Source organism: Coregonus lavaretus, assembly GCF_964263955.1.
Source record: "Coregonus lavaretus genome assembly, chromosome: 20".
NCBI classification, from domain to species: Eukaryota; Metazoa; Chordata; class Actinopteri; order Salmoniformes; family Salmonidae; genus Coregonus; species Coregonus lavaretus.
This window is the reverse complement of record NC_140007.1, coordinates 30,656,503-30,800,681: the sequence shown is the minus strand read 5'-3', so window position 1 is coordinate 30,800,681 and position 144,179 is coordinate 30,656,503. Positions and strand designations below refer to the sequence as shown.

At 43.7% G+C, this 144,179-nt stretch overlaps 3 protein-coding genes and 1 pseudogene across 5 annotated transcripts in view; 2 read left to right on the top strand and 2 right to left on the bottom strand.

Annotated features, from left to right (window-relative positions):
• The window catches only part of LOC311147402 (sodium-coupled neutral amino acid transporter 3-like), a 20,368-nt gene extending 3,093 nt beyond the window's left edge, over positions 1-17,275 (bottom strand). Inside the window, exons 1-9 of one of the 2 annotated variants that reach the window (XM_084184101.1) lie at positions 17,109-17,275; positions 14,278-14,424; positions 13,996-14,080; positions 13,705-13,820; positions 3,111-3,184; positions 2,488-2,580; positions 2,223-2,304; positions 2,002-2,084; positions 1,800-1,858 (exon numbers count right to left, since the gene is read on the bottom strand). In XM_084184101.1, the coding sequence (XP_084040227.1) occupies positions 1,800-1,858; positions 2,002-2,084; positions 2,223-2,304; positions 2,488-2,580; positions 3,111-3,184; positions 13,705-13,820; positions 13,996-14,080; positions 14,278-14,366 (681 nt within the window). In that variant the 5' untranslated portion in view covers positions 14,367-14,424; positions 17,109-17,275. Of the gene's footprint in view, positions 1-1,799; positions 1,859-2,001; positions 2,085-2,222; positions 2,305-2,487; positions 2,581-3,110; positions 3,185-13,704; positions 13,821-13,995; positions 14,081-14,277; positions 14,425-15,199; positions 15,272-17,108 lie in introns of those variants that run through there. The other variant, XM_084184100.1, reaches the window with a different exon arrangement.
• Positions 17,276-40,093: 22,818 nt separating this feature from the next.
• On the bottom strand, positions 40,094-44,641 carry apex2 (APEX nuclease (apurinic/apyrimidinic endonuclease) 2). The gene is made up of 6 exons (XM_084184099.1): positions 44,412-44,641; positions 44,098-44,181; positions 43,566-43,749; positions 43,243-43,386; positions 43,040-43,109; positions 40,094-42,705 (listed from the first exon to the last, which is right to left on the bottom strand). The coding sequence occupies exons 1-6, from the start codon at positions 44,524-44,526 to the stop codon at positions 41,515-41,517; spliced, it is 1,788 nt and encodes a 595-aa protein (XP_084040225.1). The 5' UTR covers positions 44,527-44,641; the 3' UTR covers positions 40,094-41,514.
• A 4,934-nt stretch (positions 44,642-49,575) lies between these two features.
• On the top strand, positions 49,576-85,725 carry LOC311148071 (protein bicaudal D homolog 2-like). Its single transcript, XM_084184966.1, has 10 exons — positions 49,576-49,959; positions 50,682-51,013; positions 61,314-61,526; positions 61,806-61,958; positions 68,510-68,998; positions 78,819-79,739; positions 80,121-80,297; positions 81,570-81,721; positions 83,911-84,268; positions 85,389-85,725. Exons 2-10 carry the CDS (start codon positions 50,768-50,770, stop codon positions 85,392-85,394), a joined length of 2,715 nt encoding a protein of 904 aa, XP_084041092.1. The 5' UTR covers positions 49,576-49,959; positions 50,682-50,767; the 3' UTR covers positions 85,395-85,725.
• A 624-nt stretch (positions 85,726-86,349) lies between these two features.
• On the top strand, positions 86,350-131,085 carry LOC311148112 (5'-nucleotidase domain-containing protein 2-like; annotated as a pseudogene). Its single transcript has 11 exons — positions 86,350-86,404; positions 88,964-89,118; positions 112,723-112,913; positions 113,031-113,105; positions 113,219-113,274; positions 114,598-114,604; positions 114,704-114,819; positions 115,606-115,618; positions 130,196-130,336; positions 130,598-130,662; positions 130,830-131,085. The product of its transcript is annotated as a 5'-nucleotidase domain-containing protein 2-like (transcript).
• The last annotated feature ends 13,094 nt before the right edge of the window (positions 131,086-144,179 follow it).

Genomic DNA, 144,179 nt, shown 5'->3' with positions numbered 1-144,179 from the left:
TCACCCAAGATTTGACGGTACATGGCCCGTCCATCGTCCCTTTGATGCGGTGAAGTTGTCTTGTCCCCTTAGCAGAAAAACACCCCCAAAGCATAATGTTTCCACCTCCATGTTTGACAGTGGGGATGGTGTTCTTGGGGTCATAGGCAGCATTCCTCCTCCTCCAAACACGGCGAGTTGAGTTGATGCCAACGAGGTCGATTTTGGTCTCATCTGACCACAACACTTTCACCCAGTTCTCCTCTGAATCATTCAGATGGTCATTGGCAAACTTCAGTGCTTTCTTGAGTAGGGGGACCTTGCGGGCGCTGCAGGATTTCAGTTCTTCACGGTGTAGTCTGTTACCAATTGTTTTCTTGGTGACTATGGTCCCAGCTGCCTTGAGATCATTGACAAGATCCTCCCGTGTAGTTCAGGGCTGATTCCTCACCGTTCTCATGATCATTGCAACTCCACGAGGTGAGATCTTGCATGGAGCCCCAGGCCGAGGGAGATTGACAGTTATTTTGTGTTTCTTCCATTTGCGAATAATCGCACCAACTGTTGTCACCTTCTCACCAAGCTGCTTGGCGATGGTCTTGTAGCCCATTCCAGCCTTGTGTAGGTCTACAATCTTGTCCCTGACATCCTTGGAGAGCTCTTTGGTCTTGGCCATGGTGGAGAGTTTGGAATCTGATTGATTGATTGCTTCTGTGGTCAGGTGTCTTTTATACAGGTAACAAACTGAGATTAGGAGCACTCCCTTTAAGAGTGTGCTCCTAATCTCAGCTCGTTACCTGTATAAAAGACACCTGGGAGCCAGAAATCTTTCTCATTGAGAGGGGGTCAAATACTCATTTCCCTCATTAAAATGCAAATCAATTTATAACATTTTTGACATGCGTTTTTCTGAATTGTTTTGTTGTTATTCTGTCTCTCACTGTTCAAATAAACATACCATTACAATTATAGACTGATCATTTCTTTGTCAGTGGGCAAACGTACAAAATCAGCAGGGGATCAAATACTTTTTTCCCTCACTGTATTCTAAACAAGACTGCTAAATAGCTCATCAAATGGCTACACACACATAACCTGCAATTACCCTTTTTTACACTAACACTCTTCCTCTGACTCTATGCACACACACTGGACTCTACCCACACACTTACACATACTTACACTGACACCCCAACACACACATACACACACACTACATACGCCCACACACACATAACATGCACAGACTGTACATGTATACTGACTCCACACACACACACACTCACCAAATACGTGGCTACTAGTCACTTTACACCTACCTACTGTATATGTACAGCACATAGCTACCATAATAACCTCGTACCCCTGCACATCCTGCACATTGACTCAGTACTGGTACTCCCTGTATATAGCCATGTTATTTTCTACTCCCAATATATAGCTATTTCTATATATATATATATATATATATATATATATATATATATATATATATATATATATATATATATATATATATATATATATATATATATATATATATATATATATATATATGTTTTTTAATCTTATCTTTAACTCTGCATTGTTGGAAAAGGACCCGTAAGTAAGCATTTCACTGTTAGTCTACACCTGTTGTCTAAGAAGCATGTGACAAATACAATTTGATTTGATTAGCCTGGTCCCAGCCAACTTGTATGGTTGTTGACCATTACAACCATGGGAGTTGGCAAGACAGCAGAAACAGATCTGGGGCCAGGCTATGTATTGTTTAGTTGGTTGGGATATTGGTTAGTTGGTTGATGAAGAAGAGGACTCACTGAGATGAGGAAGAAAACCATACATGAGAGAGAGAAGCCACTGGTGTAACCAAGGTAACCTGTGAGGTGATAACAGAAGATCACATTGTGTTGAAATAGAGACATATCGTGTTATTCTGTCACTACTAGCATGCTACAAAAAGAGAATATGAATATAGAGTTTGAAGTGAAATTAGTGATGGTGGAAGACATGGGAACTTACCAAGGTGTCTCATGAGTGAGAGTGGAAAGATGATGATGACGCTTACAATGATGATGAGGTACCTCCCATCCAAATACCACTCTCTGACAGACAGCAAGAACACACAGATTATACACTAGAACCAACTTTCAGAACAATCTATCAAATAACATTTTAAATGCTCCTGTTTTCTAGCCTGCATTATGAAATAACAGCAACAACTGCCTTCTAGAGACACTTACCCAGTATTTTCCGTCAGGCCAAGAAAGGCCTGCATGACCAACGGGAGCTCAGACTTCACAATGAAGAGGTAACTGGACATCGCTATGGGAAACGGAAAACAAAACTTGTTTACACTTGTGCATTATGTCACTTAAGTCATTAGACCTTCTATGACAGGAGCACTTTCAGTGGCACTTGTACTTGCACTTAAGTAAGTACATACATGAGGCTTACATACAATAACATAAGCCAATCATGACCTGCCGGTGACATACTGTACTTTACCTCCAATGTTGTGCATGGTGATGATGGAGCCAGCCAACACTTTGCCTGGTTGTCCAAAGGCACGGTGCCCTAGCTGCTCATAGGCACGGATGCCTGAGAGAACACACACATGCACGTTAACCTCTGAAGTGCAATGGGCTAAAATCAGGGTCACACAGAGTGTTTCTTGGTAGTCTTAAACAAATCTACTTTGAAACAAAAGTATGGTTATAGGCTTAAAAAAAAGGTCAGATATAGAGTTGAAATCTATTCAATTTTGAGGTTTGCATTCCAATATTACACGTTATATACATCACAGAAGACTGAAATATAACAAAACTGTTTGATATAGAAACACTGGATTTTCGGTAGGTTTTTAGAAATAATGTTGATTAATTATGAAATTATGAATTTTTAAAATGACATTCCACCCATGAGGCCACTAGGTCATTTGACTGCAGGAAAGGGGTACGTACTATTGTTTCTGTAGTTGCTGCTTTAAGGTGATAAATAAGATTCTTAGCCACATACTCTGCCTAACATACTGTAGTTCATTGGACATATGAAGTCATTGTAGGCTATACTACGAATGTTCTTGGTTTCATTATAAAGATAGGTATCTTGGTAAAATACCAGCATCTTACCTACAACTCCTGCACTTCTCAGGAGGAGGTGGATGGAATAGGCTGACAAAATGGCAATGAATAGCAACAGGATACTGAAAACACAAACAAACATAAATTACAACATTGATTTCTTAACAGTATAAAGCTCTGCAATTAGCATAACAAGGTTAATCAACATATCAGTTACATTTGGCATGGCCTCATCAGTGGCTTAGTTGTCTCGCGGTACCAGACATCACACCACAACGGCTAATGAGTCAGTAACGCCGTTGACCCAACTTCTCTCGCTGTTGTACTACCAGCTATGAATGACCATCACAAGTGTGATTCATTTGTGACGCAGCTTACCCAACTGCCAGTCCACCCCTCCCCATTCCCAATGGACACACATGACTGATTCAGGCAGACCTGCCTTTGATCTGATCTGATCACTACAAGTTATTTATAACCACAAATTTGATTTAGGAGAGCAGCGTGTGTATGAGCACTAAACAGACCGATAGGCCAGCCCACATACTCAGATACAGGAAGCGACTGAGAACACACACAACACAGGACAGGCCAAACCGTATCCTTTGATCCCCCTTGTGTGTACAGATGTAAGATCTTAATTTGATCACCCTGTTGCAAGAGAACTTTCCTGCGATGCAGGAAATGTAAAACTTGTAGGGCTCTATTTTCGGCTGCCGCTACGAAGGCGCAAGTGCCAAACGCCTGTTAGTTTGCAATTTCAGCATGTAAAAACTGGTGCTCTGGCATTTTACACGAGGTTCAGCAATTTACCAGTCTAACATCAGCACGCTTGCGCTGAGGTGTGGCAATATTTGAGGTGTGGCCTTGAACACAAGCGCAAAAGTACAAATTTCCTGCAGCACATATCCCTTATGCTCATGGAACAAGAGAGATGTGCTTTTTGTGCCGGTAACCCTCGTATATTACAAAAACTAATGTTTTTTCCATTTGGTTTCATTTGATAAAAAACCAAGCATATAGCTCCCTCCACTCAATGAACGCTGTTTTTTTTGTCCTGCCCAATGCGTTTGACAAGTAGCCAAGCCTATCAATTAAGATTTTGGCTTGTGAGACTGCTTTGAAATAAATCTTAATCACCAAACCTTTATTAAAAGATCAAGTTTGGGAGCATCAAAAGAGTGAGCGGACATCCGTTTTTTATCTATGTATTGTGGCCTACAATATTTGAGCCAGCTCCCATCTTGGATGTGCATAAAAAACCCTCCATATAGGCTACATGTACAGTGAGGGAAAAAAGTATTTTGATGATCAGTCTATAATTTTAATGGTAGGTTTATTTGAACAGTGAGAGACAGAATAACAACAAAGAAATCCAGAAAAACGCATGTCAGAAATGTTATAAATGTATTTGCATCCCCTCTCAATAAGAAAGATTTCTGGCTCCCAGGTGTCTTTTATACAGGTAACGAGCTGAGATTAGGAGCACACTCTTAAAGGGAGTGATCCTAATCTCAGTTTGTTACCTGTATAAAAGACACCTGTCCACAGAAGCAATCAATCAATCAGATTCCAAACTCTCCACCATGGCCAAGACCAAAGAGCTCTCCAAGGATGTCAGGGACAAGATTGTAGACCTACACAAGGCTGGAATGGGCTACAAGACCATCGCCAAGCAGCTTGGTGAGAAGGTGACAACAGTTGGTGCGATTATTCGCAAATGGAAGAAACACAAAATAACTGTCAATCTCCCTCGATCTGAGGCTCCATGCAAGATCTCACCTCGTGGAGTTGCAATGATCATGAGAACGGTGAGGAATCAGTTCAGAACTACACGGGAGGATCTTGTAAATGATCTCAAGGCAGCTGGGACCATAGTCACCAAGAAAACAATTGGAAACACATTACGCCGTGAAGGACTGAAATCCTGCAGCGCCCGCAAGGTCCCCCTGCTCAATAAAGCACATATACAGGGCCGTCTAAAGTTTGCCAATGAACATCTGAATGATTCAGAGGGAACTGGGTGAAAGTGTTGTGGTCAGATGAGACCAAAATTGAGCTCTTTAGCATCAACTCAACTCGCCGTGTTTGGAGGAGGAGGAATGCTGCCTATGACCCCAAGAACACCATCCCCACCGTCAAACATGGAGGTGGAAACATTATGCTTTGGGGGTGTTTTTCTGCTAAGGGGACAGGACAACTTCACCGCATCAAAGGGACGATGGACAGGGCCATGTACCGTCAAATCTTGGGTGAGAACCTCCTTCCCTCAGCCAGAGCATTGAAAATGGGTCGTGGATGGGTATTCCAGCATGACAATGACCCAAAACACACGGCCAAGGCAACAAAGGAGTGGCTCAAGAAGAAGCACATTAAGGTCCTGGAGTGGCCTAGCCAGTCTCCAGACCTTAATCCCATAGAAAATCTGTGGAGGGAGCTGAAGGTTCGAGTTGCCAAACGTCAGCCTAGAAACCTTAATGACTTGGAGAAGATCTGCAAAGAGGAGTGGAACAAAATCCCTCCTGAGATGTGTGCAAACCTCGTGGCCAACTACAAGAAACGTCTGACGTCGGTTTTGCCACCAAGTACTAAGTCATGTTTTGCAGAGGGGTCAAATACTTATTTCCCTCATTAAAATGCAATTCAATTTATAACATTTTTGACATGCGTTTTTTTTTATTTTTCTGTTGTTATTCTGTCTCTCACTGTTCAAATAAACCTACCATTAAAATGATAGACTGATCATGTCTTTGTCAGTGGGCAAACGTACAAAATCAGCAGGGGATCAAATACTTTTTTACCTCACTGTATATCTGCCCATCACGAAATGAGAGATGAGATTGCTTGTTTCCTGTTTCACCCTTTTCTTTTATATCCTGTCGATTTTATGACATCACGCTTCTGGCCCCAAGCTACACTGCTCAAAAAAATAAAGGGAACACTTAAACAACACAATGTAACTCCAAGTCAATCACACTTCTGTGAAATCAAACTGTCCACTTAGGAAGCAACACTGATTGACAATAAATGTCACATGCTGTTGTGCAAATGGAATAGACAACAGGTGGAAATTATAGGCAATTAGCAAGACACCCCCAATAAAGGACTGGTTTTGCAGGTGGTGACCACAGACCACTTCTCAGTTCCTATGCTTCCTGGCTGATGTTTTGGTCACTTTTGAATGCTGCCGGTGCTTTCACTCCAGTGGTAGCATGAGACGGAGTCTACAACCCACACAAGTGGCTCAGGTAGTGCAGCTCATCCAGGATGGCACATCAATGCGAGCTGTGGCAAGAAGGTTCGTTGTGTCTGTCAGCGTAGTGTCCAGAGCATGGAGGCGCTACCAGGAGACAGGCCAGTACATCAGGAGACGTGGAGGAGGCCGTAGGAGGGCAACAACCCAGCAGCAGGACTGCTACCTCCGCCTTTGTGCAAGGAGGAGCAGGAGGAGCACTGCCAGAGCCCTGCAAAATGACCTCCAGCAGGCCACAAATGTGCATGTGTCTGCTCAAACGGTCAGAAACAGACTCCATGAGGGTTAACAGCCCAACACCGTGCAGGACGTTTGGCATTTGCCAGAGAACACCAAGATTGGCAAATTCGCCACTGTCGCCCTGTGCTCTTCACAGATGAAAGCAGGTTCACACTGAGCACATGTGACAGACGTGACAGAGTCTGGAGACGCCGTGGAGAACGTTCTGCCGCTTGCAACATCCTCCAGCATGACCGGTTTGGCGGTGGGTCAGTCATGGTGTGGGGTGGCATTTCTTTGGGGGGCCGCACAGCCCTCCATGTGCTCGCCAGAGGTAGCCTGACTGCCATTAGGTACCGAGATGAGATCCTCAGGCCCCTTGTGAGACCATATGCTGGTGCGGTTGGCCCTAGGTTCCTCCTAATGCAAGACAATGCTAGACCTCATGTGGCTGGAGTGTGTCAGCAGTTCCTGCAAGAGGAAGGCATTGATGCTATGGACTGGCCCGCCCGTTCCCCAGACCTGAATCCCAACATCTGGGACATCATGTCTCGCTCCATCCACCAACGCCACGTTGCACCACAGACTGTCCAGGAATTGGCGGATGCTTTAGTCCAGGTCTGGGAGGAGATCCCTCAGGAGACCATCCGCCACCTCATCAGGAGCATGCCCAGGCGTTGTAGGGAGGTCATACAGGCACGTGGAGGCCACACACACTACTGAGCCTCATTTTGACTTGTTTTAAGGACATTACATCAAAGATGGATCAGCCTGTAGTGTGGTTTTCCACTTTAATTTTGAGGGTGACTCCAAATCCAGACCTCCATGGGTTGATACATTTGATTTCCATTGATAATTTTTGTGGGATTTTGTTGTCAGCACATTCAACTATGTAAAGAAAAAAGTATTTAATAAGATTATTTCATTCATTCAGATCTAGGATGTGTTATTTTAGTGTTCCCTTTATTTTTTTGAGCAGTGTATTTTAAACTATCGTTGTTGTAAAAAAAATAAAAATGATATCTTGTTTTCATTTGATTTGACTTATTTAACTTATTAGAATTATTCACTGTCCTGCCTTTATGGTGAACATCCAGCTCGCATGCAATGCAATTTAAGAGCCGTTTGCTGTTTCTGGAGAAGTGTGAATGCGATCTGTAAGATGGTTCCATTATGTTTATAAAACATTATATTTGGGAGCAGTAAAACAGTGAGGGGACATTCTCTTTATATTGGATCTTTGTCCAGTTTCTTTGAAAACTTGCGATGTGCATAAAAGCCTCCATTGTCTGCATTGCCTTAATATTATACTGTACCAGTCAAAAGTTTGGACACACCTGCTCATTCAAGGGTTTTTCTTTATTTTTACTATTTTCTACATTGTAGAATAATAGTGAAGACATCAAAACTATTAACTAACACATATGGAATCATGTAGTAACCAAATTATATTTTAGATTTTAGATTCTTCAAAGTAGCCACCCTTTGCCTTGATGACAGCTTTGCACACTCTTGGCATTCTCTCAAGCAGCTTCACCTGGAATGCTTTTCCAACAGTCTTGAAGGAGTTCCCACATATGCTGAGCACTTGTTGGCTGCTTTTCCTTCACTCTGTGGTCCAAATCATCCCAAACCATCTCAATTGGGTTGAGGTCTGGTGATTGTGGAGGCCAGGGCATCTGATGCAGCACTCCATCACTCTCCTTCTTGGTCAAATACACACCTTACACAGCCTGGAGGTGTATTTTGGGTCATTGTCTTGTTGAAAAACAAATTATAGTCACACTAAGCGAAAACCAGATGGGATGGCGTATCGCTGCAGAATGCTGCGGTAGCCATGCTGGTTAAGTATGCCTTGAATTCTAAATAAATCACTGACAGTGTCACCAGCAAAGCACCCCCACCCCATCACTCCTCCTCCATGCTTCATGGTGGGAACCACACATGCAGAGATCATCCGTTCACCTACTCTGCGTCTCACAAAGACACGGCTGTTGGAACCAGAAATCTCAAATTTGGACTCATCAGACCAAAGGACAGATTTCCACCGGTCTAATGTCCATTGCTCTGGTTTCTTGGCCCAAGCAAAAGTCTCTTCTTATTATTGGTGTCCTTTAGTAGTGGTTTCTTTGCAGCAATTTGACCATGAAGGCCTGATTCATGCAGTCTCCTCTGAACAGTTGATGTCTGTTACTTCAACTCTTTGAAGCATTTATTTGGGCTGCAATCTGAGGTGCAGTTAATTGCCGATTTCTGAGGCTGGTAACTTTAATGAACTTATCCTTTGCAGCAGAGATAACTGTAGTTCTTCCTTTCCTGTGGCGGTCCTCATGAGAGCCAGTTTCATCAGAGTGCTTGATGGTTTTTGCGACTGTACTTGAAGAAACATTCAAAGTTCTTGAAATTTTCCAGATTGACTTACCTTCATGTCTTAAAGTAAGGATGGACTGTCGTTTCTCTTTGCTTATTTGAGCTGTTCTTGCGATAATATGGACTTGGTTGTTTACTAAATAGGGCTATCTTCTGTATACCCCCCATACCTTGTCACAACACAACTGATTGGCTCAAACGCATTAAGAATGAAGAAATTCCACAAATTAACTTTTAACAAGTCACACCTGTTAATTTAAATCCATTCCAGGTGACTACCTCATGAACCCTTGAATGAGTAGGTGTGTCCAAACCTTTGACCGGTACTGTATACCCACAGGGAGCCATTTTAGTGCCTGTAACTGTATTTAGACATAGCCTATTTAAAACAAGTTGTTAAGTTTTGATAACAATTTTATTAGAATTATTCAGTCTCTTTTTAAGCCTTATCAATAGTGAATTTAATATTGCTTATTGACAACGTTTGGCATGTCCATGGCCCAGACATGGCAGACAAAATGCAATTTACAGTAAGCCTAGCCCCTATATCAGTGTGAATGCTATGTTTAACCCATAACAGTCTAAGCTGTTATTGGTTAGGGGGGGGGGGGGGGGGGGGGGAGTTAGAAGGTCATACCAAGGACCATTTAGCTATTTCATTTTCAATATTAATACTTTTTTATTATGCTAATTTGATTTCCTGCGTGGGTGCGGACATCGATTCTAGGGGGTGTTAACAATATATTTCCATATTGAAGCCATGCAATTAGGCTTCTTACAATGTAGACTGCAAACATGTTCAACATATTTATCAAAGATTGGACAGGCCTACATACATTTTGTTATTTTGTTTCTGTAGGCAATTTAACAAACTAGGCTATAACGGACTAACATTCGAATTGGAGTTGATGACAACGAAGTACATAAAATAACGTAAATAGACAACATGAAGCAGACAGATTACCAGGACGTGAACTCCGAGCATGTGTTGACCAACTGGCAAGTGTCTTCACTGACATTTTCAACATGTCCCTGAATGAGTCTGTAATACCAACATGTTTCAAGCAGACCACCATAGTCCCTGTGCCCAAGGACACTAAGATAACCTGCCTAAATGACTACCGACCCGTAGCACTCACGTCTGTAGCCATGAAGTGCTTTGAAAGGCTGGTCATGGCTCACATCAACACCATTATCCCAGAAACCCTAGACCCACTCCAATTTGCATACCGCCCCAACAGATCCAAAGATTATGCAATCTCTATTGCACTCCACACTGCCCTTTCCCACCTGGACAAGAGGAACACCTACGTGAGAATGCTATTCATTGACTACAGCTCAGCGTTCAACACCATAGTGCCCTCAAAGCTCATCACTAAGCTAAGGATCCTGGGACTAAACACCTCCCTCTGCAACTGGATCCTGGACTTCCTGACTGGCCGCCCCCAGATGGTAAGGGTAGGTAACAACACATCTGCCACGCTGATCCTCAACACAGGGACCCCTCAGGGGTGCGTGCTCAGTCCCCTCCTGTACTGCCTGTTCACCCATGACTGCATGGCCAGGCACGACTCCAACACCATCATTAAGTTTGCAGACGACACAACAGTGGTAGGCCTGATCACTGACAACAATGAGACAGCCTATAGGGAGGAGGTCAGAGACCTGGCCGTGTGGTGCCAGGATAACAACCTCTTCCTCAACGTGATCAAGACAGAGGAGATGATTGTGGACTACAGGAAGAAAAAGAGGACTGAGCACGCCCCCATTCTCATCGACGGGGCTGTAGTGGAACAGGTTGAGAGCTTCAAGTTCCTTGGTGTCCACATCACCAACAAACTATCATGGTCCAAACACACCAAGAGAGTTGTGAAGAGGGCACGACAAAGCCTATTCCCCCTCAGGAGACTGAAAAGATTTGGCATGGGTCCTCAGATCCTCAAAAAGTTCTACAGCTGCACCATCGAGAGCATCCTGACTGGTTGCATCACCGCCTGGTATGGCAACTGCTCGGCCTCCGACCGCAAGGCACTACAGAGGGTAGTGCGTATGGCCCAGTACATCACTGGGGCCAAGCTTCCTGCCATCCAGGACCTCTATACCAGGCGGTGTCAGAGGAAGGCCCTCAAAATTGTCAAAGACTCCAGCCACCCTAGTCATAGACTGTTCTCTCTGCTACCGCACGGCAAGCGGTACTGGAGCGCCAAGTCTAGGTCCAAAAGGCTTCTCAACAGCTTCTACCCCCAAGCCATAAAACTCCTGAACAGCTAATAATTGCACTGCCCCCCCACCCCCACCCCATCCCCCTCTTTTACGCTGCTGCTACTCTGTTTATTATTTTAGCATAGTCACTTTAACTCTACCCACATGTACTTATTACCTCAATTACCTCGACTAGCCGGTGCCCCCGCACATTGACTCTGCACCGGTACCCCCCTGTATATAGCCTCCCTACTGGTATTTTATTTTACTGCTGCTCTTTAGTGGTTAAGGGCTTTTAAGTAAGCATTTCACTGTAATGTCTACACCTGTTGTATTCGGCGCATGTGGCAAATAAAATTTGATTTGATTTTGATTTGATTTTGAACTTGTTTATTTGTCAAAACCCAGCCCTTTCGAGCTACCACCAGCTACTGCGCCCATAATTCCGGTTGTGAAAATAGCTAAAATATTTCCGACAGCGCTGAGATTTACCATTGCGTTATGTTTGTTAAAATAAAGCCTGTAGTATATTTGAGGATTAAAAATGCTTCAGAAGTTTGTAATTTCAGACTTGATTTTCCCTTACAAAAAATTTATCAACTCCTACAATAATGCCCATTAATTATAATCCATTCACATTTCCTTTTGTTGCAGGGTTATTTTTCTGCTGTAGTAAACTGGCTCAAATTAAGATCCTACACTTGTACATCCTTGGCTCCACCCATCTTACAAGCCTCGCAGCTAGCACATAACGTTCAGAGAACTATATGTTTCTTAGAGCTTGGTGAGAGCATGGTTGTCCTATGGTTATTTTGCATACAGCCTTCCCACAACATTCTGGGAATGGTGCAGGATACCCAGCTAGCACATAACATTCTGAGAACCATATGTTTCTTCTGTGGGAATTTCAGTGCTTCAGCACAACATTTTCTACAGGTTTCCTCATGGTTCTATTTAAAGTCATGGTCTCAGAACGTTCAGAGAACATTAGAGAGAACATTAGGAAACAGCATTCTATCACGACTCAGGATATGACCCAGATGCAGACACAGGAGGCAGATAGTTTAATTCTGAGAATATTTCTTATAACATAGGGGCAGGCAAAGGGCAGGTTGGGGGCAGGCAGAGGTTCGTAATCCAAGGCAGAGTCAATCAGGGACAAAACGGCAGGCGGACTCAGGGTCAGGACAGGCAGAAAGGTCAAAACCGGGAAGACTAGAAAACAAAACTTGAGAAACGGGAAACACGCTGGTAAGACCTGACAAAACAAGACGAACTGGCAACAGACAAACAGAAAACGCAGGTATAAATACACAGGGGATAATGGGGAAATATAGGAGACACCTAGTGGCGGGTGGAGACAAGCACAAGACAGGTGAAACAGATCAGGGTGTGACACATTCTTCTGTGGGAATTTATGCTGAAATAATGAAATTATTTCAGTATATTATTTCAGCGTAACGTTTTCTTCAGGTTTCCTCATGGTTCTATTTAAGAACGTCAATGAAAACTTTCCATAAAAACCACAATTTGTAAAATTTTCTTGCAATTCTATACATTTTATCATGGGGTGGGGGGGGGCTGCCGACCCCTCTAATCCTGTTAAGTGTGTTCAGGTATGTTGGCCACACCTGACCTTAATGAGTTCTTGTTTCCTTTGAAATGGGGTCTGTTTGAATAGATGAAAATTAACAGCTTTGTATGAGTAAAAAACATGGCATGCTAGCTCCATCCTTGTGAACTAATTCCAACGATAGGGAACAGAACATCATAGGTTCCAATCTCACTGACGCTATGCCACAATAAAAAAGAAATGTGTTTGCATGATTAATGCCTAAGCAAAATAATGTTCATGTGTTGTATCTTTGCTTGGAGTTCAAAACAGTTAACCCAAACTAAGCTAGCAGTGTTTTTAGAAGTCTAATTACCTTCATTTCTGTTCTCATTCCATTAATAAAACCTCCCATGAAAACTGTCAGGGAACCATAGTAAAACATTCTCAGAACCTCCCTGCAACCTAAAAATGTACATTCCCAGAACAGGCAAAAATGCCCACTTCCATTCTCAGAATGTTTAAAAAATAGTCAGGACACGTATCGCTTCTTTCCCAGAACCAATGGGAAACCAAAAACGTACGTTCAAACAACTTCCAAGGAACCAAATGTGCTAGCTGGGCTGTGACTAGCAGAGTTGAGCTTTTATAGCGGTAAGTGACCAGGTTATACACTCAACAGACTTCTCAATAATGTACACACACACAGCCAGAATGTCATACCCACAATAGCCATACTCTTTTCTTGTAAAACAATCTAAATGTTTCCCTTTATGGATCTGCCGGCTAAGCACTCAGTCTAGTGTGGCCTGGATAGTCTCATCATTATAGCATCATCACAGCATGATGACACTATAAACACAACCAGTGTCATTCTTTAACCCTATTGGGTATATAGCCCGGACCCAGACACACACACAGCGACAGCATTCAGATATGTCTGATCTGAGGTCATAGTAGAGTTCATCAAGCCTTAGGGAACCACAGTGATCTTGACAAAAAAGGAGGACAAGTGTGACTTGTGTTGTGTTGGCATGGTTACTCACAGGAAAAGGATGATACCGGTGTTGGACATGGCGTACGCTAGTCCCAGAATTCCACTGCCCATGATGGCATTGCTGAGATTGAAGATGGACATTCCAAATGAAGTTTTACCCTCAAACTAGGGTGGGAAAATAAAGGAAAAATCACACACACAATCCACAAAACAATACAGTATCTAGTTTTAGTTGTAACATTTTACATAAAGTTGTTTTTATACCACAGTATAATTACTCTCATACAACAGATCTCTGATGCTCATACTAATGACCTTTAAACTAAGGCTGAGCACTCACATCAGTGAACTGAGGTGCCTTTATTCCTGGCCTCTTCCCTGGCAGGAACTCATCCCGCTCTGCCATGAACTCCAGTCCATCAAACCTTGAGAGAAAATAAACACATTTAGAAACATGAAAGCTGTGGTACCACTGTGGCGCAACACACAAAGATTAAGGGTTAACAAAATCACACATATCAGTACTTAATGGCATTGCTGTGAGTAATTATATGCAGACAGGTATAGCCTGTTGATGCACTTGTGTTCAGTGTTAGGGTATCTGGTGTAGCCAGAGACTTACCCTTCTTCTAAATTGAGTTTATCTGGGCCAAGGTCCCTGCTATGTTGCCCGTTCATCTTTTGGAGCTCCATACTTCTCCCTACATCCATGGCTGTGCTGGGAATTAAGATACTATGGACTAAGGAAGAGCCAAGTCTCAAATGCAACCTATGGAAATAAAGATAACAAGTTTAAATTCTGCCTCAGATTGTTATTTTGTAATAATTGAAGGGGGTTCTAAAGTGAGCAGAGGAACATGACCAACATGTTATAGCAATCTGGTGCCCAACTGCACAGTCGATGACATGGTACACAATCATTGGTTGACGCATGCAACGTCTGAGCAGTGGAACGCGACCAATATCTGCGGTGTTGCTCGTGGCAACGTCATTGAGTCTACCTTTAAATTAAAGTCAATCTCAATGTGAACCGACAGATTCAGAAGCTTGAAAACACTATTGAACACCCGATTCGATTTTTGCCCAAATTGAGCAATTTTATTTGAAAAACTGAACATAATTCATGATGGGTTTTATTTTATTTTAGTTCGTTTTGGAGTCAAATATAGTAGTTTCAGTATAGTTTAAGTTTTTCAAACCGGTTTGTCAATTATTTTATTTTGGTTTACTAAACAGTTTTTTATGATTCGTTTTAGTTTCAGTTTTAGTTTACTATAATAACCTTGATACTTTGTTAAACATACACCTGAAGGATAACTGTCTGACAGTATATATTTGGCTCTTAGAATAAACAAGACGTTGTGGGTTGTCCAGACAGAAAGTCTGTTGTGGAAAGCAGCGGTGTAATGTGGAAAGCATGGTACTGGTGTAATGAGATGAATATTACAACTGACATCAGGATAAACCTAATGAAATGTATAAAGTCATGACATTGGACTAAGCCTAAACCGTGGCAGCTGTTTGAATCAACTATTCAATCTCACCTGACCATGGATGGAGTCAGTAGTTTACACATGACCATGGAAAGGAAAGGCCTCTGGGTTCGTAAATAAATGCTGGACTGAGAACACAATGCACAATGTATATTGAAAGACTTGAGAAAAGGCTAAACATGATTGATTTTAGCATCATCTGGATTATCTTCTTTCCCCCTTAATCATACAGCACTGTGCTCTCTGTGTGACATTTAACATAAGATAACTGTACTTGTAGTGTAGGTTGTTTTGAGGATCACTCTTAGACTGAGGAACCAGACCTAACTAGCCTAACATTTCCTTGACGAACCAAAGGGGGTCCACAATATGTAAAACCTATTGAAAAGATGAAGGGAAATACTGTTGAAGCATGGGGGGAAATGTAAAGCTATTTAAAAAGTATGTGCCAGGAAAAGCTTTAAATAACAAATGTTGTCAAAGGACTTAATGTTGTGCTAATCTGCTGTGGGCAACATAACACAAGCATGGAGATCACAGTTCACAGTTCACACTCCCTACTCTCACTGCCACTGTCATGGGTCTGAGCCCTAAACTCTCTCAACTCGGATGGCCTCTGACCCCTAACCCTTGGGGACTGACTGCCTCTATGGACATTGTGTCATACAATGTGAAAGCATGAAAGCATGAAACTGACTGAAACAGAGTTACTAGCTGTGGTAATCTACCAGGAAGGCAATAATGGACTGCTGTGAAAAGACCACTAATTAAGGGTTAGTTAGTGTTAGCCCCAGGAGCCTGGCTTCATAGCTTCAGGGAAAACCATCCCCCAAATGGTGGTCCAGACCAGAATAACTTCCTAACCAAATGTTTCACTACCCAGGAACCACAATGATCAACCAAAACACAACAAACAAGGCCCAGGATTGGTGTCTGCAAAGAGGAGGGGCATTTATAACCAATTGTCTGTCTGCAATGTACTTACATAAGAGTTTCTCTTTTACTTTGGTAAATATTTAATTGTATCACCAAAATGTGGGGGTATTCACCATTGTAATTTGAGTTTGTTATGGTTGTTGTTAATGATGAACTCACTATACAAGGCTGTCATTTGAAAAATCAACAACATTACTACTTTACTATGGGTCACTACTACTTTACTATGCTTTTTATTTTACATTTTACATTTACGTCATTTAGCAGACGCTCTTATCCAGAGCGACTTACAAATAGGATCATTTTGTAAATGAGACAAACTAGACAGAACAGGTTGGCTACCAGTTAGCTACCAGTTCTGTTTTAGTGTAGGTGTAATCAGCAGGAAAAATAACATGATTCCACCCTTTATTGAAGGGGTTGATCACCCAGGGTTTATAAAACAACAACATATGAAACATTTCATTTCAGTCATTTAGCAGATATTCTTGTTCAGAGCGACTTACAGGAGCAATTAGGGTTAAGTGCCTTACTCAAGGGCACATCGACAGAGTTTTGACCTAGTCGGCTCTGGAATTAGAACCAGCAAACTTTCGGTTACTGGCCCAACGCTCTTAACCATTAGGCTACCTGCCGCCCAAAGATTCTTTAACTTACAAAAAAACACACCTCCAAACATTACTTATAACCTATTCCTCTGAATAGCTACAGTATCGCCAAAATATAACATTACAGCATATAGTCTATGTGAAAAGTTCATAAAACAGTGTCTGGTAGTACCAGTTTACTTTAACGTCTGCTAAATGACAAAAAATGTAAATGTAAATGTAAAAGACCATCAGTGTGCCATGAGCCTCCCAGTCCAGTCCAGTACAGTAGCAGTGCTGTGCTTCAGACTCCTACCACATGTCCCTTTTCTGATGCAAGACCGCCTCTCTATTGACAGTTGCCCTTCCCTTGTTTCAATAACTCACACTACTACTACAACACACTACTACACAGCTACACTCACACAGCTACTTACCCAGATACTGGCGAGGAACTTCTGTTTCCTTTTACCCTAAGATGGATATCCCTTTAAGATACACCAATTTCTGTGTTCTCAACATCCACAGAGGACTTTTTTCCCTCTATAAAGCACCTTGGGCTGAGGAAGGGAGACAGAGAGAGAGCTTAGGACATGCTTGAGAGGGAGCAAGGGAGAGGGAGGGAGAGAGAGGGAGTCTGATAACACCCCTCCCCTCTTTAACCCTATGTTAAACCTGTCTGTTCTTTCACAAGTAGTGTTGAGTTACAGCCTGATTGAAAATTGAATCTAGTGGTAGGTACAGGTCTACATTCAAGAGATCATGTTTAACTTTATGGACGTGACAAGAGCAAAACATTTACCTTATATTTTTCATATTTATGGTCCCTAACTATGAAACAACATGGAAGCAAACAGTACTGTATAATGATGGGGAGCTAAGTAATACTATCAAAATGAATAGTAAGGGGTGACATTTGAGATGTTCTGAAAGAAAGCGTGGGTGGTACTGGGTAGAAGGGGACAGCGAGGGAGTTGCATCCTGCTAGAATAGATCAAGGCCACAGAGCCTTAATTAGCTTAGGAGATAAGTGCTTTTTTAAGGTTACCTGCATGTACTTCTGCTTTAAGACTGTAAACATTCCACACGCTAACACTTGATCATGTGCCTGAACACAGATGGACACACATTTAGGCCTACATAAACAGAGACAAGCAGTGTTGAACTGAATAAATAGAGGAAATGGTCATACAATCCTTGGGTTCTGCTTGGGAGAATGCCCACTCTCATCCAGCCTTAGAAGACATGCAAAATGTTCTGTACGTAACTTATATAGCTGTTAAAGAGGACTTGGACCATGTCTAATCTGTCTATGTTCTGGTATGTATAGTTTAACTCAATGGTGGCAACGTAAGTTCAAACTAAGTCAGTCAGTGATATGAGTTTTGCCAGTACACCCAACCAACACCCACATTCTCTTTATCTACCAATGACATACAGTATGTTTCTCAGGAAAAAGCCTTTTTGTGTTTTAAGAGGGTCAAAAAAATATTTGCATTGACTGAAAGGGACATTTTCAAACACATGTAGGTGCAGTACTAGGCTATGGCACCAGAGGTATATGACCAGAGGGGTTATTGGTTCAAATGGAGCACCATTGGACTAAACAAGTAGAGTATGAATGGAAAGAGTAGCCACAAGCATTCCATTACCATCAAATCAAATATTTAACTTTGTTCAGGTCCATTGCAGTATGTCCTTCTAGTGTTTGACAATTGTAAATCATCCTTCTGAAATTTGACTGACTTCACCACTGCATTTCTTTAGACTAGGGCTGGTATTCAATCAAAACAGCATTTTGGTTAACACGCAATGAATATGAATGAATCTGTTATTTTTTATTTATTAGATATGTTAAAACAAATATATATATATATATATATATATATATATATATATATATATATCCTATTAAATTATGCACGGTTTTCCCAGTGCATGTCATCTCAGTACTTATAACCAAATTGAATGTCACATAAAGAATAACTTGAACTAATCTGAACACAAGTTTACAGTATATGTCATCGTTATTACTTTTAAGGTTGATACTATCGCTACTATCACTACATTCAATTTCATGACCCACATGGCAGACAGCAGCATGGTGTCAGATAGTAGACAGCAGGATATGTCTTTGTACTCACCTCCCAACTGGGCCAGACACCTCCTCGGACAAAGTCCACCAATGCCTAGGCAAAACAAAACGGTTGAACCTCCCACTTCTGGGTATAGATGTGTGTGTGCATGTGTGTGTGTGTGTGTGTGTGTGCGTGCATGCGTGTCTTCAATATAGAATCTGTGACATCTAATGCCGCAAAGGGATGACAATGAAGAGTCAATGGGACAGCAGCAAGTTTGCTTGTATTCCTGTAACAATAACCTACTGTATGTAATGAAATACATGGGGTTCTGTTTCTGAAATATACCCCTGACAATGCAGTTACAGTTGAAGTCAGAAGTTTACATTCACCTTAGCCAAATACATTTAAACTCACTCAAGCCATTTTGCCACAACTTTGAAAGTATGCTTGGGGTCATTGTCCATTTGGAAGACTCATTTGCGACCAAGCTTTAACTTCCTGACTGATGTCTTGAGATGTTGCTTCAATATATCCACATAATTTTCCTTCCTCATGATGCCATCTATTTTGTGAAGTGCACCAGTCCCTCCTGCAGCAAAGCACCCCCACAGCATGATGCTGCCACCCCCGTCCTTCACGGTTGGGATGGTGTTCTTCGGCTTGCAAGCCGACCCCCTTTTTCCTCCAAACATAACGATGGTCATTATGGCCAAACAGTTCTATTTTTGTTTCATCAGACCAGAGGACATTTCTCCAAAAAGTACAATCTTTGTCCCCATGTGCAGTTGCAAACCGTAGTCTGGCTTTTTATGGCGGTTTTGGAGCAGTGGCTTCTTCCTTGCTGAGCGGCCTTTCAGGTTATGTCAATATAGGACTCATTTTACTGTGGATATAGATACTTTTGTACCTGTTTCCTCCAGCATCTTCACAAGGTCCTTTGCTGTTGTTCTGGGATTGATTTGCACTTTTCACACCAAAGTATGTTCATCTCTAGGAGACAGAACGCATCTCCTTCCTGAGCAGTATGACGGCTGCGTGGTCCCATGGTGTTTATACTTGTGTACTACACTGAGTTTGAAGGTAGGCCTTGAAATACATCCACAGGTACACCTCCAATTGACTCAAATTATGTCAATTAGCCTATCAGAAGCTTCTAACGCCATGACATCATTTTCTGGAATTTTCCAAGCTGTTTAAAAGCAGTCAACTTAGTGTATGTAAACTTCTGATCCACTGGAATTGTGATACAGTGAATTATAAGTGAAATAATCTGTCTGTAAACAACTGTTGGAAAAATTACTTGTGTCATGCACAAAGTAGATGTCCTAACCGACTTGCCAAAACTATAGTTTGTTAACAAGAAATGTGTGGAGTGGTTGAAAAATGAGTTTTAATGACTCCAACCTAAGTGCATGTAATCTTCCGACTTCAACTGTATATCCATTTGCAGCGCTTGTTTTTTTTTTTTTTAAACCTGTGCTGCAGCGTACGGAAACTTTTTAACAACTGTATTTACAACCTTGCTGGAGGACAAACTAGTTTGCTATTCTAGGACAAATGAGTGTGCTATTTTAAGAACCTGGTTTGCTATTTTAGGAATAGAAATCTCAATTTCAAGGTTTCTCACGTTTGCTAGTAAATAGTAAGTGAAAGCAAGACTTGGAAGTGTGGTAACCATAGAAATAAAATGTATAGTTTAACTCTATGGTGGTAACGTAAGACTACTACTCTTTTAGGGATGACAATGGCACAGAGGAGTCTCTACTTACAGACCAGGTGAACCCCCTCTTCCGCTGGTCATGACGAGGGTGAGGCCTTCCATTCACTCAACATGGACCATCTCAGCCATATAGCCATGGATGGCCAACCTGACTCTAGTTTTACCCTGAATCAGTAGCCAAATAGTGTCTACAATTGATCTCTGGTAGTCTGACCTCATCCCTGGTAGTTTGACCTCATCCCTGGTAATCTGACCTCATCCCTGGTAGTTTGACCTCATCCCTGGTAATCTGACATCCCTGGTAGGGAGACCTCATCCCTGGTAGTTTGACCTCATCCCTGGTAATCTGACCTCATCCCTGGTAATCTGACCTCATCCCTGGTAGTTTGACCTCATCCCTGGTAGTGTGACCTCATCCTATGGTCCTCTGTAGCTCAGCTGGTAGAGCACGGCGCTTGTAACGCCAAGGTAGTGGGTTCGATCCCCGGGACCACCCATACACAAAAATGTATGCACGCATGACTGTAAGTCGCTTTGGATAAAAGCGTCTGCTAAATGGCATATTATTATTATTATTATTATTATTATAGCTGCAAACTGGGGGACAGCAGGAGGCCCACTCCTGTGGAAAGCAGCATCACAGCCCTGCAAACCATTAGTTGCTAAATTGAATTGAAGTCTTAATTATTTGTTAATCAAATAAAATATTCTGTGGTGTAAGTATTTAAAGATGTAAAATAAAATGCATGATTTGAATCTGAATAAATGTATCAGCCTCTCTACTAATCAAAATCAAATAAAAATGGCAAAGGTTCATAAAGATGTAGAACTTCAGATAGATAGTTTGCATTGATAGTCTAGATGTGTCTAATTTTTCGAAAGCACTTTCAAGGGTGCCTTGACTCCAGTTCCGTTCAAGACATTAAAAACAACACATATGATCAACATTTTTATAAAACTATTTTAAAGTCAGTTTCTCACATGAAAACAGCTGTTAACATGACAAACAGAACATACAGATGTAGGATCTTAATTTGACCAGTATTGTGGAAACAAAATAATCCTGCAGCAACAGGATTTGAACGTTTAGTCGATGTTGCTTGATCGTGGTTATGCTATTAACTGGCCAAATGCGCAAATCATCACATTTTGTTAATGAATGTCATTTTCATGGAATATGCACTGAGAATACCAGTGGCGGTCAGTGCCGTTTAGGATTTTTTTACATTTTTAGTCATTTAGCAGACGCTCTTATCCAGAGCGACTTACAGTTAGTGAGTGCATACATTCTTTCTTTTTTTCATACTGGCCCCCCGTGGGAATCGAACCCACAACCCTGGCGTTGCAAACGCCATGCTCTACCAACTGAGCTACATCCCTGCCAGCCATTCCCTCCCCTAGCCTGGACGACGCTGGGCCAATTGTGCGCCGCCCCATGGTCTCCCGGGCACGGCCGGCTACGACAGAGCCTGGATTGAATGAAGGATGAGGGAGGACCATTTTTTTTTTCATGAACATGGCCTTATTTCTATTACAGCATATTGGATGACTCTCATTCATATTCCATTCACCCAGTTCAATGTAACAGTGATAGGTTTAGGCTACTACATGATACTCAAATTTTCCCTACACCCATCATGAGGTTGCTACAACCTAGCCTATGAATGAAAGTTTACAACGTAGGCGCACACAGGTCGAGAGACACATTTGAGGTGACAGACAGTGAGTGATATTCAATACCGCCTTGCACACTCTTGCCTGCATCTAGCTGATATAGGGTGTAATCATTAGTCCAACAGTTGCAAACAAGAGTTTCTATTGGACAATTCAGGTATGTTTATCCACGTTTTGTTCCGTTTGGTTCCGTTTAAGAAACGTTTTTCAACAGAATCAGCGGAATGAATACACCCCTGATCACGCGTAAACACAGTTGACTTTCATAGCAGCCACGTTGTATTCCTTCTCGCGTCAATGCGCTCTCCTCCTCTCACCTCCTCCATTCACTTGTGGACTTCAATGCACAACACATAAGCTGTATGTGACCAAACCTTTCCAAGCCAAATCGCTATACACAGCCTACATCACCATATTAGCTAAAGTAACGTCATAGTCAGCATAGTGTCGTGTATTGAGATTATGACGTTGTTAAATGTTTTTAAGTGGAACTGAAAGAATGTTCATTTTAGTATCAAGAGGGAATGTTTTAGTGTAGCGCCACATACAACAGACAGGAAGTGTGTTGTAGACAGGGGAGACTGGTGATTGGCCAGAAGAGGGAGCCCATCTTTTTGCATTGTTTATAAGTAGGGGTAAACGAAGAAGAGAGGCAGAGCGGCCATTCTGAGGCGTCGCTCTCCGGATGTCATGTCATCTGTCACTTATGCTGAAAGCTTGTGATCTGAATAAACCTTATGATCAAAGTTCAGTATGAGCGGACTCCTTTGTTTATCAGCAATAATTGCCACCATTCACCCGATACGACAATAGCTAATAGAATTAACGCGTTAGAAAATCCGCTACAATCATGCAGTAACGTTACAGTGTACAGTCGGTAAGCAGTTACACCGGCGGGCCCCGGTGGCAATAAATTAGTAATACCAAAAGCTTACCTTGACTTGGAAGAGTTCCAGTGTTGTGTTGGAAAGTCATAGCCATCTAGCTAACATAGCATCCCTAGATTTTGAGCAGGGTGTTTCAGTAGGCTAAACTAGCTAGCTGCATTTGCTAGCTAAGTAAGTGAAACTGAAAGTTTAAAAAATGATGAAATCTCTCTCTCTCTCTTTATTTCTCTCTTGCTTCTCCTTCATTTTGGAAGAAATTAATTTGTTCAAAACTGTTCAACTATTGTCTTTCTCTCTCTTTGAGTCAACCACTCACCACATTTTATTCACTGCAGTGCTAGCTAGCTGTAGTTGATGCTTTCAGTACTAGATTAATTATCTGATACTTTGATTGGGTGGACAACATGTCAGGTCATGCTGCAAGAGCTCTGATAGGCTGGAGGACGTCCCCCGGAAGTTGTCATAATTACTGAGTAAGTCTATGGAAGGGGTGAGGACCATGAGCCTCCTAGGTTTTGTATTGAAGTCAATGTACCCAGTGGACGGAAGCTAGCTGTCCTACGGCTACACCATGGTGCTACCCTACAGAGTGCTGTTGAGGCTACTGTAGACCTTCTTTGCTAAATAGTGTGTTTTAATCAATTATTTGGTGACGTGATTATATTTAGTATAGTTTTATCTAAAAAGGATAACTTTTTTAATGTTTTACCATTCATTTTTATGAAATTCACTGAGGAGGATGGTCCTCCCCTTCCTCCTCTGAGGAGCCTCCACTGGAGAATACTCCATGCAAGAAGCCTTGTAGCTTTTTAACTTTGGTAGGCTTTTTGAGTGGTCTTCAATGGGCAAAAACATAGCACAAAAACATAAAAGGCATCAGGCAGAAGTAGAATAAATCAGCACAAACACGAAAATACAGCAGCTGGTGCATGATCTCTAATGTTAAGGAAGTCTCAAGTTTTTGGTCGCCTGAGTTAGAATACCTCATGATAAACTTCAGACCATACTATTTACCAATTTTTCGTAGCTGTCTATTTACCATCACAATCCGATGTTGGCACTAAGACCGTACTCAACGAGATGTATAGGGCCATAAGCAAACAAGAAAATGCACATTCAGAGGCAGCGTTTACCTCATTTTTACCAGCATGTCACCTGTGCAACTAGAGGCGACAAAACTCTAGATCACCTTTACTCCACACACCGAAACGCATACAAGGCCCTCCCTCGTTATGGTCTTTGGCAAATCAGACCATAACTCTATCCTCCTGATTCCTGATTACAAGCAAAAACTCAAACAGGAAGTACCAGTACCGATTCGTCGGACCACAATACGGAAGTGGTCCGACGAAGCGGATGCTAAGCTACAGGACTGTTTCGCTAGCACAGACTGGAATATGTTCCGGGATTCATCCAATAACATTGACGAGTTTACCACATCAGTCACTGGCTTCATTAATAAGTGTATCGACAAGTGCTCAGCAAATGTGGGAACTCCTTCAAGACTGTTGGAAAAGCATTCCAGGTGAAGCTGGTTGAGAGAATGCCAAGAGTGTGCAAAGCTGTCATCAAGGCAAAGGGTGGCTATTTGAAGAATCTCAAATATAAAATATATTTTGATTTGCTTAACACTTTTTTGGTTACTACATGAGTCCATATGTGTTATTTCATAGTTTTGATGTATTCACTATTATTCTAGAATGTAAAAAATAGAAAAAATTAAGAAAAAGCCTTGAATGAGTAGGTGTGTCCAAACTTTTGACTGGTAGTGTATATCTCATATGACCACTTTTTTATGAATTTGATGATATAAGCTTGAAGCCCATTTAAAAACTGTACGGGACTGGAACCAGGAAGTAGGCAGGACTTTCATAGGGTATTAAACAGTCAAAACACTAGGCCTAGCTACAAATTACATACAGTAGAATTAAATATCCAGTTACTTCATAATTTTTATGTGCTGCCTGAGTGAGCTCTGTCATAATCATTAGTGTTGAATCATTTCTACATTTATGATTAAAATTATGTCCCTTCACGATTCATGTAGCCCTCTAGTCCTAGTCAGTCCCACAGAGCACCACGTTCTCCAGTCGAGCCAGCTTGTTGCCCAGTAGAGTCTCCTCTGGTCCCGAACGGATTAAAGATGCTCCACTCTATATGCGGCAAACATACACACGTCACATTCCCCCCCCCATCCACATAGGTGTATTGTAAGGTTATTATGAATGATACTGCAACACTCAAAAGATGTCATGACTGGTTTTGTAAAGGTGTCATGACTGGTTTTGTAAAGGTGTCATGACTGGTTTTGTAAAGGTGTTATGAATGCCTTATGTATACCCCCTTCAAGTAGAGTTTAATGTTTTTACAGCAACCAAAACCATTCTGTGATTTTATTGAACCAGGTACTTCAACAGCGTAAATACCACAATGGGGATTTGATTGAACCCTAACAAAGTTCTAGATAACTCAAATACAATTTCATGCCACGACATCAATCTATGATTTACACAAAAGCCTAAGTCACAAGCACAGATCTCAAGTTAGGAATTTATTTGTCCCTCAGTGTTGACATTCTGATATAGGAATCAGGTTAAAAGTAATGACTAAATGTTCCACCCTTAAATATAGTTGTGAAATGTTCTTGTTTTAAGTATGATTAGTACTTTCTTAGTAGTGACTAATTATTACACTCTGAAACTGTGTGAGATGTGTTAGAATCTACTACCTGGTAATGTGTGAGTGTAGGACCAGTAAAGATTATGACATTGTGCTACTATTTAGCAATGTGAGTATGAGTTAGGCCAGACAACAAAGGACAAGGAGAACTGTCTACAGGCAACTGAGAAACCAAGATAACTGAGGAATTTAGGGAGGAGAGAAACTGTTAGGCTTGTGTGTGTGTGTGTGTGTGTGTGTGTGTGTGTGTGTGTGTGTGTGTGTGTATGATTTTTAAGTAATTAATTTGCATTTTATTGCATGACATAAGTATTTGATCACCTACCAACCAGTAAGAATTCCGGCTCTCACAGACCTGTTAGTTTTTCTTTAAGAAGCCCTCCTGTTCTCCTCTCATTACCTGTATTAACTGCACCTGTTTGAACTCGTTCCCTGTATAAAAGACACCTGTCCACACACTCAATCAAACAGACTCCAACCTCTCCACAATGGCCAAGACCAGAGAGCTGTGTAAGGACATCAGGGATAAAATTGTAGACCTGCACAAGGCTGGGATGGGCTACAGGACAATAGGCAAGCAGCTTGGTGAGAAGGCAACAACTGTTGGCGCAATTATTAGAAAATGGAAGAAGTTCAAGATGACGGTCAATCACCCTCGTTCTGGGGCTCCATGCAAGATCTCACCTCGTGGGGCATCAATGATCATGAGGAAGGTGAGGGATCAGCCCAGAACTACACGGCAGGACCTGGTCAATGACCTGAAGAGAGCTGGGACCACAGTCTCAAAGAAAACCATTAGTAACACACTACGCCGTCATGGATTAAAATCCTGCAGTGCACGCAAGGTCCCCCTGCTCAAGCCAGCGCATGTCCAGGCCCGTCTGAAGTTTGCCAATGACCATCTGGACGATCCAGAGGAGGAATGGGAGAAGGTCATGTGGTCTGATGAGACAAAAATATAGCTTTTTGGTCTAAACTCCACTTGCCGTGTTTGGAGGAAGAAGAAGGATGAGTACAACCCCAAGAACACCATCCCAACCGTGAAGCATGGAGGTGGAAACATCATTCTTTGGGGATGCTTTTCTGCAAAGGGGACAGGACGACTGCACCGTATTGAGGGGAGGATGGATGGGGCCATGTATCGCGAGATCTTGGCCAACAACCTCCTTCCCTCAGTAAGAGCATTGAAGATGGGTCGTGGCTGGGTCTTCCAGCATGACAACGACCCGAAACACACAGCCAGGGCAACTAAGGAGTGACTCCGTAAGAAGCATCTCAAGGTCCTGGAGTGGCCTAGCCAGTCTCCAGACCTGAACCCAATAGAAAATCTTTGGAGGGAGCTGAAAGTCCGTATTGCCCAGCGACAGCCCCGAAACCTGAAGGATCTGGAGAGGTCTGTATGGAGGAGTGGGCCAAAATCCCTGCTGCAGTGTATGCAAACCTGGTCAAGACCTACAGGAAACGTATGATCTCTGTAATTGCAAACAAAGGTTTCTGTACCAAATATTAAGTTCTGCTTTTCTGATGTATCAATTACTTATGTCATGCAATAAAATGCAAATTAATTACTTAAAAATCATACAATGTGATTTTCTGGATTTTTGTTTTAGATTCCGTCTCTCACAGTTGAAGTGTACCTATGATAAAAATTACAGACCTCTACATGCTTTGTAAGTAGGAAAACCTGCAAAATCGGCAGTGTATCAAATACTTGTTCTCCCCACTGTACGTCATTGGTGAGAAAAGAGATTGTCCTAGCAACACATAGCGGTTAGTGTAACAGAGTAGTTTAAGTTGCAGCTCTGGGAACAGATGTTTTGTTTGTTTTGACTAAAAGTTAAAAATAATGTGGTTATAGATAAAAAAAATAATGTGGTTATGTATAATATAGTAGAAAGCCAATATAGGGTTCCATTGAACTATTATGGTTTATTGGGCATTTCAATGGCATAAGGTGAAATCTTTATGTATGAGTGGAATTCAACGGCTGGTATGGGTGGTAACCGGATACTACTGAGTATTTGGTTTGGTGATGTTGAATGGAAGATTTGTAGCGTGTTTTGGGTTAAATAGAAAGACTCACTTATTCAACAGGAATAGGTGCGGGGAGAGATAGTTTTTGTGTTGCTGAATGAGGTGAGAGCTAGTGCTGTTTTCATTTGGTAACGTCACTTGCTCTATGAACTGGAAGTAGTTGCTTTGAAAGGATCACGGATTTTGTGGAGTGACTGGCAATGTATGTAGAGGGTCCCTGGTTCGAACCCAGGTAGGGACAGTGGGTAAAGCTTTCGCATTGGAGCTATGGACCTAGATTACTAGGTGGATTGGGAAATGTGAAAGGATGAATTAGATAGCTTAAGTAGATGAGTATTCTAGAAAGGTCTATGAAAATATGTTTCGTAAGAAGGAAGATGATTAGGGCAGGTCCCCGTGCCTCCCCCGTTGTGTAGGAAGGAGCGGGGGGGGGGGGGGAAGGGGTGAGAGACAGTACATAGTTCAAATGATAGGAATATAATTAAATGTATGCTTATCAACGATAGCAAGTATTTGTTTTATTAATTAGGGCCTAATCAGAGAGAACAGTTAAAGAAATTGAATAGCGAACTGAAAATTGCTATAAAGTTGGGACAATGATTTGAATTGAGAACAAAGGAAAATAATTTATGGTTCTAGTTCGCGGGTAAAAGAGTTGTACTTGCTTGACTATATCGAGCAGAAGTTTGAATAGTTGAATGAAAAGCATTTCTTTGACAAATTCTATTGGTTATTACTTTATTGTATAGGTTGAGTAACACCAGTGGTGTATGAAAATAATTGGTGATTTCTAAAACGATAATCTGTTTATGGTACGTTTAACAATGGGATATAGTTGTGACTATTTGGATGATGGATTGAATAAACATTGGTTATAAGTATGAAGTTATTAAAAAATAGGTTTATATTTTTAAAACATCAATGCAACAGGTATTTGGGGGATTCAAGATACCATTCGACTTCTCCCATGAAGAGATAGGAGGTTTTGGGGGCTTTGGTAAGAAGGGGGCGTGTACAAGAAAGTTAGGTCCTAGAAGGTATGGTAAATACATTTGCACTGGGGAACGCTCATGTCCTTGGGCAAGGGTGTTTAAACATACCTGGGGAACATACTAGGAGAATGGAATGGACGCAGTACACCGATGGGGAATTAAACAAACCCATGATAAATGTAAAACGGAACTGGTGATAACGGTAAAGTCAATTATGCAAGATGACATAGCAAGGAACTATTGGGCTTGTGTTGATGATTTCGGGGCAGATATATGTTTGAGGTTCATTTTTCAGGAGAGAAATGAATCTTCCACCCCCGAGACAGAACAGCAGGTAGATCTAATGTTATCACCAGAGGTATCAACAAATAGTCTAATACCCCTTGGAAGGCCCTCAGAAGGAATCCTAAATAGCACTAAACCATCAAGGGTAGAATATTTCCTCTTGCAGGAAATGAACCAAGGAGAAGTAGAAGGAATTTCAAATGAGAACTTCTGGGTAAGGTGGATGAACTACACAGCTAGGGCGTTGGGTCAAACTAATTGTTATGCCTGTTCAACAGGTAGGCCAACCCTTGTAACTGCACCTATGCCTCAGACCATGTTCTCTTGTGTGATAGATTTGGGATCAAACCAAAACTCACCTAATTGTTCTGATATTAAAATAACCACTCTTAAAAAGGATAGTACTAAGGCACCCCAATTCACCATGAACCCCGGAGATTATCAATGTTATAGACGCCAAAGTAATGCGAATCACAGATCAAATTGGAGAAGGGTTTACAACAACGTTTTTCTGGTGGGTTACAATTGATAAAAATGTTGACTGGATTAATTACATCTACAAAGGTTCGTTAATTAGACAAGGGATGCAGTTAAGAGAATCTCAGGCCAACTATCCGCCACCTCACTCATGACCTGCAGAATAGTTTGGTTCTCGAAATGCTTTTAGCAGAGAAGGGCGGATTTACAAGATGGTGGGAGGTCATTGTTGTATGTTTATCCCCAACAATACAGCCCCAGATGGTACAGTAACTAGAGCACTGGCAGGTCTCACTGCATTAAGTAAAGAATGGGCTGAGAACTGGGGGGTGAATACATCAATGACTGGTTGGTTTGATAACATGTTTGGTAAATGGAAAACTATTGTTGTAACTATTCTGGGTGCAGCTATAGCTTCTATGGGTATACTTGTTCTTTGTGGATGTTGTCTTATTCCCTGTGTCCCAAGGTTGGTGAGCAAGGCGTTGGAGGATGCAGTATCACAGCACATGGTGAGATACGGCCCAATCCCGGACTCCGACCTAAGGAATGAAGAATATGACCCACCAGGTTTGGTGGAGGACGACAACGATTCAGATAGTTTGAGACTGGATGTTTTCCTAGAACTATAAATCTCTAGTTTAAAAGTAATTGTATTGATTTTCTGTGTATTAAAGTGTGGATAATTTAGTCAAAGGGTGGATTGATATAGGAATCAGGTTAAAAGTAATGACTAAATGTTCCACCCTTAAATATAGTTGTGAAATGTTCTTGTTTTAAGTATGATTAGTACTTTCTTAGTAGTGACTAATTATTACACTCTGAAACTGTGTGAGATGTGTTAGAATCTACTACCTGGTAATGTGTGAGTGTAGGACCAGTAAAGATTATGACATTGTGCTACTATTTAGTAATGTGAGTAAGAGTTAGGCCAGACAACAAAGGACAAGGAGAACTGTCTACAGGCAACTGAGAAACCAAGATAACTGAGGAATTTAGGGTGGAGAGAAACTGTTAGGCTTGTGTGTGTGTGTGTGTGTGTGTGTGTGTGTGTGTGTGTGTGTGTGAACTGATGGTCAGGAGAGCAATTATTAAGTGGAAAACTACAGCCTGCCTACAGAGGGGAGGGATTTTTTCTCTGACGTGTGCATATAAAAATATTGTACGACCATTTTGTTTTAGAACGTTCTCATGAATAACCCTGATGATTGTATGCTGGGCTGCTTGGTCTGATTATTAGAGACTTACAACCTCTGGGATACAGACTGAGTAATAAGTTCATTTTTGAAACATTGGGATAGAAATTCTCATAACACATTCACACAGGCTCCCAGCACTCACCACCACAGCAGAGATGAAGGCTTCCTGCCCATACCAAAGGCCTCTGTAGCGCTGGGCTCTGCAGTGTGCTTGTTGGCACTCCCCGTGAGGAAGTCAAACACTCAAATCTAATGGCCGTTATACCACAGCTCCCCCTATAGGGACCAAGCAATCATTACATGATCAGAACCCCTTTTGAAATTGCAGGAGGTCTTCTTTATGAACTAACATCAGACAGTAGCCAAATACAGTGCATTCGGAAAGTATTCAGACCCCTTTACTTTTTCCACATTTTGTTAAGTTACAGCCTTATTCTAAAATGGATTAAATTGTTGTTTTTTCTCATCAATCTACACACAATACCCCATAACGGCAAAGCAAAAACAGGTTTTTGCAAATTCTTGCAAATGTATTTAAAACTCCCCCGGAAATATCACATTTACATAAGTATTCAGACCCTTTACTCAGTACTTTGTTGAAGCACCTTTGGCAGCGATTACAGCCTCAAGTCTTCTTGGATATGACGCTACGGGCTCTGGCTGGGCCACTCAAGAGACTTCAGAGACTTGTCCCGAAGCCACTCATGCGTTGTCTTAGCTGTGTGCTTCGGGTCGTTATCCAGTTGGAAGGTGAACCTTCGCCCCAGTCTGAGGTCCTGAGCGCTCTGGAGCATGTTTTCATCAAGGATCTCTCTGTACTTTGCTCTGTTCATTTTTCCCTCAATCCTGACTAGTCTCCCAGTCCCTGCCCTTGAAAAACATCCCCACAGCGTGATGCTGCCACCACCATGCTTCCACGTAGGGATGGTGTCAGGTTTCCTCCAGACGTGACACTTGGCTTTCAGGTCAAAGAGTTCAATCTTGATTTCATCAGACCAGAGAATCTTGTTTCTCATGGTCTGAGAGTCTTTAGGTGCCTTTTGCAAAACTCCCAGCGGGCTGTCGTGCCTTTTACTGAGGAGTGGCTTCCATCTGGCCACTCTACCATAAAAGCCTGATTGGTGGAGTGCTGCAGAGATGGTTGTCTTTCTGGAAGGTTCTCCCATCTGCACAGGGGAACTCTGGAGCGCTGTCAGAGTGACCTTCGGGTTCTTGATCACCTCCCTGACCAAGGCCCTTCTCCCCCGATTACTCAGTTTGGCCGGGTGGCCAGCTCTAGGAAGAGTCTTGGTGGTTCCAAACTTAGCCTTATATTTAGCTAATTAATAATGGGTTATACATAATAAACTTCTAACTTATAGCCTCTGTCTCTTGCGCAATACGCAAGCACCTGTGCTCCACTGGCCTCTCCTCAATTTCGCATCTCATAGCAAAGGGTCTGAATACTTATGTAAATAAGGTATTTCCGTTTTTTATTTTTAATAAATTTGCAAACATAAAAAAAAACTGTTTTCACTTTGTCATTATGGGTTATTGTGTGTAGATTGATGAGGGAAAATAATCATTTAATCAATTTTAGAATAAGGCTGTAACGTAACAAAATGTGGAAAAAGTGAAGGGGTCTGAATACTTTCAGAATTTTAGACTTTTAAAACAGCCTATCATTGCTTTAAATCAGTGCACACGCGAGCACTCTCTCGCAGTCTTTCTCTCTCTCCATCAACTCCATTCAAATTGCATTCAAAATAGATCATCCTGTTCTAGATTGATATATAGCCCTATATATAGATGTCCTAGCCTACCTCTTTCAGGTAATACATTCAATGCAGTATTAGCCTTATATTTAGCTAATTAATGATGGGTTATGCATAATAAGCTTCTAACTTATAGCCTCCGCTGGCCTCTCCTTAAAAAAACGCTCCTTAGCTCTTGGAGTCCCATGCAGGAAAGAATAGCTTGTTGGTCATAATCTTTTGGGCATTTCTTATACCAATAGACTATTCGAAGAGGGATGCATGCTCTTTTTTGCTGAATGTTAAATACAGCCGCCAATAGAACTGAAAGAAGAGCAAACGCGCGATGGCGGTAGGCTATAGAAGTTATTTATTCAGACCCATAACCATTAAATCTTCGTGAAGAGAAGTGAAAGCCTTCTGCATCTAATTCTAGTCCTATTTTATTCAAGCATGTCATTAGAATGATGAAGATAAGGACAATGAAACGTATTTCATTTAACTGTTGAAAGCGAGGAAGGAATGAAGCAACAATACAGAGAGAAAGAGGAGGTAGGCTAATAACATTAGGAGAAATATTATGAAAGGTATGTATGCCTCAGCCTTCTAATTATACAAATAGGCCCTATTATATTTCAAAATTAAACTCAAATTCGCTAGCCTATTGTCACGGATTCAGCCGAGGCTACCCCTCCTCCTTGCTCGGGCAGGCTTCGGCGTTCGTCGTCACCGGAGTACTAGCTGCTACCGATCCATGTATCTATGTTCGACTTGTTTTGTCTTTATTGGTCACACCTGTTTCCCATTATGTAGTTATGTCTTCCCTATTTAACCCTCTGTCTCACACTGTGTGTTGTGCGTGTTTGTTCATGTTTCGGTTGTCGTTAGTGTGCGGGTTTGTTCCCTCCCTGCGTGGAGGTTGTTGTTCATTCTTTTACCTTCGAGTAAAGTACGCCTTTTGATTAGCTCTGTGTCCTGCGCCTGACTTCGCCTACCGCATTCCACTGACGCCTTGACACCTATATTTGTAACTTTGTAGGCTGCATGTGCTGCACCAGAATCACATGTTCTCTTCTGCTTTATCATGGTTTGAACGATATGAGTAATTGCAGTCCATATAATACAGTATAATACAGTACAGTACAGTACAGTAATACAGTTCACACTCAAAAAGACTAGCCTACTGGAGCTAGTTTCATTTATTTACCCAAGAGGGCATATAGCTATCTATATCTATGGGTTTTTATGTTTTTCTGTTGTGCGTAATGTGCAGTAGCATATACAGTGGGGGAAAAAAGTATTTAGTCAGCCACCAATTGTGCAAGTTCTCCCACTTAAAAAGATGAGAGAGGCCTGTAATTTTCATCATAGGTACACGTCAACTATGACAGACAAATTGAGATTTTTTTTCTCCAGAAAATCACATTGTAGGATTTTTAATGAATTTATTTGCAAATTATGGTGGAAAATAAGTATTTGGTCACCTACAAACAAGCAAGATTTCTGGCTCTCACAGACCTGTAACTTCTTAAGAGGCTCCTCTGTCCTCCACTCGTTACCCGTATTAATGGCACCTGTTTGAACTTGTTATCAGTATAAAAGACACCTGTCCACAACCTCAAACAGTCACACTCCAAACTCCACTATGGCCAAGACCAAAGAGCTGTCAAAGGACACCAGAAACAAAATTGTAGACCTGCACCAGGCTGGGAAGACTGAATCTGAAATAGGTATGCAGCTTGGTTTGAAGAAATCAACTGTGGGAGCAATTATTAGGAAATGGAAGACATACAAGACCACTGATAATCTCCCTCGATCTGGGGCTCCACGCAAGATCTTACCCCGTGGGGTCAAAATGATCACAAGAACGGTGAGCAAAAATCCCAGAACCACACGGGGGGACCTAGTGAATGACCTGCAGAGAGCTGGGACCAAAGTAACAAAGCCTACCATCAGTAACACACTACGCCGCCAGGGACTCAAATCCTGCAGTGCCAGACGTGTCCCCCTGCTTAAGCCAGTACATGTCCAGGCCCGTCTGAAGATTGCTAGAGTGCATTTGGATGATCCAGAAGATGATTGGGAGAATGTCATATGGTCAGATGAAACCAAAATATAACTTTTTGGTAAAAACTCAACTCGTCGTGTTTGGAGGACAAAGAATGCTGAGTTGCATCCAAAGAACACCATACCTACTGTGAAGCATGGGGGTGGAAACATCATGCTTTGGGGCTGTTTTTCTGCAAAGGGACCAGGACGACTGATCCGTGTAAAGGAAAGAATGAATGGGGCCATGTATCGTGAGATTTTGAGTGAAAACCTCCTTCCATCAGCAAGGGCATTGAAGATGAAACGTGGCTGGGTCTTTCAGCATGACAATGATCCCAAACACACCGCCCGGGCAACGAAGGAGTGGCTTCGTAAGAAGCATTTCAAGGTCCTGGAGTGGCCTAGCCAGTCTCCAGATCTCAACCCCATAGAAAATCTTTGGAGGGAGTTGAAAGTCCGTGTTGCCCAGCGACAGCCCCAAAACATCACTGCTCTAGAGGAGATCTGCATGGAGGAATGGGCCAAAATACCAGCAACAGTGTGTGAAAACCTTGTGAAGACTTACAGAAAACGTTTGGCCTGTGTCATTGCCAACAAAGGGTGTACAGTATAACAAAGTATTGAGAAACTTTTGTTATTGACCAAATACTTATTTTCCAACATAATTTGCAAATAAATTCATAAAAAATCCTACAATGTGATTTTCTGGATTTGTTTTCTCATTTTGTCTGTCATAGTTGACGTGTACCTATGATGAAAATTACAGGCCTCTCTCATCTTTTTAAGTGGGAGAACTTGCACAATTGGTGGCTGACTAAATCCTTTTTCCCCCACTGTATCATATCTGTATTGGATAATGGCACAATCATTTGGCCTTTTTTGGGCTTGGGTTCATTAAATGTCATTAATGTAGGGCTCATAAAATGTATTTCATATATGGCTCATCAGGCTCAGGTAGCATCAGGTTTTAATTGTCATTCTGATCAAAGCTCTAATCAAATCCAGACATATTTATATGCTTTATAATGCTTTTGAATGACACTTCCGGTTTTGGTGAGAAATACAGGGTTACTTCCGGTTTTGGCGGGAAACAGTTGTAAAATACCAGAATATATTCAACCCTAATGCCAAGCCCGTTGTTTAAAACTATTTTGGTAAGAGTTTTTCCAGTGTCCAAAACAGACATAGTTGAACCACATCCTTTCTGATGATATGAGTAGACTACGAGGTGTCGTGCTTTTTGCGGAAGTGACAGAGATCCAAGCTATGAAACTTTTAAACACCTATGAAGAACAAGTTTTTTTTTACTAGGGCTGTGAGTCAATCAAATAAAAAAAAATTATTACTAAGTCTTGCATAGTTAGTTTTGTGTCGGTATGTTACATTGAAATTGGCTAACATTGCATTGATTCGATCACAATTCTCACAGTAGAGCAAAACGTTGGGGAAAACTAAAGGGGAAAACTCAAGAAAGGTGAGTGAAGTTCAATCTAATGCTCTCTGCGAGGGCGGATATTTATTCTGCGAGGCAGTCCGATGGGAGCTGCGCTGCAGCTTAGAGGGAACATTGACGCACACACACATAGAACAACATCGTTTTTACAGGGGTTGGAGAACACACAGCCATGGGCTTCTCCAGAATAATATTTTAGCCTTTCTTTGCCAGTGCTATGGCGGGGTCCTGGACAAGAAGACAAGAACACACACTCACCTAGAACAGCAATCATGCATTCTCCTTTTTGACACTGTAGCATCAAAGGGCAAAATACTTTTTGGAATAGCCTCATCAGACCCTGTGCATCCTAAAATAGTTACAGTTGAAGTCGGAGGTTTACATACACCTTAGCCAAATACATTTAAACTCAGCTTTTCACAATTCTTGACATTTAATCCTAGTAAAAATTCCCTGTCTTAGGTCAATTAGGATCACCACTTTATTTTATGAATGTGAAATGTCAGAATAATAGTAGAGAGAATGATTTCTTTCAGCTTTTATTTCTTTCATCACATTCCCAGTGGGTCAGAAGTTTACATACACTCAATTAGCATTTGGTAGCATTGTCTTTAAATTGTTTAACTTGGGTCAAACGTTTCGGGTAGCCTTACACAAGCTTCCCACAATAAATTGGGTGAATTATGGCCCATTCCTCCTGACAGAGCTGGTGTAACCGAGTCAGGTTTGTAGGCCTCCTTGCTCGCACACGCCTTTTCAGTTCTGCCCACAAATGTTCTATAGGATTGAGGTCAGGGCTTTGTGATGGCCACTCCAATACCTTGACTTTGTTGTCCTTAAGCCATTTTGCCACAACTTTGAAAGTATGCTTGGGGTCATTGTCCATTTGGAAGACCCATTTGCGACCAAGCTTTAACTTCCTGACTGATGTTTTGAGATGTTGCTTCAATATATCCACATAATTTTCCTTCCTCATGATGCCATCTATTTTGTGAAGTGCACCAGTCCCTCCTGCAGCAAAGCACCCCCACAGCATGATGCTGCCACCCCGTGCTTCACGGTTGGGATGGTGTTCTTCGGCTTGCAAGCCGACCCCCTTTTTCCTCCAAACATAACGATGGTCATTATGGCCAAACAGTTCTATTTTTGTTTCATCAGACCAGAGGACATTTCTCCAAAAAGTACAATCTTTGTCCCCATGTGCAGTTGCAAACCGTAGTCTGGCATTTTACTGAGGTCTTGACTGATTTCTTTTGATTTTCCCATGATGTCAAGCAAAGAGGCACTGAGTTTGAAGGTAGGCCTTGAAATACATCCACAGGTACACCTCCAATTGACTCAAATGATGTCAATTAGCCTATTAGAAGCTTCTAAAGCCATGACATTATTTTCTGGAATTTTCCAAGCTGTTTAAAGGCACAGTCAACTTAGTGTATGTAAACTTCTGACCCACTGGAATTGTGATACAGTGAATTATAAGTGAAATAATCTGTCTGTAAACAATTGTTGGAACAATTACTTGTGTCATGCACAAAGTAGATGTCCTAACCGACTTGCCAAAACTATAGTTTGTTAAAAATACATTTGTGGAGTGGTTGAAAAACGAGTTTTAATGACTCCAACCTAAGTGTATGTAAACTTCCAACTTCAACTGTATGTTGAAATGGTTGATCAGATTCTGTGAGATAGCTACCAAATTTAATTGATTGAGTAACAAGTATCCTCTTCTACTATAAGCTTATGATGACGGTCTGGGGTACAAATGAACACAGCATCCGCAAACTTCTCTCTTGCTATTATACCAGGCCAATCTGGGAAAGAGGAATATAATCAGTTGCATGAATTGTAAACCGTTAATACAGGTGTTAAGACATATTATGCATGCAAATTACACTGGCTTGTACTTGACATTCAGTGACATAAGATGCCCTGATATCTTATGAAAATTGTTATGTCATGCTTATGGCAATATGACACTGGTTATGAAGTATAGTTCAAATGAGGTGCTACCAAATAAGGGCGAGGGAGAAAATGGGTGTGGGCTGACATTGACTTAACACTCACACCAGCAAACACGTCATCTGCTACTCTGTGTTGCTTCTGAAGTTTTTGTCATGCAAATTTCCTGGGATCAGCCACTCCAACGACCTACTATGAATTTGAGTAATTATTTTTGCCATTATCATCATCACTTTTACGTGAAACCGTAGTCAAGACCGAATAGCTGGTAGCACACTTCAGTTCTGATGGAAAGAAGTTGTGAATGATTCAGTGGGAAATCCTATATCTTACTAAGATCAGATGGTCAACTAATTTAAGTTATTTCAGTCGATATTGACGAGATCAGATATAGAGAGCAGTTGGGGAGTCTTACTCTCATGCGTTGAGGATGGAGGCAAAGTGTGAGTATGTCTCCCCACGGTTCCCAGTGATGCCATGGTGACTGTATGTTTGCGTCTCAGATTTTGGTGGCCTGTCCCAGGCTAGAGCTGTCCTCGGAAATGTCCCCGATTAGCCCTCAGAAAGAAAAAATAAACTATAAAGTTAAATTGAAGTTGATATTTCAATAATCAAAAGCTGTATCCAATCAGATTTGCATGTAAAAAGATGTCTATCCCTGTACTGCTGGTAAACTCGTTTGCTTCGCTGCAGACCTTCTATGAGAATGTTTGATCAGTGATACATTGTAACCACCTCATGAACAACCATTCCCATGACCATAAGAGCATCCAACAGCTAATGGGCTACCGAACTTGGGTGATAAAAAAATGACTATAGTAATCAATTTCTGTGTTATAATTAATAAAAGTAGCCTAATTTAAAGACGAAAATGTATAGTTAAATGCCTTTTTTTCCCACAGCCAAAACAGATACAATAAATAAAAGGTGACATTCTGTACTGTCGCCTCATATAAAACATTTGATCTCAAATCCAAAATGCTGGAGTATAGTGACAAATTAAAGTAACTGTCTCACTTTTTAAAAGACATATTGACTATGTCATCCTCGTGAGGAGGATAAGATGGCCAATCAGCGGTGTACCCGCGTTAATATTTTTAACGACTGGTATACGCCCACACCATTCTGTTGTTGGGGTACGCACACATCATTCCAACACAAAAAGGATGCTTTTTAACATACTTAATAAAAAAAAATTGGAAGGAAAGGAAAACTATTTCACTTATTGTAATTAATTGTTTGTCATATTTCATAGAAATCTGGAAACACTGGACAGTTACTTTAAACATTTTAGCTTCACTGTCCAAATAAATACTTAGGGGAGTGTAAGTTGTTTCCCTTTTACTGACAATATATAGTGACTGTCACATGAGCATAGGAAAAAACTACACTAGTAGTATGCTAAAGGTTAAACAGGGATACATTTCAGCAACAAAAACACAACGACCATCAATCATCCCAGAGAAAGTTTATCTTTAACTGTCTATAAATCGCTAAAAATCAGATAGCTCCTAATCTATAGCTCTCTTCTAGAAACAATTGCATACAATATAAGCTACAGTAGATAAACTGATAACCTACATTGGCCAGAGGCGGCAGAGATATGTATACATAATCTCTGCTTTGACCACTTAAGAAATATGGTATTTGATATGACGTCGTCTTCAGAGTGGTGTCTCGTCAGCAACAATAAAAAAAACACTTCCCGATCACGGAATCTTGATTGAATAAAAGTCCCCCACATAATAGTACAAAAGTGTCAATAACGTATATATATTTATGATATATGTAAGAAAATGATCTAAACATTAACAATACTTGATATGTTCATATTTAAGACATTTACATTACATTTAAAACATGTTTTAAGGTCAAATAAATAATAAAATGTCTGTATCCAGCACATAGGCTACTAGCACTGTACAGGAAAACTATTGTGATTCCGTAAAACCATGGTCCAGTCTACTCACTAGAGTCCCTAGAATACAAAACAGGTGAGTTTGAACAAAAAGCTAGGTCATAGTAAGTGTTGCTGGACCTTTACTGTGGTCAAAGAGCTTAAAGTGGGGTGCCCGGACACTATAGGTTACAAATATAGCACTGTACAGGAAAAACGATTGATTGTGTGTGTCCATAAAAACATGGTCCAGTCTACTCACTAGTCCCTAGAATACAAAACAGATGAGTTTGAACAAAAAGCTAGGTCATAGGAAGCTTTATGTTGACATTTGAACAGTGAGACATATGCAAGCAAACATGCCCAAATTGGCATGATAGAAAGGTCTGGAACCCTGTGTTGGGTTTGGTGTGGGCTAGCCCGTGCCCACCTTGCCAACAACAATAACCACATGGGGCCAATGGGATAACAGCACTATGGACAGCTACCGTTTTAGAACGTAATGTTGTAAGCCTATCTCTGATTATGTGGCCCAAAAACATATTGTGATTTAATCTTTTAGTGGATTATATTGACACACAGGTCTCTCAGGACCCACCAGGGAATGATGGCCGATATACTGTACAAATGCTTCAGTTGCAGATACAGGTGCTGCTCATGATGTCCCAATTTATACTGGAAAGCCAGGGAGTCTTGTTTGGAACTTCATGAGAGGAGTTTCAAGTTTCAATGTCACATGCACAAGTACAGTGAAACGCCTTCCTTGCAAGAAAGAGGAAGAGAGGAAGGATGGGGAGGAGAGAAAAACTGCTTGGGATAGAAGCAGATACTCCTACTTAGCCACTCCCAATACTTACAGTAAGGCCTTGAAGTGTTCTGTTCCTCAACACAATTGACAGAGCATCACTATGAGTACATGGGGGAATGTTCACTCAGAAGGCAGACTTTTACATACAGCAGGTTTTCAAATTCCCTACAATAGATGTTAAATGAAAAGACAATGAAGCTCTGCGTCCTAATATATTACAGATGTTTCATCACAGCTGTATTTAATCTTTTATTGTGATTAAATCACAATATGTGATGAAACATCTGTAATATATTGCATGTCAAGAGCTTCCTCAGCTCTTGACATGCAAAGCTGAAAGACCATAAATTCAAATAAAAAAAAGATTAGTACGCATAGGAAGGATGCGAAACCTTGGCATACCCAACTCCATATTTGAGCTCTACAGAATGATAAATTACATTGAGACACAATTGTTGAAATAATTGGGTGATTTTCCCATCTACTATGATGATCATACTTGAGTCCTGCTACCATCTAGTGAGCATAAAGAACACAGCACAGCAGCACACAAGGAATACCATGGTATAATTAAATTGACAACAGTCTATTTTCTGACAATAACCACTGTCTATTCATGCTCATGTTGCATTATAGATGAAGAGAAACAGATCACTCTGTGACTACGTTTAGCATCCATTGTCATTTCATAACCAGTAAATATACACAACACCAACAGTAAGCTTTGGGACGCTTGCCATATGGTGAGAAGGAGGCCTCTGAACGTGATTACGTGAAATACGTTACTGAAGTTTTTTAAACTTTGTCATTTTTAAAACTACCGTCTTCATTTTACTAATAAATCCAAATTACAGATTAACAACGCTTATAAAACAGTACATGGAGGAAATGTCAGTGCGTTTCTACAGCATAGTCACTATTTTCCTTTATCCACCCAGGAAAAGAAGTTACAGCGAGCCTCAGGATTGGATGCATGGCCCTGAGGGCGGTTACACACAAAGAACTGCTTGCCCATGTTTGGCCCTGCCTTCTTGACTGTGCGGAGTACACAGGGTTCCCCATGCGCCTTACAGGGGGGCGGTGGGGGTGGCCCACGCAGGACCGTCTTCCAGAACCCCCCCAGTGACGCCCCCTTCCTGGGACATGAGGGGTCTACAGTAGGCTCTGAAGCCAGGGCTGCATCCTTCCCCTGGTTTTGACTATTGACACTGGCATCCTCTATGGTGCTGCCAGGTGCAAGGACTTTGTCTCCCATACAGACACCCTGGGGATCTTCTGTGCACGTGCCTGTAATTGAAGGGACATCTTGTCCTGCAGAATGTCCTCCCTTGAGGGTCTGTGGCTGTGATGGGGTCACTTCATTTCTCTCTTCTCCCCTCTCACACTGACTCACAGGGCATTCCCTGGTTGGGACCACAGGTGTGGATTTGGGCTTGAAAAAGGCTAGGAGGTTGCCCTGGGGCTTTGGGTTAGCAGCCTTCAGTGTCTTAATCTTTTTGCCCTTTGGGACACCAGATTCCACTGCCAACTTCCTCTTCTTTCCAGTGGCGCTGGTCCCTGCTGCTCCCAGTGGATTCAGGTTCTCTCGGGTCTCCCCAGCCTCCTGAGATCCTGGTAGTGGGTCCCTGCAGGCCTCTCTGGCAGGCTGTTGTTGGTCCACCTTGACCAGGAAACGTGAGAGTTTCTGCTGCCTGCCAGCGAACTCTGGTAGGTGGCGGGTACAGAGGGGAGGCAGCTTGGAGCTGGGCAGGATGGGGCAGCGGAGTTTCCCCCAGATGGGGCAGTGATCAGACCCCTCCACCTCTGGCATGATGTCTGCTGCCACAAACCCCATCTTAACCAAGGGATGGTCTGCGAAGATGTAGTCGATACGTGTGCCATAGTTGGTCTGCCTGGCTCCAGTCATAGTGTTCCAACAGGTGAAGGCCTTGGAGCGTGTTGGGTGAAAATGGCGGAAGGTGTCCACAAACTTGCCGGTGCTGAGGGGTTTTGAGGAGGTATTCTCAGACTCTTCATCATCATCATCTTTTTCACACTCCTTTCCTTCACTGTCATCAACCAGTAAACCGTTTAGCCATTTCCTCCCGGGGTGATCCTCAAAATCATCCTAATCAAAGTAAACAGATAGCAGGAGTAACAATATGTCAGCTATTAATAAACAGATTATGTCTGTGAATGAGGACATCAAACCCATCACCTGAAAGAATTCTGATTACTTCACTTACTCACAGCCAGAAGAGGACTGGCCACCCCTCATAGCCTGGTTCCTCTCTAGGTTTCTTCCTAGGTTTTGCCTTTCTAGGGAGTTTTTCCTAGCCACCGTGCTTCTACACCTGCATTACTAGCTGTTTGGGGTTTTAGGCTGGGTTTCTGTACAGCACTTCGAGATATTAGCTGATGTAAGAAGGGCTATATAAAATAAAATTGATTGATTGACTTACTATTGCATCTGGGTCACAGTGATCTATGGGCCGGTGGGATGTATTCACGTCTCCTAAGACGATTACATGGCTGGGTGGAAGAATCAGAGAAAACTAAGAGAAAATGAGACTTCCAATAAAATGCATTGAGCAAATCTCATATCAGTTTGTCCCGTATTATGATACCCACCCAACCCAAGTCCCCCTGCATATAGCCTACTCACCTCCCAGCTTCCAAAATGGCTTCAGCCCGACATTGAAGCAGCTTGTAGAACTGCAATTTGAACTGTTTACGTTCAGGCTTTTCTGGGTCAGCTCGTGGGCAGTATACATTGATAACTGTAACTGTTTCAGGTCGGTTTTCACACCTTTAAAAAGCAAGTGGGCACACAAAAACAAAGAAACACTCAGATCATAGGAGAAACACAATGGCTTTTCAGTGCCATAACAAGTTAACAATTGATACATTCCATGACGTTATTTCAGAAAACCTAGAGAATAGCATGGCACAAATCATGTGATAACGGTCAATTTTTTTCCTCCCTACATGACTCTGTGCTGTGTGAGAACAGCCCTTCCCTCGTTGTCCAGGAGCTGCAGCTCCTCACTGGAGAACTCTCTCGGGTCACCATAGCATCCAATGGTCCCCTCATGGTTGGTGGTCAGCAGGCCGGTCAAGCCCTCCTCTGCAGCAAATGGGGTGGCACTGTCTTTGCAGTAAGTAGCAACTCCTATTTAATAAACAGATTAGGAAGGTACATATTAATGTGGTAATGTGAAGGTGCAATGGGAGAACAACATAGGACTCAAAACATCCTTTAATACAGAATACCACTTTTTGTGGTTCATTATTTTCTTTGTCAGGAATTTGTGATAATGGAACTAATAGACCAATGCAATCCATGGAAACTAATTCAAACAGACCGGGGACACTGTTTCCAGGGGACCCAAGATTCATTGTGGCTTGCTCTCTGATATAAAAGGGATTATGTGGCTATTTTGTTCAGATGAAAATGACTGAATCTGGACTCGCGTGATCCTGAAACTCAATACTTTGGAAAATAATGAATGGTCCCAACCTGAGTAGCCGCTGCGTCCACGACTGAAGCTGAAATAGGAGTTATAACCTTCAACAATAGCAGTCCTCTCATCCAGCAGGTCTCCTGTCACAGACAAACACAGTATGACAGATACAGTAGCTAGCCTAGCTGTAACATTGTCAAGAGTTCAAATTGAAGCAGAGTATGTCACATGTATTGTACAATCACACATTTATCATATGCTTCTGTTACATTATCAAGTTAGCCTGAGTGCCAATCTGTTTGTGCTATCATGCCTGCCAACTCCTTGTCACTCAAAAGATACTGTAGAATCTCCCGCGTAAAACTCTTACTTGTTACTTTCGTCTCTTGGACACATATGATGTCTGCATCCAGCGAATCAAGCGCCTTTTTAATTCCGCCCTTGAAAGTCCTTATGCCATTAATGTTCCAACTGACAATCTTCATGATTTTACAACACTCGTGACCAACTTTTCACATATGTTTTACATTTTGCTTTACAAAAATTTTACTTGAAACGTGACGATTGGATAACACGGAAGTGACCCGGAAGTACGTGTATGGAAGAAGAAAATGGGCGCGTTCGACATAGAGTCAAAGCACAGAGTTTCTAAACCCAGAGGCACAAAATCGCTAGACTTTCGGGAACGCTTGCAAAACAAACCAAGCAGACCAGGCCGGAGTTTGGGGTTTGAGAAGTCAATGAGAGAAGTCAACAATTCTTCCTTAGTTGTTAATTTTCTCGAAATCTAAAAGCACAACACAACCTAGATAAGAGCCAATGTCTTATAGATGCATAATGCAGAAATCACTCCGCCATTTCCTGGTTGCTAAAATTCAAATAGTTCACCTAATTTCAATTTATGTGACAAAATAAGCAAGTTTAGCATAGAGCACATGTCAAACTCATTCCATGGAGGGCCGAGTGTGTGCGGGTTTTCGCTCTTCCCTGGGACTTGATTGATTAATTAAGGTCACTGATTAGTAAAGGAACTCACCTCACCTGGTTGTCTAGGTCTTAATTGAAAGAAAAAAACAAATAACAGCTGACACTAGGCCCTCCATGGAATGAGTTTGACACCCCTAGTATAGAGAATCATTGTATCATCTAAACCGCTGTGAAATATATTTTCCATAACCAAAATGTTTTAATTTTCAGCTGTTTGAAGCTGGTGTACAAAACCAAAAGTAAAATATGCAAAAAACGAAACTGAAGAACGGGAAGCATAGAAATAGCGCACATAGAACACATCTACCACTTCTTAACCATGTTTTCAATAAGAATGACAGATTTATAACACACATTTCTATGTACATTTGGTCATTCGTCCAAAAAGTTACATATTTAAGTAGTAGAACATGTTTTGACTCCAATCTCTTGAAAGTGACAAACTGACACGTTTTTATTTTAGTCAAAAACTACTTTATATCGAAGGAGTGTCTTTGATTTGACGGCCTGCACATGCACAGTTTGGAGCGAGACGGCAGTTAGACCCGGTGACGTTTTTCTGCGCATTAGCTTAGCTAGCCAACGTCGCATACAAGTGTGATCGGGGATTTCTATTGGAGAAGCAGTTTTTGCCTATCTTCATATTGTACTGTCTTTGGTCAAAGTACATCTGCATTGCTTGCTCTTTGTGGTTTTAGGCTGGATTTCTTTATAAGCACTTTGTGACATTGATTGATTGATATGTGATAGAGCGGTGAGGAGGAGCTCTGTGGACCCTTCGTGTCCGGAAGTAATTTAGCCATTAATTGTTGTCATTGCAATCTTTAGAGAGTTTGGAACGCCGAACTGAGAGTTTGAAGTGGAGGGAGTACAGGGCTTAGCATGTCTCTTGAGGAGGCTAAAAATAGATTTTGGCTTGGAAAAGTTGAATATTTTCAGAAGGAGTCGGGTAATTGGTTAAGGGAGGTGGATTGGAGGGAAAGAGAGAGGAGGTTGAAAAGACTGAGGGAGGCAGAGGACAGGTTTCAATCTGTTGAAGCTAGCAATACCAAGGGAGAGGGTATGTTGAGGAAGATTGGTGTCAAGTTTAAACAGAGTGAGCCGGGAAGCCAGTTTGAGTTCTGAAGGTGAAATGGAAGGTAGAAGGTGTTGTGAGGAGCTCGGTGCCCGAGCCTTGCATCGATGGACATGGTTATGATAAAGATGTGTTTGGTCCAGTGGGAGTGAGAGTTTTGAAGAGAGTGGAACCAGGCCTTTTGTGATGTTTGTTTGTGTTTCTTCAGATCAGAGGGAGCAGGCACTCCGTGCGACGCAACTTGGGGAAAGACCTGTATCTTGCTTTGCGCTTAGGTACAGGGCACCATTGAAGGGAGTGATTTCTGGGGTAGTGTTAAGTGTGGAGGTAGAGCAATTTAAGTTGAAGATTCCTGGTGTTTGTGATACCGACCGTTTGCTACGATGCAGATTCGGTGGGGAGTGTGGTGAAACAACACAGGTGACAGTCTGTTCTTTTGAGCTTTGATTCAGAGTCTTTACCTGACAAAGTAATGATAGGATATATGAGTTATGCTGTTAGAGCTTTTGTGCCAAATACACTGCAGTGTTATAGGTGTCAGATTTATGGGCATGTCACAGCAGTGTGTAGGAGGGAGATTCCAAGATGTGGGAAGTGTGCAGGAGGATATGGGCCTGAGGAATGTGTAGTTTCGGTGGGAAAAGTTGTGTGTGTCAACTGTAAGGGTGCCCATGTTGCTGGGGATCGGAGGTGTCCGGTGCGAGAGGCCGGTTGAGGTGGCCAGGGTCAGAGTAGTGTAGAATATGTCAAATGCTGAGGCAGTGAAGAAAGTAGAGGAGGGTGGATCAAGGGTGAGGGATTCTGAGAGGATCCCTGTGAATAGTAGCTCCGTGCCAGAACAGAGGGATAGGCCAATGAGTGATATAGCCTATGTTTCAGTAAGGTTGGTTTCTTAGCGTTCATAGCAATGGTTATCAACTGTACCGCAGAGATGGAATGTAAGTCACACAAAATAGATGTTGTGGTGGCAGCGGCAGAGAAGTACTTGGGGGTACGAGATTTGACTTCAGAAGAGTTAAATGGTGTGTTAGTGTCCCATCTTCCCAGGTCGTTGGCCTGGGGTAGGATCAGATAGGGTTAAAGTAGTGGAATAAGGCATAGCCACGGGAAGTAGGGGTTCTGAGGGTGCTGCAGCATCCCCTGAAAAATCTGAATTAAAACAAACAAACAAACAAAACAAAACAAACAAAAAAAAAAAATATATATATATATATATATATATATATATATATATAAAAAACAGGCCTTTCATAGTCCTGTATTAGCAGACCCACTATAGCGCCCCACCCTGAAACGACTTCCCACAGCTATGGAATTATATTAATTAAAATTATATATATTTATTTTTCCAGTTTCCCCATTTTGTGTCACAAAGTGTAATGAATTTATACTATAGTTCAGTTTGGGACGGTAATGTAATTTATTGGATGCCAACCCCTGTTAAACTCCACAGAAGAAGAAGATTGCGATTTGTAGAGTTGCTATTTTATCGAGTTTTCTCGTGTCAATTAACTCGTGACATTCCTGAATTGCTCATTATATTATTAAAGTCCGATTTAATCAACATATACGATAGTCAGTTGAAAAAAGGTTAAGGGTACATACAACACTGTGTAGGCTACATAGCTGGCTGTGTTGGCAGAATCACTACATATCTAATCGAGCCAAGCGGGGAGAGGCTGCCTGTTGTCACAGTTCCAACACCAGTCAGCAACGTCCAGCTAATGCCGCGTTCAAAACGACTGGGAATTGGGAACTCAGAAATCTACGACTTCCGACTTCAGTGCTTTCAAGACAAATGGGAACTTGAAAAAAAACGACCTCAGACTGGGGAAAAATCGTTTTGAATGGTCATAAAACTCTGGTTAAGTATCAATGATGGTGCTTTCAAAACAACAGGGAACTCTGAAAAAAACTACGTCGTCATGACGTCACTGATCTTTACCTAACCATAACCGTTTTATGTCACTTTCAAGTGCTAGTCCGAACTAGGAAACAAAGAAATGTCAGACATGCTAACTCGTTGTAGTTATACACATCACGTTCAACCAGTTAGCATGTCGGAAATGTCAGAGTTTCCTAGTTCCGACTAGCACTTGAATGCGGCAATAAATGTCAACTTCAATGAGGTGACTTCAGAGTTGGCATGTCCCGAGATCAGTTTATGCTTTTCCAATAAGAAAAAGAGAACATGAATGAGAAGCATGCAACGAGTTGTATGCATTGTTTTTAACTTTTTATTTGACATTTTCTTTGGAATAAAAACTTTTTGTAACAGAGTAACAATTTATTTGATAAAATATAATTATCTGTGTGTCTGTCTGTAGCATAGACATAGATAGAGAACTCTAGTGCCCAAAAGCTTGACTTAGCATGACACATTCACCATTTTGAAGTAATTAACTGGGTGGGACTTCTTATGGGTTAAGGAAGGATCACATAAATCCATCCAGGTCACCAGGAGGGATCAGCCAATGAAGTATACTCGTGAGCAAACATTCCATAACTGCAGGTGGCACTAAATCGCCAACCTTGGCATTATACCTGTTCAAACAACACACTCCAGGTGGCTGTATGCACCTTTTCAGTTTCTTTGCCAACTCAAATAAGTAGTAGAAGAAGAAGATTGACTACTTCAAAACGGGTTGGAACCTAAATTATTTTCATTTTTTAACGTTCTGAACAGATCCATATTTTTTATTTTCAACCAGCAAAAAAAAGTTCTGAACTGTTTTTTCTTTTTACATTAAGTTCACCATTAAATTACTTCACCAATCAGTGATGATAGAGCAGCTTGCTATAGTTGTTTATATGCGTGATGGACAGACAAGTGTACGGCGCGAGATGAGAAGGACATTTTGCAGGTGGGGAGAGAGCGAGAGAGGGAGGAGGAGGCTTGACTTGAAGCACTGGGCGTCTGAATTAGGCCCACAGAATTATACCTACGGATGAGCGGCTTCTATAGAGTAACTTTGAATGTCTTTGAACTTCTGAGAGTTGGCTTAACATGGGACCAGAGCTAATCTTAGCTAGCTAATAAGCTTGTGTGTGCAGAGCAGCACCAGAATTAAAAATACGTCTTACCTTTTTGTAGTTAATAAATCCAACTATAGTATCCTTAACTAGCATTGAAAAAGTTAATCCAACGCTTGTAAAGTTACCTGTAGGATACAGTAACCTATACTTCGGAGGAGCAGGTAGCATAAACACACTAGAAAATATTTCCATCTGACAGGCGGGCACTGGAATAAGTTTCTGAGTGACAGAGTCAGGGTTTTGTATTGGCACATTGTTGCGTTTTTTGTGGGACTGCAAAAAAAATGCCAGGAACATAAAATAACATGATTAACTGGTTCCCATGCTTTTAAAATAATGGTTTTGTTCCGGAACAGTATAGATTACTTTCGTTCCCGGTTCTGATTCTGTTCCTCAAAAAATTCTTATTTTCGGTTCTGTTCCCTGAACCGGTTCCAACCCCTACTTCAAAATGGAAGTGGCCTCAATGTCGCTGCCCGTTGTGCTCTCACAGACGCCATAGTAGGACAGATACAATGATGTCTATATAAGTATATGGTCTATAGTCATTCCAAACCGTGTGACACTGGACGTTGCTAGGGGGGCAGTCTTTCACACTGGTCTGTGTCTACTCACTCTCTCGTTGCTTCCGCGCGCAATGACTTTCAAAGTGCTAACTCAAGCTAGAAAGAAAAAAGCACATTGGTTGGAAAACCGGGGCGGGTAGCTTGTCCACACAGAAACTCGACGACGAAGTGTCAAATTGTCTCTGAGCGCTGCTGGTTAGCTTAATTTCGAAATAACGGTACTTTTGGCGACAAACGTGAATCGATATTTGGAGGTGAGTAATTTAGCCAGCAAGCTAACGTTAACTATGCGCTTGACTTGTAAGCTAGCGGCTGATTTCTAGGTAGATAATTAGCCTAGCTAGTTAGTCTGACCACAGATGGCTAGGAGTCTTTGTTTTGACCGTTCTGACAACTAGTTAGTGTAGCTAGCTAAGAAAATGGGAACGTTGGCTAACTAGCTATCTGATAATCTTCGTGTCTGATAGCTAGCTAGAAGAATCAACTCTGCTAACTAGCTAACAAATTAAATCTAATTTCATTGGTCGCGTACACATATTTTGCAGATGTTATCGCAGGTGCACCGAAATGTTTCTAGTTAGTTTCCAACATGGTTGGTAAGTTAACGTTCACCTATAAACTGATTGAATGCCTGCACACAGTAACGTTAGCTGCAGACAGACAGTTGCATTTTTCTTCACGCTGACAACAAAGATCACAAGTAAAGTGACTGAGAGGAGCCAGTTAAACTCATCTAACGTTAACCGCATAATCTGACTCTTGACCGTCTGTGATAGGGCTGCCAAGTTTATTATTCACTAAACGCCATTTAAGCCAGTTGTCAGCTGCCAGCATCTCTTAGGATAGCAATTCATATTGTTAAACCTCAGGTTAGTTTGAAGTTGCTTTCAACTCATTGGTTACTATTTGTGGCTATGAACAGTATGATGACACAATCAATGTTCCTGGGCTGTGTTTCCTTCCTCCTCCCCCACAGCGAGCAGTAATGAGGCAGGAGGATTGACAGAGGAAGCAGGTGTCTCAGCGGAGCATTGGGGAAGGAGGCGGGAGGAGGAGGACAGGATGCTTGAGGAGGCAGGCCAAGCAGGGACTGAGGCGGAGAGAGATGAGATGGAGATGGGGGGCATGGACCTGAGGGCGGAGGTGGTGAGGCTGAATTTGGAGCTCCAGGAGGCCAACGAGGAGAAACTACAGGCGGCCCGTTATGGCTTGGTGGTGCTGGAGGAGAGCGCTGAACTGAAGAAGAAACACACCCAGCTGGAGGAGGAGTACGAGACCCTCAAACAGGAGCAACAGCAGCTCAAAGAGGTCAGCAGAAATGTTCGATGTCTATAGCTATACCAACCTTACTTCCAAACGTACAACTACTACTATGTGTGCACGGTGGTGACATTTTCTATGATTGAGTGAAGACAAGACCTTTTGTTCATAGATTTCTTATTGCTTTGTCTAATCAGGCACCACACTAACTAACTACTTCAGTGTGAACAAGTTCCAGTCACACACTGCTCTGTATTGACCAACCTGGGATTAGCCACACAATGGACTTGCTGTTAGGACAGAAGCTTTTAGCTAAACTGTTCTAAACCAAGAAATAATCACAATCATAATGTTGCTAGGGAGTTGTTCTTAATCCAGTGTTACTTAGCAATTTATTAATTGCCTACTGAACATTTGATAGGTTCCATGAAGATACTCTATCATGTTGAACTCTGTTACTATCTTGGCTGAATGACAGTTCCCCGACACTCAAGAGACATAGCCTAGGGTTCATATGAATCATTCAGTTTGTGTGATAAAGAGGAGGACAGGTCGGTTTCTGCTCCTGTAGTGTCATATGATGTTGATGTGTATAGATGTGATACTGTTTATCTTTACTAGGGATCTGTGATGGAGGGATGAGAGCACATTAGTCAGCATATCCCATGTTGGAAGTGGAAAGTGGAATTAATTCTAAGCTGCTCTGTCTGATGCAGACTGCATGGCATTAGAGGGGTGAACAGGGCAGGGAAAGATATCAGTCGCAGCACGCAAATCATTATCACTGGTATAAAGGTTAATCGGCATTCATGTAAATAAATAATCTCATAAAAATGTATATTGTAATGGAACGTACAGTCACATTCTGACCATTGCTTTTGTTAATGAATTATTCCAACTAGTAGCATCCAACATAGACCCTGCACAAACAGGCCTACCATTCTGTTTTAAATGCTTCAGCAGAGTTTATAGTTACATAAGGGCATTTCCACGGTAACAGAATTACGCTGAGACTCCGATTTTTTACTTTAAAATGTATGCCAAACAAAAACCAATGATTTCAAAGTTTAACAAACCATAACTCTATGCACAATGACTACTTTGAACAATTTACACAGGGGGGAAAAACATTTACTGGAAGAACTGTGCAGAATTGAGGTAAAACTCCCTCAGTTTTATTGTTACCAAACTTTGTATCTTCAGTTCGTCCTGTAAATGTGTTTTTGTAAAATGTTCAGTGTAAATTGTTAAAAGTATTCCTTGTGCATATAGTTCTATGGTTTTGTAAAGGCCCAGTGCAGTCAAAAATGTAATTTTCCTGTGTTTTATATATATTTCTACACTGAGGCTCGAATAATACTGAAATTGTGAAAATTATGATAATCCCCTTTTAGTGTAAGAGCTGTTTGAAAAGACCGCCTGAAATTTCAGCCTGTTTTGGTGGATGGGAGTTTTGGCCTGCGGCGGTAAATTAGTTGGTAGACCAATAAGAGAGTTCCAAACCTCTCTGCTATAACAGCTCGTTTTCAGTTTTCCCCTCCCCACTCAGACCACTCCCAGACAGTCCTAGCAAAATACTTGCTTGAGAAATTGCTCTTTGCTAAGAATCTATTTGTTTCTTTTTGACTGTTTTTTAAGGTACTTAATTGTTACCCAGAAATGATTTGATATTATGATTTAAAAAAAGCTGCATTGTAGGGCTGGGCAATATATCTAATGAAATCGATTAATTCGGATCTATGTTTTTGCGCGATATTTCAAATACCCATATCGCATATTTTTTGTTTTCATGAGCGTTTATGTCTGCTTGTTCTAATGTCTTTTTGGTCTTGTCTCCTTCGCTCCTTCTGTGCTGTGTGCACCTTCCCATTTACACCAGAGATCTGTTTAAAATAAGTACATAGAAATGCTTATTTTGGACCGATTTTTGGCGAGAGTGAAACCCCTCTTCCTCTCTGTTTACACACACACACCAAGCCCCTCCCCCTGCCACTCACAACAACAAAGATGAGAGATCACTTCTTCCTCTCTGACAAGCGGTTTCAACTCGCTATTTGAGGTTTGGTCCAACAGAATTAATAGGTCATATGGAAACCGAAACGCATTGAAACATTATTTTTACTGTAATAGAGGAGAAGTTAACCTGTCTAACGATGCCCTTTTAATGTCTTCTCTGCAAATTGCGACACTACTAAAACGGGATTGTCAATGAACATTGATTCTGGAAAATGTATGCTCAGTTTGTCATACCGCTTGCAGCATTTTAGCCATAGACTGTTATACTAGCTGTCTAGTCTGTGTTTTATAAATGTGCAATAAGCATAAAACACAATTCTATAAGGAATTGGCAACTTGTTCTCATTCTGAGAAAAGTTAGGCTACTTGATTTCAACATCTGAACAAAGTGGACAGGCTAGCATGCAGTTCAAACTGTTGGAGACAGACAGTACGGTGTGTTCAATCATAACAATTAAACTGTTCTGCCTTGTTAGCTAGTAAATAGATCCAAGTTGGCTAAACTTGAATATAAAGATTAACTGGCTACATTTTTACATTTTAGTCGTTTAGCAGATGCTCTTATCCAGAGCGACTTACAGTTAGTGAGTGCATACATTTTTTTCATACTCACTAGCACGTGGCCTTGTGCTTGAGAGATCGTTTTAGATCTGTGTTCATTTTCGATAATGCCTGCTACAAGAAGTTAGTCATTATTAGTGAATGTGCATTATGCATGGTTCTGGTTAAATTTGTAACAGTAAGGCCATTTTCATAGACAGACTTGAAAGCTAAATAAGTGATTATTGCAAGAAAGCAGGTTAAAATAATTAAATTATTAGTGAGTCTTATGCAGGGTTGGAAATTAACACCCGCCATTGGCTGGTAAGAATGTCTATTTCACCAGCCATGTTGGTGGGTGGTCACACAGCATTTGGGAATAGTAAAAAAAAAAAATCCAAAGGCCATATGTAGAATTTTGGTCGAATTGACAAGAAAGGCTACTAAAGTTTCTTGGCCAGTTATATCATTTTGTTCACAGCTAGGGTGTTTTTTCATTGTTAGTTTGAGTTTGCTACAACTGTCTGCTGCTTAGTGGTTGGGAGTCGACTCCAAAATAATAGATTCCTTGCCCGTCGACTCCAATTTCTGGGTGTCAAGCTTCGATTCCACTAGGAACTGACTCCTCTAAGATTCAGTATTTTTGCAATGGAGGAAACTAGTTCTTGTAGGCTACTTTCGAGAATACTGTCACATTTTTTACAGCAAAGAAAGAGCGAGCTAGGGAGAGAGGGGAGGGGCATAGGTAGGCATGTCATCCACCAGGCAGACTCTCATTGGATGTCTCGCGCAAGTTCACTAAAGTAGGGGCTATCAATGAGTAGGCTGAGCTATTCTACATGCAACAGACCGAAGACCAAACACACACTAGCGTTGTTCATAGCGAAGAGAAAGAGCAGGTGAGGGAGGGGGAGAGAGAGGATCTGGGCAGGCAGACACAGTCGGAACCGTGCGCATACGCTATATCTTGGTAATCTGTATCTAAAATAATGATTATGATCACACTTCATCAATTTAAATATTATGGGGACACCTATACATTTGGCAGCCAAGCATGAGTTATCAGTGTAGCCTATTATCATTTAGACATGACTTTTGAAATATCTTCACGATTAGATTAAAAACCTCCAGGCTTCCGTCATAAGAGTCAATTAAGTTAGAATTTTTTTTTGATTTGTAGTTTGGAAAAACGAATCCTGTGTGAATCGTCCTCTGGAATAACGCACATGCTTGGATAATGATTACGTAACCAATGTCTCTAGTAATACCCATCCGAAACGGGCTATAACATGGCAAAGAATAGGCTTATCAGCTTAGAGTGTGCGGCATCATCCCATGGGATCCATCAAGGCTGCGCACAGCAGAAATATCACAGAAATATTCTAGTTCCTACACATCACCTTCTATATTCAAACAAAAATAGGCCTTTTATAGGCTAAGTTGATGAGAAAATGGGCAGCATCATGCTCATGCCAGTCCTCTAGAATGCAAATGACTGTGCAATAATATGGTGTGTGCGCATCCGTTTCAGCGTGTTTTGGGAGTCGAGCAAGAGTCGACTCCTTCAACTCCAACCACAGGAGTCGGAGTCGACTCCAAAAATCCTGGAGTCGTGCACCACTACTTCTGCTAGGAAGACATCGTAGTCAGAGATTTTTTTTTCTCGCAACATTATGCAATAGAAAACATTTGTAGGCCTATCATCTTATAGAGTAATTCAGTGCTTTATTAAAAAGTGTATTAGGCTGTTCAGATGGTATTGAAGAAATAAGTTGTTTCATGTTGTCATTCAAAATACTTTAATGTGCAACCTAATCCAGTGACTGGCGGGCATTTTGGGAAGACAATTATATTTTAATGTTAAAATAGTCTTCCAGAATTTTCTTTCAATTTTTTTTCTCCAATAGAGATTATTTTGCTTGTATCTTTGCGTTCTAATATCATAGGCTAATTTATTTGTGGCCAATTGGCCACCTGAGTAAGTGGAAACTCAAAACACATTAGCTAGATCACTAGCTCTAAAGATAATAACCACTGCTAGTAGCCAGGTATTAATCTAACAGTACATTGTTATGTAAAAAAATTATAATCATAAAACCTTGCCGTTGTAGCCTACTGCCCAATGAGGCCACTGCACTCGCGCGCCATATCTCAAAGCCATATCAAATATCTTGTTAGTAAAATAGTTGCTAATGAGCTCAAAATGTTATATAATCAGAACACTTTTCTTTCTCCTGGAGCATTTGAAAAGAGAGAGAGCGGGTGGCTTGCTCGACACAGTAGCAGGCCCCAGCGAAACGGATACAGGGGCAGGTAGGCAGACACTTTCATTAGAGGAATCATGAGGATAATGTACTTTACAGCCCAAATCATGATTTTAGCCTCCTAAAAAATAGGAAGTGTTGAGTGAGGTGAATGAATGTGCTGCTCGCACCGATGCGACCAATACATTTTTAAAAACTCGGACAGCCAAGTCAAAGGGTCATAAAATGCCACTAAAAGGCCGCGGTCTGGAGCCCTGCATTGTAGGCTTTTCACTACTCTAACTTTCATTTTACTTCAATGAAAAAGGCCTCCATCTTCACAATCAACAGTAGCCAAGGCTTCTCTCTCTCCTCAGCAGTAGGGCAGCCCCGGACAATTTGGCCGCTTACAATTATATTTATCAGCTTTTCATTAATTTGATCAGCCTAAAGCTAATTACCAGCTAACAGAAACCCTGTAATGGACCTATATATTTTTTTATAATCTTTGTGAACTAACAATCCCCAAAATAAACGCTAGACAGTCAGGGAGAATTAAATTCCAAAAACCATACATTTAGCAGTATTGATTTTATTACGTTTGAGCAAAAGAACACAGCATTAGCCGTGACAAAATGCATAGAATTGCAGGAAATTTGCTTTAAAACTACATTTTTTTCTGCTCCGTGGCAAAATGTGTAGAATTGCAGGAAATTTGGGCGATATTACGATAGCGTCATCTATCGACGATGATTGACAGCCATCGTCGATGGTGACGACATCGTGATGTGACAGACAATGGTTTAGCCTATTTGAACTTGACTGGCGCCCCGCAGTAAAGAACGGAGTCTCGCAGCGCACAGCAAGACAGCACAAAAGTAACAATTTGCCTATTCCTATTTGCTATAGCCTATTTCATTAAGTATGTGATACAGAACGCAAGAGAGGAATGTAGGCCAGACAGAGTGGATAATTCCATCAAAGCGGCACAAAATGTCCAGTCAGAAAATATTGTTTCTCTCGCCATCTCTGTCGGATGCATGGGCTTTAAAGGCGCTGCATGGTCAATCCGACGTTGGCATTGGCCGTGTAGCATTTACGGTGATACGGCCTCTGCAGAAGTCAGGGCATTCATACTTCTTGCGTTGAGCAGAGCCTTTGTGGAAGTTGAGCAGAGCCTTTGTGGAAGTTGAGCAGAGCCTTTGTGGAAGTTGTCAAGGAAGTGAGTTTGTGTTTTATACAGGACCATTTGAATAGCCTAAAACCGTAAGGTAGCCAGGGGACTAATAATGAGGGAACAAACAATATCAATAGCCTATTAAAAAATCGAATATCAAGTTTAAGCTTTTAAGAAATAAATTATCCATGTGGGCCGGGAAAATCCCTCCAAGCGAGGTTGAAAACCAAATGACCAATAACCCATCCTCATTCCTCTTACTGGCCTATCATAAAAGCTTTAAGAAAAGTTAGTTATGAACAGTAGCTTATTTCCCAAATAGTCTAGCCTACAAAGGTGTTGGCCTAAAGTTGTGTCTTTCAAAAATGACAAGAATGAAAGTCTATACAGCATAGGCTATTCTCAGAGCTTTTCGTATTTATTTTAATTATTTTAACGTATGGACGATTGACTCTATTTTGTTTTTAAACATTTTTCTAAATTAGCTTTGTTGCACAATTAAAGGTTAGTACGCTGCATTTCAAACAGTCGGGAATAATCTAATGAATTCAGGGCTTGTAAACTATACCTAGGCTAAATTATACCTAGCCTTCCACAACCACAAGACCCACTAATAATAATAATAATAATATTATTTCATTATTATATCAAAATAGTTTAACATGCTATTTTGCAATAGTCACTGATCTGGCTTTCAAGTCTGTCTATGAAAATGTCGTTTTTGTTTCATATTTAACCAGAACCATGCACAATGCAGTGCACATCAACTAATAATGGGCCATGTTAGATTAGCTAGCCTCGTCGAAAACCAGGCTTCCCTTAAAGGGAACCCGCTGTAAATCATTGACGCCTCGCAACATGTCAAACCAATCAAATGCCTTGCTTCAGCGGAGCTCCAAAGGTGCTTACTACATAGATAAGTGTAGTAGGTGCAAAATTGCATGAGAATGGCCGGGAAATCGCATATTTTAAAACCTCATCAAAATACACTACATAACCAAAAGTATGTGGCCACCTGCTCGTCGAACATCTCATTCCAAAATCATGGGCATTAATATAGAGATGGTCCCCCCTTTGCTGCTATAACAGCCTCCACTCTTCTGGGAAGGCTTTCCACTAGATGTTGGAACATTGCTGCGGGAACTTGCTTCCATTCAGCCACAAGAGCATTAGTGAGGTCGGGCACTGATGTTGGGCAATTAGGCCTGGCTCGTAGTCAGCGTTCCAATTCATCCCAAAGGTGTTCGATGGGGTTGAGGTCAGGGCTCTGTGCAGGCCAGTCAAGTTCTTCCACACCAATCTCGACAAACCATTTCTGTATGGACCTCGCTTTGTGCACGGGGGCGTTGTCATGCTGAAACAGGAAAGGGCCTTCCCCAAACTGTTGCCACGAAGTTGGAAGCACAGAATTGTCTAGAATGTCATTGTATGCTGTAGCGTTAAGATTTCCCTTCACTGGAACTAAGGGGCCTAGCCCAAACCATGAAAAACAGCCCCATACCATTGTTCCTCCTCCACCAAACTTTACAGTTAGCACTATATATTGGGGCAGGTAGTGTTCTCCTGGCATCCGCCAAACCCAGATTTGTCCGTTGGACTGCCAGATAGTGAAGCGTGATTAATCACTCCAGAGAACGCATTTCCACTGCTCCAGAGTCCAATGACGGCGAGCTTTACACCACTCCAGCCGCATGCTGATCTTAGGCTTGTGTGCGGCTGCGCAGCCATGGAAACCCATTTGATGAAGCTCCCGACAAACAGTTATTGTGCTGACGATGCTTCCAGAGGCAGTTTGGAACTCAGTAGTGAGTGTTGCAACTGAGGACAGACAATTTTTACGCGCTTCAGCACTCGGCGGTCCCGTTCTGTGAGCTTGTGTGGCCTACCACTTCGCGGCTGAGCCGTTGTTGCTCCTAGACGTTTCCACTTCACAATAACAGCACTTACAGTTGACCAGGGCAGCTCTAGTAGGGCAGAAATTTAATAAACAGACTTGTTGGAAAGGTAGCATCCTATGACGGTGCCGCGTTGATAGTTACTGAGCTCTTCAGTAAGGACATTGTACTGCCAATGTTTATCAATGGAGATTGCATGGCGGTGTGCTCGATTTTATATACCTGTCAGCAACCGGTGTGGCTGAAATAGCCTTATCCACTCATTTTAAGGGGTGTCCACATACTTTTGTATATATAGTGTGTGTCGGATGTATGCCGATTTTGTGTATAGAGCACAATTCTGGCAAAACACAATTCAGTTTTTCTTCAATTTTCTGCAAACTAGCATACGGAACAACTGTCTGCAAAATGTGTCCTACCCGGTCTGAAAACAGTGATGAACATAACACGTAGCACCAACGGGCATGTGGGGGAGGGTTCTTGAAATGTAACATCCAATAAAAATCTTGCCGCTGGCCAGCGGTCCATTCAAACCGTTTTGGTAATATAAAATTCTCCAGACCTCCAAGGTAGGCATGACAATGACGTGATTTTGGAGGTATGGCCATGCAAGACTAAAATCTAGCCAACTTCGATCTATTTGCTTGCTAACAAGGTAGAACAGTTTAACCAAAGATTTCTATAACTAAACCAAGATCGACCACAGCCTGTAGTTTCCAATGGGGACAAATGAGTCATAGTGGGCAGAACAAGCAAGGAGGTGGGCAGAGCCAAGCACACGCTAGCGAGATCCTATTAGCCCGTTCTAGCATACATGTGCATATTTCTGGTTGGGAACGCCCACTCTGTGAAGTGCGCGTGTGCGATTACTCAATTCGCCTTTGCACTCCTTCTAAACAATGCGTTTTTTTACTACTTTGGCAAAGGTTAAAGTCTACAAAACGTAGTCCACTCTGTTCATAACATATTCTATTTTTGGGAACAGAAAACTGTATTGAGATCAAATGTTTAATCGCTGAGAAAATTTGCAGAATGTTGGCCAAAATCCATCTCCTTCCATCTTCTCCCACTGCCGGCCACTGGGCTTCCTCTCACGACCATATTTGGTAGTGAGTGGAAACGCCAAGCGGATGCTTCACATTTATTCATCCGGTGAAATATCTGTCTCATTGTTCTATCTGTGGTTGAACTGTTATGAATACACCCTCCAGTCCGTTTCCAACCTGTTTGAACAACAGCCTGTTCACTTTGTTTCGATTTTGAAATCAAGTGGCCTACCTGGATAAGAAGATTAGCATTTCTCAGAATGAGAACGAGTTGTCAAGCCAATTCCTTATATAAATGCGTGTTATGCTCATTGCACATTTCTAAAACACGCACTAGACTGCTAGCACCCAACAGTATGTGGCAAAAATTCTGCTAGCGCGTGACGGAAACTGAAAATAGATTTTCCACAATCATGTTCTTTGATACTCTCAATTTAGTAGGGTCTGCTCTGTTCAACATTTTGGAAATTGAGACATAAGTGTATCGTTAGAAGGGAAACCGACCGATTCTGTTATACCAAAACTCCAATGCAAATAGCGAGTTGAAACCGCTTGTCACAGAGGAAGAAGTTATCTTTTGTCTTTATTGTTGAGTGGCAGTGGGAGGGGCTTGGTGTCTGTGTGCGAGTGGGAAGGTGCACAGTGCACACAGCACAGAAGGAGCCAAGGAAAATAGACTAAAAAGACAAACGCTCATAAAAGCGTAAAAATATAAAAACCAGGCATTTGGAACATTGCGCTAAAACATCAATTTGAATTCATTCGATATATCGCCCAGCCCTAGCTCATACCAGACTGGTTTGAGCTAGGGCAGTAGCAGTAATCCTTCCTGGCTAGTAACAGTGGCATGGGGCGTTGTCCTTGTGCATGGCTGCTCAACAGACATGATTAGAGATAGCTTCTCATGGGATTCTACAATCTTTTTCCTACCATGTCCAATCCATCTAACCCTCACACATAGTCATGCCCAGTGGATCTGTGTGTGGACCATATCCATTAGTGACAGTTTATTTAATTGACTGACTTTCTAGACAGACTGGTGATGTCAGCTGTCATTTTAAAATAATATATTCCTTTTTGGCTTGTCCCATAGATGAAACTGGTTTGGTAGTACCACATTCTCAATTGAGGAAATGTAGGCTTAAGTTATGCATGGGATGTACTCAAGACTGCTCAGATTTCGACAGCTGGTCTGTGGAGTCCTATTTTCACTGGCACAGATATACATCTTTGTTGTTTTGGGTCTAAGGAAAAAGTGCTGCGTCTTTAGTAGATGCGGCACTTGGCACTGTTTTAGTTTCCATCTTGCATTTCACAATGCACCCTACTGATAGACCATGTGCCATACAGACCACCATATTGTGGTCACCCAACCAAAACTCGATACAAATAAATGCCTCTTTTTGCTTTGTATCTGTCTGTGTGTACTAGGCTCTGTCAGACTCTGTGACCCACCACAAGCGAGCAGCAGCAGATGGGGAAACCCGGGAGGAGTGCCTGCTGCAGGAGACTGCCAGCAAGGAGGCTGCCATGGCAACCAGCATGGCTGAGCTGCAGGCTGAATTACGGCAGGTGCGCATCACTCTGGGCAACGCTCACGCAGAGATCGACCGACTGGCTGGCCTCTCCTCCCAGCTAAAGAAGGTATACATTTACGGCCTATCCATTCACTGAGATGCTGAATGCTTTACACACCAATATTTTATTGTATATGGAAGGATAAAACTCTAATGGTATTTGTTAATCTCTCCATTCAACTCAAATGTAGGTCTACCTACTAAAAGTCAAATAAGGAAATATTTTACACTCTTAATTCCTGCTAGTTTCTTGTGTGTGTTAAAATGTCTAGTAAAGAGCAGTGTGCAGTGCTTCCATAACGTTAATGTGTAATTAGTTCCACTGAGAGCGTGTGTGTGTTCCCAGGAGTGTGAGTGTTGGGAGGCGGAGAAGGGCCACATGAGGAATGAGATGAAGGAGTATAAGGTGCGGGAGCTCCGGCAGCTCCAGGACAACAGTGAGCTGGAGGAGGAGAACACCTGTTTGCAGAAACAGGTGTCTGTACTCAAGGAGAACCAGGTCAGTCTCTCACTGCTCACCACTCACATCACTGATAATCAACCATAGAAATAGAATGAATAGAAAGGGCGTCTCCATTCAAGTCAATTTTTATTTCATTTAACCTTTATTTTATCAGGGAGTCACACTGAGACCAAAGTCTCTTTTACAGATGAGCCCTGAATTACAGAAAATACAGACATCAAAATATAAATACAGAATGCAAGCAGAAAGATGGCATAATGGGTAATGATAGACACTAAGTGTACAAAACAATATTTTGCCCTCAGAACAGCCTCAATTCGTTGGGGCATGGACTACAAGGTGTCGAAAGCGTTCCACAGGGATGCTGGCCCAGGTTGACTCCAATGCTTCCCACAGTTGTGTCAAGTTGGCTAGATGTCCTTTGGGTGGTGGAACATTCTTGATTCACGGGAAACTGTTTAGCGTGAAAAACCCAATAGCGTTGCAGTTCTTGACACAAACCGGTGTGCCTGGCACCTACTACCATACCCCGTTTTAAAGGCACTTAAATATTTTGTCTTGCCCATTCACCCTCTGAATGGCACACATACAAAATCCATGTCTCAATTGTATCGAGGCTTAAAAATCCTTGTTTAACCGGTCTCCTCCCCTTCATCTACACTTTTTTGAAGTGGATTTGACAGGTGATATCAATAAGGGATCACAGCTTTCCCCTGGATTCACCTGGTCAGTCTGTCATGGAAAGAGCAGGTGTTCCTAATGTTTTGTGCACTCGGTGTATCCACCAAATGTTTTAAACGCTTTTAAAACACTGAAGCCAAACGTGGAAACTATGGATATAACTTCCTCCGCGCTCGCGCGTTATCATATATCAAATGCGCGGCACTAGAAATCCCTGATACGTCTTGACAAAAAACACCATATTACTGTCCTGTAAATTTGCCTGGACCTTGCAAGCTAAACTGCCGAGAAAAAACCCATAACTGATCCGAATGGTTGCCCAATCGCAGGCAGGCAAGATGCAGTTATTTCGAAATGAATATACATTCAAAACGCCAGGCTTTTGAGAGGTTATTCAAATGACAGGCTATTCACTGCAGTTTACAGCCTAGACTAGCGTTTTGTACTCACTTGAAAACAATAATAACATTCTTCATTACAATGTGTTGTAGCCTAGGTAGGATATATTTATTTTCCCTAAAAAACTGAAACAATAGGGTAGCTTTTCGAGCTGCGTACCCGGGGACTGTGAGGTAGTGCACTCAACGCAGCCTCAGGAGCGCACAGTGTAGGCTACCTATGATTTTGTTATCTGATCAACTTCTTTGATCTTCGCTGTGTAAATTGACTGGATATATTAATTGCGGTATTAAGCCTAACATTTAGCTTATGAATTATGGTCTAATATGCTTCTACTTAGGCTATAGGCTACATCTCAAGCCTGTCTGTCTTTGTTCTGTTGCGCAATTACGCACCTGGCTTCTCCGCTACCACAACTATACCTTTTTAATCTTGTGGCGTCCCAGGAAAAGCCAGATTACAAAAGCTTGTTGGACACTTATTTCGACTTATTTTCTTTAGCCTACTAATAGCCTATTGGAGGAGAGATGCACACTTGCTCTTGCTTGCTGAATGTAAAATAGGCTACAGCATTAAAGGAGAAGCCCATATTTTCCTATAGTAGGCCTATCTTAACACCGGGTTACATCCTGACAAAATAGGCCTACACCATATGAGTGGCCTGCTAATGTACATTTCTGGATCTTCTAAACTGTCGAGAATAGACCCAAATGGTTGCATAATCAGGCCTAGGCTGTTGACCTATGCAGTTATTTCGGTGGTTATTCAAATTAGCCTAAATCACTAAAGTTTACAATAATTGTGTTATTCACTACATACCAATAATACATTCCTCATTGCACTGTGTTGTAGGCCAGGTAGTTATTTTCTTGTCTAAAAACGTAGGCCTAGGCCTAATCAATAGTGGAGCTTTGCGTGCCCCGGGACCACAGAGTGCAGCCTGGCGGAACGCACTACAGATCTGCCATTTCATAATCTGTTAACTTATTTTTCTTACACTTTGATATGGAAATAGTTAGCTTATAGCCCTAATATTTAGCTAATGAATGGCCTAATATCTAGCTAATAATGACTTACTTTGGCTACACATCAGTAGCCTCTCTCTTCCAGCTGTTCCCATGCACAACATGCTAAAGGCTACACAAGTCTCTCCACAATAGGCCATTCCTCTTCTCGTGAAATCCCAGGAAAGCTATAGGCTACAAAAGCTATAGGATATTTATTTTGATACTTTTTTTTATTCTAGGCCTAATAGCCTATTCGGGGAAAGAAGCAGGCTTGCTCTTGCTAATTGCTGAATGTAAAACAGGCCTACAGCACATAAAATACAGAGATGAGCACAGTGAAAAAGAAGACCTAAAGGAATTGACAACCATTGGAAAAATGGAAATCACTTGCAAACCAATTGCGCAACGAGGCAATGACATACTGTAAAAGATGTGCAGGCTAAACAGCGTTTGTTGTTGAATTGCTACATTTAAATACGAGTTACTATATTATTTTTAATTAGGCCTATATGTACAGTGCATTCGGAAAGTATTCACATGCCTTGACTTTTTCCAAATGTTTTGTTACGTTACAGCCTTAATCTAAAATTTATTAAATTGTTTTTTTCTCATCAATCTACACACAATACCCCATAATGACAAAGCAAAAACAGCTTTGTAGAAATGTTTGCAAATGTATAAAAAAATATAAAACTGATATGACATTTACATAAGTATTCAGACCCTTCACTCAGTACTTTGTTGAAGCACCTTTGGCAGCGATTACAGCCTTGAGTCTTCTTGTGTATGACGCTACAAGCTTGGCACACCTGTATTTATGAAAGAAAAAAAAGGAGAAAGAAAATGTATGCAATCACTAACTGTAAGTCGCTCTGGATAAGAGCGTCTGCTAAATTACTAAAATGTAAATGGGAAGTTTCTCCCATTCTTTTCTGCAGAACCTCTGAAGATCTGTCAAGTTGGATGGGGAGCGTCGCTGCACAGCTATTTTCAGGTCTCTCCAGAGATGTTTGATTGGGTTCAAGTCCGGGCTCTGGCTGGGCCACTCAAGGACATTCAGAGTCTTGTCCCGAAGCCACTCGTGCATTGTCTTGGCTGTGTGCTTAGGGTCGTTGTCCTGTTGGAAGGTGAACCTTCGCCCCAGTCTGAGGTCCTGAGCGCTCTGGAGCAGGTTTTCATCAAGGATCTCTCTGTACTTTGCTCCGTTCATCTTTCCCTCTATCCTGACTAGTCTCCCAGTCTCTGCCGCTTGAAAAACATCCCCACAGCATGATGCTGCCACCATCTTCTTCACTGTAGGGATGGTGCCAGGTTTCCTCCAGACGTGACGCTCTGCATTCAGGCCAAAGAGTTCAATCTTGGTTTCATCAGACCAGAGAATCTTGTTTCTCATGGTCTGACAGACTTTAGGTGCCTTTTGGAAAACTCCAAGCGGGCTGTCGTGCCTTTTACTGAGGAGTGGCTTCTGTCTGGCCACTCTACCATATAGGCCTGCTTGGTGGAGTGCTGCAGAGATGGTTGTCCTTCTGGAAGGTTCTCCCATCTCCACAGAGGAACTTTAGAGCTCTGTCAGAGTGACCATCAGGTTCTTGGTCACCGCCCTGACCAAGACCCTTCACCCCCATTGCTCAGTTTGGCAGGGCAGCCAGCTCTAGGAAGAGTCTTGGTGGTTCCAAACTTCTTCCATTTAAGAATGATAGAGGCCACTGTGTTCTTAGGGACCTTCAATGCTGCAGAACATTTCTGGTACCCTTCCCCAGATCTGTGCCTCAACACAATCCTGTCTCGTTGCTCTACGGACAAAACCTTTGACCTCATAACTTGGTTTTTGCTCTGACATGCATTGTCAACTGTGGGACCTTATATAGACAGGTGTTTGCCTTTCCAAAGAATGTCCAATCAATTGAATTGACCACAGGTGGACTCCAATCAAGTTGTAGAAACATCTCTAGAAGGATCAATGGAAACAGGATGCACCTGAGCTCAATTTCGACTCTCATAGCAACACATAGAACACTTATGCAAATAAGGTATTTTGTGTGTTCTAAAAACCTGTTTTCGCTTTGTCATTATGGGGTATTGTGTATTGATGATGGGAAAAAATGTATTTAATCCATTTTAGAATAAGGCTGTAATGTAACAAAATGTGGAGAAGGGGTCTGAGTACTTTCCGAATGAACTGAAGTATTATTTGCAGTTTTCCCTATGGCAATGAAAACACCCTGAAAGCACTGTATGGTCTGAACCAGTTTCTGTGCGTTAGAGACCTCATGAATGGTCTTGTTACCACAATAGGCAGATTGCAGTAGGATACGTTGAGTAAAGCGAAAGTCGAATCCCTCACTTACGTTGTTTGGTTGTGCCCATAGCAACATAATTTTTTTTTTTGGTGGATATGGGATAATGATGACATAATGGGTGGACTGGCAGCTATTTTGAGTGTACCCATGCCAGGAAGTAAAAGCAGGAAGTGTACCCTTCAATCTGTGCTGTAATTTGTTGAGTCAACTCAACTGACATTACAAAAAATACATTCCATTGCATGAGCCACATCAGTTAGCATCATTTGAATGAACATTCTACATTATTAACATGGCAATCCAGCATCAGTTGATGGGACATTCCAAAATACCCTGGAAATTATTGCATCACAATACCTGGCAGCCATAATCCCAGTCGTTATTAGATAGAACGTTGCGGCCCTGCCCGCCTGTGGGGGAAAACAGCATGTGGTTACCTAGGTTACCCCATTGGTTCACAGCAAAAACGTACCATTTTTCAAACGCTATTTTCTGGTCTTTGTTTTAGTCAATTACAAAACGACATTTAAGAAAAGTATGTCTAAAGATAACTTTTCAACATTGCTTGCTCCTGGGCATTCTCAAACAACATAATATTGTAGGGCTTCCCTCATGCCCCTTTTCATGATAGTGCTAGCAGCTACGTGAGTGAGTGCTAGCTAGCTGCTGACCGGAACATTGTTTGTGAAGACCAACAACACAAACAAACAGACTATACAGCTACAAGTAGTTAGTGGAGTTACAAACAAACTATACTAAACAAGTTAAATGTCTTACCTGTGATATAAATATTTTCCACACACATACGGTAGCTACGTGTAGCCTACTTGGACACTGGGTCCCCACATTTCCCACTCTCCCATGCCAAATTGCCTGAAGCCACAGGGCTCTTCTCGCAGGCTCCATTTCCCTACGTGGGATTTTTGACCTGGTTACATGTACATGGAACAACACAGCAGCTTTTTGGCATGTTTTGTTATTTCTGTATAACCAAAAATCTATGACGAAGTTGGCTCTTTTACACTGGCGGTCAATGGGAAAGAATGTTTGTTTTCCCCAATTTGTGGGCGTGGTCGAGGGGAATTCCTTATTATTACGTGAATATCGACTCAGACTATTGCGAGTGTACCCATGAGTTTACCAGTCAAATTGACTGTGTTAGAGCTTCCAAGCCCGTTCTATTCATTCTATTTTTATGTAATCAACTCTCGGGTACCACAACAGGGCCGTGTTCAGTAGCGAGAAACATTTTTGAAACAGGGAGGAACTTATCCAATATGATTTTAGTGTTCTATTGCATGAAGATTCACCACAGTGTGCCCTACTGAACACAACCCTGGTCTCCCATCAACAGCCAGTTTGGGACTTGGGCCAGAATACTCCTACTCTTCCCAAAAGGGTCATGGAATGCATACCCAGAGTTACTCAGAACCTTGTGTAACTGCTGAAAAATGTGCAATGTCATACCAAACAGTAGGAATGTGTTTATTTCTTAATGGACAATAGGGGGTTCCAGATCATTCTGTGGTTGGTTGGTTTCTATTCTTCCTATCCACTCGAGTCTCCAACTCCTACTGGGTTTAGTATCTGAGGGTGTCTGAGGATTCTTTCCCAGTGGTTCATGAATAAGGGCTAGCCTTGTCTGGTGTATGTTCTGGGTTTGGCTGACAGTGCCTTGTGACTGTGTTTTCCCCTGTCAATCTGTCTGACACATACTCATTGTTGGGGAGTCATCTCAGTTGATGGGAGACAATGGCATCGCTCCAGTGGGACGTCTCAATGAACAATCAGGACAGATATGATTCTCATCCTGGTCACCCATAGGCCTGCTGTAAATGTGACGTAAACTCTGCTAACTGGTTTGTCAGTTTACTCATCAGTTGGCCAAGTAGTGCAGATCAATTATTGAAAAGGTTTCAAAAATATTTTACCAACTGCCAGCCAAAAGTAACCGATATGGAACGTTCCTGTCGGTGATCTATGTTCTAAGGTCAGAGTAATGATCATCTATGTATTTTACAGTTACACATTCCTAGTCCAGTACCACCCAACATACATGACAAAATAAGATTAACTTTTATTGTCCCTGAAGGAAAAATTGTCTGGGACATTCAACACACTACTCCCAAAGTGTTAACATACTCAGGCCTAATCTCTCTGAGTCTCTGTCCTCACATGCCCTCTCTTTTGTCATCTGCAGGTGGAGTTTGAGGCGGTGAAGCTGGAGCTCACCCACAAGGAGGAGCAGGACGAGGTTCTCCGGGCCCAGCTGGAGGAGGCGGCGCGGCTGAGGGAGATCGCCGAGCGTCAGCTGGACGAGGCCCTGGAGGCTCTGAAGGAGGAGAGGGAGCAGAAGAACAGCCTGAGGAGGGAGCTCTCGGCCCTGGCCCTCAACCCCTTCGACTCTGTGGGCCACCTGGAGCTGCAGCTGGATGACAGTGGGGATAGCGGAGGGGGCCAAAGGAGCTCTGAGGACCAGGAGCACGACCAGGACAGCGGTTACAACAATGGTCCAGGGTCTGGTTGCGCTCCTACTAACCCTAACCCCAAGGCCAACGGGCACATCCAGCGCTTCTCCACCCCCAGGAACAGTGATGTGTTCCTGAGGCCTGCCCCTGGCCTGGTGTCTGACCTTCTCAGTGAGCTGCACCTCTCAGACAGCCAGAAGCTCAAACAGCAGCTCATGCAGGTACACAACCGGGTCCTATCCACAGAGATTCTATTAAATAACTATATGCAGGCCTGGAATTTTGTGATTTTAGGGGTAAGGCCATTGGCCTTCAAGAGGTGCCCAATCTTTCGGGTGGGACGTTAAACGGGTGTCCTGACTCTTTGTGGTCACTAAAGATCCCATGGCACTTATTGTAAGAGTAGGGGTGTTAACCCCGGTCTCCTGGCTAAATTTCCAATCTGTCCCTCATACCATCATGGCCACCTAATCATCCCCAGCTTCCAATTGGCTCATTCATCCCCCCCCTCCTCTCCCCTATAACTATCCCCCAGGTTGTTGCTGTAAATACGAATGTGTTCTCAGTCAATTTACCTGGTAAAAAAATTATTCCAGGGCGCCAAGGCCATTAACCAAAATAGCCTAATACATTTATTTGAAAACTGAAAAACGCTAGCTACTGTAAGTGTATGTTAATGTCACTAAGTAATTAGCCTACATGTCGACATGTAGGTGATAGCCAATGCGTATTGGCTGCAGCCTGTCATGTCCAGAGCGACGTTGACATGGAGGCGCCTGTAAATGTAGCCAAACTTTTTAATGAGACTTTTAATTACATATATACACTGCTCAAAAAAATAAAGGGAACACTTAAACAACACAATGTAACTCCAAGTCAATCACACTTCTGTGAAATCAAACTGTCCACTTAGGAAGCAACACTGATTGAAAATAAATGTCACATGCTGTTGTGCAAATGGAATAGACAACAGGTGGAAATTATAGGCAATTAGCAAGACACCCCCAATAAAGGACTGGTTTTGCAGGTGGTGACCACAGACCACTTCTCAGTTCCTATGCTTCCTGGCTGATGTTTTGGTCACTTTTGAATGCTGGCGGTGCTTTCACTCTAGTAGTAGCATGAGACGGAGTCTACAACCCACACAAGTGGCTCAGGTAGTGCAGCTCATCCAGGATGGCACATCAATGCGAGCTGTGGCAAGAAGGTTTGCTGTGTCTGTCAGTGTAGTGTCCAGAGCATGGAGGTGCTACCAGGAGACAGGCCAGTACATCAGGAGACATGGAGGCCGTAGGAGGGCAACAACCCAGCAGCAGGACTGCTACCTCCGCCTTTGCGCAAGGAGGAGCAGGAGGAGCACTGCCAGAGCCCTGCAAAATGACCTCCAGCAGGCCACATGTGCATGTGTCTGCTCAAACGGTCAGAAACAGACTCCATGAGGGTGGTATGAGGGCCCGACGTCCACAGGTGGGGGTTGTGCTTACAGCCCAACACCGTGCAGGACGTTTGGCATTTGCCAGAGAACACCAAGATTGGCAAATTCGCCACTGGTAATCTTGCTCTGATTTGTCATTCTGAGGGTTCGGGCGGGGTGGGTGTGGAGCCAGAGACAGCAAGGGTTCAAACTGTAGAACCCAGTTCCTACATTTGAATACAAAAATGGATTTTATCAAAGAAAATATGCTACATTTTATCTCTAGGACCCTCAGGATGACAAATCAGAGCAAGATTACTGAATATAAGTACATTATTTACCTTCAGAGGTGAATGTATCAAACCAGTTGCCGTGATACATTATTTGTTGTTGTGCGCTCTCCTCAAACAACAGCGTGGTATTTTTTTCACTGTAATAGCTACTGTAAATTGGACGGTGCAGTTAGATTAACAAGAATGTAAGCTTTCTGCTCATATAAGACATGTCTATGTCCTGTCATATGAAACCGGTCGCATTTGCGGTGCACTTTTGAGAACAGTGTTTTACCGCTAAATGTCATTTTGGAACATTCATGCTTATAGTCTACTGCCGCGTGCGTTGCTGCGCTTATAATGTGAAGAAATAGCTTAAAATGTTGATTAGGCTAAATGTTCTGATCTGTTGCATCAGCCTAATTTATTTTAAAAGGTTTTTGATGGACAGTGGTTGTATGAATTTGGGATCGATCACATCCCACAACTGTCCTAGAGTATGTTTGGAATATTTATTTATCGCAAAGGACAAGTTGACCAATAGAATAGGTCAACTTTTGTACTATGGGGGATAGTAGATTGACATAGGCTAGGGCTTTTACTGTTTGTTAGGCCTACTCATCTTGTTGGCTGACGGAAAGTACAGTGGGGAAAAAAAGTATTTAGTCAGCCACCAATTGTGCAAGTTCTCCCACTTAAAAAGATGAGAGATGCCTGTAATTTTCATCATAGGTACACGTCAACTATGACAGACAATGAGAAAAAAAAATCCAGAAAATCACATTGTAGGATTTTTAATTTATTTATTTGCAAATTATGGTGGAAAATAAGTATTTGGTCAATAACAAAAGTTTCTCAATACTTTGTTATATACCCTTTGTTGGCAATGACACAGGTCAAAAGTCTTCACAAGGTTTTCACACACTGTTGCTGGTATTTTGGCCCATTCCTCCATGCAGATCTCCTCTAGAGCAGTGATGTTTTGGGGCTGTCGCTGGGCAATATGGACTTTCAACTCCCTCCAAAGATTTTCTATGGGGTTGAGATCTGGAGACTGGCTAGGCCACTCCAGGACCTTGAAATGCTTCTTACGAAGCCACTCCTTCGTTGCCCGGGCGGTGTGTTTGGGATCATTGTCATGTTGAAAGACCCAGCCACGTTTCATCTTCAATGCCCTTGCTGATGGAAGGAGGGTTTCACTCAAAATCTCACGATACATGGCCCCATTCATTCTTTCCTTTACACGGATCAGTCGTCCTGGTCCCTTTGCAGAAAAACAGCCCCAAAGCATGATGTTTCCACCCCCATGCTTCACAGTAGGTATGGTGTTCTTTGGATGCAACTCAGCATTCTTTGTCCTCCAAACACGACGAGTTGAGTTTTTACCAAAAAGTTATATTTTGGTTTCATCTGACCATATGACATTCTCCCAATCCTCTTCTGGATCATCCAAATGCACTCTAGCAAACTTCAGACGGGCCTGGACATGTACTAGCTTAAGCAGGGGGACACGTCTGGCACTGCAGGATTTGAGTCCCTGGCGGCGTAGTGTGTTACTGATGGTAGGCTTTGTTACTTTGGTCCCAGCTCTCTGCAGGTCATTCACTAGGTCCCCCCAATGTGGTTCTGGGATTTTTGCTCACCGTTCTTGTGATCATTTTGACCCCACGGGGTGAGATCTTGCGTGGATCGAGGGAGATTATCAGTGGTCTTGTATGTCTTCCATTTCCTAATAATTGCTCCCACAGTTGATTTCTTCAAACCAAGCTGCTTACCTATTGCAGATTGTCTTCCCAGCCTGGTGCAGGTCTACAATTTTGTTTCTGGTGTCCTTTGACAGCTCTTTGGTCTTGGCCATAGTGGAGTTTGGAGTGTGACTGTTTGAGGTTGTGGACAGATGTCTTTTATACTGATAACAAGTTCAAACAGGTGCCATTAATACAGGTAACGAGTGGAGGACAGAGGAGCCTCTTAAAGAAGAAGTTACAGGTCTGTGAGAGCCAGAAATCTTGCTTGTTTGTAGGTGACCAAATACTTATTTTCCACCATAATTTGCAAATTAATTAATTAAAAATCCTACAATGTGATTTTTCTGGAGTGACGTGTACCTATGATGAAAATTACAGGCCTCTCTCATCTTTTTAAGTGGGAGAACTTGCACAATTGGTGGCTGACTAAATACTTTTCCCCCCCACTGTATATGTGGACAGTTCTTCTAACATCTTCAATATGCGCCTCTGAATTCGATAAGGACGTGCGCCGTTGCATTCCCGACGTGTCGGTCTTCACTTGTAGCCTGCTTCGGAGCTGTGATCCCTGTGAGAAGGACCTGATCACGTGACGGGCATTGGCTAATAAGAATTGAGATATCTGAGAGCGCCTTGTGAGTGAGGGGGGCTTTGGAGCACTACGATTGGTAGCCGGGAGAAGGGAATTATAATGATTATGTTCAGCCCAAGGGCACAACGGCCACTTTGGCCGCAAGGCCTGGATTATTTTAGAGGGCATTACGGCCACACAGGGAAATTCGAGGCTTGACTATATGTAATACTATGGTCCTAACCATATACCTACTGGCACATACTGTACAGTGCCTTGCAAAAGTATTCATCCCCCTTGGCATTTTTCCTATTTTGTTGCATTACAACCTGTAATTTAAATGGATTTTTATTTGCATTTCATGTAATGGACATACACAAAATAGTCCAAATTGGTGAAGTGGAATGAAGACCAAGGAGCTCTCCAAACAGGTCAGGGAAAAAGTTGTGGAGAAGTACAGATCAGAGTTGGGTTATAAAAAAAATATCCGAAACGTTGAACATCCCACGGAGCACCATTTAGATCCATTATAATTTTTTTTTAAAGAATATGGCACCACAACAAACCTGCCAAGAGAGGGCCGCCCACCAAAACTCACGGACCAGGCAAGGAGGGCATTAATCAGAGAGGCAACAAAGAGACCAAAGATAACCCTGTAGGAGCTGCAAAGCTCCACAGCGGAGATTGGAGTATCTGTCCATAGTACCACTTTAAGCCATACACTCCACATAGCTGGGCTTTACGGAAGTGTGGCCAGAAAAAAGCCATTGCTTAAAGAAAGAAATAAGCGAACAAGTTTGGTGTTTGCCAAAAGGCATGTGGGAGACTCCCCAAACATATGGAAGAAGGTACTCTGGTCAGATGAGACAAAAATTGAGCTTTTTGGCCATCAAGGAAAACGCTATTTCTGGTGCAAACCCAACACCTCTCATCACCCCGAGAACACCATCCCCACAGTGAAGCATGGTGGTGGAAGCTTGCTGTGGGGATGTTTTTCATCGGCAGGGACTGGGAAACTGGTCAGAATTGAAGGAATGATGAATGGTGCTAAATACAGGGAAATTCCTGAGGGAAACCTATTTCAGTCTTCCAGAGATTTGAGACTGGGACGGAGGTTCACCTTTCAGCAGGACAATGACCCTAAGCATACTGCTAAAGCAACACTCGAGTGGTTTAAGGGGAAACATTTAAATGTCTTGGAATGGCCTAGTCAAAGCCCAGACCTCAATCCAATTGAGAATCTGTGGTATGACTTAAAGATTGCTGTACACCAGCTGAACCCATCCAACTTGAAGGAGCTGGAGCAGTTTTGCCTTGAAGAATGGGCAAAAATCCCAGATGCTAGATGTGCGAAGTTTATAGAGACATACCCCAAGAGACTTGCAGCTGTAATTGCTGCAAAAGGTGGCTCTACAAAGTATTGACTTTGGGGGGGTATGCACGCTCAAAGTTTTCTGTTTTTTTTGGTCTTATTTCTTGTTTGTTTCACAATAAAAATCTTCAAAGTGGTAGGCATGTTGTGTAAATCAAAATTAGGAAAAATGCCAAGGGGGGTGAATACTTTCGCAAGCCACTGTATGTATACTAACTCACTTAAAGGAATCATCTGTTTAAATGTTATTTCATTGAATAATTGTTTAAACGCAACCACATTGAAACAGACATGGTCTGTAGACTAGTAGGTACCACGTGTCAATGCCTAGATTTAGCTCTGCTCTGATTATGCTACTTCTCCATGTACTTTTTATGAGATTATGAGGGTTTCAGGCAGGTTAGCTTTGCATGACTGAGAGGCAGGCCTACTATATCTGCTATTTCCGGCTTTAGACCACATCCTGCTACAGATAGAATTGGATCACTCAATGAGTCTCTCTAGAGACTCTACTGACAGTAAAGGTTAAAATTGCCCAACAAAGACCGTATTGCACATTTTAAATTGCGCTTTCCTACACATTCCTATAGCTCTGCTCAGTCCCGAATGGTACTCTTGTTGCCTTTGGTCTACTATTTCCATTATGTAAGTAAATGCAGTGCTTGACTTGTACTGAAATAGGTGCTGGCACTCATTTTGAGTGCCGGTACAGTTTATACACTGCTCAAAAAAATAAAGGGAACACTTGTACAACACAATGTAACTCCAAGTCAATCACACTTCTGTGAAATCAAACTGTCCACTTAGGAAGCAACACTGATTGACAATACATTTCACATGCTGTTGTGCAAATGGAATAGACAACAGGTGGAAATTATAGGCAATTGGCAAGACACCCCCAATAAAGGACTGGTTTTGCAGGTGGTGACCACAGACCACTTCTCAGTTCCTATGCTTCCTGGCTGATGTTTTGGTCACTTTTGAATGATGGCGGTGCTTTCACTCTAGTAGTAGCATGAGACGGAGTCTACAACCCACACAAGTGGCTCAGGTAGTGCAGCTCATCCAGGATGGCACATCAGTGCGAGCTGTGGCAAGAAGGTTCGCTGTGTCTGTCAGCGTAGTGTCCAGAGCATGGAGGCGCTACCAGGAGACAGGCCAATACATCAGGAGAAGTGGAGGAGACGTGGTGGAGGCCGTAGGAGGGCAACAACCCAGCAGCAGGACTGCTACCTCCGCCTTTGTGCAAGGAGGAGCAGGAGGAGCACTGCCAGAGCCCTGCAAAATGACCTCCAGCAGGCCACAAATGTGCATGTCTGCTCAAACGGTCAGAAACAGACTCCATGAGGGTGGTATGAGGGCCCGACGTCCACAGGTGGGGGTTGTGCTTACAGCCCAACACCGTGCAGGACGTTTGGCATTTGCCAGAGAACACCAAGATTGGCAAATTCGCCACTGGTGCCCTGTGCTCTTCACAGATGAAAGCAGGTTCACACTGAGCACATGTGACAGACGTGACAGAGTCTGGAGATGCCGTGGAGAACGTTCTGCTGCCTGCAACATCCTCCAGCGTGACCGGTTTGGCGGTGGGTCAGTCATGGTGTTGGGTGGCATTTCTTTGGGGGGCCGCACAGCCCTCCATGTGCTCGCCAGAGGTAGCCTGACTGCCATTAGGTACCGAGATGAGATCCTCAGACCCCTTGTGAGACCATATGCTGGTGCGGTTGGCCCTGGGTTCCTCCTAATGCAAGACAATGCTAGACCTCATGTGGCTGGAGTGTGTCAGCAGTTCCTGCAAGAGGAAGGCATTGATGCTATGGACTGGCCCGCCCGTTCCCCAGACCTGAATCCAATTGAGCACATCTGGGACATCATGTCTCGCTCCATCCACCAACGCCACGTTGCACCACAGACTGTCCAGGAGTTGGCGGATGCTTTAGTCCAGGTCTGGGAGGAGATCCCTCAGGAGACCATCCGCCACCTCATCAGGAGCATGCCCAGGCGTTGTAGGGAGGTCATACAGGCACGTGGAGGCCACACACACTACTGAGCCTCATTTTGACTTGTTTTAAGGACATTACATCAAAGTTGGATCAGCCTGTAGTGTGGTTTTCCACTTTAATTTTGAGGGTGACTCCAAATCCAGACCTCCATGGGTTGATACATTTGATTTCCATTGATAATTTTTGTGTGATTTTGTTTGTCAGCACATTCAACTATGTAAAGAAAAAAGTATTTAATAAGATTATTTCATTCATTCAGATCTAGGATGTGTTATTTTAGTGTTCCCTTTATTTTTTTGAGCAGTGTATTTAGGTGCAATGCTTTTGAGCTAATATTCTATAAGAGGTGCAGGGACTCGAGCACTAGAAAATGTGAGGTGTCGGTACTCCGTTCCAGTGAGCTCCTGCTCAAGTCCAGCACTGTGTAAATTAATAATTTATAATGCACTTAGCTGGGGGTTGGTATTGCTGCTGCCCAACATAGGCCCAGCAGATGTTAAGAGTATTTGAGTGGGTTGAGCCTGTGTGTCTCAAGTGCTGCTCCGCTACATGAATAATAAATAGTGAGATAAAAAGGCACTCCAGGGTGAAATGTGTGTTTTACCGTCTGAGAAACCTCTCCTTTTGTCTCACTGAGAAGAAATATCAACCTGCTGAAATATAACTGACATCACTTGTCTAGTGCTGAATTTGTTGTTCAGTGCAGTCACTTGAATTTTTGCTACATTACAGTAACTACAGTTGAAGTCGGAAGTTTACATACACTTAGGTTGGAGTCATTAACTTGTTTTTCAACCACTCCACTAATTTCTTGTTAACAAACTGTAGTTTTGGAAAGTCGGTTAGGACATCTACTTTGTGCATGACCCAAGTAATATTTCCAATAATTGTTTACAGACAGATTATTTCACGTATAATTCACTGTATCACAATTCCAGTGGATCAGAAGTTTACATACACTATGTTGACTGTGCCTTTAAACAGCTTGGAACGTTCCAGAAAATGATGTCATGGCGTTAGAAGCTTCTGATAGTCTAATTGACATAATTTGAGTCAATTGGAGGTGTACCTGTGGATGTATTTCAAGGCCTACCTTCAAACTCAGTGCCTCTTTGCTTGACATCATGGGAAAATCTAAGGAAATCAGCCAAGACCTCAGGAAAAAAAATGTGTAGACCTCCACAAGTCTGGTTCATCATTGGGAGCGATTTCCAAACGCCTGAAGGTACCACATTCATCTTTACAAACAATAGTACGCAAGTATAAACACCATGGGACCACGCAGCCATCATACCGCTCAGGAAGGAGACGCGTTCTGTCTCCTAGAGATGAACGTACTTTGGTGCGAAAAGTGCAAATCAATCCCAGAACAACAGCAAAGGACCTTGTGAAGATGCTGGAGGAAACGGGTATAAAGTATCTATATCCACAGTAAAACTCCCTTGTAGCTCAGTTGGGAGAGCATGGCGCTTGCAACGCCAGGGTTGTGGGTTCGTTTCCCATGGGGTGCCAGTATGAAAAATGTATGCACTCACTAACTGTAAGTCGCTCTGGATAAGAGTGTGTCTGCTGAATGACTAAAATGTAAAACGAGTCCTATATCGACATAACCTGAAAGGCCGCTCAGCAAGGAAGAAGCCACTGCTCCAAAACCGCCATAAAAAAGCCAGACTACGGTTTGCAACTGCACATGGGGACAAAGATTGTACTTTTTGGAGAAATGTCCTCTGGTCTGATGAAACAAAAATAGAACTGTTTGGCCATAATGACCATCGTGCTTTGCTGCAGGAGGGACAGGTGCACTTTACAAAATAGATGGCATCATGAGGAAGGAAAGGTATGTGGATATATTGAAGCAACATCTCAAGACATCAGTCAGGAAGTTAAAGCTTGGTCGCAAATGGGTTTCCAAATGGACAATCACCCCAAGCATACTTCCAAAGTTGTGGCAAAATGGCTTAAGGACAACAAAGTCAAGGTATTGGAGTGGCCACAATGCCCTGACCTCAATCCTATAGAAAATGTGTGGGCAGAACTGAAAAAGCATGTGCGAGCAAGGAGGCCTACAAACCTGACTCAGTTACACCAGCTCTGTCAGGAGGAATGGGCCCAAATTCACCCAACTTATTGTGGGAAGCTTGTGGAAGGCTACCCGAAACGTTTGACCCAAGTTAAACAATTTAAAGGCAATGCTACCAAATACTAATTGAGTGTATGTAAACCTCTGACCCACTGGGAATGTGATGAAAGAAATAAAAGCTGAAATAAATAATTCTCTCCATTATTCTGACATTTCACATTCTTAAAATTAAGTAATGATCCTAACTGACCTAAGACAGTGAATTTTTACTAGGATTAAATGACAAGGAATTGTGAAACTGAGTTTAAATGTATTTGGCTAAGGTGTATGTAGACTATAACTCAAAATAGGGCAAAGTGGCCCTTCAGACTAACTATGTAAAATTACATGTTTTGCTTTTACTATACATTTAGCAATCTATGAAGAAAATACCTATTTTAAGCAATTGTTTTGGAACAAAATGGCACTTTAAATAGCTATGGAAAATCTGTCATTCCTTCTGTTATATATTTAGCTATCTACAGTATGAAGCGAAAACAATTTAAGCAATGGTTTTCAGTCCTCCATGTCTCTTTCTCTAGGCTGAGAGGGATAAGACTGGTCTGGCCAACACGGTCCAGGACCTCCAGAGGCAGTTGGAGCTGTCCCAGCAGGCCTTCAGTGAGCAGGAGGACCAGGTGGGCTCCCTGACCCAGCAACTGGAGGCCGTGCAGTTGCAGAAACACATTCTGCCCCAGGGGAAGCAAGCAAGCGACCAGGGGGACAGCAGCAGCAGGACCCTGGAGAATGGGGCGGATGACTACGATTATGAGCTGGACATGAAGAGCACGGAGATGCTGGAGGCCCGGATGAAGGCGGCCGGCGAGGAGCTGCTGAAGCTGCGTGAGGAGCTGTCCCAGGCGGGGAAACGTTATTCGGCTCTGGAGCAACGCTGCCGGCAGGAGAAGGAGAGGTGGAGGGGAGAGGCCCATGAGCTGGCTGAGAAGATCCGCCAGTGCATCAAGTCCAGCCGGCAGGACCAGGAGCGCATCAGCGAGCTGGAGAAAGAGATCGGAGCGACGAGGAAAGTGGCTACTGATTCTGAGGGTCATCTCAGCGTGGCACAGGAGGAACTGCTGGCCTTCTCTGAGGAGTTGGCCAACCTCTACCACCACATCTGTGTGTGCAACAACCTCACGCCCAAACGTGTCACCCTGGACTACTACCGCGATGGGGCCAGGGGCCAGTCAGGGGGGAGTGGAGGGAGGTCCAACCACCTTCACCCCCACCCCCATCACGGACGTAACAAGCGCCGCTCCAATGAGTTGTTTGCGAAAGCAGTGCACGGAGGGGATGGAGATAGTAGGCCTGGTACTCCCCAGGACTCCCGTGACAACTCTCCCTCGCCACGCTGCTCCTCCCCCGCCCCAGTCTGCCCTGGCTCCCCTACACTGGACTTCAGGGACCCCTCCAACGTACGTAACCTGGTGGCTGTCATCCGCTGCCAGATCAAACACCTCCAGGTACGAGTGCTGCCTCCATATTGTCTTCCACTGAACATACATATTTAATGAATAGTTAATTAAGGTCATAGTATGCCGTGCTGAATTCTGATCCCACGGTACAGAATGTATTATTTGGCTACGTTCAGAAAGCTTTTAAGCAGATTGTCTGGCGCTTGGCATTATTTGGGAAGCAGATATCTGTGAACTGTAGAGTAGTAGACCACTAATACTACATATGAGAGATATTTGGGATAATTTTTACATCCTTGCTTCAGTTCCATTGGAAAGACCTATTCAGCCACATGTGTTTCCTGAGTGGTCCATCATGTCAGTAAAACTGAAAGTATGCTGAATAACAACACTAAGGCAATAAGCACTCATCATGCCTGTTTCCCTCAGGTGGCGGTGGACCTGTGTCGCCATCGGGGCACGCTGCCCTATTCGGGAGGGATCAGCTGTGGAGGGGAGCTGGAAAGCGAGGCTCTCGTGGAGGAGGTGCTGAAGCTCAAGTCTCTCCTCAGCACCAAGAGAGAACAGATCGCCACTCTCAGGACGGTCCTCAAAGCCAACAAACAGGTAACTTACAACAAGGTCAAGTTGAACACGCACACACACACACAACCATGTTAATGAGACTCAGACGGGTCACTTACTGCGTAACAAGATGTACAGGTGTGACCATCATAATTGGTCTTACCAAATGGTCATCAATGAGGTGTAGTTCTATTTTTGTCTTGAAAATAAATGTAATTCCTTGAGGGATCTATTTTTCCATTGAGGGTCTGGGGCTGACTGACTCTCAGCCTGACCTGTCCATGACCTGTAATCCTCAGACCAAAGACAGTAGATAATGTCCTAACTCGATAACTGAGCATTAAATCTGACTTTTCTTTTTCTATTTTTGCATCCTGTTCTATTTTCTTGGCTTGTCAATAAAGCCTTGGGTATCTGACCCATAGCAACACCAGTAAGGTCCTCCTGACTGCTAGAACCACCAGTCTGCCTGGAGGCAATGTTCCTTGTTCAATTGTCTCATATTTTTTTGCAATCAATATACTTTTTCTGTCTTTTTTTCTATGAAAAACTAATGATATTCCCTAAGGAGAGGGGGAAAGGGGTAGGCTAGACATCATTGGATGGTCTGAGTGTAGACTGAGTCAGAGATGGAGCACTTTAGTAGGAGATGGAGTATGATTACGTCTTCCTCAGAGATCTTCCAGTACACTGCTCCTTCCTCCCCCCTCTACTCTGTACGCCTCTAGCCCTGGCTGACCTTCTTCTGTCAACCTCTTCACTGTCTCTCTCCTCTCCTCTCATTCTCGCTCTCTCTCTCTCACACACAAACTCTAAGGCTAATCTCTGCTCGATTAGGCGAGCCTCTCTGTCACGAGTTAGCCTCTGAATTCAGATGTCTGGTTCTCTTCTATTCCACTACCACAAAGATTCAGACAGAACTATGATATTTTAATAAGTTAATATCATTAAAAAAATGAGTGGTTAACCTTTCTTTGTTCCCTTCTAGCACTGTTCCCTTCAGCTGTGCTAGAAATAGAATATGGCCTTTATTTACATTTGAGTCATTTACCAGACACTCTTATCCAGAGCGATTTACAGTAATGAGTGCATACATTTTCACATTAGAATTAAGTTATTCACCAGTTAATTATTGGTCATTTAATTTGACAGGGTACATGCTGTATTTATTGTTTCTGTTTAAATAAAGGGTTGATATTTTCATTGCTAAAAATATGTCCCATCTGAAATTTTTTAGGTCAACTTTGACATCTGTTCTGTACTTTTATGTATTTTCCCCACCTGTAACAATGAGTCATAATGTTTATATTCCAGACAGCAGAGTTGGCTCTGAGCAACCTGAAGACCAAGTATGAGACAGAGAAGAGCATGGTGTCTGAGACCATGGTGAAGCTGAGGAATGAGCTTAAGGCCCTGAAAGAGGACGCTGCCACCTTCTCCTCACTGAGGGTCATGTTCGCCAGCCGGTACAGTCATTTATATATACTGCCCTTTTTATATTCCCAATCACCAAGAATAACGCCAATCTAGAGACCTCCGAGTTGGAGGACTACAGTAATCTCTATTTATTTGTTTAGATTTTAGATTTATTTATTTGACAATTTAAAACAGAATTCAGCCTCACAAGTGGATACAATGTATTTCAAATCTCTGAGGATAACACACACAAAAGTATTTCAGTTGTGTGCATCAATTGGTGATGTGCTACAATCAAAAATATACGTATTGCATGACATATGTCCAAAGTCCTGTGGTAGGCCTACTCTGAGATTAGCGTTTTGAGGCCTATTTTCCACTCGGCTGCACATCAACAGACTCCCTCTGCTGCTGTGAGCAGATTTAGACCTAGTAGTGGACAGACACTCCAGTGGAACTAATTGTTTTCCATCTTAAAGCAGCTAATCGTCATGTTTGTGCTCCTGTGGCTCATGTTTAGATGAGACAGTCAGACATTCCATGACATGGTAGACTAGAGCTTGGCTGTGACCCATATGGAACCTGATCCCTATATAGTGCACTACTTTTGACCAGAGCCCTAAGGACCCTGGTCAAAAATAGTGCACTAAATAAGGAAGAGGGTGCTATTTGGGACGCATGCTAGCGCTTCCGTCACTACAGTGTCATCTAATCAGATTACCCCTCTGCAGTCCACCACAATCCCTCTCCTCACGTGCAGGTTAGCACTCACATGCTACTGCCCTGTTTGGAGCCTCATCCTGGACCGACCTGTCTGTCAAGTCGGGTCAAGGAGACTCTCCACGCAACGGCCCCTTCTCCCCCTCTACCCCACCTCCAACAATCTCTGTAGGGATAGCTGCTAGCAACGAAGAGTGGACTGTGCAGAGCCTGCCTCACGTGTGATACTCTGTTGGCAGGCAGATGTGTTTTTCAGTGTTGGCATGTGTGTCCTAAACTAGTGTGTGGCGTGACAAAGGCATTTGTTGTTTGAGATGGTGTCTGTTGACGTTGCTTGCACAGTTCTGTACTGTGTTGAGTACTGGACCAACTGTTACTGTAGTGATTCCACATGTGGATGTGTTCTCTTTTCAATGCATCTGTGTGTTAGAGGGATGTAGAATGACTGGAACGAACTGCAAAAATCTCTGAAGCTGGAGACTTATCTCCCTCACTAACTTTAAGCATCAGTTGTCAGAGCAGCTTACCGATCACTGCACCTGTACACAGCCCATCTGTAATTAGCCCACCCAACTACCTCATCCCCATATTGTTATTTACATTATTTATTTTGCTCATTTGCTCCCCAGTATCTCTATTTGCACATCATCTTCTGCACATATATCACTCCAGTGTTAGTGCAAAATAATTACAATTTAGTATTATGGCCTATATATTGCCTTACCTCCATAACTTACTACATTTGCACACACTGTATATATATATTTTCTATTGTGTTATTGACTGTACGTTTTGTTTATTCCATATGTAACTCTGTGTTGTTTTTATCGCACTGCTTTGCTTTATCTTGGCCAGGTCGCAGTTGTAAATGAGAACTTGTTCTCAACTGGCTTACCTGGTTAAATATAAATGAAATATAAAATGTTAATTTATCGATTGTTCAGTACCGCAAGCTCAAGAAGGGCTTTCAATGAAAGGAGTGTTGGCTCAGAATATGTTTTTTTCCTGGAAAGACATTAAGCTCCATCTCTTCACTAGGCAGTAGATGAGCTGACATTTGATTAAGCCTAGCGTTTGAAAGGCCCTGTAATGCAGGGTGCGGCAGAAGCCTACAGTCTGCTGCTACGGCCAGATGCCCTGACTGAAATTTGACTTGGGAAATGTTATGTAATGGTGCCATCATGTGGTAATTTAGAGCAACTGTCTCACACTCAAACTCAAACTATTATTCAACCAATTCAGAAATGAAACGTTGCTGTCTTTGTATTTTCTTGGGTTTCTCTCTTCTCTTGGGTTTCTCTCTTCTCTTGGGTTTGTCCCATGTGATCCTACTGTCTGTCTTCTCTTATAAATGGCTGTCATCTTCCTCTCTGTGTGTTTGTTATAGCTGTTGAGATGGTGAGCAGTACATTATTCAGATGTTTTCTATGTGTGTACAGTTTGTATGACATTTATCTGTTTAACATGTCTACTAAATGTGTGTTATTGTGTTGCGCTAACATGCATGTGTGACTCCCAGGTGTGACCAGTATGTCACCCAGCTGGATGAGATGCAGAGGCAGCTAGCAGCGGCGGAGGATGAGAAGAAGACCCTGAACTCCCTGCTCCGCATGGCCATCCAGCAGAAGCTGGCCCTGACACAGCGCCTGGAGGACCTGGAGGCCCCTCTGTCCCCCCACAGCTTCGGCAACAGCCCTCGCCGTGCCAGGGCCAGGGAGCTGGGCACCAAGACGGGCCGGGCCCCCCGGAGCCCCCGGCGCAACAGCCCCGTACGGAGCAGGAACAGCCCCCGCTCCAGCCCAGTCCTCACCAACAGTGTGTCCAGCACCGCCAGCCACCACTTCCGAGCCCTCACCCGCAGCCTCCACACCAGCCCTGTAAGAAACGAGTCTTCCTCCACCACTACCTCCTTCCATCCTGACCCTCTTCCTCCCATACATACTTCTTCCTCCTCTACCCGTACCACTTCCCGACCACGCAGAGGAGCCAAGCTCCCCAGGGATGCCACGTTCATTAGAAGTCGTAGTGTCACTGATGTGTTCCGAGCAGGGCTGAGTCTGTGGGAGGAGCAGGATGACACCCAGTCCGACTCCCGTAGAGGATCTTCCAGCTCCCTGGATAGCGCTGTCTTTGGGAGGGCTCTTATAAGGGGCGCCAGATGGGCTTCAGGCCCTAATCGTGAAGACACCTTTTTCACCAATCGCACTTTGTGCTCCTCTGCCTCCAGAGTAAAGTCTTCCTATTCCAGATCGATAGAGAATCTGGCCTCTTCCAGGTCTCGGTTTCTCCCTTCTGTCAATATTTTAGACCCACAGGATGCTGTTAAGCCAGTGTTAAAGCCAACCTTGGAGGTTTCTGTTCATAGAAAACAACAAAACGTTGTTTACAAATCAAGTTCTTCAGAGGTGGTGTCCACAAAATCTTCCCATTCCAATTCTTCTCCAACCCCAAGGTGCCTTACAGCAGCTCCGCTCTCTCTCCCAAGTCAGTCAAGTAGGACCAGACAGGCCCCAGGCTCAGAATCACAGGGTAGTTTGAGTAGGCCTAGTTATAGGGGCACCAGTGATTCTCCTCACCCACAACCAGCCAGGGCTCTTAGTTCACAGCCCAGAGCTCTTAGTTCACAGCCCAGAGGATCACGCTCACACAACCGATGACACTTTGGAGTTTCATCAGCATAAGTTCTCTGTAGTCACAAATAGTCTGATTAACCATTACACCCACCTTTGCACACCTTTAGCAGTGCTCAAGAATTTTGCCCAAGTTAGAGAAAGTAGACAAGCAAAGTACAATACACCTGGCCTCGGCATTGATTGTCTACTAATGGCACCACATAGTTCCATAACCTCATGTTAATACTTACTCTTTTTAACCTGTTGTCTTAACCAATTGTTGTGCTGTGTGGATCAGTGACAGTATCCTTTTTTAGTTTGTTTTGGTACTTTGGTTTATTACTAAATGTCCTTTTTATGTCTCTGTCTCCCCCTGTCTCTGCAGCGGTAAAACCTGTCAGTCATCACGATCACCCCAACCCCCCAGTCCTCCATGTCGACCTCCTGAAACAAACGCCTTCCCTTCCTCCTGAAGACGTCATTCCTCCTAAGACATCCTCTTCATCCCAGACCTCCTGAGTCAACTCCCAGACCTTTCTACTCTACTCCTCAGACCCAGTGGACTGGCTGCCCTTTCTGTTTCTCCTTTCTGTCTTCCTACTCTCTGTATGGACCCAATATGCCTACCTGCATGCAACCAGGAAAGGAGAGTTAAAGAAGAAAACATGCTCTGATTTTATTTATGTTATGAAGTAAAGGACTGTTTTTCTGACCTTCACAGTATTATTGACCCTTTCTTTCAAACTGAAGAACTTGTTTGACTGAAAACCCTGTCCTGCGGTGTTCTCCTGCTGTTGATGGATATTTATACGAATATATTCCTGTCTGGAAACGTGCTTCTTCTAGTGTCAGACAGCATCCCCCCTTGGACAACTGTTGCTTAGCCTGACCACCATGGCTGCATCTAAAATGGCACCCTATTCCTATATTGTGCACTACTTTTGACCAGGGCTCATGGGGATTTGGTCAAAGGTAGTGCACTAGGTAGGGAATAGGGGTGCCATTTTGGTTTCATGGGCATTTTAAAACACAGCAGCCTTACTAACCATAATTGAAATACTAAAAGCACATTGAAGAGTCCTGTCTCTCTCGTGTTTTGAGGTTTATTTATTCCTTTAGCTCTTTGCATTTTCTACCGCCAGTAACTGTTAAATCCTTCTCTTTATCCTGTGACTTACCCGACTGTTTGGCTTCGGCCTACCAGCCATGCCCATCAGTCAGGAGATCAAGATCACTGATGGAAATTACACAGCCGTAGCCTCAGCACCTCAGGTTTATATCACAGTTGAATTAACTAGCTAACAAAAAGATGAGAGATATTTGATGGGCTTGCTTCATTTCAAACTATGCAGATAGCTCTGAGACTGAAGGCCCTGCAGACTGCTGTTTTCCAGGACCTGGGTAAGGAGGGCCTCAAAGGCTGATGGTTCCATAGAATTATGAGAACATACATCTATTAATTATATTTCTATGGGTTCTATCTATTTAATTTCCCCCTCGTCTTCTGGTAGCAGGGTTGCAGTGGTCGTGGGTCTTCTACTACAGGGTCTCTACAGGACCACACTGCCAGCCTCCTACAGTACAGGGTCCATGGTGGGGCAGATCCACCTTTATATCTAGTAGCCTAAGTGATTTGGCAATTTGTTTTCTATTTGAAAAATAAATAAGAAAAAAAGGGGCTCAATTCAACTTGGTCCAGTTGGGTTTCCATGCTGTGTTTAGTGAAGGTCAACACATCATGCTAATTGGTGGTTCCAATGTTGAAAACAGTGCCTTGGTTTTCCTCCTGCTCCAGTCATTTAATTTAAGACTAAATCATATTTTTAAAGATAAACTATGTTGAAGTGATGAAATATGAAATGTCTAGTTAATTTTTTATATGATTATGGAGCTCTGTGTTTTGCTTTTCGGGAAACTAATAATAGGCTCTTTGGTACTTGTTGTACATTTTTCTGCCCTTTGCCCCCCCCACGCTTTCACAAATGTGTTTGTACAGGTAGGTGTTTTGTAAATGTAACTGATCATCATACAACGTCAATATGTACAGTACCAGTCAAAAGTTTGGACACACCTACTCATTCAAGGGTTTTTCTTTATTTTTACTATTTTCTACATTGTAGAATAATAGTGAAGACATCAAAACTATGAAATAACCCATATGGAATCATGTAGTAACCAAAAGTGAAATAACACATGGAATCATGTAGTAACCAAAAGTGTTAAACAAATCAAAATATATTTTATATTTGAGATTCTTCAAATAGCCACCCTTTGCCTTGATGACAGCTTTGCACACTCTTGGCGTTCTCTCAACCAGCTTCACCTGGAATGCTTTTCCAACAGTCTTGAAGGAGTTCCCACATATGCTTAGCACTTGTTTGCTGCTTTTCCTTCACTCTGCCGTCCGACTCATCCCAAACCATCTCAATTGGGTTGAGGTCGGTGGATTGTGGAGGCCAGATCATCTGATGCAGCACTCCATCACTCTCCTTCTTGGTAAAATAACCCTTACACAGCCTGGAGGTGTGTTGGGTCATTGTCTTGTTGAAAAAATAAATAAATATGTTGATGTGTCTGTGACTTGAACTCTAAAGCATTTATTTGGCCTGCAATCTGAGGTGCAGTTAACTCTAATGAACGTATCCTCTGCAGCAGAGGTAACTCTGGGTCTTCCATTCCTGTGGTGGTCCTCATGAGAGCCAGTTTCATCATAGCGCTTGATGGTTTTTGCGACTGCACTTGAAGAAATCAGTTCTTGAAATGTTCCGTATTGACTGACATTCATGTCTTTAAAGTAATGCTGGACTGCCATTTCTCTTTGCTTATTTGAGCTGTTTTTGCCATAATATGGACTTGGTCTTTTACCAAATAGGGCTATTTTCTGTATACCCCCCATACCTTGTCACAACACAACTGATTGGCTCAAATGCATTAAGAAGGAAGAAATTCCACAAATTAACTTTTAAGAAGGCACACCTGTTAATTGAAATGCATTCCAGGTGACTACCTCATGAAGCTGTTTGAGAGAATGCCAAGAGTGTGCAAAGCTGTCATCAAGGCAAATGGTGGCTATTTGAAGAATCTCAAATATAAAATATACTTTGATTTGTTTAACACTTTTGGTTACTACATGATTCCATATGTGTTATTTCATAGTTTTGATATCTTCACTATTATTCTACAATTGTAGAAAATAGTAAAAATAAAGAGAAACCCTTGAATGAGTAGGTGTCCAAACTTTTGACTAGTACTGTATGTGTGGACAAAATTAATCTGTACATTGATTTTATTTGTCGATAGAACCTAAGATGCCCAAATGGTCCTCATCAATTTCTGTGTATGTAAAGTAAGTTAATTTTGTTGACCTGTGAACCACATTTGTGGGATGGAGAATAAAGCAACACCACTGTCAGTGTAAGTAATTGTTGGGCTGATGGCTTATTAATCAAACTGTATGATGTTTTTTTTGCCTTTATGATTAATACTTTGAGATCCCTCCCCTAATATGACATGGCAAGTTAAAAGTTGAGGCAATGCATCTTTTGAAGCAAGTTATGTATCCAGTTTATTTTATGTTTCATTTGTTTACATTGTCTACTCCTTTGGATTCGCGCAACTTATTGTGATTGATTCAATTAACTCCAGGCCCTTCCCCCTACACCGGGGAAGTCAAACCTGTCATATCGGCACATTATTTATTATCTGTAAGCAGCCAGCAAATTCATTGGTAATGTTCCTTTATAGTAATTGTAAACAATACCAGTATATTTTTACACATTGGTTCTGACGTTTTTTCTTAGACTGACCTGCAAAAAAGTGGATACTACACTGGGCCGTGCATTATGGCAAAACAGTAGCAGGATACCACCTCTTTCAAGATCTTCGAACAACTTTTAATAAGCAGTGAATTGAAAAGTGGAGAGAAGAAATGTAAAGATGCAGAGATACCTTTCCCTGCAGCTTCCTCAACACCTGCCACTCAAAGACATCAGGCAGGAGGCAAGAAGCGTCCTGAGGAGTCGTGTCCGGACGATCATACTCCTCCACCGCCCCAAAAGCAGATCATAGGACATACCTATGGGCACGTTATAATGAGATGAAACGGCTTGTGCACGGTAAGTAGTAGACTGACCTCAGTTTTCCTTTGTCATAAATCCCCCTATCACTCAACGTCAGGTAGGCTAAACTTTGAGGGATTCCCATCATTTGTAATGTGCATCCACTTATGGTGACATACATTGCTTATAATGTGCAACTACAACCATTTGGATGCTGATGGGGAGTTTTGCTACTGATGTGTGAGTTTTGTCATCTGCAGGTTGAAGACAATATGCACAAGGATTGTATCAATTCATCCTCTTCTAGACTAGTGCTGTAACAGTTCATCCTTCACTAGGTTTGAAAGTGGGTCAAACATGACAGCTGGATGGCAATCCTGTCAATCATTGGTCTTGTTCTAAGAAAATGAAATTGTTGAAACCAACACTCTTATCATCTAGGGTATATCAAACAACCTCAGGACCAATCCCAAACCCATGCAGGGCAGGCAATGGTCTCTGACACACTCGTTCTCATTTACCCACTAGCCATATGATTGCATATTCTGTTTCATTTTCTGGTCCCTGGATTATAGCATCATTATGTCAGCACACAGACACAGCAAACCCAGGGGCGCAACTTTGGTTTTAGAAGTGGGGGGGGACATAATTATAATTTTTTTTATCCAGTAGGATAAACACTCCAAACAGCCTACCCGACTGCTCGGCGGCGTCCGCATGGTCCTAAATCACACCGTTGCCTCGTTTTATATCCCATTCCAATAATAAAACTGTGGGGGACATGTCCCCAGTGAAAGTTGCGCCCCTGGCAAATTCCTCGCTATAAAGACATAAGAAGGGTCTTGATACTGTAGGTAAAGGCAGAGTTGGGGGAGAGAAACAGACTTGAGAATGAGGTTACAAGTTAGATATGGTAAATCTATCACGTTGACGGCCAGCTGCTGTCACTCCTGTCTCATCTAAAAGGCCATGACCCACTTATCTGTTATAGGCAGCTCAAAATGAAATGTGGTCATATTCCAGGAATTTAGTGACAGATTGGGAAACCGATGTTGACCCTCTTTTTAATATGTGTGTTTGCTGTGTGACTGATATGATTGCTCAGGAAGAACAGGGAGCAAAAAAAAAAAGCTACATTGTTGAAATCCTTACAATTTACATATAATAAATCAGGAATTTAGCTAAACTTTTTGATCCAGTGATCTATCTTATAAACACATTCTGCTGTTTGTTTTTGTGTGTGGGCAGAAGTAAATTTGCCTCTTCATATGACTTCCCTATGACTTCCCTGTAATCCTGTTTTTGCTTGCCTCACTAAACTCTGTTCTTTGCTTCAGGTACATAATCATTGTGCACTCTTGCTGTACAACTAGCATCACCTCAAACTGATTAGTACCGAAAATTAAAGTCCCTAAATCGTATAAAGCTGTAGTTACAGTGGGGAGAACAAGTATTTGATACACTGCCGATTTTGCAGGTTTTCCTACTTACAAAGCATGTAGAGGTCTGTAATTTTTATCATAGGTAGTACACTTCAACTGTGAGAGACAGAATCTAAAACAAAAATCCAGAAAATCACATTGTATGATTTTTAAGTAATTAATTTGCATTTTATTGCATGACAAGTATTTGATCACCTACCAACCAGTAAGAATTCCAGCTCTCACAGACCTGTTAGTTTTTCTTTAAGAAGCCCTCCTGTTCTCCACTCATTACCTGTATTAACTGCACCTGTTTGAACTCGTTACCTGTATAAAAGACACCTGTCCACACACTCAATCAAACAGACTCCAACCTCTCCACAATGGCCAAGACCAGAGAGCTGTGTAAGGATATCAGGGATAAAATTGTAGACCTGCACAAGGCTGGGATGGGCTACAGGACAATAGGCAAGCAGCTTGGTGAAAAGGCAACAACTGTTGGCGCAATTATTAGAAAATGGAAGAAGTTCAAGATGAATGACGGTCAATCACCCTCGGTCTGGGGCTCCATGCAAGATCTCACCTCGTGGGGCATCAATGGTCATGAGGAAGGTGAGGGATCAGCCCAGAACTACACGGAAGGACCTGGTCAATGACCTGAAGAGAGCTGGGACCACAGTCTCAAAGAAAACCATTAGTAACACACTACGCCGTCATAGATTAAAATCCTGCAGCGCACGCAAGATCCCCCTGCTCAAGCCAGCGCATGTCCAGGCCCGTCTGAAGTTTGCCAATGACCATCTGGATGATCCAGAGGAGGAATGGGAGAAGGTCATGTGGTCTGATGAGACAAAAATAGAGCTTTTTTGTCTAAACTCCACTCGCCGTGTTTGGAGGAAGAAGAAGGATGAGTACAACCCCAAGAACACCATCCCAACCGTGAAGCATGGAGGTGGAAACATCATTCTTGGGGATGCTTTTCTGCAAAGGGGACAGAACGACTGCACCGTATTGAGGGGAGGATGGATGGGGCCATGTATCGCGAGATCTTGGCCAACAACCTCCTTCCCTCAGTAAGCCATTGAAGATGGGTCGTGGCTGGGTCTTCCAGCATGACATCGACCCGAAACACACAGCCAGGGCAACTAAGGAGTGGCTCCGTAAGAAGCATCTCAAGGTCCTGGAGTGGCCTAGCCAGTCTCCAGACCTGAACCCAATAGAAAATCTTTGGAGGGAGCTGAAAGTCCGTATTGCCCAGCGACAGCCCCGAAACTTGAAGGATCTGGAGAAGGTCTGTATGGAGGAGTGGGCCAAAATCCCTGCTGCAGTGTGTGTAAACCTGGTCAAGACCTACAGGAAACGTATGATCTCTGTAATTGCAAGCAAAGGTTTCTGTACCAAATATTTGTCACGGTTTCGGCCGAGGCTGCCTCTCTTCCTTGCTCGGGCAGGCTTCGGCTGTCGTCGTCTCCGGAGTACTAGCTGCCACCGTTGTATGTTTCGATGTTCGTTTGGTTTTGTCTTGATGTTGTACACCTGTTATCGTTTAGCGTTCATTATTGTCCTATAAGTTCTCGTTGTGTTTGTCATGTGTTGTGTGTGATTGAACTTGCTGTCGTGTATGTCTATGCTTCGTTCGCTCCTCTGTGTTGGAGAGGTTCTCGCACGTGTTTGTGCGTTATTGTTATTTTGTTTGATTTTACGCCTATGTGCGTAATCGCTCGTATCCAAGCTCTTTTGACTCGTTTTGAGTTTTGGTTCACTAAAGTCTATTGGACTAAGTTCCTGCACTTGATTCCTGCACCACACCTTCACAGCACACCTTCTGACAGAATCACACACCGAAGATGGAATCAGCAGGAGCCGCAGCAGCACCTGAGTCTCTGGAGGAGCGGGTCCGCGAGCAGAACGACCAGATCCTTCGTATCGGGACCGCCCTTCAGGACGTGATCAACACGCTTCAACGCTGGGAGAACAGAGGGACACCCACACCTCCACCTTCCGTGCCATCACCATCGGCCAGTCAGCCCATACAAGCTCCGGAACCCAGGGGAATTCGGCTCTCGCTCCCGAGGGCATATGATGGGACCGCTGCCGGGTGTCAGGGCTTCCTCCTACAGGTGGAGCTATACCTGGCCACCGTACACCCGGCGCCCTCGGGACACGAGAGCGTGTCCGCCCTCATCTCCTGTCTCACCGGCAAGGCGTTGGAATGGGCCAACGCCGAGTGGAGGAGAATAGACGCCTCCACTATCACCTACTCAAAAGTTCTCCCGCCTCTTCACGTCTGTGTTTGACCATCCACCTGAGGGGAAAGCGGCGGGGGAGCGTCTATTCTACCTCCGGCAGGGGAGGAGGAGCGCCCAGGAGTTCGCTTTAGAATTCCGAACTCTAGCGGCGGATGCAGGGTGGAATGAGCGGGCCCTCATCGATCACTACCGCTGTAGTCTACGAGAGGACGTCCGTCGGGAGCTGGCCTGCAGGGATACCAGCCTCACTTTCGATCAGTTAGTGGACATGTCCATCAGGCTGGACACCCTGCTGGCTACCCGCGGACGTTCCGAGGGGGGTCCGTCCATTCCATCCTCCAGCACCTCCGAGCCGAGCCCTATGGAGCTCGGGGGTGCTGGTGCTAGAGAGAGGAGGGGTCGGAGCACGAGGGGGGCCGTCCCCTGCACCAACTGTGGCCGTGGAGGACACACCGCGGCTAGGTGCTGGGGAGGGTCTCCTAGGGGAGAAGACGACAGGCTCCGCACTGGGGAGTCCTTCCAGGTGAGTAGGCGCCCCACTTACCCAGAGCTCTCTGTTGCGCACTTCTGTATACCTGTGCGATTTCCACAGGTTGCACCTCATTCCCAGCATAAGGCGCTAGTAGATTCAGGCGCGGCTGGGAATTTTGTTGATAGTACATTTTGTTTAGAATTAGGGATTCCCCTTCTTCCTGTTGACGTCCCATTCCCCGTTCATGCCCTAGATAGCCGTCCGTTGGGATCGGGCTTGATCAGGGAAGTCACAGCACCACTTAGGATGTGTACGCAGGGGGGTCATGAGGAGATTATCCAGCTATATCTGATCGACTCTCCTGCGTATCCGGTGGTGCTGGGAATGCCCTGGTTGAGTATCCATAATCCATCTATTTCGTGGCAGGAGAGGGCTCTGATGGAGTGGTCTGCCCAGTGTGTGGGGCGATGTTTAGGTGTTTCCGTGGGGGCTACCTCGGTGGAGAGTCCAAACCAGGTGCCCGCATTGCACATTCCCCCCGAGTATGAGGATTTGGCTATTGTGTTCAGTAAGTCGAGGGCGACGCAGTTACCTCCTCATAGGCAGGGAGATTGTGCGATAGACCTCCAGGCAGGAGCTGCGCTCCCACGGAGCCATGTGTATCCTCTGTCTCAAGAGGAGAAGAGAGCTATGGAGACTTACATAGACGAATCTCTGAGACAAGGATACATACGGCCATCCACTTCCCCTGCGTCCTCGAGTTTCTTTTTTGTGAAGAAGAAGGATGGAGGGTTACGCCCGTGCATTGATTACCGTAGTCTCAATCAGATCACGGTGAAGTACAGTTATCCACTTCCTCTGATTGCGACCATGACGGAGTCATTGCACGGGGCGCGTTTTTTCACTAAATTAGATCTCAGGAGCGCTTACAACTTGGTACGCATTAGAGAGGGCGATGAATGGAAGACAGCGTTTAGTACCACCTCAGGTCATTACGAGTATCTTGTCATGCCATACGGGTTGATGAACGCTCCTTCAGTTTTCCAATCATTCGTGGATGAGATCTTCAGGGACATGCAGGGGCAGGGGGTGGTCGTGTACATAGATGACATTCTTGTGTACTCGTCAACCCGAGTCGAGCATGTGGCCCTGGTGCGCCGAGTGTTGAGGAGGCTGTTGGAGCACGACCTGTATGTCAAGGCAGAGAAATGTCTGTTTTTCCAGGAGTCAATCTCCTTTTTGGGTTATCAGTTGTCTGCGTCAGGGGTGAAGATGGAGGTTGACCGGGTGTCAGCCGTGCGTAATTGGCAGAGAGGTGCAGCAGTTTTTGGGATTTGCAAATTACTACCGGAGGTTTATCCGGGGTTTTGGACAGGTGTCAGCTCCCATAACGTCTCTTTTGAAGGGGGGTCCGGTGCGTTTGCAGTGGTCAGCCGAGGCGGACAGGGCTTTTGGGAGACTGAAGGACCTGTTTACTTCGGCTCCGGTGCTGGCGCATCCGGATCCCGCTTTACCATTTCAGGTAGAGGTGGACGCGTCAGAGGCCGGTATAGGGGCCGTGCTTTCGCAACGGTCCGGCACGCCACCTAAACTCCGCCCCTGTGCCTTTAATTCCAAAAAGCTCAGTCCGGCGGAGCGAAATTATGACGTAGGGGACAGGGAGCTGTTAGCTGTGGTACAGGCCCTAAAGGTGTGGAGGCATTGGCTTGAGGGGGCTCAACACCCTTTTCTCATTTTGACTGACCACCGTAACCTGGAGTACATCCGGGCAGCTAGGAGACTGAACCCTCGCCAGGCGCGGTGGAACATGTTTTTGGCCCGGTTCGTATTTAAGATCACGTACATCCCTGGGTCACAGAACGGTAAGGCAGACGCACTGTCTCGGCGGTATGACACGGAGGAGAGTCCGTGGAGCCCACTCCCATACTGCCGGAGTCTTGTCTGGTGGCACCGGTAGTGTGGGAGGTCGATGCTGAAATCGAGCGGGCGTTGCGCACCGACCCTAGTCCTCCTCAATGCCCGTAGGGTCGGACGTACGTTCCGCTCGAGGTTCGGGATCGATTGATATATTGGGCTCACACGTCACCCTCCTCTGGACATCCTGGTATTGGCCGGACAGTGCACTGCCTTAGTGCTAAGTACTGGTGGCCCACGTTAGCCAGGGATGTGAGGGTTTATGTCTCCTCCTGCTCGGTGTGCGCCCAGTGTAAGGCGCCTAGACATCTGCCTAGGGGTAAGTTACAACCCCTGCCCGTTCCACAACGACCATGGTCTCACCTCTCGGTGGACTTCGTCACTGACCTTCCCCCCTCGCAGGGGAATACTACTATACTGGTCGTTGTGGACCGGTTCTCTAAGGCCTGTCGTTTGCTCCGTATGCCGGGCCTTCCTACTGCCCTACAATCCGCCGAAGCTCTATTCACCCACGTTTTCCGGCACTACGGGGTACCCGAGGATATTGTGTCTGATCGAGGTCCCCAGTTCACCTCCAGAGTCTGGAGAGCATTTATGGAGCGTTTGGGGGTCTCGGTGAGCCTTACCTCGGGTTACCATCCAGAAAGTAATGGGCAGGTGGAACGTGTGAACCAGGATGTGGGTAGGTTTCTTAGATCATACTGCCAGGGCCGGCCGGAGGAGTGGGCACGGTATGTTCCCTGGGCAAAAATGGCCCAGAATTCCCTACGCCACTCCTCAACTAACCTAACCCCTTTCCAATGTGTGTTAGGTTACCAGCCGGTTCTGGCACCATGGCAGCCGAGCCAGATCGAGGCTCCTGCGGTGGATGAGTGGGTGCGGCGCTCGGAGGAGACGTGCAACGCTGCACACGTCCACCTGCAGCGGGCCATCCGTCGTCAGAAGGCGAGCGCCGATCTCCACCGCAGTGAGGGGCCGGTGTACGCACCTGGTGATCGAGTCTGGCTCTCTACCAGAAACCTACCCCTCCGCCTGCCCTGCCGGAAGCTGGGTCGGCGGTTTGTGGGGCCGTTTAAAGTCCTGAGAAGATTGAACGAGGTGTGTTACAGATTACAACTGCCTAGTGACTATCGTATTAACCCCTCGTTCCATGTGTCTCTTCTCAGGCCGGTGGTAGCTGGTCCACTCCAGGAAGATGAGATCAGAGAGACTCCTCCGCCCCCATTGGACATCGAGGGGGCACCGGCGTACACCGTGCGGTCCATCTTGGATTTGAGACGTCGGATGGGGGGTCTCCAATATCTCGTGGAGTGGGAGGGGTACAGCCCGGAGGAACGGTGCTGGGTGCCGAGGAGAGACATTTTGGACCCGTCTCTCCTGACAGAATTCCACCGTAGTCACCCGACGCGCCCTGCTCCGCGTCCTCCTGGTCGTCCCCGAGGCCGGGGTCGGCGCACGGCTGGAGCCGCGGGTCAAGGGGGGGGTACTGTCACGGTTTCGGCCGAGGCTGCCTCTCTTCCTTACTCGGGCAGGCTTCGGCGGTCGTCGTCTCCGGAGTACTAGCTGCCACCGTTGTATGTTTCGATGTTCGTTTGGTTTTGTCTTGATGTTGTACACCTGTTATCGTTTAGCGTTCATTATTGTCCTATAAGTTCTCGTTGTGTTTGTCATGTGTTGTGTGTGATTTAACTTGCTGTCGTGTATGTCTGTGCTTCGTTCGCTCCTCTGTGTTGGAGAGGTTCTCGCACGTGTTTGTGCGTTATTGTTATTTAGTTTGATTTTACGCCTGTGTGCGTAATCGCTCGTATCCAAGCTCTTTTGACTCGTTTTGAGTTTTGGTTCACTAAAGTCTATTGGACTAAGTTCCTGCGTCCTGCGCTTGATTCCTGCACCACACCTTCACAGCACACCTTCTGACAATATTAAGTTCTGCTTTTCTGATGTATCAAATACTTATGTCATGCAATACAATGCAAATTAATTACTTAAAAATCATACAATGTGATTTTCTGGATTTTTGTTTTAGATTCCGTCTCTCACAGTTGAAGTGTACCTATGATAAACATTACAGACCTCTACATGCTTTGTAAGTAGGAAAACCTGCAAAATCGGCAGTGTATCAAATACTTGTTCTCCCCACTGTATGTCCATTGTTCCATCTAATCATCTCAGGCACTGAGCAAATTTCAAGTCTGCTGAGCGCAAACTTGAACATTGTAAAAATTCTGTGCAACTTCCATCGTTCGTTGACTGTGAACACTGAGGCTGTACCCAATTTAAGTTACAGTTTTAACAGTGACCAAGTAGGCTACTGTGGATATTTGATCGTAATGTAGGCTTACCAGAGTGGCCTACCATCGAAAACAATAACTGGGCTAATAACTCTCTAACTAGCAAAGGATATGAACAAAAAGTGCACATGTGGCTACATGCAGCTCTTGCTTTGATCTCAAAACAAGCCCACCAACTCAGGACCACAGCTGCAAACACAGTCCAGTTCAAAGGAAATGGCACAGATCCATATATGGCAATGGTCTATTTACATTTATACAACTGGTGGGTCTAATCCTGACTGCTGATTGGTTAAAAACGCATTCCAGATGGTGTCTATTCCACAAGTTACCACAGGCTAAATCTATGACATTAAAATGTCTATTTACTCTGTTCCATCTGACTGTGCAATCCACTGTCTCATCAGGCCAGCCAGGCACTTTATAAACTTGATCTCCACTATGAAAAGCATCTAGAAATGATCTCACATTTCTTTTAGACTAACACTTAGTTTTCAACAGCTGAGATTTATATAAACCTTGCTGTCTCTCCGACATTTGCTACATTGTTTCAATATTCAAATTCGATCTCCAGCTGTCCAATAGTAATGAACTTGTCCGGACGAGACAGACAGACAGACAGCCATTCTCAGTCAGTCGAAATCATGAATCAGCTGGCATCATTTTTATGGATATATACAAAGAAATGTCAATTGAAAAAAGGTAAAACGAAACGAAGTGCAGCTAGTTTGCAGTCTTTCCAGCTTCAGTTTTAAGATATTGTGTTAGGTGAGGTGTTGGCTAGCTCCTCTGAACAACAGTGTCCTGACGAGTGAGCACATTCTCTATTCCAGGCGAAATCGCGCCTCATTAGCTCATTGTTATGGATGTTTCCAAAGAAATGTCACTAGAAAACAGCTTAAACAAATGCAAATCAGCTACTTTGCTGTTATTCTGGCTGCACTGTTTGACGTGACTAAGTTAGCCGTAGCAAGCAAGGGATAAGAACGTTGCCAGCCAGGATGACAATGGAATATTTAGAACGAACGACTGGGTCAAGTCCATAGTAACACAACAAAAAGACAGTGGGGTTCTATTTTCTTATAACTGGATGTGATGCCTAGCTTAGAAGGAATGCATTAATGATTAAACATAATAGGTTTGTGCTGTACTGATATAGACTGTTTAACATAACAAGCTGTGATTCATGTGAGGAGCTGTTAGGGAGTAGGGGGAGATAAGAACTTCTGTCTCACATACACGAACACTGCCTCTTTGTTAAACTGCGCTCAAGGACATGTGTTCTGCTACAGTGGAGAGGAACGGACTATGTCTGAAGTTGCAAAACAACTAAACACCTGGCAACAGTGAAGCGCCAAGGGGCTGGGACCAGCCTGTGCGCCAACGATAGGCTGAGTAAGTCTAAACCACGCTCAGTCTCTACTCTGATTGGCCAGCAGGGAGCGGGAACTATCTCTGTCAGAGTATTTGGAGAAGAACTTAGAACAATGGATCAGTTCTCTGTCTGCCCTGCGTGGTATTTCAGTGGACCCGTATATACGAACATCATATTTACCATTGAAGGTTTTGCATTAATTAAAATACTAGTCTATTTTAGAAGACGTGTATTGACCTCTTGTTCCCAATACCAGATTTGAATTGACGCAACTTAACAATTGGTGACCACCGACGTGATCTGGTAGAGGGACTTCGCTGGGTATTGTCCAGCCCATTGGACATCTCTGTCATTGGACGGTGTGTTTCACAAAGAGTCCGGACTACTAAAAACAGGTAAGCAGACACCTATTGTTATATAACTAATGTTCTGCACATTGGCTTTATCCAAATTAATTTTGTGAAACACCTGTCTGATGTAAGTGAACTAAATTATGAATTATTATACGAATTATTATGAGTAGATAAGCACCATATTGTGACATGCAAACTTGTGGTGAATGTGATGTTAAACCTTGGTACCATAGAGTATTGTGCCACCGGCACGTACCAGAGGGCTAGGTACGGCTAGGATACTGAAATCCCCAGGCTAGGACCACCAGGGGTGGAAACTGGGGGTACAGGGAATTATTGGCTTAAAAGTGTTGCGCTATTGACACGTATCAGAAGGCTAGATACGGCTAGGATCATAGGGACACTTACATTTTAGTCGACTCCAGGCTAGGATCACAAGTGGTGAGAACTGGAGGCGTAGGGAATTATTGGTTAAAAGTGTTACACTATTGACACGTATCAGAAGGCTAGATACGGCTAGGATCATAGGGACACTTACATTTTAGTCGACTCCAGGCTAGGATCACCAGTGGTGAGAACTGGAGGCGTAGGGAATTATTGGTTAAAAGTGTTGCACTATTGACACGTATCAGAAGGCTAGATACGGCTAGGATCATAAGGGACACTTACAATTTTAGATAGTGTTGCACTACTGACACGTATCAGAGGGCTAGATACGGCTAGGATCAGAGGGACACTTTAGAGTATAGGGTGTTGTTGTATGCATGAGAGTGCGAATGATCCCAGTGTAATAAAAGAGTGATTGCAGACGAAATAAAAGAGTGAATGCAGGTTACTAAAATTAATAAACCTGTATACCTTGATAGAAAACTAATTAGGAATTAAAGACGTCTGTGGCTGTCCAAACTGTATAATTTGTGAATAACTGTTGGGTTTGTGGTTGCTTAAACCGTATAATCCGTTAATAACAATTGGGAACATAAAGGTAAAATAATGAATAACTAGTATGACTAAACTGAAACGTTTGAACTGATATAACTGAACTGTAACGTTGGTGTTTGAAATAACATAATACTGGTTTTAAATAATTATGTTGAAGCAATTTGGTTTATTATTTAATTTAACGTTTGACGTTTGACATAGCATGATACTGGTTTTAAATAATTAAGTTGAAGCAATTTGGTTTATTATTTAATTTAACGTTTGATGTTTGACCCTGCAAAATACTGGTTAAATAATTAGACTGAAATAATTTGGTTTATCGTTGAAATATAAATATGCACCGACTTTAACTAATTAGGTGGGAATAATTTGATTTAAATAAATAGATAGACATACTTTAAATAATTAAATAACGGACGAATATTACAAATTAAAACGAAAAACAGACAAAACCTGTTCCGACGACACAAAAGGAGGAAAACGCGAGGGGAGGGGCTGGAGACAGCGAGAGTGTGGCTTTTGGAGAGTCAGGAGAGACTGGGGGGTGATTTGTGTCGATTGGGAGTTGGCTGGGAACACCACGGGGCGATTGTTTGAGAGGTACCTATACATTTCTAACGATATATACGTATGAACTTTCTCACCCAAACGTAGACGTACGTCATGGGTGAGAAAGTAGAGAATATTTACATGTACAGTCATTTGGCAGACGCTCTGGTCCAGAGCGACTTATGGGAGAGATTGGGGTTGAGTGCCTTGCTCAGGGGCACATCGACAGATTTTTCGCCTGGTCGGCTCGGGGATTGGAACCGGCGACCTCTCGGTTGCTGGCGCGACACTCTTGGTCACTAAGCTGCCTGCCGCCCCATATGAGTTTAAGGTTGTGCCGTTGTTTGATCATGTGATAAGGTTTAATGGGTAATCGGACCATAACTAATGTGGGTATGGAAGTAATGTATAAACAGTGGAGAGCCAATAGGGGGCTCCATTGAACTATTATGTTTTGTTGGGCATTTCGGTGGCATGAGGTGAAGTCTGTGTGTATGAGTGAATTCAACGGCTGTTGTGGGTGGTGACCGGATGCTACGGAGTGTTTGGTTTGGTGATGTTGAATAGACGATTTGTACCGTGTTTTGGGGTTAAATAGAAAGACTCACTTATTCAGTAGAGAATGGGTGAAGGGAGAGAGCATTACTTTGTGTTGCTAAATGAGGTGAGAGCTAGTGCGATTTTCATTTGGTGACATCACTTGCTCTATGAACTGGAAGTATTTACTTTGAAAGCATCGCGGAATGTGTGGAGTGACTGGCGATGTATGTAGAGGGTCCCGCGTTCGAACACAGGTAGGGACAGTGGGTAAAGCTTTCGCGTTGGGGCTATAGACCTAGATTACTACGTGGATTGAGAAATGTGAAAGGTTGAATTAGATAGCTTAAGTAGAAGTATTCTAGAAAGGTCTATGAAAATATGTTACAAGGTCCCCTTGCGCCTTCCCCGTTGTGTAGGAAGGAGCAAGGGGAGGGGTGAGAGATAGTTCAAATGATAGGAATATCATTAAATGTATGCTTATCAACGATAACAAGTATTTTATTTTATTTTATTAATTAGGGCCTAATCAGAGAGAACAGTTAAAGAAATTGAATAGCGAACTGAAATGGCGATAGAGCTGTGAAAATTGAGTTGAGTACAAAGGAGAATAATTTATGGCTCTGGTTAGCGGGAGAAAAAAAATAGAGACAGTCAAGCGAGTTGGGTTGAGCTGTGGGATTTCAAGTGGAGGTCTGAATGCTTGACAGGAAGGCAGTGCTTTGATAAATTCTAATTGTTATTACTTTATTCGATGGGTTGCTTGACGCCAGTGGTGTATGCAAATAGTTGGTGAATTATAGAACGATAATTTATTTTCGTTACGGGGACCAGGGGATGCAAGTGGCTTTGGCTGTTGTGCTGGGGGAATAGTGCCAGCCTGTGGTGGGTTCTAGATTTGTTAAATAAACAAACTTATATTTTAAACTAAAGTAATGCAATAGGCTACAATTATAACATTATCAGAAAAAGGGCACAATATAATGTGTAATAGTTATTACAATTATTATTGATAGTTATTATAGTTATTATAATTGATCCAGTAATGATAGAAGGATAGTAGAGGAAAGGCAAGGGATTAAATCTCATTTAGGGAAAGGAGAAGAGTATGAAGATATATTAGGGAGAAAATACCATTAACTGAGGGATATAAAACGTTTAGCTGAAAAACAAAACAGGAATAATTTACCTTACACCCTAATATAGACTTCAGACCACACCAGAAGTAGAGATGGCAGGATCACCAGTAGCAATCATGAAGAGAAGGTTCCCAGAAAATAGTGAATATATTAGTAATATCTTTAACAAATGAGAAAAAGGACCAGAAAGTTATTAACTGTAACAAAGGAGGGAACATTTGATGTAACCGTGATTGTATTGGCTAAAAAAATGAAATGACATTTACAGGGGGGACAGGAACAATAGAAGAGGAGACAGATTTTCCTAGGGGGTTGATCAAATAATTGATAATGGATCATTTGAGATGAGATCACATTTAGCAGGGTTAGGGTAATCAATTAAATAATCATTGTATACTCGAGAATTTTGAGTGGTTTTATGGATTAGTTATGAGGAATTAGATTGCTACAAACAATTATTGATGGGTTAGGACTGGGGATATCTGTATGATGTTATGTGTGTACTACCATCTTTAGATTATAACCAGGAGAAAGAGATTAGTTTATCTCATTGGAATGTTGCCCAGGGCTAGGGGGAGCAGTAGTGAAGTTAGGCAGTATTTAAGTGGGGCCTGGCTATTTGTGGTTGTTGTTTTTCAAATTGGGTTTTTCAAACAAAAAACAACACACCTAGTATGATGTTTATAAAGCCTTGTTGTTTCAATTTTGGGGGGGTTTCAGCAGGTCAAGGGTGATAGGTCTTAGAGGAGCACGCACAGTGTTTTTCGGTTTTGGCTGAGTTTGGGTATATATGATTTCTTATGAGAATGAATGTCATGAGGACTTAATGAACACTTGGGATAAGTAACATTTATGAAATATTTAGAATAATGGTAATGTTTGGTATACTATGGGATGGAACAGTTCGTTGAATAATTTCAATTGCCTCTGAACTCTGTTTTAACCTTCTGGTGTTAATTAATCATCCACACTAGTAAATTCTAAAGGCATGAGAGGAGGACTTTAAGATAGTTTATTTTACTAAGTTGAGGGTAATTTATAATACTGTGAAAAGTGTGAAAAGATTATAATTTGGTAATAATATATATGATTTGAACCATAAAACAACAGAAGAGAGAGAGAGAGAGAGCTTTCCCTGAATGAGGGATACTGTCAGAATGGTGATGTGTACGCGGCGAGAGAAGTCAGACGCAGGACACAGAGAATCAGGTTGACTACTTTACTCAATGTAAAGCACAAAACAAACGTCTCCACAACTGGAGGGAAAAACACCATATGCGTAATATGGCAAAATAGCAAGGCCGAACATCGACATGACATACAACAATAACACACAAATGCCAAACGTGAGACAAGGGAAATTATAGGCTAAACAATCAAACATAATAGACAACAGGTGTACTACTCAAGACAAAACAAGACAAACACCGAAACATCGATCGGCAGTAGCTAGTACTCCGGGGACGATGAACACCGAAGCCTGCCCGAGCAAGGAGGAGCAGCCTCGGCAGAATCCGTGACACTACCCCCCCCCGTGGAGCCGCGCGCCGACCCCGGCCTCGGGGACGGCCAGGAGGACGCGGAGCAGGGCGAGTGGGATGACTCCGGTGGAACTCCGTCAAGAGGGAGGGATCTAAGATGTCCCTCCTAGGCACCCAGCACCGTTCCTCTGGACCGTACCCCTCCCACTCCACGAGATACTGCAGACCCCCCATCCAACGTCTCGAATCCATGATGGACCGGACTGAGTACGCCGGAGCCCCCTCGATGTCCAGTGGGGGCGGAGGAGCCTCTCGTATCTCATTCTCCTGGAGTGGACCAGCTACCACCGGCCTGAGGAGAGACACATGGAACGAGGGGTTAATGTGATAATCATTGGACAGTTGTAACATACCTCGTTCAATCTCCTCAGGACTTTAAATGGCCCCACAAACCGCCGACCCAGCTTCCGGCAGGGCAGGCAAAGGGGCAGGTTTCGAGTCGAGAGCCAGACTCGATCTCCAGGTGCATAAACTGGACCCTCACTGCGGTGGCGATCGGCGCTCGCCTTATGCCTACGGATAGCCCGCTGCAGATGGACATGCGCAGCGTTCCATGTTTCCTCCGAGTGCCGAAACCATTCATCCACCGCAGGAGCCTCGATCTGGCTCTGATGCCAGGGTGCCAGAACCGGCTGATACCCCAACACACACTGAAAAGGAGTCAGATTAGTGGAGGAGTGGCGAAGTGAGTTCTGGGCAATCTCTGCCCAGGGGATATACCCCGACCACTCCTCCTGCCGGTCCTGGCAATAGGACCTCAGAAACCTACCCACATCCTGGTTTACTCTCTCCACCTGCCCATTACTCTCAGGGTGGAAACCCGAGGTAAGGCTAATCGAGACCCCCAAGCGTTCCATAAACGCCCTCCAGACTCTAGAGGTGAACTGGGGACCCCGATCAGACACTATATCCTCAGGTACCCCGTAGTGCCGGAAGACGTGTGTAAACAGGGCCTCAGCAGTTTGTAGGGCAGTAGGGAGACCCGGCATTGGAATGAGACGGCAGGCCTTAGAAAACCGATGCACAACGACCAAAATGGTGGTATTCCCCTGGGAGGGGGGAAGGTCCGTGACAAAGTCCACCGATAGGTGAGACCACGGCCGTTGTGGAACGGGTAGGGGTTGTAACTTCCCCCTGGGCAGGTGTCTAGGTGCCTTACACTGGGCGCACACTGAGCAGGAGGAGACATAAACCCTCACGTCCTTAGCCAAGGTTGGCCACCAGTACTTCTCACTAAGGCAGTGCACTGTCCGGCCAATACCAGGATGACCAGAGGAGGGTGACGTGTGAGCCCAATAAATCAGTCGATCACGGATCTCGAGCGGCACGTACTTCCGCCCCTCCGGACACTCTGGAGGAGTAGGGTCGGTACGTAACGCCCGCTCGATCTCCGCATCGACCTCCCACACCACCGGTGCCACCAGACAAGACTCCGGAAGTATGGGAGTGGGCTCAATGGACCTCTCCTCTGTGTCATATCGCCGGGACAGGGCGTCTGGTATATACGTGAGCTTAAAGACAAACCGGGCCAGAAACATGGCCCACCTAGCCTGACGAGGGTCCTAGCTGCCCGGATGTACTCCAGGTTACGATGGTCAGTCAGAATGAGAAAAGGGTGTTTAGCCCCCTCAAGCCAATGCCTCCACACCTTTAGGGCTTGAACCACCGCTAGCAGCTCCCTGTCCCCCCATAATTACGTTCCGCCGGGCTGAGCTTCTTAGAGTAAAAGGCACAGGGACGGAGTTTAGGAGGCGTGCCCGAGCGTTGAGACGGTATAGCCCCAATTCCCGCCTCTGACGTGTCCACCTCCACTTGGAACGCCAAAGAGGGGTCCGGATGTGCCAGCACCGGGACCGAGGTGAACAGGTCCTTCAGATGTCTAAACGCCCTGTCCACCTCAGCCGACCACTGCAAACGCACCGGGCCCCCCTTTAGCAGGGAGGTGATGGGAGCTGCTACCTGTCCAAAACCCTGCATAAACCTCCGGTAGTAATTGGCAAAACCCAAAAACCGCTGCACCTCCATAACCGTGGTAGGAGTCGGCCAATTACGCACGGCTGAAACGCAGTCAATCTCCATCTCCACCCCTGACACGGACAACCGATGTCCCAGGAAGGAGATGGACTCCTGGAAAAACAGGCATTTCTCCGCCTTCACATACAAGTCATGCTCCAACAGCCTACCCAACACCCGATGCACCAGGGCCACATGCTCAGCTCGCGTAGCAGAGTATATTAGAATGTCGTCAATATACACCACTACACCCTGCCCATGCAAATCCCGGAAGATCTCGTCCACAAATGATTGGAAGACTGAAGAAGCATTCATTAACCCGTATGGCATGACGAGATACTCATAGTGACCCGAGGTGGTACTAAATGCTGTTTTCCATTCATCTCCTTCCCTAATGCGCACCAGGTTGTAAGCGCTCCTGAGATCCAATTTTGTGAAGAATCGCGCTCCGTGTAATGACTCCGTCATACTCGCAATCAGAGGGAGAGGATAACTGTATTTAATAGACATCTGATTGAGACTACGGTAATCAATACACGGGCGCAAACCTCCATCTTTCTTCTTCACAAAAAAGAAACTCGAGGACGCAGGAGAAGTGGGGGGCCGTATGTATTCCTGTCCCAGAGATTCGGCGATGTATGTCTCCATAGCTGCCGTCTCCTCTTGAGACAGAGGATACACATGACTACGCGGAAGTGCAGCTCCTCCTGGGGGTCTATCGCACAATCCCCCTGTCTATGAGGTGGTAATTGAGTCGCCCTCTTCTTACTGAAGACGAGTGCCAAATCATTATACTCAGGAGGAATGTGCAGTGCGGGCATTTGGTTCGGACTTTCCACCGTTGTCGCCCCTACGGAAACACCTATACACCGCCCGACACACTGATCAGACCACTCCCTGAGAGCCCTCTGTTTCCACGAAATGTTGGGGTCATGAGATATTAACCAAGGAAGCCCCAACACCACGGGAAACGCAGGAGAGTCGATCAGATACAACTGTATAACTTCCTCATGACCCCCCTGCGTCTTCATCTTAAGTGGCGCCATGACCTCCCTAATCAATCCTGACCCCAAAGGGCGGCTGTCTAGGGCATGGATAGGGAAGGGCACATCTACTGGTATGAGGGGAATCCCTAACTTATAACAGAAACTACGATCAATACAATTTCCAGCTGCGCCTGAATCGACTAGCGCCTTATGCTGGGAGTGAGATGAAACCTGGGGAAACTCAACTTGCATACACAAGTGGACAACAGAGAGCTCTGGGTGAGTTGGGTGCTTACTCACCTGGAATGACTCATCAGTGCGTGACCTGCTGCCTCGATCCCTAGGAGACCCTCCCCAGCACCGAACCGCAGTGTGTCCTCTACGGCCACAGTTGGTGCAGGGGACGGCCTCTCTCCGGGTCTCTCTCCTCCTCTCTCTAGCACCAGCACCCCCAAGCTCCATAGGGCTCGGCTCGGAGGTGCTGGGGGATGGAATGGACGGCCCCAGCTCCGGACGTCCGCAGGTAACCAGCAGGGTATCCAGACGGCTCGACATGTCCACCAACTGATCGAAGCTTAAGTTGGTGTCCCTGCAGGCAAACTCTCAGCGAACGTCCTCCCGTAGGCTGCACCTATAGTGGTCGATGAGGGCCCTCTCATTCCATCCCGCATTGGCCGCCAGAGTCCGGAAATCCAGTGCGAATTCCTGCGCGCTCCTCTTCCCCTGTCTGAGGTGGAACAGATGCTCCCCCGCCGCTTTCCCCTCTGGGGGATGATCGAAAACCGCCCTGAAGCGGCGGGAGAACTCTGCATAACTGACGGTGGCGGCGTCTATTCCCCTCCATTCGGCATTGGCCCACTCCAATGCCTTGCCGGACAGACAGGAGATGAGGGCGGAAACGCTCTCGTATCCCGAGGGCGCCGGGTGAATGGTTGCCAGGTAGAGTTCTACTTGGAGCTGGAAACCCTGACCCCCGGCCGCGGTGCCATCATATGCCCTCGGGAGCGAGAGCCGAATCCCACTGGACTCCGGAGATGGAACGATGGGTCTGGCCGATGGTGGTGGTATTGTTGGAGGAGGTGTGGGCAAACCTCCTCTTTCCCATCGGCTCAAAGTGTCCATTACATCCTGCATGGCGGTGCCGAGTCTTTGGATCATGGCGTCTTGGCTGCTTACGCGCTCCTCCAATGACCCCGTCGGTACCGCTGATCCTACTGACTCCATGGTGGTGCGTTATTCTGTCAGAATGGTGATGTGTACGCGGCGAGAGAAGTCAGACGCAGGACACAGAGAATCAGGTTGACTACTTTACTCAATGTAAAGCACAAAACAAACGTCTCCACAACTGGAGGGAAAAACACCATATGCGTAATATGGCAAAATAGCAAGGCCGAACATCGACATGACATACAACAATAACACACAAATGCCAAACGTGAGACAAGGGAAATTATAGGCTAAACAATCAAACATAATAGACAACAGGTGTACTACTCAAGACAAAACAAGACAAACACCGAAACATCGATCGGCAGTAGCTAGTACTCCGGGGACGACGAACGCCGAAGCCTGCCCGAGCAAGGAGGAGGAGCAGCCTCTGCAGAATCCGTGACAGATACCTGTTGCTAGTCAATTGTACTAATCTTAGATTACTTTTACGGGATAGAAGTAAATTGAGGTATTATCAAATGTTGTCATTTAAATTTCATTTTTAGTATGCTTTAATAAACAACAAGTTGGTATTTGAAACTAAATTAATGCAATGAGCTGCAGTAATCAGAGGAAGGCACAATCTAATGCGAAACAGCTATTACCTAGATCATTTATTTAGTAATGAGATCAGGAAGATAGGAGCAATAAAGAAGCAAGGGACAGTCTCAAAAATAAATAAGGGATGGCAATTGGATGATAAATTACCAATATTAACTAAGTGATTGTTTAGGTAGGTGGTAATATTGACACATGAGCAAAACATGTGTCAAAAGGGGGATGGTAGGAGATGATAAGGAGATGGTAGGATAAAATAATAAATATATACGAAGGAGAGGACAAAATACTTAAAAAAAAAAATTGAGAGCTGAACATGTGTGAAGATAATTTATTAACCACACCCGTATGTCAGAGGTTTTTTGCCCCACAGGTGAACTAAAGGAGAAGGTGACCCACTCTATCTAACCAGGTGATTGGTGAGCATCCAGTCCCTAAAGAAGAAAAACTGGAAGCAGGCCTGTTGGGAAGGGCCCTATCAGGTTATATTGGTCACTGCCTTTGCCATTAGAATAGCTGAGAGAGCCACTTGGGTCAACGTTACCCACTGCAAAAAGGTAGGCCCACATGCCAACATCGTTGAACACACACAGAGTTAAAGAGAAGAACTGGAACCAATAGGGTCTGGGGGTAAATTCTGTTAACGAAGATCCCCTACCCCGACCTTTCATCACTGTGGGGTGTTTATAGAGGTGTGAGTATGGGGTAGTACCAAGCAGAAAGACTGAGGACAGGAGAGGGTTGGCGGTTTTTGGGAATATGGATAACTTGAGTTGCATCATACTCTCGGCAATGGTCTTGATATGTCAAGATCCACCACCAATTATGCTATGCCCTTACCATCGTTAAGAAGTAAAAGAGAAGAGAAGCGACCCGACATACTGACCGTCAAGGACGAGTGGCCTACAAAATAGGAGTCAGAGAAGGGCAGACTGTCAGATTCAAAATAAGGGTTAGGGACGTAGCCAATGGGTGGGGTACATGTCAATAAGCAAATTGGGATTATAAAATCCTATTATATTCGTGTTCGGCCCCCACGGCGGATTGTTCCTAGACTCAAGTGTTTAAATACATTTGGGGATGGGGATATGAGACCGGGTGGGACTGAACATCCAGATGTGGGGTAAAGAGAAACAAAGACATCACCAATTATCAATTGGAGACTTAAGTTCTGAAGCACAGGAGAGAATTCTAAACCTTACAGCCCCTGTAACCGATGTGTGGTGGGCGTGTGCCAGTAAGGGCAGTGTAAGGCAGAGAATTCCAAAGGGGTGGCTAGATACATGCGCCCTGGTTCTACTGATTCAGCTAGTTAGAATTAGTCACCAGGAACCAAGGATTAAACAGATGTAGGAGGAGTTTTAACAAGAAGGAGAATAGCCCTATTTAGATGGATGCGATTGGGATACCAAGGGGGGTATCGGATGGATACCGAGCTATGAAACAATTAGGGGAAGGGTTTACTACCACGTTCTTTTGGTGGGTGACAATAAACAGAATTGTGAATTGGATTATTTATATCTATTACGACCAACAACGATTTATTGGCTGGACTAGGGATGCAACAGAAGGGATCTTTTGAACAATTATCCGCCATCTCACTCTTATGACTTAGTAAAAAGAGGTTGGCTCTAGATCAGGCAGAAAGGGGTGGTGTCTATAGAATGGTAAGCCATTGTTGTACGTTTATCCCTAACGGTGCCGGTCCTGACGGGAGTGTCTCTGGGGCCCTGGTTGGTTTGGATGGACTGTCGGCTGAAATGAAGAGCATGGCTGGAATGGAGGGAAACGGACTGTTCTCCTGGTTGGGTGATTGGTTTGGTGGGTACTCTGTTATGGTGGTTACTGGATTTCTGACCCCAGTAGTTGTGTTTCTAATATTAATGTGCTGTACTGCCTGTGTAATTCCTTGTCTGAGAAAGTCTGTTACAGATGTCGTGCATATGGCTGGTATGATGCCCCTCCTAGGGGCTCAAGAAGGGGATGCAGACACTGAGATGGGGTTGACAAAGGATGACCCTTGGTTTGCTATTGGTGAGGTGGTGGAGTGACACCCTAGAGGGTGTCTAAAGGGGGCCAAAATGTATTAATCTTTGTGTTTTATGCTTTATTAATCAAGTTAACCATTGTGAATATTTGTCTTTCCTTATGTGAAGGTTTGAAGTTCCTGGGTGGCTGGTAGCCAACCTAGTACAATTTGGGTGTAGATGGAAGGACTGAAGGCCTTTTTATTATCATTATTGCCTATTAATAAAAGTGTGATTCTTCTTGTTTGTATTGTATTTTAATGAGTGACACCCTAGAGAGTGTCAATAGGGGGATTCCTGAATTTCCCTGAAATTTCTTATTTTGGGTTTTCTTGTTTTGGGTTCACACCCAGTGGGTGTGAAAAGGGGGATTGTGGAGATCTATTTTCTTATAACTGGATGTGATGCCTAGCTTAGAAGGAATGCATGAATGATTAAACATAATATGTTTGTGCTGTACTGATATAGACTGTTTAACATAACAAACTGATTCATGTGAGGAGCTGTTAGGGAGTAGGGGGAGATAAGAACTTGTGTCTCACATACACGAACACTGCCTCTTTGTTAAATCGCGCTCAAGGACATGTGTTCTGCTACAGTGGAGAGGAACAGACTATGTCTGAAGTTGCAAAACAACTAAACACCTGGCAACAGTGAAGCGCCAAGGGGCTGGGACCAGCCTGTGCGCCAACGATAGGCTGAGTAAGTCTAAACCACGCTAAGTCTCTACTCTGATTGGCCAGCAGGGAGCGGGAACTATCTCTGTCAGAGTATTTGGAGAAGAACTTAGAACAATGGATCAGTTCTCTGTCTGCCCTGCGTGGTATTTCAGTGGACCCGTATATACGAACATCATATTTACCATTGAAGGTTTTGCATTAATTAAAATACTAGTCTATTTTAGAAGACGTGTATTGACCTCTTTTGTTCCCAATACCAGATTTGAATTGACGCAACTTAACAAGACTGAACGACTGGGTCGAGTCTCTGGCAACCGAACCGATAGAACGAACGACCAGCTGGCTTGGGTAGCAACCCTAGATTTGTGTCGAGACTATCTTGTGGAAGGATGAAATAGTATGAATAAATTAACCAAAATAACGTTTTTAATGAAAATATGTCAATCATTATTTGAATATGTTGGTAACCCGTTGTATAAAAGTGATAAGGCTGCTTGTATAAAAGTGATAATGCCCTCGAAGCCGGTGTTTGGAGGATATATTGGCACGGTTTGCAGCTAACAACACCCATGCCAATATATCCTCCAAACACAGTCTTTTCGGGCATTATCACTTAAATAGGCCTACTGCAGCTCTGATTGGTTATGCCGCACCATACTCTAGGGCTGTCGTGTGCAATAGAATCCTACTCTGCATTGAAAGTGGCTAATATTGCGTTGATTCAACAACAATTGCCACAGTAAAGGGAAACGTTGAAACTGTTAACTAAGGGGGAAAACTGTAAATAGTTGAGTGAAGTTCAATCTGGTGCTTCCCTCCCTGGGCTGATATTTTTTCTGCGCTGCAGTCCCAGGGAGCTGCTCAGCAGTCCACTCGCAGTTTAGAAGGAACATCGTTTTTTTATTTTATGTGTACTTTTACCCCTTTTTCGTGATATTCAATTGGTAGTAACAGTCTTGTCCCATTGCTGCAACTCCTGTACGGACTCGGGAGAGGCGAAGGTCGAGACCCTGCCTAGCCACACTGCTTCTTGACACACTGCTCGCTTAACCTGGAAGCCAACCAATGTGTCGGAGGAAACACCACCACAAGGAGTCGCTAGAGCTCGATGGGACAAGGAAACCCGGCTGGCCAAACCCTCCCCTAACCCATACGACGCTGGGCCAATTGTGTGCCACCTCATGGGTCTCCCAGTCACGGTTGGCTGTGACACAGCCTGGGATCGAACCCGGGGCTGTTGTGACGCCTCAAGCACTGCGATGCAGTGCCTTAGACCACTGCACCACTCGGGAGGCCCAGGAGGAACATTGGTTATGTCATCTCTGATGCTGATTGAAATATCCTAAACACAGTATCAGTCTACTATGTTGTCTCTATATTATGTCTCTCAGCTGTCTCTCCCCAGACCTGATCCCACCAGGTGTGTGTAACCTGCTCAACTCCTCCACTATCTATGCAAACAATGAGGTCAGCCTGGCAGAGGTGGACATCTATGGGTTTGACTATGACTATGACTACACCCTGACCCTCTACTCCAACGCCCTCAACACTATGATCTACAACACTGCCAGAGACTTCCTCATCGAGCACTACAAGGTTTGTGTGCTCTAATTAACCTGCCAATACACTAACACATACTGTATATTCAGTGCTCCTGAAAATTCCACATTGTGGACCCTTGTAATCGGATCATTTTCTGCTCTTGTTTGACAGTATCCTGAAGGTATCCGCCAATATTACTACATCTCCAACTTCGCTGCACAGGATCTTCACTATGATATTCAAAAGGTAAGCATCATACAGCAATTACGCCCCTCTAATACATCGCTCTGCCCTTCTTCTAAACATCAAATCTCAAGGTACCGTGGGTTTACAATGCTGTATGTTTTGTCCTCCCCCAGGGCCTCCTGATGAAGATAGATGCTTTCCATTACATTCAGCTGCAGACTGTGTATCGGTGAGTTCTGTTTATTGGTAGGTGAATAACACTCTGCAATGTATGGGTCAGTCAGTGTACTAAACATATAAATATAATGAATATAACAGGCTTGGAAGCTCTAACCCTGGCAATTTGACTGGTAAACTCATGGGTACACTCGCAATGGCTGCCTGTTATTGTGATGCAATCATTTCCAGGGTATTTTGGAATGTTCTATCAACTGATGCTGGATTGCCATGTTAATGTAGAATGTTCATTCAAATTATCCTAACTGATATGGCTCATGTAATGTAATGTATTTTTTGTAATGTCAGTTGAGTTGACTCAACAAATCCCATGACAGATTGAATGGTACACGTCCTGCTTTTACTTCTTGGCATGGGTCTAGGTTGAAAATATATAGGTTAAGACAACGTCGTCACAATTCGGCACCAGTGCCGTTGCTAACTGCAAGCGCTGTTGCTAACTAGCATAGCTGGTCCCATTGTTGCAAAGAGTTATGTGATATTAAAATGTTGTTGTCTTAACCTTTGTTATCTTAAACCTAGGCATGGGTACACTCAAAATTGCTGCCAGTCCACCATTTAAGACATCATTGACTTGAATGGAGACACCCTTTCTATTCTAAGCCTCTAGGCCAATTCAGAAAGCTGATTGACCATTTTACTGATGAATGTGTTTGTTTCTTATGACTGTGTTTTTTTTTCTGCTTGCATTTTGTATTTAGATTTTGATGTGTGTATTTTCTGTTATTTATGTAATTCAGGGCTAATTTGTAAAATCTCAGTATGACTCCCTGATAAAATAAAGGTTATAAAAATAAAAATAACATAAATGGTACCGTAGATCTGTCATGACACAACGGGATGCATGAGATAATGAGCAACGTTAGTTCCGGTGCTTTGGACAAATCACAATTTTAGAAGGGGAGACAACATTTGGACCATAGACTTGCCTGTAACTTGCAAAGTGAGTGGGTAGAGCACTTTGTTCCGGCAGGGAGGTTCAGTTTGTAAGATATGGGGCTTTGATGTTTTCACTCAGGTTCACATTCTTCTACGTCTATTGAATGCCTCCCTGTGGAGGAAGCACAACATGCCTCCCCTGCCTCCTAATCTTCCATCACTGGGCTTCCTGTCTTCATAAATCAGGGATTAGCTCTGTGTACAGGCCTTGCTCACTGTGGGCACTGGTTCCATTTTTTCCTCCTTGGAAAGAAAGTGCTTCCAAACATGGTGCCTCATTAGAGCTAGAAGCACTGGGTGGTAATATAATGTTTAGAAATAAGTATTTGATGTCCATTTTGTAACTTTATTTCTTGCTAATCACACCCAATTTTAGAGCCATAGTAATGTGTTGACGAGTGTGTTTATAACCATACAATTCTGAGTGTTTATAAGTATGTTTATAAGCATACAGTAAGTAGTTGACTTGTAATTGTCCATAGGACCTCAAAGTGAAGCAGTTCATGGACGTCTTCTCCATCCCAGAGATGACCCTCCTGGCTGTGGCCAATTATTTTTTCATCTCCAACGACATCGAGTACGATCCTGAGTGTAACCGGTGTGAAATGGCTAGCTAGTTAGCGGTGCGCGCTAGTAGCATTTCAATCGGTGACTTCACTCGCTCTGAGACCTAGAAGTAGTTGTTTCTCTTGCTCTGCAAGGGCCGCGGCTTTTGTGGAGCAACGGGTAACGGTGCTTCGAGGGTGACTGTTGTCGATGTGTGCAGAGGGTCCCTGGTTCGAGCCCAGGTAGGGGCGAGGAGAGGGACGGAAGCAACACTGTTACATTGGTGCCGTGACCCGGATCACTGGTTGCTGCGGAAAAGGAGGAGGTCAAAAGGGGGGTGAGTGTAACTGGTGTGAAATCGCTAGCTAGTTAGCGGTGCGCGCTAGTAGCATTTCAATCGGTGACGTCACTCGCTCTGAGACCTAGAAGTAGTTGTTTCCCTTGCTCTGCAAGGGCCGCAGCTTTTGTGGAGCGACGGGTAACGGTGCTTCGAGGGTGACTGTTGTCGATGTGTGCAGAGGGTCCCTGGTTCGAGCCCAGGTAGGGGCAACACTGTTACATGAGCACCTCTTCAAAGATGTCTCAGTGAGTGTCTCAGCACAATGCCTGTTTCCCACGCCATTTCTCACCCTGTGTAATGTTCTATCGCTCCCTCTTGCTGGTTTTCTAAACCCTCTGCCCGGTTCATTGGACTGTGGGGATTTTGCCTTTAGGGAGCACAAACAGTAAGTGCACATAAATATACTTAAATTCAGCTACAGTATGTACCTATAGAAAATGATCAATTCAACATGCTTATACTCAGGTTTTGAATATCCCGCTCTCTACTCCGACCCAGTCTAATTGACAAGGTAGGATAGAGACAGAGCTAGATCTCTTCTTTCTTCTGGCAGACAAAGTGAATCTGAACGGGACAAACTGTAACCTAAACCCTTTCACCCCAGTGTGGAATGAGAACAGCTATTGTTCCATAGTCCACACGTCTGAATCCCTAGCAACCTCTCTCTAGGTGGACAGACATCTGAACCTGCTGGTGAAAATCTTTTGACCGGTACTGTATATAGAGACATGGAACACTGGTCACTTTAACAATGTTTACATACTGTTACTGTGTATGTACAGTGCATTCGGAAAGTATTCAGACCCCTTTACTTTTTCTACATTTTGTTACATTACAGCCTTATTCTAAAATGGATTAAATCGTTTTTTCCCCCCTCATGTCATGAACCCGGCGTCCTGAGTCTGTTCCTGCCTGTGTTGCCGTTTTTCTGCTCTGAATCTCCTGTTTCCTGAAGGTTCCTGAACGCACCCTGTCCGGTTGCCGGGCGACGTTGCTAGGCGGGTGATCTCTCGATTACCCGCACCTGCTTCTCATCAGCTTCGGCATACCTGGTCCTGATCATCATCCCTTCATAAGCTCTGACCTGACAGTTTTGTTGTTTTGCACCTTGTTGGCTTGCCGTGTACTTACCTCCGTTTTTTTCTGTCTACAGTCATTCTCCCAGAACCTTCACCCAACCACTGCCTGGTTGTCGGCGGCTGCCGTGCCATCATTGGATCTGCCACTTCACCTCCATCAACTCATCTCCGCCGCCCGCTCCGTCTCCTGGATTATTCTGCATTTTTTTTTGAATCTGTTAATAAATACTCACCTTCGTTTCAAATCACCTTGTCCTGGTCTGCTTCTGGGTTCTGGCTTAGAAAACCGTGACAGAACGATCCGGCCAGAGATGAACCCAGCGGACCTGGACTCTGTTCGCCATGCCATTACCCATCAGGAAAGGATGTTGGGACAACACAGCACGGCGCTACAGGAGATAGCGTTGTCGGTTCTGAACTTTTCGACCAGTCTGACGAAGATCCAGGCTCAACTCAGTTTGCCGGTGGAGAATCCACCACCGGTTTCACCCCTTTCGCCTGCCGCTTCTGGAGCTGTGCCCTTCCGTGAGCCCAAGGTTCCGACGCCTGATAAGTATGAAGGGGATTTGGGAAGATGCCGTTCCTTTCTTATGCAGTGTGGATTAGTGTTCGATCTACAGCCCCACTCGTACGCCACAGACAAGGCTAGGATAGCCTTTGTTATTGAATTGCTGCGTGGTAGAGCCCTGGAGTGGGCTTCAGCCGTATGGGAACGACAGGACACCTGCATGGCGTCATACCAGGAGTTCACGGCAGAGATGAGGAAGCTGTTTGACCATCCAGTCCGAGGTAAGGACGCAGCTAAGTGCCTGTTTTCTCTTCGCCAAGGAGCTCGCAGCGTTGCCGACTTCGTAATCGAATTCAGGACATTGGCTGTGGAGAGTGGGTGGAATGAAGAGTCACTGCAAGCGGCCTTTTATCAGGGGTTGTCGGAGCAACTCAAGGATGAGCTGATCTCCTATCCGGAGCCTAGTGACCTGGACAGATTGGTAGCTTTGTCTATTCGGGTGGATAACAGAGTTCGAGAGAGAAGGAGGGAGAAGCAATGGGGCCCGTCCAATTAATCAGCTTCTCGGTTCCCAGTCGGGTCAGGAGGTGGACCAGAACGTGTCGATCATTGTCCACCACACGGGATTAGTGGAGAGGTCCTGCCTCCAGATTCTGAACCCATGCAAGTGGGGCGGCACGGGTTAACCAAGGAGAAGCGCCAACATAGACGTGAGACCAACCGCTGCCTCTACTGTGGTAGTTCGGGACATTACATCTCCACTTGTTCCCAGCGCCGTCAAACTGCCCGGCTCGCTAAGTTTGGGAGGACTTTTAGCGAGCCAGTTTCAACCTCTCAATACCCCTGTCAGACCCCGTTTTCCCGGCTACCCTCATGAACAGGAATCAGAGTTTAGCGATTAACGCTTTCGTCGATTCAGGTGCCGATGGCAGCTTTATTGATGCCGACGTGGTGGAACAGCTGGGGCTTTCCAAGGAGCGATTACCGGAAGCCATTGAAGCTACCACTCTGAACGGCAGTAGTCTGGCACGTATCACGATGAGGACTGAACCGGTTAGGATGCTGTTGTCAGGGAATCATTCTGAGGTTATCTCATTCTTCATTCTGCCTTCTCCCCATGTTCCTCTGGTCCTTGGATACCCCTGGCTGAAAGAACCCAATCCCTTGTTCGATTGGGTGACTGGCAAGGTAACTATTTGGAGCATTGATTGTCATGCTAACTTCCTCAAGACTGCCTGTTCCAATTCTGTTCCCAGTCAGGTCATTGAGGCTAACCCCCCAGATTTGTCCCTGGTTCCCGAAACATATCACGAGTTGGGGGAAGTGTTCAGTAAGCAGAGGGCTCTGTTACTCCCTCCCCACCGACCATATGATTGTGCCATAAACCTGTTCCCTGGAGCTGCCTATCCCAAGGGACGGTTATACAGCATCTCCCGACCTGAACGTGAAGCTTTGGAGACCTACATAAAAGAGTCCCTAGCTGCTGGTCTCATTCGTCCCTCGTCATCACCCCTGGGGGCAGCATTCTTCTTTGTGAGTAAGAAGGATGGCTCTCTTCGACCTTGTATTGATTATCGGGGGTTGAATGATATCACGGTCAAGAACAAGTATCCCCTGCCCTTGATGAGCTCTGCTTTTGACTCCTTACAGGGTGCTACTGTGTTCACCAAGCTGGACCTACGCAATGCGTATCATCTGGTCCGGATCAGAGAGGGGGACGAGTGGTTGACTGGTTTCAATACACCGATGGGTCATTTCGAGTATCAGGTGATGCCGTTTGGACTGACCAATGCTCCAGCAGTGTTCCAGAGTATGGTGAATGATGTCCTGAGAGATATGATCAGTCTTTTTGTGTTCGTTTACCTGGATGACATTCTTATCTTCTCTAAGGAGCCTCCCAGCCACGTCCAGCATGTCAAGCAGGTTCTGCAGCGATTGCTGGAGAATCGCCTGGTTGTGAAGGCCGAGAAGTGTGAATTTCACGCCCACACTACATCCTTCCTCGGGTACATCATCTCCAGGGGAGAGATTAGGATGGACCAAGAGAAGGTTAGGGCGGTTCTGGATTGGGCCCAGCCCGGTACGAGATTGCAGCTCCAGAGGTTTCTGGGGTTTGCGAATTTCTATCGGAGATTTATCCGTGATTACAGCCGTGTGGCCGCTCCTTTAACTGCCCTGACTTCTAGTACCAGAACCTTCAGTTGGAATCCTGAGGCGGACCGAGCATTTCTGGATTTGAAGAGGCGATTCACCAACGCTCCGATTCTCTCTCAACCTGACACTGCCCGTCAGTTTGTCGTTGAAGTGGATGCGTCTGATGTGGGGGTTGGCGCCATCCTGTCTCAGCGATGCTCCACTGACGTAAACTCCATCCCTGCGCCTACTACTCTCGTCGTCTTTCGTCTGCGGAGAGGAACTATGATGTGGGTAACCGGGAGCTTCTCGCGGTGAAACTTGCCTTGGAGGAGTGGCGCCACTGGTTGGAGGGGGCGGAGCAACCGTTTGTTGTCTGGACTGACCACAATAATCGTGCTTACGTGCAATCGGCTAAACGTCTCAACTCCCGTCAGGCCAGGTGGTCGTTGTTTTTTGGACGCTTTAATTTTTCCTTGACGTTCCGTCCGGGGTCTAAGAACGGCAAGGCGGACGCCTTGTCCCGGATGTTCTCCAAGACGGAGGAGAGTGGGGCCAAGACTGAGACGATTCTTCCCCGGAACCTTGTCGTGGGAGCCGTTATGTGGAGGATTGAGGAGGAGGTTATGGCGGCCCTTCGGACGCAGCCCGGCCCCGGTAACGGTCCACCCGGTCGGTTGTTTGTGCCCGAGTCGGTCCGTTCGGCTGTCCTCCAATGGTCCCACGCCAGCAAGATGGCTTGTCACCCTGGCGTGGCTCGGACGATGGCGCTTCTACGCAGACGATTTTGGTGGCCTGCCATGGGAGAAGATACTCGGAGGTTTGTTGCTGCCTGTCCAGTTTGTGCGCAGAACAAGAGTGCCAATCGGCCCAGCTCTGGACTTCTTCACCCCCTACCTATCCCCCGGCGACCATGGTCGCATCTGGCCCTGGACTTTGTCACTGGGTTGAGGGGAACACGGTCATTCTGACTATTGTGGACAGATTCAGCAAGTTCGCCCACTTTGTGCCCATCTCCAAGCTTCCCTCTGCCTCTGAGACGTCCAAGATCCTGGTTAGGGAGGTTTTCAGGGTCCACGGATTGCCCAGTGACATAGTTTCCGACCGTGGCCCTCAGTTCACCTCTGCTGTCTGGAAATCCTTCTGTTTGGCCATTGGAGCTACAGTCAGTCTCACATCTGGATTTCCCCCCCAATCTAATGGACAGGCGGAGAGAGCCAACCAGAAGATGGAATCCACGCTGCGCTGCCTTGTTTCCTCCAACCCCACCTCTTGGATCTCTCAGTTGCCTTGGGTTGAGTATGCCCACAATACTCTCCCTACTTCTGCCACTGGGATGTCTCCCTTCCAGTGCCTATACGGCTACCAACCCCCCTTGTTTCCTTCTCAGGAGAAGGATCTCTCGGTTCCCTCTGTCCAGGCCCACATTCGTCGTTGCCACCGGACCTGGCATTGGGCCAGAAAGGCCCTCCATAGAGTTTCTGACCGGTATCAGCTCCAGGCGAATCGTCGCCATAGTCCAGCCCCCGCTTATGCCATCGGCGATAGGGTCTGGTTGGCTACACGGGACCTTCCTCTGCGGACTGAGTCAAGGAAACTGTCGCCGAGGTTCATTGGTCCGTTTGTGGTGGAGAGAGTGATTAATCCTGTTGTGGTTCGACTCAAGTTGCCGAGTACGCTCAGAGTCCATCCCACCTTCCATGTCTCCTGCCTCAAGCCTGTTCTCCTCAGCCCTCTGTTGCCCCCTCCGTCCCCTCCTCCTCCTCCTCGGATGATCGGAGGAGGTCCTGTCTACACGGTGCGCCGCATCATGGATTCCAGACGGCGGGGCCGGGGTTTCCAGTATCTCGTGGACTGGGAGGGGTATGGTCCTGAGGAGAGGAGTTGGATTCCTCGGCGTCAGATCCTTGATGCTGACCTCCTTCGTGACTTCTACCGCCTCCATCCTGGCGCTCCGGGTAGTCCGCCCGGTGGCGTTCATCGGAGGGGGGGGTACTGTCATGAACCCGGCGTCCTGAGTCTGTTCCTGCCTGTGTTTCCGTTTTTCTGCTCTTAATCTCCTGTTTCCTGAAGGTTCCTGAACGCACCCTGTCCGGTTGCCGGGCGACGTTGCTAGGCGCGTGATCTCTCGATTACCCGCACCTGCTTCTCATCAGCTTCGGCACACCTGGTCCTGATCATCATCCCTTCATAAGCTCTGACCTGACATCCATTCCCTGCCGGATCGTTAGCCATGAACAGTATGTTTGTCAGCGTTTTTCTCTAGCTGGAGGTAAGCAGGAGGTAAGCTTCTCATATGGTGTTGAGTAAAGCTTAACCATGTATTAGATCGTAGGTAGGTAGTTAGTTGTAGTTAGGTATTGTATTTATTATAGGTTAGTATTGTTGTTATTGTAGGTTTCCGTAGGTAATTGTAGGTTAGTATCGAAGCACGAGGCTAGCTAGCTAGCGGGTAGCTACTGGTAACGATTAGCAACGCTGGAGAGCTGTTTCCAATGTTAATGTAGTCCTAGCCAACGTTTAATTTTTTGCTTAACCATGTATTAGATCGTAGGTAGGTAGTTAGCTGTAGTTAGGTATTGTATTTATTATAGGCTAGTATTGTTGTTATTGTAGGTTTCCGTAGGTAATTGTAGGTTAGTATCGAAGCACGAGGCTAGCTAGCTAGCGGGTAGCTACTGGTAACGATTAGCAACGCTGGAGAGCTGTTTCCAATGTTAATGTAGTCCTAGCCAACGTTTAATTTTTTGCTTAACCATGTATTAGATCGTAGGTAGGTAGTTAGCTGTAGTTAGGTATTGTATTTATTATAGGTTAGTATTGTTGTTATTGTAGGTTTCCGTAGGTAATTGTAGGTTAGTATCGAAGCACGAGGCTAGCTAGCTAGCGGGTAGCTACTGGTAACGATTAGCAACGCTAGAGAGCTGTTTCCAATGTTAATGTAGTGCTAGCCAACGTTTAATTTTTTGCTGCGTTATGCGTTATGAAAGGAACTAGACACGGACTTGAATTATCTGTTTAGTGTGCTAACACACTCTTGGCAGTTTGTTGTAACCAAGTATTGATGCTAAATTGTGTGTTATTGGATGCTAGCTTGCAAGTTAGCTACGGCGTCATAGCTAGGCATCGTGGGTTGTTCTGGGTAGTTACTGTGTCTTGGCAGTGTCCTCGGCCGTGCCGGCTGTAGCACGAAGCTAGCTAGCTAGCCGTTCTTCAAACAAAGTCAACACAGTGGCCATTGCTAGCTACCCAACACGACCAGCTAGCTGTACTGTAGTAGCTAACTACAATATACTTGTCCTAGCTAGCCAACGTCTAATCATTGCTGCGTCATGAAAGGAACTTGACACAGACACGAATGATCTGTTTAGTGTGTTATCACACTATTGGTGGTTTGTTGTGACCAAGTGTTGGTGCTAAACGGTGTGTTATTGTTATTGGATGCTAGCTTGCTAGTTAGCTATGGTGTCATAGTTGGCTAGCTGAATAAAGTGGGTTGAGTCTATTCCTTTAAACATTGAACCGCTGTGGTTCACAACAACTCTGATTTCTAAAGGCGGAAGTTGGGAGAGTTTTTGTTCGGGTGGTTCAGTGAAACAATTTTAGTTTCTGAGGTAGAAGTTTGTGGTGAGGGAGGCCCTGCTCTCTCCGCTCCCAGATGCTTAGCTCATTTCATTCCGATCTCCTCTGCATTTTTGTAGCCATTTGCTACAGCCTGTCAACTATGCCTCTGCCTATCCCTGTTCTCTCCTCTCTGCACAGGCTACACAAACGCACCACACCGCGTGGCTGCTGCCTCTCTAACCTGGTGGTCCCTGCACGCACCACCCACGTGAAGTTCCAGGTCGCAGGCAGCCTCTGGAACTGCCGTTCTGCTGCCAACAAAGCTGACTTCATCCCAGCCTATGCCAACCTCCAGTCCCTCGACTTCCTGGCGCTGACGGAAACATGGATCACCACTGAAAACACTGCTACTCCTACTGCTCTCTCCTCGTCTGACCATGTGTTCTCGCATACCCCGAGAGCATCTGGTCAGAGGGGTGGTGGTACAGGAATCCTCATCTCTCCCAAGTGGACATTCTCAATTTTTCCCCTAACCCATCTGTCTATCTCCTCATTTGAATTCCATGCTGTCACAGTCACTAGCCCATTTAAGCTTAATATCCTTGTCATCTATCGCCCTCCAGGTTCCCTTGGAGAGTTCATCAATGAGCTTGACGCCTTGATAAGTTCCTTCCCTGAGGATGGCTCACCCCTCACAGTTTTGGGGGATTTCAACCTCCCTATGTCCACATTTGACTCATTTCTCTCTGCCTCCTTCTTTCCACTCCTCTCCTCTTTTGACCTCACCCTCTCACCGTCCCCCCCTACTCACAAGGCAGGCAATACGCTTGACCTCATCTTCACTAGATGCTGCTCCTCTACTAATCTCACTGCAACTCCCCTCCATGTCTCCGACCACTACTTTGTTTCCTTTTCTCTCTCACTCTCCTCCCACACTACTCACTCTGCCCCTACACAGATGGTAATGCGCCGCCGCAACCTTCGCTCTCTCTCTCCCACTACTCTCTCCTCTTCCATCCTATCATCTCTTCCCTCTGCTCAATCCTTCTCCCTCCAATCTCCTGATTCTGCCTCCTCAACCCTCCTCTCCTCCCTTTCTGCATCCTTTGACTCTCTGTGTCCCCTATCCTCCCGGCCGGCTCGGTCCTCCCCTCCAGCTCCGTGGCTTGATGACTCATTGCGAGCTCACAGAACAGAGCTCCGGGCAGCGGAGCGGAAATGGAAGAAAACTAAACTCCCTGCCGACCTGGCATCTTTTCACTCCCTCCTCTCTACATTTTCTTCATCTGTTTCTGCTGCTAAGGCCACCTTCTACCACTCTAAATTCCAAGCATCTGCCTCTAACCCTAGGAAGCTCTTTGCCACATTTTCCTCCCTCCTGAATCCTCCCCCCCCCCCCCCCTCCTCTCTCTCTGTGGATGACTTCGTCAACCACTTTGAAAAGAAGGTTGACGACATCCGATCCTCGTTTGTTAAGTCTAATGACACTGCTGGTCCTGCTCACACTGCCCTACCCTATGCTTTGACTTCTTTCTCCCCTCTCTCTCCAGATAAAATCCTGCGACTTGTGACTGCAGGCCGCCCAACAACCTGCCCGCTTGACCCCATCCCCTCCTCCCTTCTCCAGACCATCTCCGGTGACCTTCTCCCCTACCTCACCTCGCTGATCAACTCATCCTTGACCGCTGGCCATGTCCCTTCCGTCTTCAAGAGAGCGAGAGTTGCTCCCCTTCTCAAAAAACCAACACTCGACCCCACTGATGTCAACAACTACAGACCAGTATCCCTTCTTTCTTTTCTTTCCAAAACTATTGAGCGTGCCGTCTTTAGCCAACTCTCTTGCTATCTCTCTCAGAATGACCTTCTTGATCCAAACCAATCAGGTTTCAGGACTGGTCATTCAACTGAGACTGCTCTTCTCTGTGTCACGGAGACTCTCCGCACTGCTAAAGCTAACTCTCTCTCCTCTGCTCTTGTCCTTCTAGACCTGTCTGCTGCCTTTGATACTGTGAACCATCAGATCCTCCTCTCCACCCTTTCCGAGCTGGGCATCTCCGGCGCGGCTCACTCCTGGATTGCGTCCTACCTGACCGGTCGCTCCTACCAAGTGGCGTGGCGAGAAGCTGTCTCCGCACCACGTGCTCTCACCACTGGTGTCCCCCAGGGCTCAGTTCTAGGCCCTCTCCTTTTCTCCCTATACACCAAGTCACTTGGCTCTGTCATATCCTCACATGGCCTTTCCTATCATTGCTACGCTGACGATACACAACTAATCTTCTCCTTTCCCCCTTCTGATAACCAGGTGGCGAATCGCATCTCTGCATGTCTGGCAGACATATCAGTATGGATGACGGATCACCACCTCAAGCTGAACCCTGGCAAGACGGAGCTGCTCTTCCTCCCGGGGAAGGACTGCCCGTTCCATGATCTCGCCATCACGGTTGACAACTCCGCTGTGTCCTCCTCCCAGAGTGCGAAGAGCCTAGGCGTGACCCTGGACAACACCCTGTCGTTCTCCGCCAACATCAAGGCGGTGACCCGCTCCTGCAGGTTCATGCTCTACAACATTCGGAGAGTACGACCCTGCCTTACACAGGAAGCGGCACAGGTCCTAATCCAGGCACTTGTCATCTCCTGTCTGGACTACTGCAACTCGCTGTTGGCTGGCCTCCCTGCCTGTGCCATTAAACCCCTACAACTCATCCAGAATGCCGCAGCCCGTCTGGTGTTCAACCTTCCCAAGTTCTCTCACGTCACCCCCCTCCTCCGCACACTCCACTGGCTTCCAGTTGAAGCTCGCATCCGCTACAAGACCATGGTGCTTGCCTATGGAGCAGTGAGGGGAACGGCACCTCTGTACCTTCAGGCTCTGATCAGTCCCTACACCCAAACGAGGGCATTGCGTTCATCCACCTCTGGCCTGCTGGCTCCCCTTCCTCTGCGGAAGCATAGCTCCCGCTCAGCCCAGTCAAAACTGTTCGCTGCTCTGGCACCCCAATGGTGGAACAAGCTCCCTCACGACGCCAGGACAGCGGAGTCACTCACCACCTTCCGGAGACATTTGAAACCCCACCTCTTTAAGGAATACCTGGGATAGGATAAAGTATTCCTTCTAACCCCCCCCCCCCCCCCCCAAATTGTAAAGTGGTTATCCCACTGGCTATAGGGTGAACGCACCAATTTGTGAGTCGCTCTGGCTAAGAGCGTCTGCTAAATGACGTTAATGTGCCCTTGAGCAAGGCACTTAACCCTAATTGCTCCTGTAAGTCGCTCTGGATAAGAGCGTCTGCTAAATGACTAAAATGTAAATGTAATGTAAATGTATCAGCCTCTGAGTTACTAGCGTTAGTTTTGTTGTTTTGCACCTTGTTGGCTTGCCGTGTACTTACCTCCGTTTTTTTCTGTCTACAGTCATTCTCCCGGAACCTTCACCCAACCCCTGCCTGGTTGTCGGCGGCTGCCGTGCCATCATTGGATCTGCCACTTCACCTCCACCAACTCATCTCCGCCGCCCGCTCCGTCTCCTGGATTATTCTGCATCTTTTTTTGAATCTGTTAATAAATACTCACCTTCGTTCAACTCACCTTGTCCTGGTCTGCTTCTGGGTTCTGGCTTAGAAAACCTTGACACCTCATCAATCTACACCCAATACCCCATAATGACAAAGCAAAAACAGGTTCTTAGAATGTCTTGCAAAAAAAACAAAAATAAACTGAAAGAAGACATTTACATAACTATTCAGACCCTTTACTCAGTACTTTCTTGAAGCACCTTTGTCAGCGATTACAGCCTCGAATCTTCTTGAGTGTGACGCTACAAGCTTGGCTCACCTGTATTTTGGGAGTTTCTCCCATTCTTCTCTGCAGATCCTCTCAAGCTCTGTCAGGTTGGATGGGGAGCGACTCTGCACAGCTATTTTCAGGTTTCCCCAGAGATGTTCGATCGGGTTCAAGTCCAGGCTCTGGTTGGGCCACTCAAGGACATTCAGAGACTTGTCCCGAAGCCACTCCTGCATTGTCCTGGCTGTGTGCTTAGGGTTGTTGTCCTGTTGGAAGGTGAACCTTCGCCCCATTCTGAGGTCCTGAGCACTCTGGAGCAGGTTTTCATCAAGGATCTCTCTGTACTTTGCTCCGTTCATCTTTCCCTCGATCCTGACTAGTCTCCCAGTCCCTGCTGCTGAAAAACATCCCCACAGCATGATGCTGCCAGCACCATGCTTCACCGTAGGGATGGTGCCAGGTTTCCTCCAGACTAAATGCTTGGCATTCAGGCCAAAGAGTTCAATCTTGGTTTCATCAGACCAGAGAATCTTGTTTCTCATGGTCTGAGAGTCCTTTAGGTGCCTTTTGGCAAACTCCAAGCGGGTTTTCATGTGCCTTTTACTGAGGAGTGGCTTCCGTCTGGCCACTCTAGCACAAAGGCCTGATTGGTGGAGTGCTGCAGAGATGGTTGTCCTTCTGGAAGGTTCTCACATCTCCACAGAGGAACTCTGGAGCTCTGTCAGTGACCATCGAGTTCTTGGTCACCTCCTTGACCAAGGCCCTTCTCCCCCGATTGCTCAGTTTAGCTGGGCGGCCAGCTCTAGGAAGAGTCTTGGTGGTTCCAAACTTCTTCCATTTAAGAATGATGGAGGCCACTGTGTTCTTGGGGACCTTCAATGCTGCAGACATTTTATGGTACATTTACCAAAAATTCTAAAAACCTGTTTTCACTTTGTCATTATGGGGTATTGTGTGTAGATTGATGAGGAAAACAATTGATTTAATCCATTTTAGAATAAGGCTGTAACGTAACAAAATGTGTAAAAAGTCAAGGGGTCTGAATACTTTCCGAATGTACTGTATATACTGTATTCTAGTCATGGATTATCCTATATAATTAATGCTGTACAAACATTTTCAATTCATGTATTGACCATACTGCCATATTTTATATTCTGGACTGACATTGCTCGTGCTGATATTGCTTGTTCTGATATGGCTTGTTCTGATATGGCTTGTTCTGATATGGCTTGTTCTGATATGGCTTGTTCTGATATGGCGTGTTCTGATATGGCTTGTGCTGACATGGCTTGTTCTGATATGGCGTGTTCTGATATGGCTTGTGCTGATATGGCTTGTTCTGATATTGCTTGTTCTGATATGGCTTGTTCTGATATTGCTTGTTCTGATATGGCTTGTTCTGATATTGCTTGTTCTGATATGGCTTGTTCTGATATTGCTTGTTCTGATATGGCTTGTTCTGATATTGCTTGTTCTGATATGGCTTGTTCTGATATTTTTTATTTTACTTTTTTGATTATGTGTGTATTGTTATTGTATTGCTAGATATTACTGCACTGTTGGAGCTAGAAATCTAAGCATTTCGCTGCACCTGCAAATCTGTTTATGCGACCAATAAACTTGATTTTATTGATTATGATAATGGTAAGCTAGGAACCAATGTACTACACACCTTGAAGTCATTTGAACCCAATTATAACAATTATGAAATGTATGTTCATACTGCCTGCTGAGAGGTGAAACCCAAGACAGAAGCTAAGGGTGGATGTACATTAGTACAATTTGTTTAGTGAGATCCAGTGGCGGCTCCTGAAAAAATTCTCAGGGGGGGCAATTTTTCTGATGATTTAGGTGACCTACACACATTAAAAAATATATATGTCCAGCAACAACATGAAGACAGGGGCAGCATATAAGTCAATACTGATATACACATTACTTGCTTCAAAAAGGCCTCATGGTTGAATTGGAAATATGTGCACCTGAGCATAATTCACAACAAGCAAGCAGGAGCTTTTGATAGAGGCTACTGAAAACATTGATGCAAGTTATTGGTAATAATAAATTTTTATAGACTTCCATATTCTGCCCTCTTGTATAGATTTGTGAAAATGAACAGTGATAGACATTTTGCCTGAAAACAGAATTTGAAAATAATTTCTAGAAAAGGTAAACACAGCTATCTGTATGGCTTTGTAAAAATGAACAACCATATTCTGGCCAATTGTATAGATTTGTAAATATGAACAACCATATTCTGGCCAATTGTATAGATTTGTAAAAATGAACATGAACAGATTTTTTATTTTATTTACTTTAAAAAAAATGAAAAATAACTATTTTAAACAACATCAACTGTGAACTGATTTGGGCGTGTGTGTGTTAAAGAGACAGACAGGGAGGGACAAAGAGAGAGAGAGGCTACATTACTTGTACTGAAACTGTTCTAGCTTGCTGCATGATCAAATTCAGCTGATGCGCATAGCAATGCACGTAATGGGCATTATTGAAATGCTCACCCACCTTTTGCTGCACACCAGCCTTCTCTCACCTCATCACACTGGCTCCATCGTAAGCTTGCGCAATGAGTTTGACTTTCTCGTCGTCGGCAAAAAGACCGTTCAGTCTCTCCAAAAGCACACTGGCGATTGAGACTGAGGTTGATTCCGAGATGGGAAGGAACTCAAAAAAGCGCTCCTGCACTTTGTGGTTGCTATCTATGTACCTCAGCACAAGCACCAGCTGTGTCTGTGTAGAAACGTCCGTGGTCTCGTCAGCTTGGATAGCTACGAAGTTCGCCGACTTCACCTCCTCCACAATATGTTCCCTCATGACCGCTAGCATACACTCCAGTAGCTCGTTTTGAATGGTCTTTGATGTGCCCTTGAAAACTTTAGCATTTTTAAGATGGTCATCAAACACCTCATCTAATTGTGCCACAAAGTTGACAAGTCCAAGAAAAATACCAGGGTTGGTGGAGCCCTCAGTTTCATCTTTGCCTCGCAAAGCTAGCCATCTTGACAGTTGTACGTGAATTGATTGACGCTGCTACCCGCTCTTTTCTTAGTTATGTTCATGGTTACTTATGTTACGTATGACGAAAGCGCGTAAGTGCAAGCCCTCCCGGAACCCATAGAGATTGTATTGAAAGCTCTGATATTTGAAAAAAATAATATTTTACATGATAGTCTATGAGAGACTCCTGGGCGATTTTCAACCTGACTGAAATCGCCCCAAAAGGGGCGGGGCCATTTGAAGCACGACTTTAGCCTGATTGGACATTTAGTGGCAGATCAGACTTCTAGATTAGAACACTGAAAACTACTGTTGCCGTGATATAATTGATTAGAAAAAAAATCCCTTCCTTTTCCCGTTTGGCAGTGCGTCGCCCATATCGCCCTAATGAACACACCGCCCCTGGTGAGATCTATTTCTCTTCAACATCAGATTTGCAACTTTTCTGTTTACACTAGCCTTGGATGTGGTGTGGCCAAAGCCACATTCCCGCTTCATGAGTGCAGCTATTAGCATACCGTAAATACCATAGAATATAGACAAACAAAATAAGGATAGTAATTCAAACTATACAGGAGCTTCTCATCTAAACCATATTGCACATAGTGTTGCACACTTGATTAAAGCAATTATTCACAAATGTGTGGATATTTTAAAAGCCTTTCATTTTCAATTTGGCTAAATTAGTAAAAATGCTTACTGGTATTAAGGTAATTCTTGCATGGACATGTGGTGTGGGAGCGCCTGTCTTTACTCTGTACCACTCAGGGGTATGTGGTGTAGATGTCTCCCACACTACCTCTGGAAGGATTTGAATCTAGATCTGTTTCTTTACACTACACAAGTATCTCTCCTGGACCTAGTTTGTGTCATTAAAGTAGTGTAGTGTAAAGAGGCCCCAACTCTTTGGTGAACAAAAGAGACTATTATATTTTATTATATTATTTCTCTCTCTAATTAAACCTTGGTACATACTGTCCTTTACATGGTATTCTCCCTCTTTTAGGACCTGATGCTGAGTCATGGGTGGTGTATGGGAGCCATAGAGCCTCAGCTGGATCTGGAGACCAAGGTGGTGAACACAAAGCAGTATGCCCAGAGCCTCACCTGGCTCCAAGCCCTCACTTGGCTGCTGGAACGCATGCAGGTACAGTACAACTCTCCTCACGGAAAATACAAGGACTCCAACACCTTGGTTAGGGTAGTGATCGCATTAGGTGCGAATAGACATGAAGAAGAAAAAATGTCTTAATTTACAAACTGGTGTAAGTTTTTTCTTCCATCCATTATAATGCACACAAACAAAATCTCTCAATCTCCCTACAATTGATTAATTGATTATTTGATATGTGTTTCTGTAGTGTGATTGTTATGGTTTATAGCTGTCTCGTCTTATGTCCTTCTGTAGATGCATCGAGATTCACAGTCTAGGGAGGTTCTGCAGAATTGGCTGAAGGAGAGAGAGGAGCTCAGGTGGGTCCCATTGGGATAGTGGTATTAATGAAGTGTTATTCTAAAGGTTTCAGAATGGTATTATTCTGAGCTCTTTCTTTGTCCATATCTTATCTTCTAATTCCCTGCTGTGCTCTTTCTGCATTAGTCTTTCATCTCCCTTTCTTATCCATGTCTCCTTTTTTCAGACTAAGAACAAAGAACCTGTTCAACCCCCAGTTCGGCAGCATCTTCCGCACTTGTCACAACCCTACCTACTTCTGCCGCCGCCTGTGTCGCTTCTCAGACGTCTACATGGCCTCCATCAGCTGTCTGCTAAACTATGACCTCTCCTACACCTTCTACCCCCTATGCACCCCTCTGTAGCATGAGGCACCCCTGTGGATTGACCAGACTGGCTGCATGAAGACCCCTTTCCTAGAGGAGATGGCCCACATCCTCTGAGCCAACAATGGGTTGTCATTGCTGGGTTCTCAGCGCTGGGTTCTCAACATGGACATTCACAAAACAGCCCACTAGAGCGCGTTGTAGATCAGTATTATTCAGAGAATAAGCTTAGGTTGTTGCTATTTCTGTAATTGAATACTGTGAGTAGTATCATGGTCTATATAGGAGTTACTCTCTGGCAGACCTGATCTAAGCTAATTAATAATAGACATGAAGGAATACATTTGCACTTCAGAAACCTTTAACTTAAACACCCTTCATTGTACATGTTAGTTATTAACTAATGGGTCATACACCCATCCCAGACTGGCAAACAAAACATCTGGTTGAATTTGATGACCAGCATGCAAAGACTGTTTTATGAAGAAGACAGCACATACTATTTGTTCACAATGTATGTTCAAAATACTGTTGCTGCTGTTTCTGTGCCTGTATACATTCAATAGAATATGACCAAATTTATACATAGTTTTGTCACTGATGTAACTTTTTTCATTTGTCATGATGTTGCATGTGTAGCCTATTGATTGTTGACTGCTCCAAATCTAGCTTTAGTGTCCATACACATTTCATTGTGCATTGGAAGAACAATAAGTCAGATAATCAAAATCTTTAAATCAAGACATGTGTATGAACTTTTGAGGTAGGCATCTATTCAAATTGATTCGAGCTGGTCCTGCTCCTCAAGTCTACCACTTCACCAGCTATCACATACAGGTAACTACCAAAATAAAATAAACACTTGACTAAATGAGGGATACAAAGTATATTTAACACAGGTGTGGTTCCTGAGTTAATTAAGCAATTAACATCCGGTCATGCTTAGGGTCATTTATAAAAATGCCCAGTTGCCCATTATTTTGGCTACCCATGGCTAGAAGAAGAGATCCCAGTGACTTTGAAAGAGGGGTCTCAAAGGAGCATAGGGGGTTTAAAGGGCATGTGTGTGTTTGTGTGTGTGTGTGTCTCAGTCACCAGATCTCAAACCAATTGATGGGAGATTCTGGAGCAGCACCTGAGACAGAATTTTCTAGCACCATTAACAAAACACCAAATTATGAATTTCTTGTGGAAGAATGGAGTCGCATCCCTCCAGTAGAGTTCCAGACATTGTAGAATCTATGCCAAGGCGCATTGAAGCTGTTCTGGCGGCTCGTGGTGGCCCAACGCACTATTAAGACACTTTATTTAGGCAGTTACCTGTAGGTATAGGCTACTTTACTATCATGAAAGTACTTTGTCAGAATACTTTAGTTTTTAGCAGATAATCCATTTTAAAATGTAATTTTAGGGCTGACTGAGAAAAACCAACGGTTCCACTACCAAGAGCTGGCTCTCATAAACTGTTCTTGAAGCTCCTAGACTATTTTGCAAATTTTTCTTGCAAATGATCTCATTGGCTGATGGTTGCACGTCGCTAGGCAGCAACTCATCATCATCCTGAGTAGGGTACCAGTGCACCCCAGCTGCCGCAGCCGCACGAGACAGACCGAGCACCAAAACTCCTGTCAAAGAAAGAGGTAAGCAAAATACACGCATGTTTCATACTTATTTAAAGCTTTATTGCTTATTGAATCTGGTTTATTGGGCTACATGCTCGTTTTGAGAGTGTTTTTGTAGTTAATACTGGCATGGGGCGTGAATTTGAAAGTGAACATGTTTGACCATCGAAGCCTATTATTTTTTGCTAAACATTTTGTTCAATTGTTTTCACTTGTTAAACATTTCTACAGAACGCATGGAGGCAAGTTTTATTCGAGTAGGGCCCACTGTCGGGCTTTGTCTAATACCAAGGGCGTTGGTTTTACGATTTTCGAATTAGTTTTTATAGCTCGTTCAAGTAGTCTCTGCGCGCGTTAAAGGGCTGTATAGGTCAAGGGAGTCTATAACGTCCAGAGTGCTATTTCAAAACGGTAGGTAGGTATTGTAGCGAAGGGGAATGAGAGTCGACAGTTTACTTAGTTATTTGAATATTTTCTGCCACAGAGGAGAAAGTTGAGAGAAAGAGACAATTGTAACCTAAATGTAATCATGCATGCATAGTGTCTGAGAAATGTTAACAACAACAACTTGATGAAAACACTTGTCATCAGGGTGTGGTTCAGGAGGTAGCCTGCATGCCTGCTAGTAAACCAATATAAGGAGCTGTCACTCAGAGACACAACAGAACTCTCAATAGCAGAAACATTTTCTTCCCTGATTTAATTCCCTAGGCCTAGACTCTTTCTGTAGTTTCCCAGCAGGTGTATCTGTCAGAATGTGTTGTTCACATTAGCCTTCTAATTGTGTCCCATGTTGGTTAAATTGTTTTTGACTGTGGCAGCATGTTATGCATAGGTCATCTCCTCTGCCATGTATGATGTATTGATTGATATTCTCCTTAGTCTTAGCTGTTCTAAGTTAATTGACCCAGTCCATAGAGCTGACAGGGGCTGTACATCATGGAATGAAACTGTCCCATAGGCCATTAATCACATTCACCTACTTTATATCCCAGGCGAAAGAATCCAGGAAAAACTGCTGTCTATATAGGACACGTCTCCTTGACTAAATGACTAAAGGTCTTCGATACACTACCATGGATGATGAGTATTGATTTTTCTCAAATATTCATAGGAAGGAATTAAATTGATGTGGTGTTTTGGCCTCTGGTCAAATGCAATGCACTATATTGAGAAAAGGGTGCCATTTGGGAAGCATCATGAGTGTTTCCCCTTCAGGCTGCTTCAGAGCTGAGCATTGATTGTGGTTTTCCAGGTTGACCCTCCAGCATAGGTAGTGGGCTGCCAGTATCGTGTTCCACTTGGCCCACTGTGTCAGTTTGTAGTTAGCGGGTGGCACAGACTGAAAACAGATTCCCAAGTATTGTTGACAGTTGCATTTTTGATTCTCGCTCTTGGCAAGGATTTTTTGTTTGAAATCCGAATTAAAGAGTTTGAGTAGCTATAATTCATCCTCTGAGAAATGGTAATGATTGAAATGGTCTTAAAGAAGCAATATGATTTTCTTAACCAGTTCAGAGTGTCAGAATCTGTTATCTCGAAAATAAATCCAAGATAGTTTTAGACAAGGGAAAATAAATTACAAGACTGTAAAATGTTGTTGACCTCTAAAATATTATTTAGAAAGGATGAAATTATTGAAATGTTGTTGTTTTATAATTTTAGGAACTCTTGAAAAATATGCTCTACCAGGCGGTTGAGTTGCACATTAAAAACCTTGTAACTAAATGTAATGGAAAATGTAATCTACGTAATTCCAAAAACTAATGATTTATCATGAGAGGGCCATAAATAATAACTAGTAATGCTGCATACTCCAAGAAAGGTTAAAATCTCACCTTTCTGGTAAAAATTGTTACAAATTGCTGAGTTGTAGTCACTTTTGAGGACACAAGCTCAAGTACACAGTACAAATATGATACAAATATGATACAAATATGAAACATTTTATATGATATATTTCCTATTCAACAAAACTGTATGAATAAGGCTTGAAATGACTTATTTTTTCTAAATATAGTATAATCAATTTAGAAAATGACTAACTATAAGATTTCACCTTCCTTATAACTGTAAAATACATATTTGTATATTTAGTGTTAGAGACAATGTGCATATTTTCTAATGGTCTCTCTTGATCAAAACATCTGCTCCCCATCACTGTGAACTTCTCACAGAGCTTTAGCTTGGCTTCCTGAACTCGTTAGGAACTCGCCTTTCATCTCATATTAATCTTGTCCGTCTATGACAAACAGAAAGTGTTTTTTGTTTGATAAAATCTACAAATTATTTTAGATTACTGGCTATAAATCGATCTCTGAATATGCTATAGCGAAACCACTCTCTCCTGCTGCGTTACAATGTAAGGATTACAGGCATATGCGTTGTTAGTGGCTGTGACATAGGGTTCAGCCAGGATTTGATGGATAGTCAGAAGAGTGAATGAAATGGTAGGAGGGACATCCCAGCTTCAAGTGATGTCAGATTTCACATCCTGCTTCATACAAGCAGAAGAGAAGCAGGGCTACTGCTCAATGCAAGCCATTTCGATCTACGGTGTCCACAGATAATTTATAAGCAAAAATGTCAGTCGGAACCGGTACCTGAACCACGCAGTTCCCTTTAACAGGGGACTTTACATCGAAGAGGTTTTAAAGGAATGCAATTTAGTCAAAGCTAGCAATTATGTACAATGGATAAATATTTTTATGGATTTTTTTGTCTGTGCAAATATAAAAATATTTTCATATTTATATCAATATTTACTGTCTCCCTGTTATCTTCAATATGTTTCACAATATTATTCAGTACATGTCATTTTACAGGTATTATGCGCATATAAACATTTGTATTTATTAAGGATCCCCATTAGCTGCTGCCAAGGCCAGCAACTAATCTTCCTGGGGTCCAGCAACATTAAGGCTGTTATATACAATTACAAATATTACATGACATTACATTTCATAACACTTTTCACAACACAAGGCCACTACTCTACTATCACTTATCTACAATACAAAATCTATGTGTACGTGTGTGTAGAGTGCGTGTGTTAGCATGTGTACAGTATGTGTGTGTCTGTATCTCTTCACTGTTCCTTAAGGTGTATTTTTATCTGTTATTTTTTATCTGATTCTGCTGCTTGCATCAGTTACCTGATGTGGAATAGAGTTCTATGTAGCCATGGCTCAATGTTGTACTGTGTGCCTCCTATAGTCTGTTCTGGACTTGGGGATTGTGAAGAGACCTCTGGTGGCATGTCTTAAGTAAATGCATTAATTTACATATTTAAATATTCATATTTTGACAAATGTATAATATTTTATTCATATTTGATATCAGTCCTCATTTAACTACGCCTGTCTTCCATTATAAGTAACTGAAGCAGACATAATGTTAATGAATGTATAATTCTGCTAATTCCAATACACCATTTGTTTGTCCTAATTGCGGCTGGTTGAGATGTTTGTGATGCGCTATCTATCAAATTTGAAGTCATGCAAATTAAAAAATATTCATTTATGGCCAATATTAAAGGGGAAGTTTAACTACAATCAAAGATTTCCCAAGTGATTTCATACATTGAAACTATTTAGGTGGAGTTTGCCCCTCTCTCTCCCTGCAGTCTAAAACTGGAAAGCTGCAAAAACGGGCCACGTGTCTCGTGAGGTTTCTTTGTGCGCTGCTAGCTCTGCTCTGTTGTCAGTCAAAGAGCGATTGAGAATTGTGGACAAATTCGTTGTTTTATAGAAAGCGTACGGCCGAATTAGATGTTTTTATCAAAAGTACTATCGGTTTTGAGTCAGGAAATGTGTACCTTTCCACCTAAAAAGACTGCGATTATTTTATATTATTATTTTATGTCTGTGCAAGAACTGCAAATGTGCACTCATGTGGGGGAATACCTTTATGTAAAAACTACATGTAAGGCCCTTATTCACAATCACAGATGCACGTTTCTTTCAGGTAGAAGTGAAGACAGTAGCCTAGCGTTACATATTACTTATACAAATTAAACAACAACCTACAAACATGTCTGATGATGAAAAACATTGCGAGTGATGAAGAAAACTACTTGAGGGGCACCGATGCTGTTTTAAACCCGTATTTATTTGAGCCTGAGTATTCTGACGAAGAATTTAGGCAAATTGAGCTTCAGATGGCCACCACGGCGCTAGCCACCGAGGCCGCAGCAGGACCACAGCCCCAGCACATCCCCAGGATGAACGCAGATTGGTGGTGCAGTTGTGGTAAGTGTGATCCAATGCCGACTCATGAAGAATGCTTATGCTGCAGAGAATTTGATTACATGATCCAGTTTGCTTTCGCGACCACAGGGATTTGGCTGACCACATCAACTCTGGTGTCCTGAACAAAACAAATCTGAATCCAAAAATACATTGGAGATGCAACCCCGTTCCAGCTGGGCCAAATGGACAGTTACCAACAAGTAAGTATCTGAACTTTACTTTATTGAATGACTGCTTATCATAAACCTCTATTCGCTGGACCATTTGTGGATTTATGTTTTTACATTAGCCCAAACACTGTCTTTTATTTGAGTAGGATATACAGTGCCTTCAGAAAGTATTCACACCCCTTGACTTTTCCCATATTTTGTTGTTACAACCTGAATTTAAAATTGATTAAATGTAGATTTTTTTGGTCACTGGCCTATACACAATACCCAATAATGTCAGTGGAATTATGTTTTTTGAAATTTGTACATATTAATAAAAACAATTTAAGCTGAAATGTCTTGACTCAATAAGTATTCAACCCCTTTGTTATGGCAAGTCTAAATAAGTTCAGGAGAAAAATGTGCTTAACAAGTCACATAATAAGTTGCATGGACTCACTCTGTGTGCAATAATAGTGTTTAACATGGTTTTTGAATGACCACTTCATCTCTGTACCCCACACATTCAATTATCTCTAAGGTCCCTCAGTAGAGTAGTGAATTTGAAACACAGATTCAACCACAAAGACCAGGGAGGTTTTCCAATGCCTCACAAAGAATGGCACCTATTGCTAGATGGGTAAAAAAAGCAGAAGTTATGGTGAAGTTATTGATTACACTTTGGATTGTGTATCAATATACCAAGTCACTACAAAGATACAGGCGTCCTTCCTAACTCTGTTGCCGGAGAGGAAGGAAACCGCTCAGAGATTTCACCATGAGGCCAATGGTGACTTTAAAACAGTTACAGTGTTTAATGGCTGTGATAGGAGAAAACTGAGGATGGATCAACCACATTGTAGTTACTCCACAATACTAACCTAATTGACAAGAGGGAAAAGAATGAAGACTGTACAGAATACAAATATTCAAAAAAGTGCATCCTGTTTGCAACAAGGCACTGCTTTCCACCAGACACTGGGAGATGAATTCACCTTTCAGCAGGACAATAACCTAAAACACAAGGCCAAATTTACGCTGGAGTTGCTTACCAAGAAGACAGTGAATATTCCTGAGTGGCCGAGTTACAGTTTTGACTTAAATCTACTTGAAAATCTATGGCAAGACCTGAAAATGGTTGGCTAGCAATGATCAACAACCAATTTGACAGAGCTTGAAGAATTTTGAAAATAATAATGGGCAAATGTTGCACAATCCAGGTGTGGAAAGCTCGTAGAGACTCACAGCTATAATCGCTGCCAAAGGTGCTTCTACAAAGTATTGACTTGGGTGTGAATACTTATGTAAATGAGAGTTCTGTATTTCATTTTCAATAAATTTGCAAACATTGTTATTTTTTATATTATTTTATTTTACCCCCTTTTTCTCCCCAATTTCGTGATATCCAATTACGATCTTGTCTCATCGCTGCAACTCCCCAACGGGCTCAGGAGAGGCGAAGATCGAGTCATGCTTCCTCTGAAACATGACCCACCAAGCCGCGCTTCTTAACACCTGCTCGCTTAACCCGGAAGCCAGCCGCACCAATGTGTCGGAGGAAACACATTTCAACTGACGACCGAAGTCAGCTTGCAGGTGCCCGGCCCGCCACAAGGAGTCGCTAGAGCGCGATGAGCCAAGTAAAGCCCCCCTGGCCAAACCCTCCCAAAACCCGGACAACGCTGGGCCAATTGTGCGCTGCCCTATGGGACTCCCAGTCACAGCCGGTTGTGACACAGCCTGGGATCAAAACCCAGGCTGTAGTGATGCCACAACACTGCGATGCAGTGCCTTAGACTGCTGCGCCACTCGGGAGGCCCTGTAAACATTTCTAAAACATGTTTTCACATTGTCATTATGGGGTATTGTGTGTACATAGGAAAAAATATATTTAATACATTTTGAATGCCGGCTGTAACACAACAAATTGTGGAATAAGTCAAGGGGTATGAATACATTCTGAAGGCACCGTAGGAAATATAGGCCTACACATTGAACTTGAAATAACAGCAAAATCTAAGAACTGAAAAGAATAACCTGTTTTCATATTGTCAAAAAACATGACTGCTGCTCCAGATTCTCAAATCCACTTTACCCTTTGATCTATAATTGTCATTCCAGACAGTTCAGACTGGTCTCATACCGCATCGTTTTGGAGTGGGTCATCCGTGGTGAGACACTGGGTCCAGGAGTCAGGATTCCTCTCCCATTCTGTGTGGTAAATGCCATCCGAGCCAAATATCACCTTATGGGGTCTACACTAGTTTTCAGGAAGTGGAAGACTCCCAGGACTTGTGAATAGCCAAAGTTACAGGTATGTGCTGCTCCCAGCCTGTGATGTGTGTGTTGTGTGTCAGGTTAGGTACTGTGACGGCAAAAATAAAGAATATCCATGCAAATGGACCAATAAAGCAAGTATTGTATTGTTGTTTTTATAATATATTTGTAGTCACAAAAAATGGAGCACTATTTAGAGAAGACATTTGGTTGCATATAGAAAACAAAACAACCTAGCATTCAACATAATGTAAGCAACTATTGTATGTGCATCCCAAAAGTCTGTTTGTGGCAACATTAACCCTGGAACGATTTCTTCTAACCAGGTTCTCTTTCTCAAGTCTCTCCTTTGTGGCAATGTTGGCTGGAAGATTAGACTTGGGCAGGTGGGATGAAGGATCCCAGTAAACCACCGTTGGATCCTGTCGCCGCTCCAGCACCTGGTCAACCAGTTTCTCCATGAATTGGAACTGTTTTGGTTAATAGATTGTTTTGGCAACCCACTGCTTGGACTGTTTCGGGAACACAGCCTAAATGTAGGTGTTTCACAAAATACAGGTAGCTTATGTTGTAACAGGAAAGTTGGTACTTTAAATTATGCTAGACATAATGTATTCAAAGTGTGATGTACACTGAATGTACAAAACATTAGGAACACCTTCCTAATATATAGTTGCAACCAACTTTGCCCTCAGAACAGCCTCAATTCGTTGGGGCATGGACTCAACAAGGTGTCGAAAACCTTGGCCCATGTTGACTCCAATGCTTCCCACAGTTGTGTCAAGTTGGCTGGATGTCCTTTAGGTGGTGGAACATTCTGGAAACACATGGGAAACTGTTGAGCTTGAAAAACCCAGCAGCGTTGCAGTTCTTGACACATTCAAACTGGTGCTCCTGGCACCTACTACCATACCCCGTTCAAAGGCTCTTAAATATTTTGTCTTGCCCATTCACCCTCTAAATGGCACACATTCACAATCCATGTCTCAATAGTCTCAAGGCTTAAAAATCATTGTTTAACCTGTCTCCACCCCTTCATCTACACTGATTGAAGTGGATTTAAGAAGTGACATCATTAACGGATCATAGCTTTCACCTGGATTCACCTTGTCAGTCTATGATTTGGAAAGAGCAGGTGTTCTTAAAATGTTTTGTACATGCAGTGTACATGCTTGATTCGTTTTATGATAAAAATATGTACAGTGGGGAAAAAAAGTATTTAGTCAGCCACCAATTGTGCAAGTTCTCCCACTTAAAAAGATGAGAGAGGCCTGTAATTTTCATCATAGGTACACGTCAACTAGGACAGACAAAATGAGGAAAAAAAATCCAGAAAATCACATTGTAGGATTTTTAATGAATTTATTTGCAAATTATGGTGGAAAATAAGTATTTGGTCAATAACAAAAGTTTTTCAATACTTTGTTATATACCCTCTGTTGGCAATGACACGGGTCAAACGTTTTCTGTAAGTCTTCACAAGGTTTTCACACACTGTTGCTGGTATTTTGGCCCATTCCTCCATGCAGATCTCCTCTAGAGCAGTGATGTTTTGGGGCTGTTGCTGGGCAACACAGACTTTCAACTCCCTCCAAAGATTTTCTATGGGTTTGAGATCTGGAGACTGGCTAGGCCACTCCAGGACCTTGAAATGCTTCTTATGAAGCCACTTCTTCGTTGCCCGGGCGGTGTGTTTGGGATCATTGTCATGCTGAAAGACCCAGCCACGTTTCATCTTCAATGCCCTTGCTGATGGAAGGAGGTTTTCACTCAAAATCTCACGATACATGGCCCCATTCATTCTTTCCTTTACACGGATCAGTCGTCCTGGTCCCTTTGCAGAAAAACAGCCCCAAAGCATGATGTTTCCACCCCCATGCTTCACAGTATGTATGGTGTTCTTTGGATGCAACTCAGCATTCTTTGTCCTCCAAACACGACGAGTTGAGGTTTTACCAAAAAGTTATATTTTGGTTTCATCTGACCATATGACATTCTCCCAATCCTCTTCTGGTTCATCCAAATGCACTCTAGCAAAATTCAGACGGGCCTGGACATGTACTGGCTTAAGCAGGTGGACACGTCTTGCACTGCAGGATTTGAGTCCCTGGCGGCGTAGTGTGTTACTGATGGTAGGTTTTGTTACTTTGATCCCAGCTCTCTGCAGGTCATTCACTAGGTCCCCCCGTGTGGTTCTGGGATTTTTGCTCACCGTTCTTGACATCATTTGACCCCACGGGGTGAGATCTTGCGTGGAGCCCCAGATCGAGGGAGATTATCAGTGGTCTTGTATGTCTTCCATTTCCTAATAATTGCTCCCACAGTTGATTTCTTCAAACCAAGCTGCTTACCTATTGCAGATTCAGTCTTCCCAGCCTGGTGCAGGTCTACAATTTTGTTTCTGGTGTCCTTTGACAGCTCTTTGGTCTTGGCCATAGTGGAGTTTGGAGTGTGACTGTTTGAGGTTGTGGACAGGTGTCTTTTATACTGATAACAAGTTCAAACAGGTGCCATTAATACAGGTAACGAGTGGAGGACAGAGGAGGCTCTTAAAGAATAAGTTACAGGTCTGTGAGAACCAAAAATCTTGCTTGTTTGTAGGTGACCAAATACTTATTTTCCCCCATAATTTGCAAATAAATTCATTAAAAATCCTACAATGTGATTTTATGGATTTTTTTTCCTCAATTTGTCTGGCATAGTTGACGTGTACCTATGATGAAAATTACAGGCCTCTCTCATCTTTTTAAGTGGGAGAACTTGCACAATTGGTGGCTGACTAAATACTTTTTTTCCCCACTGTATATAAAGTCAATTGGGTTTAACCATTAATTAAAGTTATTCAAGTACCAGTGGCAGCTGTAGCTTGTGTCCTGCCCACATTTTCATTTTTATAAGCCAAACTATTATTGTTATGTGTATTGACAAAGAAAAACTTCCACCCTAACACACAAGTCAAGTGATACCATGTTTACTAACCTGTAAAACTGTTTTGCTATGGCCATTGTGCTAAAAGACTATGGGCAATCATATACCCCAGCTGGTTCCTGGGTCCAGGTATTCCACACAAGGCAATACAGTTGCCTGAAATGTTGTCATGCAAATAAGCCATGGCTAGCCAACACATCAGACATTAGGAAAAGGTGTGAAAATATCCAATAGACAACATCAACTCACATGGGTGCCAGAGGAGCTTGCTGTTACTTGGTCCTTTGAAGACCAATCTATTGAGGCCAGAACCTGCGAGTGAGATTGGGAAATTGACCTCATTGTTATTTGTGACACAGTGTGAGTTTATGATACATACAATTCTAAATGTGAAAGGTATTGACAGTTAATATAGATTGGGTTATATGGCAAATTATTATTGTTATGTGTATTGACAAAGAAAAACGTGCATCCTAACACACAAGTATAATGTGATACCATGTTTATATTCTGTAAAATATTTTTTATGGCAATGGGGCTAAAATGTATTATATTGTTAGTATGCTCATGGCCACTATCAACAGGGTAAGGTGGGGGTTGCGAATACACAATAGACCAGACTACATGCAACCATGGCTAGCCAACACATCAGACATTAGAGATTATGATTATGAAAAAAAGTACGTAGACAGATCCTAAATAATTAAAATGCAACAACACCTTTCATTTTTATTCTGTGTATTCTGCAATGTAAGATGACACAATTGCTGTCTATTACAATGTAAGTTGACACAATTGCTGTCTATTACAATGTAAGATTACACAATTGCTGTCTATTACAATGTAAGATTACACAATTGCTGTCTATTACAATGTAAGATTACACAATTGCTGTCTATTACAATGTAAGTTGACACAATTGCTGTCTATTACAATGTAAGATGACACAATTACTGTCTATTACAATGTAAGATTACACAATTGCTGTCTATTACAATGTAAGATGACACAATTACTGTCTATTACAATGTAAGATGACACAATTACTGTCTATGATCTCCTCAACCCCCTTGTCATAAACACAGGGCACAGATGCTAACTGGTAGAGTGCCTAGGCAATGTTTACATAATATGGTGCAATGGTTACAACAGAATTAGAGCCACTCGAACTGGTGATTAGACTACATACTGTATCTCCGCATGCTTGCTTTGACACTTTTCTCCAAAGCGCCCTGTATTTTGGCACGGCAGCATATTCAGTGAATACAGAAGGAACAGCTGTGTCTTTGAGTTTTCTTCAGTGTTTTTTCCCCATTTCTGATTGTATATCTCTTCAAATCAAATCAAATCAAATTTTATTTGTCACATACATGTGTTTAGCAGATGTTATAGCGGGTGTAGCGAAATGCTTGTGCTTCTAGCTCCGACAGTGCAGTAATATCAAAAAATTACACAACATATACCCAATACACACAAAAAAGTAAGGAATGGGATTTAAGAATATATACATATATGGACAAGCAATGAAAGAGCGGCATGGACTAAGATACAGAAGAATATTATAGAATAGAATGCAGTATATACATATGAGATGAGTAGTGCAAGATATGTAAACATTATTAAAGTGACTAGTGTTCCATTTCTTAAAGTGGCCAGTGATTTCAATAGGCAGCAGCAGCCTCTAATGTGCTAGTGATGGCTATTTAACAGTCTGATGGCCTTGAGATAGAAGCTGTTTTTCATTCTCTCGGTCCCAGCTTTGATGCACCTGTACTGACCTCGCCTTCTGGATGATAGCGGGGTGAACAGACAATGGCTCGGGTGGTTGATGTCCTTGATTATCTTTTTGGCCTTCCTGTGACATCGGGTGCTGTATGTGTCTTGGAGGGTGGGTAGTTTGCCCCCGGTAATGCGTTTGGCAGACCGCACCACCCTCTGGAGAGCCCTGCGGTTGTGGGCCGTGCAGTTGCCGTACCAGGCTGTGA

What these genes read in the sequence shown, in the direction of transcription:
- LOC311148071 (XM_084184966.1), top strand. Translation starts at nt 50,768, where the DNA reads ATGCTTGAGGAGGCAGGCCAAGCAGGGACTGAGGCGGAGAGAGATGAG. An exon ending in TCTCCTCCCAGCTAAAGAAG is followed by an intron (nt 61,527 to 61,805) that starts GTATACATTTAC and finishes GTGTGTTCCCAG; the next exon opens with GAGTGTGAGTGTTGGGAGGC. An exon ending in AGGGTCATGTTCGCCAGCCG is followed by an intron (nt 81,722 to 83,910) that starts GTACAGTCATTT and finishes TGTGACTCCCAG; the next exon opens with GTGTGACCAGTATGTCACCC.
- apex2 (XM_084184099.1), bottom strand. Translation starts at nt 44,526, where the DNA reads ATGAAGATTGTCAGTTGGAACATTAATGGCATAAGGACTTTCAAGGGC. An exon ending in CTCACACAGCACAGAGTCAT is followed by an intron (nt 43,387 to 43,565) that starts GTAGGGAGGAAA and finishes TGCTTTTTAAAG; the next exon opens with GTGTGAAAACCGACCTGAAA. An exon ending in ACTGTGACCCAGATGCAATA is followed by an intron (nt 42,706 to 43,039) that starts GTAAGTCAATCA and finishes TACTTTGATTAG; the next exon opens with GATGATTTTGAGGATCACCC.